General features: G+C 40.6%; 1 protein-coding gene and 2 pseudogenes across 10 annotated transcripts; 1 reads left to right on the top strand and 2 right to left on the bottom strand.

Annotated features, from left to right (window-relative positions):
- Nucleotides 1-40764: 40764 nt before the first annotated feature.
- Nucleotides 40765-95901, bottom strand: Map7d2 (MAP7 domain containing 2). Of its 10 annotated transcripts, XM_052171043.1 has the most exons (15): nucleotides 95824-95901; nucleotides 94386-94549; nucleotides 75520-75631; nucleotides 74635-74733; nucleotides 72679-72789; nucleotides 65139-65269; nucleotides 62749-62873; nucleotides 54271-54563; nucleotides 53561-53687; nucleotides 47497-47719; nucleotides 46194-46298; nucleotides 45116-45172; nucleotides 44538-44616; nucleotides 43866-44052; nucleotides 40765-41014 (listed from the first exon to the last, which is right to left on the bottom strand). In XM_052171043.1, exons 1-15 carry the CDS (start codon nucleotides 95897-95899, stop codon nucleotides 40765-40767), a joined length of 2139 nt encoding a protein of 712 aa, XP_052027003.1. In that variant the 5' UTR covers nucleotides 95900-95901. The 10 variants fall into 10 exon arrangements, with proteins under 10 accessions (XP_052027003.1, XP_052026998.1, XP_052026997.1 ...); XM_052171038.1 differs by lacking the exon at nucleotides 74635-74733 and having other exon boundaries at nucleotides 95824-95899; XM_052171037.1 differs by lacking the exon at nucleotides 74635-74733 and having other exon boundaries at nucleotides 65139-65293; nucleotides 95824-95899.
- On the bottom strand, nucleotides 82092-82245 carry LOC127675981 (uncharacterized; annotated as a pseudogene).
- A 40739-nt stretch (nucleotides 95902-136640) lies between the features above and the next one.
- Nucleotides 136641-136891, top strand: LOC127674342 (28S ribosomal protein S21, mitochondrial-like; annotated as a pseudogene).
- Nucleotides 136892-144179: the final 7288 nt, after the last annotated feature.

Raw genomic sequence — 144179 nt, forward strand, 5'->3', positions numbered from 1 at the left:
CTCTCTCTCTCTCTCTCTCTCTCTCTCTCTCTCTCTCTCTGTTTTTTGAGACAGGGTTTCTCTGTGTAGCCCTGGCTGTCCTGGAACTCACTTTGTAGACCAGGCTGGCCTCGAACTCAGAAATTCACCTGCCTCTGCCTCCCAAGTGCTGGGATTACAGGTGTGTGCCACCACCACCCGGCTGCTGTCAGCTCTCTTATTTCTTTGCATTCTGGTCTACACCAACTCTAAGCCAGGTATTTCTCTACTAATGCAAAATGTGTTTTCTATACTATGCAACCTGTCAAAATCACTTAACAAGATATTCGTTCCTATCATGTCTTGGTAAATAATGATTCTTGCTACTACTATTACTACTAAGCTATGCTCTAATTACTATAAACATTCTCAAACAAATAATTTAACAAACACAAGTTGTCTAACTCAGATATGACCAATCGATACAGCTCTGAATCTTGTCAGAAGTCTGCTAATTATTAATATACTTGAATTTATGAGAGTCAGAGACTCCCAGAGCCTAACAGCTTACCCCCCAAGGTCTCAGAAGATAATGGACACAGCTACAAGTGACTGCCTAGATTGTGGCACAAAATCCACTGAAAAGCACCACTATTACCCTGCCTGGGCTTGGTCTACACTGCGGACAAACTGGAGAGTCAAATGCCTCATATTGCCTAAAGTCAGCGTGGGTCACTTCTCATTTCGCACATATCTGTTCCACAGAGAAAAATGCTCTCCATCTTCTGGGCTTGAAAGCCAGACTGACTCTGTCTAAGTTGCCATGGAGACCACAGGAAACTGGTTAGCTAGTGGACTATAGATGAACTATGTCATTTTTTAATACATGACTCCTAGATTATAATTTATTCCTACCCAGATTTCTGACTACACTGACAGTTAAGGTAACTGTGATTTGACAGCTAGAAAACAGACCTAGCTCCTTACCCTAAGGTGATCCACCACTGTATTTACTCATTAATAAATTCATTGACTAGCTAAACCTGCCAGATTTCTTACAAACTTCACAATAAACAATACATAAGTTTAGATGTACCTAAACTCATTTTCCAGCAACTAAATGCTTCATGATTCTTCTTCTTTCTATACCACCATCCTAACATTAAACATTTCACAGTACGATCTAACTGTAGAATTACAAATTCAAATTTTAAGTTTTCTTTGGTTGTCTTTTAACTAAATTTAAAGTGATATATATATATTCAGTCTCCTAGACAGAAGGAAAAAGTCCTTCTAGTTTCTTCTGCTCCACAAAAAGCTCCTCTTAAGGACTGTTCATGTTGTTAGCGCATGCTGTTATCTTTTTTGTAAACTTATAAGCTACAGAAAACCCACTCAGATCTACCTCTCATGGACCAAATAGACTCCATTCAGATAAGTACATCTGCTAGTCAGTAACCTAAAGTTCCCACTTACTATATATTCCAGAGGATGGGATTCCTATGGGTTTCAAATGTACCCTCTAAGAAAAATGATTTTTTCTTCCAAACATACTTAATCTTAGTCTCTACCTATAATGTGTGTGTGTGTGTGTGTGTGTGTGTGTGTGTGTGTCTCAGCATCTTGTCAAGTCCAGGCGCTTCCTACATCCAGGACAGCTCCAGAGAAGTAACCTCCAGATGCTCCAATCTACTCTCATAGACACAGATGCTTCTACTGGACCTGTTCCTTCTGATCTATCCACAGATGGTTCCACAGACCATGGGCAGCAAGGAAACAACCAATACTCCTAAGACTGGACAAACATTCCCCCATACCCACTTCCCTAGGTTTCCTAGATATACGTTGCCCTAAAGTCAGCTAAAGATCAAGACAACTCTAGTCTTGTTCCACCATTCTTGTTTTTTGTTTTTTTGTTTTGTTTTGATTAAATACGGGTGAATATCGGCATTTTGTCTAAGCTCTGCCCCCACAGTTACCTGGCAACAGGTAACAGAGGCTGTTCTCCCCTTCTGCTCTCGCTTGCTCTTGCTCCTGCCCTGTCCTTCTGCCCCTTCCCACTTCTCTCACCATTCCTCTCCCCACTCTCTCTCCACGTGCTCATGGCCAGCCTCTACTCCTCTTCTCTCTTTGCCTTTATCTGTCTCTACTACCCTCTCAACTCCCCTCCCCATGACCTGAATAAACTCTTTTCTATACTATACCATTGTGTGGCTAGTCCCTCAGGAGGAGAGGATGTCTCAGCATGGGCCTGTGGAGGCACCCCCTTCCCCCACACCTGACTACGCAGCCACCAGATATGTTCCTCCTCTTCTTATCTTTTAATAAAACAAAACACACCAAGGCCATGTTAGACCTGGCATCTCCACGGTTTTTGTTTTTGACAGTGTGAACACTGATCATGAGTGCCACTACTAAGTGCTCAACTTGCTAGATGAAGACTGGAAGGAGAAGCAAAGCCAGTAAGAGTAAACCAACTGCAATTCCTACATTCATCATTAAAGTCCAGGAAGAACAAGGAGGAGGAGGAAGAGGAGGAGAAGGAAGAGGAGGAGGAGGAGGAGGAGGAGGAGGAGGAGGAGGAGGAGGAGGAGGAGGAGGAGGAAGAGGAAGAGGAAGAGGAAGAGGAAGAGGAAGAGGAAGAGGAAGAGGAAGAGGAAGAGGAAGAGGAAGAGGAAGAGGAAGAGGAAGAGGAAGAGGAAGAGGAAGAGGAAGAGGAAGAGGAAGAGGAAGAAGAAGAAGAAGAAGAAGAAGAAGAAGAAGAAGAAGAAGAAGAAGAAGAAGAAGAAGAAATGAACTCTTGCACTGCAGAAACAAAAGCTGCAGACACTTGGTCAATAGAAGTGGATCCCAATCTAGAATTACTAATATCCATAATCTTATGATGTAAGGAGTCCATATCCAAGCCAAAGTTGAATTGTTCCAAAGCCCATTAAATGAACTTTAGACCAGCCATGTTCAGAGGTATTATATTCCAAGGGGTTACACAAACCCAATGGAACAGTGAATGGCATTGCACTAAGATCATGCTCTTAATATTTTGAATTTGATTTCCCACAAATAGGACTGCTTGCTCTAAAGCAGTAAGCCTATCCTGAAGTCCCCTGTCAATATTTTCCTGGATCATGAGTGAAATTAATGCATGTTTGGATAATCTACATAATGTGCTGTGTAAATCACTTTAACTAAGGATGTAGTAGATAAGGCAAAACTAGAAATCATACCTATTAAGGCTGTGATCCCCAATATCAGGGCTGCAATAAATCTTTTAGCCAAAGTAGCTCCATGCAAAGGCGGTATAAGTGAATTTGGCAAAGAAATGCAATCTCCCTGGAGAAAATGTGGCTACATCATGGATGAGACTTAGCTGGGAAAATACCAGGCTCCGGCTGTCACTTTAGATACTATGTATGCATAGTGGGTCTCTCCTGGTCAACTAGCTGCAGATGACTGAGAGTTTCTAGGACCTGCTCTGACCCATCAGGAGAGTCCAGATTTTCATCTGCAGACCTTGATGAATGATCATGACTTTCTTTTTTGTAACAATAGACCTGTGGAATAGCCACTACAGGGTAGAGAGAGTGGGTAAAGCACACGTTAAGCTTTTAACAGTTTGGTTGGCAGCATATTGGTTTTAAGTTGTTCTAGGACTAGAAAAAAGGCAATGATCTTGGTCCTGGAAGGAATCTTTTAAGTGAGAATTCACCCATGTTGCATAAAGGACAGCAAAGGAGAAAAATTGAGATTTAAAAAAAATATTTATTTATTTATTTATTATATGTGAGTACACTGTAGCTGTTTTCAGACACACAGAAGAGAGCATCAGCTCTCTTTATGGATAGTTGTGAGCCACCATGTGGTTGCTGGGATTTAAACTCAGGACCTTCGGAAGAGCAGACAGTGCTCTTAACTGCTGACCTATCTTTCCAGCCCGAAAGTTGACATATTTTATTCACCTGTTGAAGGAAGTCAAACTAGCAGAGGAAGATGCCATGTTAATTATGTATCTGGGATGGGAAGTAACAGCTTGTCTGTGAAAAAGAAACTGGCTTAAATAGATAGTATTAGTTCATTAATTAAGGATTAAATAATGGTTCTTAACTTACTCGATTTGACCTGATGAAGGTAGATTTGATTGGATTCCTTGAAGCCTATAGGAATCTCTTTAAGTTTTTAAAAAAGATAAATCCTTTCCTACAACAATCTAAGCTTTATTCAATCCTCTGTCCTTCATAATTTGCATCACCAGCCTCAGTTACTTTCTTCCATCCTCAGACATTTTCTTTCCAACATGATTTTCTGAAACTCCAAAGGATTTTTAAACAAATTGAAAAAAAATTAAAACATTTTGGGTTAAAAGGCATGAACATTGTTTCAGGTGTTCTTGTTAAGAGGGAAGAACAAACATTTAAACAAATTTTAGAAAAGAAAGCACAAAATGTAAGTTTTGGGTGAGCTTTGTCATTCCAAGCTCACAAGCAAGATTCCACCCACTTTTCTCTGCCTGGTGGGTCCTTGCCTCAAAGATCTCATCTGTGTTTGGCCCAGGGAGAAGGAGGAACCCTGCTTCTCTGCCACAGTCTACTCGAGGCTCTTGCTTCAGCATCTTTAGTATCTGGGCTGGCAGGTCCCCCTTTCCCCGCATATATGTCCCCTTGGCTATGTTTCACCACAGTTTTGTGGGTGGCAGATTGTGCCTCTCTCTGCAAACCCCGGAAAGTAGATCAAGAAAAAAAGGCAGATATGCCAGATGGCACTCTGCTGTTGGGGCCATAGGTGGTCAATGGGCATAAGCATGCCCTGTGGCCTTTTGTGAAGTCCTCTATGAGGAGCAAAGCCCATCTCTAGCATCTGTTGCATGACAGGAGCTATCAGCAGACAAGCTACCATTTGACTGAGCAAGTCTCTTCCCCAGAGTGTGAAGAGTAGAGAGGGTATCACATAAGACTGGAAGGTTCCTCTATTCTCCTGTTCTTCCCAATGCAAAGTGGCCGTGCTTTGAGCAACATCGGAGTCCTGTCCCACACCATAGAATGTGGAGGGAATATATGTGGTGGGCCAATTTGCAGGACAGTCTTTGCCAGTTATGCAAGAGAGATCTGCTCCGGTATGCAAAAGGACTTTGATAACTTTCCCATGTATTGTTATCACCCTAAAAGGCCTGTTTTTCTTTAGTTCTTCCACCCAAAATGCCAGATTACTTGAACCAAAGCTTTCCTCTTCCCTGGCCTGAGTTTGTATTGACTGACCCTTAACACATAATGGCAACAACAACATTTGAGCAAACCACTGTCCTGTGTGCATCTCTACTGGTTTTATGGGCAGCTACAACATGATTTTTAGTTCCCCTGTGTGGTCAGAATCAATAACTCCTGGAATTACATTTATCCCTTGCAAGGAGGTAGAGCTTCTAAGATTAGTCCCACCATGCCAGTGGGCAAAGGACCATGTACAGCTGTGGGCATGGTCACTGGTGGAGAATAAGTTGATATAACTGATGTGGTGGAGTTGCAGTCCAGTCCTGTGATCCCTGGAGATCCCTGAGGATCCCTGGAGAGGCCCAATATAGGGAGTCAGCTGATATCCTTGCTTGACTGTAACAAAAGGATTCATGCTGGCACCCATTATTTAAGGGGCCTGGGTCTGGGCCCCCTGAAAGTTTCACTGCTGAGGAAAATTTCCTTGAATGGGGGAAGGAATGGCATGGCATTTCTGTGGTATTTCCATCTACATCCACTCTGCCAATGGTAACCTTTCTGGAAGCGGGGTCATGGTGAAGCTGGAGGAGCAGCGCCTGCTCAGCCCAGAACACTCTGCACTGGTCCATTTCTGCTTTGCCCAGGAGGGCACTGGCAGCTTATGTGCCTGGGCTGCCCACAGTTGAAACAAAGGCCCATGCTTGAATCTTTATTTTTAGGTCCCCCTTTAGGAAATGGGGAAAGCCTCTGCAAAGCTGCTGCCATTGCCAGTCCCTGTGCCAGTGAGGGTACAAAAGTCAGCACAGCAGCGGACAGACAAAATCTATATTTCCTTGCAGCATTGCAGGCCTAAGCAGGTCTCTGCAGCTTTATTAGCATTTTCATAAGCTAATTGGCTCAACAAGACACCTGTTGCCTCTTCATTAAGAATTATTTTTGTGACCACATCTGTTAGACGGGCCCCAGAGTCAGAATAAGACTCTTCTCTGCCCTTGGCGACGTGTGCCAAGGCCAAAGTTTGCGACCCAGAAGAGGGTAACTTCCTCCAGGCAGTAATAGCAAGATTTGAGATAGCCACCAAAATTTCTTTTGATATTCTTAACTGTGCCTTAGGGTCCAAAAATAACCCTGCTCCAGCCAGTGCCTGATATGTAGCCTCCTTATTTTCTTCTCTTTTGAAGAACAATTCCTTTCTGAGCTCCTCCTCATACTCTGTTTTCCACAACAAAAATTGTCCTGAGAGACAAACCCTTGTGACCTGTTGCCAGCCCTGGGGTGTCAACCAATATGCGGCCATATCATCAAGCAAGGACATGACATAAGGAGACGTAGGGCCCTATTTCGAGGTGGATTCCTTAAGTTCCTTCAGTAATTTATAGGGAACTGCTTCCCAGTCTGCTCACCACCATCCTTGCCAGCAGGGAATGCATGAGACTGGAAAACATCAAAACGGAGGATCGCCCATTTGGGCAGCCTCTCTAGCTGCATCTCCCGACCCCCTATGAGACAGTTTTTCAGTCTTCCCTTTCCCTCTAACCTTGCTTTTCCGAGCAGTGCTTGTCTAGAGAAGGCCATTCCTTTTTATGATATTTAAGGACCTCCTCTTCTGAAGCGAAAGCACTGCAGAGATATGGTGGTTTGTCTTCCGATTCAGTTTCACTTTCAGGAAAAGCCTTCAGCAAGTTGGGGGTGGCGATGATGGTGGTCTAGTTTCCCCCAAACAAATCAAATCAGAGCTAGTTGACTTTATTGAAACCAATTTGACTGAGGCCGAACTAAAGTGAGGCAGATAATCAAGCATTTCTTTTTTTAAGGTTTGCTTAGTTGTGTTCCACAAGAAAGGAGTATGCTCAGGCATTTTTCACGTTCTTGGCTTTGTACCCAACTGCAGGGGTCTTTGTCCACCCCACACCTACCTGGCAATAGCCAGGTATGCCCCGCCCCAGAGATCTGGCCCACTATAAGAAGGGCTACTTGCCCCTCCTCTCCCTCTTTGTTCTCCGCTCTCCCACATTCTCACCTCTCTGCCCCTGGGGCTCTTCCCCACTCCACGTGGTCATGGCCGGCCTCCACTCTCTCACTCTCTCTATTCTCTCTCTCTATTCTCTCTCTCTCTCTCTCTCTCCCCCACTAACTCCCATCCCCTACTCTGAATAAACTCTATTCTATACCATGCCTGTGTGTGTGTGTGGTCCCTCAGGGGCAGAGGTGCCCAGGCAAGGGCCCACCTAGACACCTTCCCCCACGCTGCCTAGCCACACTCACCTAACCCCTATACTCTCCCCCTTTTAAGCCCTTTCATCTTGGTGCCGAAACCCGGGATGAGAAACACCATGGGATATTAAGCCTCTTTAACCGGGAAAAGATTGGGTAAGTCTTACACCCCCACTGGTCAGAGCAATAGTCTGGTGCTACACTTCCCGAGTTTCCCCACAGGACCTCCGCTGTTCTGTCTGTCCTTCCTGGTGGAACTCAGCGGCGACAGCGCAATGCTCTGCCCAGCGAGTGCCACCAGGTGCAGCTATCTAATTTACCCCTGCATCTTATTGCTAGGATACAAAACAAGCTAAACCACAGCCTCACTGAGGTCTCACGCACACGCGCACACGCATATGTCCCTGCTGGACAGCAGCATTTATTCTACTACTTCCCCTTGTTTTCTGTGGGACTCATGATGCGCTGGCCACAGGTTGCTGTTGTGGTCGCTCCCAGGGCCTCACGCGAATGATACCTTCCTGTTCCCCGCTGCCAACTTGTAGCCTGTGCCAGACCCCCTCCTGCGCCAGAACTGCTGCCAAAGCTGCTGCCGGCTGCCGTGGCAGCTCCTCCCCTCCCCGCAGCAGCGCCATTGCTAAGATACGAAACAAGCTACTTCCCAGCTACTGCAGGCTACCTAACTTCCGACTTCTGCTGCTGACAGGAAGTCCCACCTTGTGCCTGCATGATCACTAACTTTCCCAGCTACAGCTGACAGTCTGTACCATCAGAACCGCCGCAGAACCGCTGTTACCCATGGCGCAGTCTCTCCAGGCTCTCAGAATCGGCTGCACGCCATCCCCACCAAGTGATGCCTCCGCTCTCAGAGCCTGCAGCAGCAAGCCTTCACTCCTTTCCCGTTGCTGCGCCCCACCCCCCACCACCATAAGGTCCTGCTCCACTGGCTACAGTGCAGATTTCTAGGGCCATTACCTGCAGAAGCCTAGCCACAGCCCATGCCCGTGCCCAGCTCCACACTCGCTGCTGAGATGCTCCACCAATTCTAGTACCCGATTCTCTCACAGCTCTATTGCTTCTCCCTGCCACCCTGTCCTCCCTCTTCTTCACCGCACCGTCTCCCTACCACCCTGTACTCCATCTCCTACACTGCGGGGTCTCCCTCCCACCACTCTCAATGTCCTCTACTGTTAATACAGCAGGTGATGACTGGTCTTGCAGCCACGCACAGGCAGGAGAAGCAAGGTTGGGGGACCGGGTCCCACAGCCAAGCGGTCCAAAATGTTCAACATGACAGCCAATTACACTGGCTTCCACAAGTATGTGTGCTACCTGTCAGGTTCTTCCCTCTACCAGATTAGAAATTTAAATAAACACTAACCATAATAGTAAATAACCCTTAGCTTTCAAATGAAGTCTGGCCAACCTCTTTTGGAACGAAGGGTTTCCTCTCATGCCTAGCCCACACTCCTGCTTAAGACATCTAGGCCCACCCTAGGGTGTATCCTAATCCAGAAGCGATCCTGAATTTCCCCCTCCTCATTGACTTTTACAGTCTTATACAAAATCCTGGTCCAGGCGGGACACTTCCTCCGGCTTTTAAAGCCTCAGCTCCTAAAGGCCCTCACGACGGCCTGGGCTCTTTGGCTTAGCTGCCTTTTAGTTGTTACTGCACTCTTTAGAACGCTAAGTTTGCAGAACAACTCCCTCCCCTACCCAGTGGGTGCTACTTGTCTTCGACTGTATACTTTTAAAATTAACAGTCTGGTAAACGATAAAGAATCTGAACCTCACCTATTCTGTGTTCCCACACCCTTAACTCATTTGCTCCTATAGCCTGCGTGCTCAAGTTGATGTTAACGAGCCTAAATCTGCCTGGACAAACTCATTTTCTGTCACCACAATTTAATCCATTGCTGCCAGCTTTCTTACTCTGATCCTAGCATCTTTACTAACCAAGGCAATATACTTTCCTCTACCTATGCAACCTGTCAAAGCTACTTAAGATTTCCATTCCTAGTCTCTCTTATCCCTATTGCTCTCCTATCTTGTGCTCAATCTTGTCAGAAGTTTGTTATTAGATTTAAGACAGACAGAATTCCCAAAGGCCTGGCAGCTTCTCCCAGGAGGTCTCAGAAGAAAGATGGACACCGCCACGGGATGCTGCCTGAAAGAGTGCAGTGGACAAAACCGGATACCTTGAGTCAAATGACTTAACTAAACAAAGGTAAGCCATTTCTCATGTCATGGGTATCCATTCCACAGAGAAAAAGCCATGCATCTTCTGTGTTTGAAAGCCAGACTGACAGCCAAAGCCGCCATGGAGACCAGAGACCACAAAGAACTGCTGGCTACTGGAATCTGTCATTCTTCAATAATATAACTGTTAAATTATTGTTTATTCCTCAGACTTCTGACTACATTGACAACTAGACAGTTGTCTCCTTACCTAAACTCTGTTTCCATTAAATGCTTCATATTTCCTCTTCTTACTCTGTCACTGTCCCAACCTTCAATTCTATTCCTTTTGATCCACAAAGGCTCATCTTAAAGACTGTTCATGTGATTAACTCATGTTGTTATCTCTTTAATAAACTTGTTAGCTACAGGAAACCTACCCAAATTTACTGCTCATGGACCAAGTATGCTCCATCCAGATAAGTACATCTGCCCAAGTGCCCACTTTACTACCTTTCCAAAGGGTGGGATTCCTCTGGGTTTCAATTGTACATCTTAAGAAAATTTTCCTTTCTCCCAAATGTACTTAGTTTTATTCCCTACCTATACTAATGTGTTCCAACATCTTGTTAAGTCCAGGCCCTTGCCATATCCAGGACAGCTCTAGAGAAGCAACCTTCAGATGCTCCAATCTCCTCTCAGCTTCTCCAGACACAGACAGCTTCTACTGGACCTGTTCTCCTGACCTATCCTCAAATGGCTCTACAAATCCTGGACAGCAAGGAAGCAGCCAGTCCTCCTGAGACTGGACAATCACCCCCCATACCCCTTTCTCTAGGTTCCCCAGAGACACACCGCCCCAATGTCAGCATGAAGCAGCCAGATCTCAACAACGACCCTATTCCTGCTTTGCCGTATTCACCGTCACTTCTTTTCTTTTTCTTTTTCTTTTATTAATTAATCAAATATTGGGGGATGTTGGGGTTTTGTCTAAGCTCCGACCCACACCTACCTGGCAATAGCCAGGTATGCCCTGCCCCAGAGATCTGGCCCACTATAAGAGGGGTTACTTGCCCCTCCTCTCTCTCTTTGCTCTCCGCTCTCCCACATTCTCACCTCTCTGCCCCTGGGGCTCTTCCCCCCTCCATGTGGCCATGGCCGGCCTCCACTCCACTCTCTCTATTCTCTCTCTCTCTCTCTCTCTCTCTCTCTCTCTCTCTCTCTCTCTCTCTCTCTCCCCCCCACTAACTCCCATCCCCTACTCTGAATAAACTCTATTCTATATCATGCCTGTGTGTGTGTGTGGTCCCTCAGGGGCAGAGGTGCCCAGGCAAGGGCCCGCCTAGACACCTTCCCCCATGCCGCCTAGCCACACTCACCTAACCCCCTATACTCTCCCCCTTTTAAGCCCTTTCAGTCTTTACTAACCTAGCACCAGATATCAGGGCTCCGTGACTCTTCTTCAGGGAACCATGGAATAACTTTTTGTATGAACTCAAAGAAATCTTGCAAAAGACTTGTGTGCATCTTACTTACTAACGTATTGTTTCAAGACCTTAATATACATTTCTCAATTTTTTGAATTAGTGTAACCCATTTTTATCTTCTGAATCTTCATGCCTTTGCCCAGCTCTATCTCACACTGAGGGTCCAAGACACTCTAAGTGAAATCCATCCCAAACTGAATGTGCCCAATATACTTACCTACCTGTCTCAGTCCCAGTTCCAGGTACCACCTGCCAAGAATCAGCCTCAACTTGGAGAGAGGTTTCAGAGTGCAGGAGTTCTTGGGAACAGTGAAAAGAAACCACTGGAAGTCCGATCATGGGTACAAGCTGGCAGTCTTGGTTTTACTGAAATTGTAAGACCCGAAAAAACCGAGGGCGCCCCAGTGCCCATGCCTCGGAAGGCGACACCCATATCACTCACTAGAAATGGTCTTGATGCAATAAGCAAGAGGATTCTTATTCCAGAACTCTGGGTTCCACAGCCGTACACCACACAGGGGTAGAGGACTGTGGACCCTGAATGCAGAATTGGGACAACTTTTATAAGTTTACAACAAAGCCCACGAATTACAAACCAATCATTCCTTAGCATAGAGAGCCCGTGTAGTGTGAGCCAATCGATTTGTACCACTCCATAATTTTTAGGTCAATCAGTTTAAATTATTGGAGCCACTCCTTGGACCAATTAGTTTCCTACTTTCTTAGATGTCTATAGCTGCGTGAACTCCTGGATGGGGGTAATGGCATAAACAGTTTACAGAGGCAAGATAAGCAGATAATTAGCTCATTTCCAGTTACCTTTGGGGCCAGAATCACCTATTTAAGGCCTTTCTGCCTAGCTCTTAACAAAGGGAAGGCTCTGGAATGCGACCTTTTACCTAGTTTCTAACAAAGAGCACAAAGAGCAGGCTCTGGGATATGAAGTGTTTGGGGCTCCTTAGAAGGCTGGAGTTAGACCTTCTTTGGAGCGAGATAGCATTTTTAAACTTCTGACTTCTTGGGGTCATTAGAGAGTTAGGCTGTATTTTCTATCCTTTCAAAATGACTTGCCAGATCTCTCCTCCCTCTCTCTCTCTCTCTCTCTCTCTCTCTCTCTCTCTCTCTCTCTCTCTCTCTCTCTGTGTGTGTGTGTGTGTGTGTGTGTGTGTGTGTGTGTCTTTCTGCTCTAGACAGCTTTCTTCTTGCTATTCTATAAACTCTCTGGTTGAGATAGATGTTTCTGCTAGTAAAATTCTAAAAGCTATATGAATAGCTCATGGGGTTTCTGACCTAAGTCAGACAAACTTCTCTAAAAAATTCTTGGATCTTCTGACCAAGTCAGAAAGTCTGTTAGAAAAAATCTTGAAGAGCTGTTTTTACTCTCCAGACATCTCCAGACAGCTCAGTTCTTCTTAGAGAAAAATTATTTTCTCTTCTTCTTTTTCTTTTTCTGAGATGGGTTTCTCTGTGTAGCCCTCGCTGCCCTGGAACTCACTCTGTAGACCGTGCTAGCCTTGAACTCAGAAGTCCACCTGCCTCAGACTCCCAAGTTTTGGGGCTAAAGGAGTGTGCCGCCACAGCCCAGCAAGAAAAATTCTTAAGAACTGCTAACGCTTTTTGCTAGTTCATCTCATGCAGACCGAAAGGCCAGTTTTTATTTACATATAAATTCAGGTATTTATCCCAGGTTCCCTTTTGATTATCCTATGTATTAGCATCTTCTGACTCCAGCCTCTTAATTCTTAGAAGACAGCAAGCACACATTTTGTTTTAACATTGCTAAAGAACTCAGAGATCTGCCTGCCTCTGTTAAGCACAGACACTAACTACCTGGGTGGGACCCTGTCTGTAATTACCATTTCTACCACACCTGGGCCTGGACTCAGTGTGTCTCAGGCTGACCTTGAACTCAGGAATCTGACAAGCTGGCCTGTAGTGTGGCTGCATGTGTTCCTTTAGATTCATGAAGCCCCTCATATTTCACATTGCATCCTTATATTTTCATAGTTGAGAATATATGTGTGTATCCATGTTTTTAGAGTTCTCTCCAAAGGTCTTAAGGTCCCAGTGTTTACCATTTTGCTGAGACATTAGCCACACCTTTGCCTCCTGGACTTGTGATCTTGTGCTGTCTCAGATTCTCCTGGAGTCATTAACAGTGAGTACAGTCCTCTAAGGAGGAGTGTGAAATGTTCATTCCTATTCAAACAAGCCATAAGCCCATGGCAGCCATTTGTACTTGTGGAGATCCACCACCACTGGCTCTGTCACAGGGGCAGGAACCATGTCATTCTGTCCCCAGTAAGGCCATGCTGAACCTGGCAAAGATCCACCTGCATCTGCCTCTGCCGCTGCCTCTGCCTCCCAATGCTAGCATTTAGCACGATATCCACCTTACTTACACCTTCAAACCAAACAGAAAAGGCAATATTCATTCTTACATTGTACATACTTCTGCACATCTTGAGCAATGAATTCTAGGTGGCCAGAGAGGAAAGATGTTAAGCACCAACCTGATGACATGCAGGAGCATAAATGATGCAAAAGCAACTGCATCACTAAAAGGCTCATTTCAACATGGATGACAGCCGAAGAATTCTAAAGCCCTGGAGCTTTCTGAACAGCTTGCAGACAATTTGACAGGTGACAGCAAACACCATCTTAGGCAGCCCAGCCTTCTCTAGGCAGCCTGACTTGTCACAGTGTACGACCCCGACCCTCAGTCAGTGGTACTTACTTCTAGATGCCCCTGAGTGAGACACTGAGAGGCAGATCAATGCAAAAGCAAGAGGTTTATTTTCTGGCCCATCAGGGGTCAACCTCCAGACAAGTGCAAGAAGGCAACCCTGAATGGCTATTATAAGCTGTTTTTATACTTTTTAGGGCTACAGGTTACATCAGCAAGGTTACAGTCCTAACTTATTGGCTAAGCATATTGAACTTTAAATCTATTGGCTAGCAAGGATGACACACATTTGAACTCTACCTGGGACTTTCCAGAGGGTCAGGTGACTATCAGTCAGTACATTCTGGGAATTTTTTACCCAGGTATGTTCCTGTGAGTGGAGAATGGAACTTGGCCTAGCCTTGACCCCCAGGAAGGTGGGTGTAAGGCTGGCGAAAGCTCCTCGGGCCCTCCAAGCGTCTCCTCCCCAGCAGTTGTTTACTACTTGGAGAACACTGGTGACAAGGCCTGGTATGTCTTGCAGCTTTCAGCTTGCAAATTACAGTTCTTCAGGCTTGTGATTTTTTTTCTTTTTACATTCTGAGTATCATGAGTTTCCTTTGTCCCCTGCAAGGAGTTTTTCTGTTAGTATAAACATGGTATACAACAGAATGTACACACACACACACACACACACACACACACACACATATATAGAGAATAATGACTATTATATGCTTAAATCAGAAAAAAATTTAGCTGGGTTGTGGCGGCACATGCCTGTAATCCCAGCATTCTGGGAGGCAGAGGCAGGTGGATTTCTGAGTTCGAGGCCAGCCTGGTCTACAAAGTGAGTTCCAGGACAGCCAGGGCTATACAGAGAAACCCTGTCTCAAAAAAACCAAATCCAAAAAAATAAAACAAAAACAAAAACCAAAAAAAACCCCAAAAAACAAAAAGAAAGAAAGAAAGAAAGAAAGAAAGAAAGAAGGAAAGAAAGAAAGAAAGAAAGAAAGAAAGAAAGAAAGAAAGAAAGAAAGAAAGAAAGAAAACTTTAAAGGGCAATTAATTCATACTTTGATATAGGCATAGCAAAGTACTCATCATCCATGCCATTTGTTGGAGAGAGACAGATACAGAGGAAAATTAATAGGTAGGCCTGCCATGTATTGTGGCTGCCCTTTTATGTGGCTTTTTTGTAAAGGCTGATAGAAATAAAAAATAAAGTAGGGCAGATAGCTCCTTTGTCCCTTGAATACACTGCTGGCCTAGATTTCCCCAGAGTTTGTGTGTGTGTTCCATTTTAGGTTGTATTGAGTGTAGTTGCAGTATTAACTTCAATGTTTATATTACAGATTGAAAGAACCATGTGTGTTTTGTTTTGTTTGTTTGTTTTGGTTTTGGTTTTTTTGGATTTGGTTTTTTCGAGACAGGATTTCTCTGTGTAGCCCTGGCTGTCCTGGAACTCACTCTGTAGACCAGGCTGGCCTCGAACTCAGAAATCTGCCTACTTCTGCCTCCCAGAATGCTGGGATTATAGGCGTGCGCCACCACCGCCCGGCATCATGTGTGGTTTGTTAATTGTTAATGAGTCGATGGATAATGTTGAGTTGGCCCTGATTCTCCTTTTGTTCTGCCCATGATACATTCTTTGCAAGGTCACTGTTTTTATTGTTGTTGTAGTTGTTGATGATGGTGGGTTTTTGTTTTTGTTTTTTGTTTTTGTTTTTTTTTGAGACAGGGTTTCTCTGTGTAGCCCTGGCTGTCCTGAAACTCACTTTGTAGACCAGGCTAGCCTCAAACTCAAAAATCTGCCTGCCTCTGCCCCTGAGAATGCTGGGATTAAAGGTGTGCACCCCTACCACCCAGCTGTTGTTGATGTTTTATTTTGTTTTATTTATTTGAGACAAGATTTCATGTTAGGTTCACTTTCAACTATTGATCTTCTGATCTCCACTGCTAATGCAGAGATGACAGTTATGCACCACCTGGATAATCTTTTCTTTAGGCGCGCGCATGCGCGCGTGTGTATGTGTGTGTGTGTGTGTGTGTGTGTGTGTGTGTGTGTAGGGTTATGAGGGGTCTTGTGTCTTGCTCAGTCACAGGGCTTGGGAAGCTTAGGAAGGCAGAATGCAGGAAGTTTGACTGTGCTTACCCCACACTGTCCTAAGGTCCCAGTGACAGCCTGAGCTGCCTCAGGGTCCTGGGCCTGCAGGGAAACCAGGGCAGTCTGGTTCTCATGCTCTGGTGTGCAAGCACCACTGGGAGCCTTGGAAGAGCTAAGAATGGAGTGGGGGCCCACAGGCTGGATCTAGCCCAGGCCTGGGCCGAGGAGGAAAAGAGGGGGAGCTCCAGCTGGGTCCCACTGGGAGGAGTCCTTGGCTTGTTGGCTGGCTGGTTTGGCTTGGTAGTGGCTGGAGCACAGAGAAGCTTTGTATGGGAGATTAGCCATGGCTGTATAGGTGAAGGGTTTCTCTATGGCTCCCCACGGCAGATCCTGATGAAAAGAGGCAGTCCATGGTTTTAATACATTTATTGTCATGGCTGAAAGTAGATGAGTAAAACTGTATCCACCTTTTTGGGGCAGGTCTGAGGTTAAATGCTGTTTATAGGAAGGAGTAAATGGGAAGGAAAGCTTAATTGGCTAAGTCTCCAGGCCTTTAGTTATCTCATTAAAATGGAGATCTGTTTTGTGGCTAAGTGACCAGAGGTCATATCATCTAGCTGAGGAGGGGCTTGGAGCATTGCCATTATGTGACTGATGGCCACAAATCTGCAGAGAGCTACTACCTTAGACCAGGAGTCTAGTGTCCAGGACTGTGGCAAATGCCTTCCTTCCCTTCAGGGTCCCTGAGGTTTCTAACCTTTGCTCAACCAGGAACCAGATTTCCTTTCATGGTCTTCTGTGTGTGTGTGTGTGTGTGTGTGTGTGTGTGTGTGTGTGGTGTGTACCCTTGTATGCATGTGTGTATAGGTGCTGGAGGAAAATCTCAGGTGGTATCCATTTGTATAAACATCATCACCTCCTTTGAGATAATGGGTTTTTACTAGCCTGGAGCTCATCAACTGGGCTAGACTGGTTGGCCAGATAGCCCCAGGGATCCTCTAGTTTCTGCCTCCCCGGTGCTGGAATTGCAACTATGTGTCCTCATTCCTTGTCTATTGAGTGAGTGCTGGAGCCCAAACTCAGGTCCTTATGCTTGCAAGCAAGTGCTCTACTGACTGAACCATCTGCCTAGCCCCTCTTTGCTTCTCTTATAGCCAGGGTCAATGGCAGAACAGACAAAAATGATTGTTTGGAAGAGAATGTTTGGGAGTAGGCTTAGGGTTCAGTTTCTTGTTTGTTTGTTTGTTTATGTAACTCCTTGCCTTTATTTCATAGAGATATGGATAACAAGTTTGTGAATAAAATCTAGTTCCATAAATTATTTCTGGGGTTGGAGAGATAACTCAGCGGATAAGAGCACTGACTGCTCTTCCAGAGGTCCTGAGTTCAATTCTTAGCAACAACATGGTGGCTCACAACTATGTGTAATGGGGTCTGTTGCCCTCTTCTGGTGTGTCTGAGGACAGCAAAAGTGTACTTATATACATAAAATAAATAATAATTCTTTTGTTTTGGTTTGGTTTGGTTTTTTGAGACAGGGTTTCTCTGTGTAGCCCTGGCTGTCCTGAAACTCACTCTGTAGACCAGGCTGTCCTCAAACTCAGAAATTTGCCTGCCTCTGCCTCCCAAGTGCTGGGATTACAGGCGTGCGCCACCACTGCCCAGCTAATAATTCTTTAAAAAATTATTTCTGATGAAGTCTTTTGCAGTTTAATATACGTAGTGGTATGTCACTCATTTTGAAAGTTATACATTTGTAGGTTTATTTTTTAAATAAAAATTGATGTTGGACCAGGAAGGATGGCTTAGCAGTAAAGAACACATATTGCTCTTGCAGGAGCCCCAAGTTCAAGTCCCGTCACCCATGTCTGGAAGCTCACACAGCCTTTAACTCCAGCTCTAGGGGATCTGATGCCTCTGGTCTCTAAGGGCACCTGCACTCATATGCACATACCCATCCACATACATATCATTAAAATAATGGGAATAAATTATAAAATTGATACAAAATTAATATAAAGGGAAAAGATGACTATGTGAGTTTCTAATCTTATTTTTATTGTATTTAAAGCTTGCCGTTCCTCTAATTTATTCCATGCCCCTTACAAGTGTCTTATTTTTTATTAGATTCGGTTCATACATCTCTTCCTGACATAAGCTACTGCCAACTGCACCATGGTATGCTGTGTATAAAAGCTCCCCAACCCCAGGTCTCTCTTTGCCCTCAAGTCTTTTTCCTTGTCCCTCCAGTGTTTCTTTCTCTATGTGCTCTCTGCCTTCTCCCATGCCTCAGCCCGCTCTGCCCTCTTCTCTCTTTGTCCCCGCTACCTGTCTCCCTGGCTGTCTGCAACTATCCCTCCTTCATGTCCCCACTCTGAGGCAGCCTTTCACTCTCTCTTCCCACATTAAATCTCTTACACTTGATCTGTTGTGTGGCATAATTTCTCAGGGGCACACCTTGGAAGTCTGCCAAAGACACCCTACCCCTCACTTCCATTTTATGATATCAAAAGGTTTGTGCCACAACACCAGAAACATCAGCTCTTTAAAAAATATTCTATGTAGAAGCGGGGGTGGGGGTGGGGGGGCTGTGATGGGATGGAGGTTTTAGGAATGGAGACCTGGAAAGGGGATAACATTTGAAATGTAAAGAAAATATCCAAAAAAGAAAATATTTTTTTTTTTGAAAAAAAGACTACTGGCTGCTCTTCCAGAGAACCCAGTTTTAACTCTGAACACCTACATGGTGACTCACAACTATAAAGAAAAATATTCTATGTATATGTTTGCTTACATTTGTCTGTGTACTACATCATGACTTTTGCAGGCAAATGGTGGACTGTGAGAATATCATCCTGAGTGAGGTAACCCAGACCCCAAAGGACAGGCATAGTCTTACTTAAGTACAGGACACCCATGCTATACTCCACAGACCCAAAGAAGCTAAACAGGAAGGAAGGCGCAAGCAAGGAAGCTTGAATCTCACTTAGAATGGGGAATAAAATAGTCATAGGAGGCAGATGGAGGGAGGGAACTGGGTGGGAGCGAGGATCAGGAGGGGAATGGGAGTTGAGGATCAGGTGTGGGGAGGGACAGAAGATATGGTCAGATTGTAGGGTTCGAAAATCGCTGAAAGAAGATCCCAGACTCAGATAATATGCAAAAACAAAGAGCAAAGAGCATTTATTCTGTAGAAACAGCCAGCATGCAGGGGTCAACTACTCTCCAAAATGGCAACCCCAGAAAAAGGTGCACAGGACTTCTTATGGGGAACCAGGGGAACTCTCTAGAAGGATTATGTAATCTAAAATTTCATTGGTGGGTACTAGGGGGTCACAGATGGTCAGTGGTCTGTGTTCCTATGTCATGAAGGTTTTACCATAGGATGAGATAGGGCTGCCCAGTACAGATGGCCCATTATGAGATAAGATGTCCCCATCTTTGTGGTTATTACTAGGCTGTTCTTTAGAAGGGGCGTTATGACCTTGTTTCTGGATTTTATGGTCTGTTTGTGGAGCTGGTGTACTATGTCCTAGTTTCTGGGACTTATGGCCTGTGCCTGGAGCTGGTGCCTTAAGGCTTTTTTTTTTTTTTAAATCAGGCCTTGTCCTTAAATGGAGACAAATGAGGTTTATGTCATCCTTTCATTCCCTCATTGAGCAAGGTCCCATTTCAAATCCTTGAGATGTCTCCAGGTGCTTATATTGCTGCTTATGAATCATCAATTGTACTGTAAAGATTAGTTCTCATATGAATTTGTCTAGAGCATTTACCACACAAGGTCCACAAGTGAGAACAGTTGACAAGAGCAGAATTGGTCCCACTCATGCCCATATTAGTGTAGGGGGACTAGGAAAATAATGATTCATACCAATTTTGATTCTGTTGCCTGAGTTTAGCTCTTTTCACTAGTCTCTGGCTGACCATGGCCAGGCTATTTCTGATAATGCCTGAGTTGGTGTAGAAGCAACATAGCTCTCCTATGACATGGCAGAACCCCCACCCCCACTCCTGTTCCAGGAAGAATAAGTCTAATCCCCTTCTATTTTGTAGTACTACTTCATCTAATGAGTCTAGTGACTGTTCTAAGTGATGGATTGACTTTTCTAATTGAGCTAGGACTGAGTCTATAAGATTATTTTGGACTTGAAGAGTCTCATCTGCTTTGACAAGGGCCACAGTAGCAATACTTAATCCCACAGCTATGTCAGACCCTACAAGCACTGTAAGTAGGATTGGTGATGCCTCAAAGTCTTGTTTTTCCCTGTGCTGGTTCCATATAGGTACTTGAGGGGACAGGGGAACCAGGACACATAAGCTGGAATTTCAAAGTATCTGTGGATGGACGCGAGGGATTAAACCTGAGGTGCATGCAAACCAAGTTCCATCAGAGGCACAAGGCAGGAGTTGCTGGCTTCGACAGTAAGGATGTGATGTTTAAGGTGAGGCAAGCTACTTAGCCTTCCCCCTTTATCTATTACAAATCATCACTTTCTGGTTTCTGCTTGAAGGGTGAAGATCAGAGTCCTTCCCCAGGAACACCTTGACAGGATTTCTACGAGTGTCAACAGATTTTCTGTGGTAGCCCAGGCAGTATAGTATGGGGTCCTGGGGTCCAAACAGCCAGCAATCTTCTCTAGTGAGGTTAGTGAAGTAGCTAATAAAATTGAAGGTGGAGTTAAGGAGTTTAAACAGGACAGTTGTGTCAAAGGCCCTAGGGAAGGACCTGGGGTGGGACAAGGTTTATAAGGGAGGAGGGATCTGGAGCTGATGCTGATGCTGTAGTTTTTAAGATGGGTATTAGCTACATGTTGAATCCGTGCTCCAGATGGCTCCATTTGAAAGTGAACACAGATTGACTAGCTTAGGCTGGTGGCAAACTGAAGAAGACATCCTTAAGGTCCAATATGATATAGACATCTTTTTTTTTTCAGTGTGTATTCTTTATTTCTTTTTCTTTTTTTATTATTTTATTTATTTACATTTCAAAAGTTACCCTCTTCCTTGTCCCCCTTCCCCGAGTTTTCCCCCCCCATCCTCTCCCAATTCTGAGAGGGTACACCTCCACCTATACACCCACTTCCTGTGGTCTGAGAGTTGTATTATGGGTATTTTGAACTTTTGGACTAATATATACTTATCAGTAAGTACATACCATCCAAGTCCTTTTGGGTCTGTGTTACCTCACTCAGGATGATATTTTCTAGTTCCATACATTTGCCTGCAAAATTCATGAAGTCCTTTTCTTTTTTTTTTCCTTTTTTTTCCCCTTTGGATTCTTTTTTTTTTTAATTTATTGATATATTTATTTACATTTCAAATGATTTCCCCTTTTCTGGACCCCCACTCCCCGAAAGTCCCATCAGTCCCCTTCCCTCCCCCTGTTTTTCCCACCCAACCCTTCCCACTTCCCTGTTCTGATTTTGCTCTATACTGCTTCACTGAGTCTTTTCAGAACAAGGGGCCACTCCTCCGTTCTTCTTGTACCTCATTTGATGTGTGGATTATGTTTTGGGTATTCCAGTTTTCTAGGTTAATATCCACTTATTAGTGAGTGCATACCATGATTGATCTTTTGAGAGTGGGTTCAGGTAGCTGGCTCAGCAGGGTATAAGGGTTGGGCACCTCTCAAGATATGGGTCCTTATTAATGTCTGGAGGAGGTGTTTATAGTTTTCTTCTAATACTACACATTCAGTACATGCATAGGGCTATTTTTGTTTAAGACCTGTACCCCATCAGGGCCAAAATGGATCTGTGCCCCTATTTTGGTTAGGAGGTCTCTGCCCAGGAGCAGATATGGGATTCATGGGATCACCATAAAACAGTGAGTTACACATCTCATGCTCAGATCTATTTTTCTTTAGGTAGTCCATGAATATTGATCAGTCTCAGTAGCCTGCTCCCTTGACCCATGATTTATTAGATAGGAGTTCCATGGGTTGTTTAAAGAATGAATGTTGTGTCCCAGTATCTACTAGGAAATCTATTGGCTTCCTCTCCACCTTTAGGGTTACCCAGGGCTCATGGAAGGGGCATGAGCCCCAACATCCTCAGTGGTGACCTTAGCATGACTCACATAATTGGGGGTATGGAACCTGAAGAGGGTAACCACAGGAACCCACAAATCTTTATCTTGTCTACAATAAATGCAGGGGTAGGGGATGGAGCAGAGACTGAAGGAAAGGTTTACCAATAACTGGCCTAACTTGAGACCATCCCATGAGCAAGCACCGATCCCCCTTACACTGTTAATGATACTCTGTTCTGCTTACAGACAGGACTCTAGCGTGGCTGGCCTAGGAAAGGCTCCACCCTGTCTGAGCTGACTCAGAAAGATGCACATACCTCCAGCCCAACAGTGGATGGAGCTTGGGGACTCCTATGGAAGAACAGGAGGAAGGATTTCAGCCCTGAAGGGGATGTTAACTCCATTGGAAGAGCAACAAAGTAAACTAACCTAGACCCTTGGGACTCTCAGAGAGCCCCAAGCAGAGAGCATACACAGACTGGACCTAGGCCTCCATGAACATATGTAACAACTGTGCAGCTTGGTCTTCATGTTGGTCCCAAACAACTGGAGCAGGGGGTGGGGCAGGGGTGGGGCAGGAGGCTATCCCAAAAGCTGTTGCCTCTCTGTGGGATAAGCTCTTCTAGCTGGGCTGCCTTGTCTGGCCTCAGGTGGAGAGGATGTGCCTAGCTTCACAGAGACTTCATGTGCCAGGGTGGGGGGGGATACTCAGGGGGACTGCACCCTCTCAGAGGAGAAGGGGAGGGGCAGAGGATTATAGGAAGGGGTGTCTAGGAGGTGGGCAGTGAGCAGAATGTAAAGCGAATAAATACAATAAAAAAAGAAAAAGAAAAAACATGACTATTTTCTCCTCAGTTTGTTAGTTTATTTGTTTGCTTATTTATTTATGTGTATGTTTTGTCTTTGTGTATGTATCTGTTCCACTTGCATGCCTGGTGTTCTCAGAGGTCAAAGGAGCAGTGGCTGGAAAATGTTATGAATAAAGACCATGGAGTTGTGGGTTTTGTCTTGTTTGTTTTGTTTTTGGTGCTGGGAACTGCACCTAGGATGTCCTGTATGCTAGGCAAGCACCCTGCTACAGTGGTGTATATTACCAGACCTGTGTATGTTAAAAGCATGAGTTTTATAGGATGTCAACTCTATCTCAGGGTGTTTAAAACTAATTTATTTATTTGGTAGTTTTTTTCATTAATTTATTCATTTTAAATCCTAATCTCGGCCCCCTCTCCTCCTAGTCCTCCCTCACACAGATCCTTCCCCTACTCCCCCTCCACCTCTCCTCTCCCCTTCAGGCATAAACCTCCAGCACATCAAGTCACTGCAGGACTGGGAGAATCCTCTCCCACTGAGGCCAGACAAGGCAGCCCAGCTAGGGAAATGGGATCCACAGACAGGCAACAGAGTCAGGGCAATCCCCTGCTCCAGATGTTGGGGAACCTGCTTGAAGACCAAGCTGCACAGCTGCTACAAATGTGTAGAGGTCCTTGGTTCAGCCCATGCATACTCTTTGCTTGGTGGTTCAGTCTCTGGGAGCCCCTAAGGGTCCAGGATATTTAACTATGTTAGTCTTCCTGTGGAGTCCCTGTCCTCATTAGGTCCCTCAATCCTTACCCCAACTCTTACACAGGACTTCCTGAGCTCCATCTAATGTTTGGCTGTGGGCCTCTACATCTGTTTTCATATCTTTTGTTTGCTTTTGTTTGACTCTACATAAGATAACCCTGGCTGTTTTCGAGCTCACTATGTAGACCAGACTAGCCATGAACTCAAGAGATTTGCCTGTCTCTTGATTCCTAAATGCTGGGATTAAAAGGGTGTGACACTGTGATCAGCTCAACTTTAAAAAAAAAGGTTTCAAGGAGAAGGAAGAATTCCCTTTTTAATTAATCATACTCAGAATTAGGATCCCCCCGCCCCCATAAGGGTCTTGGCTGGTCACTGCTAAAAGTAGTAGTAGTTTTTTTTTTTTTCTTTTTGTCAACCTCTTCTCAGGGCATGGATCCTGTAGTTAAAGACAGCTCTGTTTAATTCTAGCTGTACATCTTGGGGTGTTTGTGTTACCCTCTTGTATCTACCTCATGGCATGAACAAATCTTAACACAGCATTGAATTAACTTAGTCCTGCTGCCAGTCACTATGGTGTATTCAGACAGAAGCCTGCAGCTCAGTGACCAGAGGCCCACTTCTCCCTTGCTCCACTTCCTGACTGCAACACATCCTGGGGCAATGGAGAACAAGATCCTCAGGAGAGGTTCCCAAGCTTTGTTATCTTAATTTTGTTCCACTTAACATTAAAGCACAACTGGGACCCACATCTTAGATGATGCTTTTTCATCTCTTCACTGTAACTTCTAGGTTCTTCTCCCACTTGATTTCAGAACCTAACTCAGCTGACACCTAGGAAGCACTAAGTCCTGTTATTTCTTAACAAGTACAAAATGGCCAGCCTTTAGATTCATGCAATATTAAGTGCTAGTTTATCTTCACTCTTGCTGGTTTCCACTGCTATTCTAAATTTCTCTATCAGCACATACTGTTTTTATTTTTAAGATTTATTTTTATTTATATGAGTACACTGTCACTGTCTTCAGACACACCAGAAGAGAGCATCAGATCCCATTACAGATGGTTGTGAGCCACCATGTGGTTGTTGGGAATCAAACTCGGGACCTCTGGAAGAGCAGTCAGTGCTCTTAACCACTGAGCCATCTCTCTAGCCCCAGTGTATACTGTTTTATGTAATAAAAATAGTATGCACTTTATTATTTGCTAGAAGAAATTTAACTTTCTAAAAACTTAAGTTTCTTAGTTTTGTTTTCTTACATAAACTATAGAATTCTGACTTGGTCTAAAAGAAACCCCATTAGTTAGCCAAAATCTGAGTGCCTCCTCCCAGTTAATCACCTTCACGTGCACAGATCTTCCCATCCTAAGACCCCTTGGGCAAACCTCAGAAAGGTATTTCTTGGACATGAGGGCCATCTGACTGTAATGTCTGCTATCCCATTGATCCTCAGGGTTGACTTAGCTGATCTAGATGGCTAGGCAGGCGACAGTCCTCTCTCACTGGGCCATGTTTGTCCCTCATGAAGCTTTATGCTTGGATGACTGAAGATGACGAGGTCAAGTCTTTATTCAAGGATATAGGGCAGTTGTGCTCCCCTGTTAGAAGTCTCCAAATAAGTTCTCAAAGATAGCTATTTCTATGAATTTTATTTCTAGAGATTTATGGGGATCTTTTAAAATTGAAACACACAAAAACCAAAGTATCGATTTTTTCCCCTTAAGAGTTGCCCTCCTGTGGAATTACTGTCTTCAGTCATTTCTTCCGGGGTTCTTGGGTGGAAGAGCATAACAGGCTTCTTGTTTCTAGTATTTTCAATAATTGCCATTTTCTTTCATGATCAGGATTTCGGAAAAATACTGAGAAGTGAAAATTGGAGTTACCCCCAAAGTGTATATACTTAACAATCAATTAGTTCTTCGTATCATCTTTTTAAGATTTATTTATTTATTTTATGTACATGAGTACACTGTAGCTGTACTGATGATTATGAGCCATCATGTGGTTGCTTGGAATTTGAATTTAGGACCTCTGCTTGCTCCGGGCTGGCCCCGCTTGCTTGGTCAGTCCTGTAGCTATCTTCAGACACACCAGAAGAGGGTGTCAGATTTCATTATGGATGGTTTTGAGCCACCATGTGGTTGCTGTGATTTGAAATCAGGACCTTCGGAAGAGCAGTCAGTGGTCTTAACCACTGAGTCATCTCTCTAGCCCTCATTTCTTTCTTTTTTAAAAGATGTATTTTTTTACTTTATACATGTGAGTACACTACCAAGGAACCAGATGGAGAACCAATGGGCAAGTTGGGCACGAATACACTAGAAATTTAAGATTATTAGCCTGAGAGTTAGAGTTTTATCTTATTTCCTTTTTTTTTTATTTTAAAGTGAGCAGCTGGGTAGCACTGAGGTGAGTCATGTGGAAATTGAAACATAGAAAGCTGGCTCTGAGGTCCCCTGCTGTGGGGAATGATAGGTGCACTAGGCAGAGAGCTTAACAAGTAAAAACTATGTGCTTCCTATAGGCAGATGTTAGTGAAAATTTGAATTAATTGCTTTAAAGATGGTATAAATATATCACTCTATTATATCTTACAGCATACTCAAATTCTGTCTAACGTGACTTTATGGGAATTCTGGGTATAAATCCTGCTTTGACTAGCTTCCTGCTTATAAGTAGGTATAAATAGAAGTGTGAATCAATTGTGTTAAGCTGGTATAAAGCTTTATTTCTCTAATATGCCTCGCAGGATACTTCTATTCTGTCTAAGGTGGGCTCCACGGGAATATTGGGTTTTATATCCTCTTGACAACATAGGAAAGGCCTAAGTATAGGCATATACAGTATTTTAATTTACTTCATTTGTTTTGTTTTGTTTTTAATTTGAACTAGGATAGGGAATATTAGTCACTGACTCCAGAGTAGAGAGTGCAGTGATAATCATTGCCTGCTTTGAATAGGTATTAATTATCTATATCTGTGGCTCCAGGTAGAGAGTTCACCAGACAGATATTATACAGGTATTAATAAAATATGTCTGTGACTTTGGGCAGAAAGCCTAACAGAAAGATTGTATAGATTGTTTAACCAGCTACAGGAAGCTCATATTCTGCTAACATGGGCTCCTCGGGGATCTTGAGTGTCTTTTCCTGCTTGGCAAAATAGAAAAGGCCTAGTATAAGCATATATAGTATCCTAGTTTACTTCATTTGTTTTAGATTGTTTTAATTTTCAAAATGGGTGTGATGTTTTGAATTTTGTGGTTATATTATTTCTCTGGGAGAAAGGCTTTTCTGGTTACTGGCTCAAGGATATGCTGATTTGGAAAAAAAGGTTTTGTCTTTGTGAATTTTGGAAAAGGTGATTAAAGTATTTATACCTTCCAGAGTTATATGGATCATATTTAAGATTATATGAAGAGAGGCGGTGGTGGCAGCGGCGGCAGCAGCTGCTTGTCCAGCTGAAGGGCCATCAGCAGTGGAACCAAGGCAACAGAGTACAGGAAGGCCCTGCGCCCACTACCACTGACCATCGCTGGCCAGCCGGGCTGCAAGCTGCAGCAGATTTACAGCGCCTTTCACCGCACAGAAGCCACATCAGAACTCTGCCTCCCGCTAGTCAGTTATGAGAGACTCTCCACCATCTTGGCTCTCGGACTCCAGAGAGAACCAACAGTCCCGAGGTACACAGACTTAGCCCGAGGCCAACATCGCAGGGGGGGGGGGTCTAATCCCACCAGGCCCAGGCCCTGGGCTATTGGGGGGGCATCAGTGTGCCAACTGGCCAGGAGGTTATTTGCCCGGTCCTGGCGCACATGCGCTGCCATTTTGGCTATGGGACACCAGAGAGTTCTAGCAGGCAAAGCCGGCTAACAGTCATAGCCCGAGGCTAATATAGCAGGGGTCTAAGCCTGCCAGGTGTGGGATTGCACCCAGGCCCAGGGTTGTCCAGTGGGCCATTGTACAGAGCCATACTGGGGCAGTCATGCACATGGTTTGAGTTTGACATTGGTCAAGGACAATCCCTGGCTTCAGGCAGGAATCTGCCATTAGGACATAATAGGGAAGTAGGTTAAAGCAGGAATTTTTATCCTTGGGTGGAGTGCTAAGAGTGTACTTGACTATGGTCAAGGTTAACTTCTCCCAGATAGCCAGGATCCTGCTCAACCTAGGGTGGAGTGCTCGAAGTAAAGGTTAAGTTCATTGTTCCTCCAGGTCTAGGAATTCCTGAATTAAGCAGGTGACCCACCCAGCTGCAGGAGCAGTCAAGACGAGGACCTCCAAGAGAAGCTAGACAACTTCCACCAGAACTCAGCCTGGAGTCTGGGGGGAAGGGTTTGCCCAAACTGTTAAAAGGTCTGGCGCCATTAAAGTTTCCGGCTTTGATCAGTGAATATTGTCTTGGCCCTTCTTTTCGCCCCTTCCCTATCCATCCCTCAGCTTCTGTTCCAGCAACCCACTTTGTAATAGCTGCAGGCAGCTAAGGAATACAACAGGCCATCTGTATGCCAACCCAGCCAGGAGGTTGTTAGCTGGGCAGACTCTCCTGGCACTTTCAAGGAGTGCACACACACACACCGCCATCTTGGGTACCAGACAGAATCAGTTAACAGTGATAGCCTGAGGTGAACATTGCTCAGGCCTAAGCCAGCCAGGCTTTTGCCTAGACTCAGGGCCTGAGCAGCTAGGCTAGCCTTGTGTGCACCAACCCAATTGGGTGAGCGGTTGCCCGGCAGTGATCAGCACTCTGCTCATTCCCACAGAAAAGGTCCCCGCAGCATACACCATCAGCACTACCTGAAGGAGGAAACGGGCACCACCTGGTTTACAGACACAATCTGGGGCAAGGCACACTAGGGCTCCAAGGGTACCCAAGAGGAGGACAACACATCAGTAATCTGTGACAGGGGAAACCCAGCCATCCAGTGTTGTGGAAATATCCCTACAGACTCACAGGAGGCTCAAACACCAGCCAGAGACAAGACCAACTAACTTCAGAGGTAACAAGATGGCAAAGGGCAAATGCAGGAACGCTACTAACAGAAATCTAGGCAATATGGCAGCATCTGAATCAAACTCTCCAACATCGGCAAGTCCTGGATATGCCAACACTCCAGAAAAACAAGATTTGGATTTAAAATCACTGTTCATGATGCTGCTAGAAGAACACAAAAAGGACATAAATGAATCTCTTAAAGAAATACAGGGGAACATGAATAAGCTAGAAACCTATGGAAACACAAAAATCACTTAAAGAAATTCAGGAGAATAAGGCTCAAGAGATAGAAGCCAATAAAGAAGAAACACAAAAAAGACTTAAAGAAATGCAGGAGAAAGTCAAATGGCAGAAGTCATGAGAGGAAACACAAAAATCTCTTAAAGAATTAAAGGAAAACACAAACAAACGAAGAAACTGAGCAAAACCATCCTGGATCTAAAAACAGAAGTAGAACCAACTAAGAAATCACAAAGGGAGACAACTTTGGAGATAGAAAACCTTGGGAAGAAACCAGGGGCCATAGACACAAATATCAACAACAGAATACAAGAGATAGAAGAAAGAATCTCAGATGCTGAAGATACCACAGAAACCATTGACTTAACAGTCAAAGAAAATGCAAAATGCAAAAAGCTTGTATCCCAGAACATTGAGGAAATCCAGTACACAATGAGAAGATCAAACCTATGGATTATAGGTATAGATGAGAATGAAGATTTACAACTGAAAGGGCCAGCAAATATCTTCAACAAAATTATGGAAAAAAACTTTCCTAACTTAAAGAGAGAGATACCCATGAATATACAAGAAGCCTACAGAACTCCAAACAGACTGGACCTGAGCAGAAATACCTCCTGTCACATAATAATCAAAACCCCAAATGTACTAAACAAAGAAAGAATATTAAAGGCAGTAAGAGAAAAAGGCCAAGTAGCATATAAAGGAAGACCTATCAGAATCACACCAGACTTCTCACCAGAGACCATGAAAGCTAGAAGATCCTGGGCAGATCTCATGCAGACTCTAAGAGAACACAAATGTCAGCCAAGACTACTATATCCAGCAAAACTTTCACTCACCATAGATGGAGAAAGCAAGATATTCCATGACAAAACCAAATTTACACAATATCTTTCCACAAACCCAGCTCTACAAAGAATAATAGGAGAAAACTCCAATACAAGGAGGGAAACTACACCCTGGAAAAAGCAAGATAGTTACCTTCCTTCATCAAACCCAAAAGAAGATAACCACCCAAATATAAAAATAACATCAAAAATGACAGGAAGTAATAATCACTATTCCTTAATATCTCTTAATATCAATGGAATCAATTCCCCAATAAAAAGACATAGACTAACAGACTGGATAAGGAAACAGGACCCTATATTTTGCTGCATACAGGAAACACACCTCAGTGTCAAAGACAAAAACTACCTTAGAGTCAAAGGCTGGAAGACAATTTTACAAGCAAATGGTCTCAGGAAACAAGCTGGAGTAGCCATTCTAATATCAGATAAAATTGACTTTCAACCTAAAGTCATCAAGAGACACTGAGGGACACTTCTTGCTGGTCAAAGGAAAAATCCACTCTTTTAGTCAGGGTTTCTATTCCTGCACAAACATCATGACCAAGAAACAAGTTGGGGAGGAAAGGATTTATTGAGCTTTCACTTCCACATTGCAGTTCATCACTAAAGGAAGTCGGGACTGGAACTCAAGCAGGTCAGGAAGCAGGAGCTGATGCAGAGGCCATGGAGGGATGTTTCTTACTGGCTTGCGTCCCCTGGATTGGTCAGCCTGCTCTCTTATAGAACCCAAGAATACAGCCCAGAGATGGTACCACCCACAAGGGGCCCTCCCCACCTGATCACTAATTGAGAAAATGCCCCACAGCTGGATCTCATGGAGGCACTTCCCCAACTGAAGCTCCTTTCTCTGTGATAACTCCAACCTGTGTCAAGTTGACACACAAAGCCAGCCAGTACGATCTACCAAGAAGAACTTTTAATTCTGAACATCTATGCTCCAAATGCAAGGGCACCCTCATTCGTAAAAGAAACTTTACTAAAGCTCAAAGCACCTAACACAATAATTGTGGGTGACTTCAACACTCCACTATCCTCAATGGAAAACAGAAACTAAGCAGGGACACAGTAAAACTAATTGAAGCTTTGGACCAATTAGATTTAACAGATATATATAGAACATTCTATCCTAAAACAAAAGAATATACCTTTTTCTCAGCACCTCATGGTACCTTCTCCAAAATCGATCATATAATTGGTCACAAGACAGACCTCAACAAATATAAGAAGATTGAACTAATCCCATGCCTCCTATCAGATCACTATGGAATAAGAGTGGTCTTCAATAGCAACAAAAACAACAGAAAGCCCACATACACATGGAGGCTGAACAATACTCTACTCAATGACACCTTGGCCAAAGAAGAAATAAAGAAATGAGAGACTTTTTAGAATTTAATGAAAATGAAGGCATAACATACCCAAATCATTGGGACACAATGAAAGCAGTGCTAAGAGGAAAACTCATAGCCCTGAATACCTCCAAAAAGAAACGGGAGACCGCATACACTAGCAGCTTAATGGCACATGTGAAAGCTCTGGAACAAAAAGAAGCTACTTCACCCAGGAGAAGACAGGAAATCATCAAACTCAGGGCTGAAATCAATCAAGTGGAAACAAAGAGAACCATACAAAGAATCAATGAATCCAGGAGCTGGTTCTTTGAGAAAATCAACAAGATAGATAAACCCTTAGCCAGACTGACCAAAGGGCACAGAGAAAGTATCCAAATTAACAAAATTAGAACTGAAAAGGGAGATATAACAACAGAAACTGAGGAAAGAATCATCAATCCTAATACAAAAGCCTATACTCAACACAACTGGAGAATCTGGAGGAAATGGACATTTTCTTAGACAGATACCAAATACCAAAATTAAATCAGGGCCAAATAGATCATCTAAACAGTCCCATAACCCCTAAAGAAATAGAAGGGGTCATAGAAAGTTTTCTAACCAAAAAAAGCACAGGACCAGATGGCTTCAGTGCAGAATTCTATCAGACCTTCAAAGTAGACCTAACACCAATACTCTTCAAACTATTCCACAAAATAGAAACAGAAGGAACACTACCCAACTCGTTCTACGAAGCCACAATCACACTGATACCAAAACCACACAAAGATCCAACAAAGAAAGAAAACTTCAGACCAATCTCCCTTATGAACATCAATGCAAAAATACTCAATAAAATTCTTGCCAACCGAATCCAAGAACACATCAAAATGATCATCCACCATGATCAAGTAGGCTTTATCCTAGGGATGCAGGGTTGGTTTAATATAAGGAAATTCATCAATGCAATCCACTACATAAACAAACTCAAAGAACAAAACCACATGGTCATTTCATTGGATGCTGAAAAAGCATTGACAAAATTCAGCATCCTTTCATGCTTAAAAGTCTTGGAAAGAACAGGAATTCAAGGCCCATACCTAAACATAGTAAAAGCAATATACAGCAAACCGGTAGCCAGCATCAAACTAAATGGAGAGAAACTTGAAGCAATCCCACTAAAATCAGGGACTAGACAGGGCTGCCCCCTTTCTCCTTATCTTTTCAATAATATACTTGAGGTACTAGCTCAGGCAATTAGACAACATAAGGAGGTCAAAGGGATACAAATTGGAAAGGAAGAAGTCAAACTATCATTATTTGAAGATGATATGATAGTCTACCTAACTGACCCAAAAAACTCCACTAGAGAACTCCTACAGCTGATAAACAGCTTCAGAAAAGTGGCAGGTTATAAAATCAACTCAAGCAAATCAGTAGCCTTCCTATACTCAAAGGATAAGCAGGCCGAGAAAGAAATAAGGGAAATGACACCCTTCACAATAGCCACAAACAGTATAAAGTATCTTGGGGTTACTCTTATCAAACATGTGAAAGATCTGTATGACAAGAACATCAAGACTCTGAAGAAGGAAATGGAAGAAGACCTCAAAAAAATGGAAAAATCTCCCATGCTCATGGATCAGCAGAATTAATATAGTTTAAATGGCCATTTTGCCAAAAGCAATATACAGATTCAACGCAATACCCATCAAAATCCCAACTCAGTTCCTCATAGAGTTAGAAAGAGCAATTCTCAAATTCATCTGGAATAACAAAAAACCCAGGATAGCTAAAACTATTCTCAACAATAAAAGAAATTCTGGGGGAATCAGTATCCCTGACCTCAAACAATACTACAGAGCAATAGTCTTAAAAACTGCATGGTATTGGTACAGTGACAGGCAGGCAGATCAATGGAACAGGATTGAAGATCCAGAAATGAACCCACACACCTATGGCCACTTGATCCTTGACAAAGGAGCTGAAAACATCCAATGGGGAAAAAAAAGCCTTTTCAACAAATGGTGCTGGTTCAACTGGAGGTCAGCATGCAGAAGAATGTGAATTGATCCATCCTTATCTCCTTGTACTAAGCTCAACTCCAAATGGATCAAGGACCTCCACATAAAGCCAGACACTCTGAAGCTAATAGAAAAGAAAATGGGGGAAGACCCTTGAGGACATCGGTACAGCGGGAACGTTTCTGAACAGAATATAATAGCTTATGCTCTAAGATCAAGAATTGACAAATGGGACCTCATTAAATTACAGTTTCCATAAGGCAAAGGACACCATCAAAAGGACAAATAGACAGCCAACAAATTGGGAAAAGATCTTCACCAACCGTACATCAGATAGAGGGCTAATATCCAATATATACAAAGAACTCAAGAAGTTAGATCCCAGAAAACCAAATAACCCTATTAAAAATGGGGTACAGAGGTAAACAAAGAAGTTTCACCTGAAGAACTTCGGATGGTTGAGAAGCATCTTAAAAAATGCTCAACTTCATTAGTCATTAAGGAAATGCAAATCAAAACCACCCTGAGATTTCACCTTACACCAGTCAGAATGGCTAAGATTAAAAACTCAGGAGACAGCACGTGTTGGTGAGGATGTGGAGAAAGAGGAACACTCCTCCACTGATGGTGGGGTTGAAAACTGGTGCAACCACTCTGGAAATCAGTCTGGTGGTTCCTCAGAAAACTGGGCATGTCACTTCCGGAGGATCCTGCTATACCACTCCTGAGCATATACCCAGAGGATTCCCCAGCATGTAATAAGGATACGTGGTCTACTATGTTCATAGCAGCCCTATTTATAATAGCCAGAAGCTGGAAAGAACCCAAGTATCCCTCAACAGAAGAATGGATGCAAAAAATGTCATATATATACACAATGCAGTACTATTCAGCCATTAAAAACAATGAATTCATGAAATTCTTACAAATGGATGGAGTTGCAGAACATCATACTAAGTGAGGTAACCTAGTCTCAAAAGATCAATCATGGTATGCACTCACTAATAAGTGGATATTAGCCTAGAAATTTGGAATATCCAAAACCTAATCCACACATCAAATGAGGTACAAGAAGAAAGGAGGAGTGGCCCCTGGTTCTGGAAAGACTCAGTGTAGCAGTATAGGGCAAAACCAGAACTGGGAAGTGGGAAGGGGTGGATGGGACAACAGGGGGAGGGAAGGGGTTTATGTGACTTTCAGGGAGTGGGGGGCCTGAAAAGGGGAAATAATTTGAAATGTAAATAAAAAATATATCAAATTTAAAAAAGAGAGAAAAAAGATTATATGAAGAACTAGATTCCAAAGAATCAAACAATTATCTTGATACTAAAAATTTTTTGAAATTTTTATATTACAGAATATACAGCCTTGGTGAGTCTCCCCTTGAACTCTGTATGTCTTGGACTTTCAGCCTGATCCAGTCAAGACAGAGACATTAGAGACAAATCAATTGTAGGTGTGACCTTCTTAAGGCCAACCAACTCTATTCTCCCTACCCTCCCCCCCTTAAAAATATCTCAGTTCCCATATTTAGCTTGAAAAAATTATGAAGAGTTGTTGATCCCATTCCCTGGGCTTTGGAGATGAAGAGGGTCATTAATAGGTGGTCTTTGTAAGGAATCTAGAAATGGTAATATTAGAACAGGGAGGAATAGCTAGAATTGATTGCATAGCCATAATCTCATTTGGTAGAAATCTTTGTTACTAGGATGAGGTCATAATTTCTTAATTAGTACATAATTTATTTAGATGCAAAATCAAGGGTTTCATTGGTATAAATTTCTTCTATTGATACAAAATTTTGTAAGTACAAAGATTATACCCAATCCTTCTATATCTGCTATTTTATTCTGCTCCAAGATGTTTAAGCCTGTGAGTTTAGGCCCAAATAGCAAATTCATGGCTCTGGGTTTATTGTTAGGGTGTTTTCAGGATTTTAATTAGAAACAGCTGAGAGTAGTTAACAGACAACAGTCCAAATTACTTTATATAGATGTTTTTCAAAAACATCAGAAATCCACAAAATGTGATATTTAATGTTATTTATTCACTTGTTGAGACTAGTCTGCTGACAGCTTTCCCTGTCTTGGATTCAAAGAAGAAATTGAGCATCTATGTGTTACTCCAGTTGTGACGAGACAGCCACTAGGCAAAAATTGCCTCTTTTCATCTACCGACATAATACTGTCCAAAGAAAGGACACAATTACAGTTTTAGGAGAGCTTGGTTCTGCCAAGACAGAATAGATAATATTCCTGTATCTCTAAGGTCTGTTAGATGATCCTGGCCAGAAGACTGAGACTGATGTTCCAACATTTTGAAGGGACTGTCCGGATGATCAGCGGTCTCTATAAATTGGCTAAGTTTTGGAAGCTGTGTTAGGCTTCTGATATATTTTCAGTTAATATCAGTTTTTCTAGGATTTCTGACGGGGTTGAAGACTGGTAGTCTCATTGCCAACCCAAGGTGTTTAGCATTGAGAAAGATGACACAGATTTGAGAGGATGGTTTTACAATATAAAGCTAGGACGTGAGTCAGGTGTAAAATGATAAGCTTTTTAATTTAAGATAGATGACAATGTTCTATCTTATTGACAGAATCGATGGACTGGGTGTTAGGTTTATCAATACAAAGTACAAAATGATAATAGTTGTGCTCTATATTGAAAGGTTTTGTTTTATATTAGAACAGAAAGGGGTAAGTGTTGTAGATGGACCTGGTGCTGTTCTTGTGAACCAATCCCCTAAAGAATAAAGAAGCCAATCACCAGATCAGTAGGCAGGACTTCCAGGATTGATAGAGGAAGAGAGGAAACAGGAGAGAGTGAGCTCCTTTTGGAACCAGGACAGCTGAGGGGTAAGATATAGTTGCTAGAGTTTCCTGGTATCATGGAGGATCTACAAGGATTTACCACCAGAGGAATCAGATTTTAATAAGGCTTAACAAGATTAGGTTTTAGTCTTTGCATCCAGAGACTGTGTTACTATTATTTCTGAACGACGTTTGTGTTTTCCTTCATGCTGAGGCTCGTCTAGGTTCAAGCGAGAAAGTGGTGTAGGTTTGCCATGACCACAAAGGCCATGAGGGATTTGAAGCACTGGGTTGGTGTGGTAGTGACCTGCCACTGGGAACCTAGCGAGCTGTGTGGAGATGTTTCAGGAGCTCTGGTCCACTGAATCTCCGGGAATCTCTAGTGCATGGCTGGTCAGGCCACTGGGGCAGAGAGTTAGAGGCACAAGCTTGGGAATGTGTTGGTTCTACTTTATTAATATTTCACTCAACAGTTTTCAGACACACCAGAAGAGGGCATTGGATCTCGTTATGGATGGTTGTGAGCCACCATGTGGTTGCTGGGAATTGAACTCAGGACCTCCGGAAGTCAGTGCTCTAAACCACTGAGCTATCTCTCTAGCTCCTTTGTATCATTTCTAATTTGATTTCTAAAAGCACTTAGAAAACCATGCAAACAATTAGGATATTCAAAAATCCTATGGTAGAGGTTATGGTGACACAAATGACTTTTTTTAAAAAAGATATTTTATGATAGATTTATTTATTTATTTACTTGTTTAATGTATATGAGTGTGTTGTTTTCATTCCCACCAGAAGAAGGCATGGGATCCCATTACAGATAGTTGTGAGCCATCATGTGGTTGCTGGGAATTAAACTCGGGACCTCTGGAAGAGCAGTCAGTACTCTTAACCAAGCCATCTCTCCAGCGCTAACACAAATGACTTCTAATCCTGTCAGAGGCTCTGTAGGCAGAACCTGGAAAGGCTGTGCTGATTGGGCCTTTAGCTTCAGATTGCTCTGGAGGAAGTCACCATGAAGGTTCAAAACTCTATTCCCTTGGTTGGCACTATTACCCAGGGTGTGCAGACAAGCCTGAGTCATGTATTATGTGCTGCTATTTTCTCTGAATAAAAATATCCTTCCCTGGAGGGTAGGAGACTCATAAACCTGTTGATGTAAACAAAGATAACAGAGTCCTGACAGTTACAAGATTCACAAAGTCCTTCAAAGTTACACAAACAGTAAACTGTAGCTGGTGTAAGCAGTCTCCTGCTGCCTAAGCTGCCAGCACGTGACTTGTAATAACACTCTAGAACTCACTTAGTTCTTGAGAGTCATCACCAAGACTACTGGGGTAGTTTTTTTATGTAACATAGCTGCCTTTGATTCATCTGAGCACCTATAAATAATCTCTCATCCATACACCTGAAGGAACCCCAATAAACTCACTGGTTCACCAAACTAGACTTGGGTTTCTGTCACTGTTCATGTCTCCCCAAAAAAATCACGCCAGAGATACAAAAAGTCAAGTCTGGGTTTCCCCATCCTTGAAACAGCCAATATTCTCACTCCAATTATCTGAATGCCAAACCACTACATGAAAGTCTCATCAATTACACCATAATAATGTATTTCTTCCAACTGCTTGCTCAGTGCAACCTATCCACTCTCCGAAGTTCAGCATGTTCTACGAACAAGCCATCAATAAAGCTACAGCTGGCTCCACTTGGCACTGACAACTGAGGAATTTATAATGAATCTGACAGAGAAAGAACACCTATGCAGAAATCAATTGGCTTTTTTTTCTCTACCTAGTTTCAGGTTTTAAAATCTGAGTTGGTTTCAATGAGTTTCTTTACTGAGATTACAAAAACAAAACACCAACAAGCCATCAGACTCTTCAATGAAAATGTATTAACATTAAACAGAATGTACACAGCATGCAAATGAGGTATCACACGATCACAATTGTGTTGAGAGGTGCAGTGGAGCTCAATGAAACAGACACTTAGCAAAATAAAGCTTTAAGAAACATGGTCAGGTATTTTTTTGGATGTCAGACTATTTATGTGCTTGTCATAGAAGATTTATCTCCTTGGCTATTCATCAAGGTCATTGGCACAGCATTCTTAGACATATGTATTTTATTTAGATTATATCACATAAACATACATAGTTTCTGAGACTAATACATTCTTAAACTGTACCAGCTTTAAGACTTCTTTATATCTTCTGTTTGTAAATCTCAGAATTAAGGATCTTTTCAAAAGCTTTAAGGTACACGTTAAAACAAAAAATTCCAAAGAAAAGGCCATTTTAATAGTAAAGCTACATCTCACCACAAGAAATGAAAAATTTAAATATGGCATATACGGAGTTTTATACATTCTAGTGTCATTTTTCCTTGTTTAGACTTTTTAATGTTTAAAGTCTATTAAAGCGACATACTGGAACCAACTTGGGCCCCCTTTCAAAGCACTGACTCTTTTTTACTACAGTTAGTCAAACATAGAAGCAAACAAAAGAAAATTCCAAGATCTAGAAAAACAAAAGCAAAGCCATGAAAATAACCATTTGTATGTTACTTGAATCATTCAGCTGAAAAGCCATTCAATGGTTTAGAATGACAATCTGAAGATTTTAAAGGTGTGACATGAAAGACCTTTGCTAGATTCAGTTCCCATAAGGGAAAAGAAATAATTGCCACTATTTAATTATTAACTCAACCAAACATTTCTTCAACCCCTAAACAGTAATGTAGGGTAATGCTCTGCAGATGATGAAGCTTAATAATAAACTAAAAAAACCTGAGACAGAGAGAACGTAGCTAGATTTCCCCCACCGCATACACACACACACACACAAAAGACAGGGAGATAAGCAGCCCAGGTTGAGTAGTACACATTTAACTAGAGTGTGGATAAATAAAAGAGTTTTATAGAAAGAGACATCTAGATGTCTCTGTGCTCCAACTCTGGGAATTCGAGTGTCCTAAAGTAGGGTTCCCAGACAGCATCACACAGGTTATGATAGTAGAGAAGGTCAAGGAGGTGCTTTAGCAGCAGCTGAAGCTCATAAGTAGAACTATAAAATGAAACTTTGCTAAAGCCCCACAAAGCAAAAGTCTCAAGGTTTCTACCAAGAGAGGCCATGTTTGCCAAACTACCTAGGAATACAGTTACATTTTGAATCTAGTAATTTGGAATCCAGCAGTTAAGGGCAAAAGAAGCTTCTTTAGGTGGCCAGCAGCTCAGGTTCAACACTGACAGCTTCAAGGGTGATCCAAATACCACCTGTGTCAATTAAAAAGCAAAAGCATGTAAGATTAAAGCAGACACCAAGTATTTTGCATTGTTACTTGGCTAATACAGTATTTCTCAACATAACCGGTGTATAGTTTCTACAGAATCATTATTTTAATGGTCCAAGTGTTCCTCATATGGGACTTCTTTAAAACTGACATATGTTTTGTTTGGGTTTTTCTGCCCTTGAGTGACGATCAGTTCTCCCTTGAGGAAGCAGGGTTAGTGCCCAGATTCATGAAGGATGAGGAAGGGAGGAATGGAATACTTTCTAGTCTGCATAGTGACTTCAGGCCGGCTTGGTCTATATGAGACCCTCTCTCAAAAAATTAAAAGTGGCCTCTCATGAATTCCCTGTTTTGTGTCAAAGGACTATAGGGACTTTCCAGAGAACTGACTGAAGGAGGCTCTAGAGCCCAATGTCTATACTAAAGACTATAGACAAGGACTGAGGTCAGGTAGAAATATGTACACAAAATACAGCTTTGTGGCTTTCCTACCCTATTACCGTATTTGATTTTTTTTTTTTGAAAAATTAGACTTCAGTTTAGGTATCAAATTTCTTTCAGAAGAATACAGCACCATAAAACAAGTGATAGAATTCTGAGAATCTAAAAACCTTTCTAAGAAAGGAGGGCTGGGGGAAAGGTTCAGTAGGTAAAAGTGCTTGCTGTGCACGCATCAGTATGAGTACAGATCTCCAGCACCCACATAGAAGATGGTCATAGCCACATGCACTTGTAATCATATTGTTGGGTAAGGGACGGGGCAAGAGGATTGCTGGAGCTCACTGTTAAGGTAGGCTAGTCCCCATAAAGGTGAGATCCAGGTTCAGTAAGAGACCCTGTCTCAAAGAAGTCAGGTGGAGAGTAATAGAGGAGGACACCTTCACACACATAAGCAGACACTATATACAAAAGTGACAACAACAAAAAATACAAAGTAGCAGAAGCCATAGGAATTAGTAACTTATCCATAGATTTGATGATATACCCAATTATATTTGCATTGTTCAAAAATAAGTTTCAGGGGCTGGAGAGATGGTTCAGTGGTCAGGAGTACTTACTGCTCTTGAATAGGACCTGAATTTGATTCCTAGCACTCATGTCAGGAGAGTTAACTCCACACACACATTTAAAAGCATTTTTATTTGCTTTTTTCAAGTCTTAACGTAAATCAAATGTAAAATATAGGTGCATACAACTGTGGAATGAATATAACACAGATAGACTCTTACATGAGAGGGACTGGTATTGTTCAGTAGTAAAGTGTAAGCTTAGCATGTAAAACACAGCTGGGAGCTGGAGAAAGGGAGAGGAAGAGAAACTCTAGAGGCCAAAATGTTCCTGAGAAATCATGCAAGAGTGACCATGAGAGTGCCAATGAGAACAAAAGCTCTTTGGCAACAAAAAGGTCAGTGTTAGGAGAGAACCTTCAGGACACAAAAATAAATTTCTTTCTTCTCTCACCTCAACTATAATCCAGGAGCAGATGATAGCTGCCTTGGAAACTCAGTGGTGAGTTACTAGAACTTCCTGCAGCCATTTAAGCATTCTCTCCTTGTCTCACTGTCAAACCTTCTCAACTTTCCTACCCACAGGGACATGAGTAGGACATTACATTAGGGGCCCACATATAAAGTAATTACTTAGAATCCTTCTCAATTTCTGTATGTGCTGCAAAATATATTTGTGTTTATAATTTTCAATTAAAATAAACTGTCCAAGAGGCTTGGCAGTATTTATTCTTACTACATCTTAATTGGGGAGATTTAGAGTATCATTAAAAGATTGTACCTTTCATTAAAGAAATGCTGTCTTTGTCAACAGAAGGTGTTCAGAGTAGTTTCTTGCCCAGGACTGTTAAATCCTTCGATGAGGTTTTTGTTACAGTCATCAAGGCTGAGGTTTTCACTGGATTTCTTGGGGAATGCGGGAGGGCCAGTGAAATCTAAGATATCTTGAAGTGCCCGGGCATTACCAGTTCCATTTTGGTCCAGAGACATCCCAGGAATCATTTCACTCACTGGTGAAAATTCTGGGATGGAGATAAGCTCTTCTTTGGAAACAGGACTAGAAGAGATAAGAGAAACAGAATGAGAGAGACAGAGGAGAGAGGACATGAGAACCAAACACGTGGTAATTTACTTCCCCCTTTTGGTATGGTGTTGCTATACTGCTCTTAAGGAAAAGTTCAAGTTAGGAAAACAAGTGAGTTCACATCTGGGAAGACAGTGGACACAAGATCACAGGGGTTGAGAATATGTGAAGCAAATGGGACAGAGAAATGAAAAAGAGTGAATGCAGTGTCTGAGAGCTGAAAGCAAACTACCGACAGGCACTATCACATACTAGAGAGAAGCAATGCCCTCCCAGAGCTTTCAGGTTGGGACATTCCAAAAGTAAGCAAGGGCTAAAAGTTCCAAGTGAGCTGAAAGGAGTCGCTAATTCACAGTGGGCCTCCTGGTTCTGCCATTTCAGCAGTGCTGTCTATGGTGAGGTGCTTTTCCTATCTATCCCTGGACTCAGTTTCCTTCCTCTGTATAATGGGGAGAGGAGATATTTCTTCCTTCCACTACTCCTTCGAGATGTGAGATGACCATGCTGAGAAGTGTTAATGCAGGCATGTGCTACATGAGGCATGTGCTCAATTAAAGCTGGGGATTGGGGACAAGAACCTGCTGTCACCCCAGGCAACTACAAACCCAATCTCACCCACTACATCCTTTCTAAAACCAAGCTTCCATTTCACCCTGACTTATGTAGATGAACCCAGCTGAGACTTGCTTTTTCTTTATTTCCTTTCATTCGAGATCAGATGAGTTTCAGTACTGTTGTCTGCTATAGTTCTAGCAAAGGAGCAAATCCAGGTCCAGAAGAGTAGTGGGCTAAAAAGACTTCCTGTAAGACTCTAGAATAAGACATATAGACTAAAGATGGTGCCAGGCTCTTCCTCCTTCATGAATTCTTAGAGCTGAATCTAGAAAAATCACTAGATTTGCAGAAACTCAAAGGATCTATTTTCCTCATACCTGAGCCAAGCTAGGTCATAGCAACTGACCTAGCATACCTTCAGGTATCTGGGCAAGCTGCCTTATCAGGGCACCTGGTCCACCTTCACCTTTTCCCCATTTCATTCTCCTCACTTAAGCTCCTTAAGAACTCAGAGGAAATCTGAGCATGGTAGCACATACCTGTAATATCATCACTTAGGAGAATTAAAAGTTCAAGGTCAGCACCAGCTACATAATGATATCAAGGCCAGTATGAGCTACACAAGACTCTGTCTCAAAAACACAGCACAGCTGGGCGGTGGTGGTGTGTGCCTTTAATCCCAGCACTTGGGAGGCAAAGGCAGGCAGATTTCTGAGTTCAAGGCCAGCTTGGTCTACAGAGTGAGTTCCAGGACAGTCAGAGATATACAGAGAAACCCTGTCTCAGAAAACCAAAAAACAAAACAAACAAACAAAAAACCAAAGCACAACCACCATCAATGAGAAAAGTGAAGAGCATGGGTAAAAGAATGCCACCACAAACTTACATATGGGTCCAGTAGGCACCTCTAAAGAACAACTCAGTGTATACAATCCATTCACTTTTATGACTCCTGTCCACTGGTGTCATGTCTTGCCCTGTCTCGAAATCCCAAAACACAAAATAAATCATACTTGGCTCAATATGGGGAGTGGAGATATGTTGTCTTAACCCTTATGATAGCCTCTGTTTTTCTCTGCTGGGAGAAGAGTGGCACCAATCAGAGGGAGGCTGTGAGGTGGTGTTGGGGGTATGCAGATATCCAGTTGAGGGCTAGTGGGTAGCCCTACTATCAGTCTATACAGGATTTTCTCTGTTAGTGATAGGGCTGTTGGAGCTTGGGTTTTCATGTATTTGATTAAAGCCCAGTGTATATGAATGGAATATTAATGATCAGTGTGTGTCACAGGCTGCTCACACCTGCTCAGAAAAAGCAGTGTTCATGACTAATGAAAAAGGGTAAGGTCTTAATAGGTAAGAGCTTTGGTAGAACTTCTATAAAATACTGTCACACTTTCCTGACTCAGAGAGCCACCCTACTCTAACTCCTACCTCAATTCCAAGCCAATTAGCTCTTTTTTTTTTTTTTACATCTCAGATTGATATGCCACATGATGTCATCTGCAAATATACCAGTTCAAGGACACCTTAGGTTTTAGTGTGAACCTTAGGTTTCAACTGACAACAATCATTATTCTGTGACAAATTATTCTATGCAGCCAAGGCTGCCATTAAACTCTTGGTTGTCTTGTCTTAGCCTCCAGAGTGCTTGGATTATAAATACCTGACACCATTCTCAGCTTTAAATGCAAAGTTTACTTACATGTGAGACTTTGTGGACACAGGAGACTATGGTGGTGGCTTGGCTAAGATCTCCTTTACTTGAAGGTGCACCTACTTCTGAGCCTCCAGAGGGCTGGCTAGTCAAAAGATTCACAGTGCTACCCTTTTTTCTGACTGCTTTAACTGAGAGGAGCCACTATGATCACAGTTACTCCTGCATCACCCAACACGGAATGACTAATACATATAGTAATAAAAATGATGCACTGATGGAAAACCAACCTCCAGATATCCTGTTGAGATTGAAAACACATCTTTGCTTAGTGCTTTCCCTCCCTCCACAGTCCTTCTTCAGCACACCATATGCCATGAAACCCTGTCACTGGTTTTGCTTCTAGAATGCCAAACTTGAGATGCGTATATTAAATTTGTGACAACTTTCCTGTATCAACAAAACCTGCTTTCAAGGTGATTAACTACAGATGAGGAAGACAATTGAAGGAATACAATAAGAAAGGTATATTGTAAATAAATAACTAAAAGAAATGGAAAAAGTAAAAAGAACTGGCAAAGAGACTGAGCTTCAATGCAACATAAATGAACGTACCTCACATCCATAGACTGAACTTCTTCAGTTGAATCATCCAGACTGTTTGATTTCCCATCAAAGACATCCAGATGAACAGGTCCCCCAACTGGTTTAAGAGCATTAGAGAAAATGTCTTGGGGAAAGGTTTCTGGAGCAGGACGCTCAGAGCCATTTCCTTTCTGGCAGGTGTTCAACACATTGATTTCTGATCAAGAACACAAAGTCTTCAGATGAATCATAATGTCCAAATTTAATAAGGCAACAGAAAACAAGGCAATTATCCTCATCTTTTCTTTCACCAGTAATACAATAGTTTATTATTATTATTTTTGGGGGGAAAAAAGAGCCACCAGTAACTCCATGCAATTAGCTTCACTAAGGAGAGAAGAGTATGATCTTACTATCAGATTTTCAGGGCCTCAGTTTAAGAGACAAGCCAGGTCTTAGTAATATCTGATGTGCAGTCAAGGTCCCTGGAAAGCATCCTGGGCCAACCATCAGTTATTAGATCAGCTAAAGAAGGCAATCGGGTTTCCAAATGGAGCCAATAGCCCTTATGCTGAAAAAATGTCTCAGGAAGCAAAACTGCCAGCAGCCACTGTCCTGGGCAGCTGCACTACCCTGACCCCAGCAGGAAGGTTCACTAGTCCTCATTACCTAAAGGAACCAAACACCAGAAGTCACACTTACCTATTTTGTCGGGGACAACTGGTTTTGTCTTATTTTCGACATCTGGAAGAGGCTGAATCTCTACTTTGGGTTCTTCCTTCTGGAAACAAACAAAAGGAAGATGACTTGGAAAGAAGGGGGAAGGGAGAAAAAAGGAAAAGTAATAAAGAAATAACTATAAAAAGAAATAAAAAATGAAGTTACTGGCAATGACTGAGGAAGAAATCAAAAGGTGATGAAAGGATGAAAGACATAAAGAAAAAAAAACGTTTTTTTTTTTAAAGCACCAGGGAGTATTTAGAACCTTTGTGGGTCATAGCAGGAAGTGGTTCTTTGAAGCTCCGTGTATCTCTTTAATTATTATGTCACTTTTCTCTTCAACTACTCTATCTTTCCTTGCACTACCACCCCACTGCTCTGAGGGAAGCTTTTACCTCTGAAACTCCTCTTTCCTTTAAGGTCTCAGTTCTTTCCTGAGCCCCACCTTGACCAGAACAGGAAAAGTCTATGTTTTCTGTGCATTCGTCTCCAATCTTCAACCTCACTAAATGTATTCTGCTGTTCTTCGCTCATGATATAATGGCCATCTGAATTCCTACCTTCACTTCTAGAGACGCATCACTCTTCCTTGTTCTCTTCATGATTTCATCTATTCTCTGGGGGGAAAAGTAAGAGGCCTCTAAGAATAAAATTATATAAAAAAGAAATTGGCTCCATATGCACTTTCATATCTCTCAGAAAAGTTGTAAAAGATAAATGTCAGCAGACAAAAAGTAGCAGAGAAATGTTTCCCATTGGTGCTGCAGAGGACTTCCACTGCTACAAAAAAGGTCAAAGGAGTGCACTAATACAGATATATAATTAAAATCCAATTTGTACACTGCCTTTTTCTTTCTTCTCCTTAAATTAACAAATTACCATCTGCCACTCAAGGGGACTATGCAATAGAAAGCTAAGTTGACCAGTAGCTAAGAAAGGATCACAGCTCTCTTAGCTCCTAGACCTATAGCAATATAAAACCCACACTGGGCCACAACAAAAATGGGTCTGCATGATAAGTCTCCTTAAACTCAACTTGCTACATATGTACATTAAGTTTAAAAGGAATAATATTTTCAATAGAAAGACAGACACTGTTAAATTAGATTCAGATAGGAAGTCCTGACTAAACTATATGTTGTTTACAAAGGACACTAATAAACCAATCCTGTCTCGAAACACAAAAAAGAACTAAGAAAGGAATCCCATGACAAAACTGTCAATTCAAAAAAAGTAACTATATTTATTAATAATAGGGCTTCAACATCTCTCTTTCTCTCTCTCTCTCTCTCTCTCTCTCTCTCTCTCTCTCTGTGTGTGTGTGTGTGTGTGTATGTGTGTTTGTGTGTGTATGTGTAACAAAACTGACAGAAATGAAAGGCAAAATGGAAAAATTCATAATCACAAAATGACCTCTATTGTTTTGAGAGCTGAGGGTTAATCAAATGACCATATATATATGATCAACAAGCACTCAACACTGGGCTACATCCCCAGCCCACTAATGGAGCTTTCTAACCACTCCTTTTCAATAACCAATAGAATATGATGACAGGAAAAAACCATAATAAAGATATAGATTGATTTACTTCCTGTTTCTGTCCTCGCTTTAAGTCCTCCCGATCCCTCCACTCTTACCTTCTTCCTCTCCAGGCGTTCCTGCTCAATCTGCAGCATGATCTGTTCTCTTTCTAAACGCATCTGTTTAGCAGCATCCTGTGCCTTTGCTTCTACTGCTTCTTTCTGAAACAAACCAAGGCACAGGCTCTACTAAGGTAAGAAACAGTGGAGAAGTTCCCTGAGTTCTGCACAGGTGCCTTCATCCTATCATCTCCCTCAAACTTGATGCTTCAATATTTAATGCAGACTCGGAAACGTACTTCTGACACAGTAGGTAAGGTTGAACATGGTGCATATACTCTCACCCCACCATAAAAACCACCTATAGATAGTTTTCACAGATGGTGAAGGTCTCTGTGTTTATGGGAAGGCTCTGTCTAAAAACTGTGCATATAGGCAGACACTTTCAGGAAGTGTATTCCTCAAAAAGCAGTATTCTAAAATGTGGTGGTTTGAATAGGTTTTGCCCACACAGACTCATGTATTTGAATGTCTGGTCCACAGGAGTGGTGCTCTTAGGAGGTGTGGCCTTGTTGAAGGAAGTATATCATTTGGAGAAAGGGCTTGGGGTCTTCTAGAGCTCCATCTCCACCTAGCATGGAATCAGAGCCTCCTCTTGGCTGCCTGTGGAAGTCAAGTCTCCTTTTGGCTGCCTTTGATTAAGATGTAGAACTCCCAGATCCTTCTCCAACGCTATGTCTGTCTGCAGGCTGCCATGCTTCCTCTATACTTTCCTTAAAAGTATTTTAAAACTAGTAGAAAAAAAAACCTTGTATAGTGGACTGAACCTCTGAATCTGTAAGCCAGCCCCAATTTAATAATAAAACACCATAATGTATTCTTTTATAAGAGTTACATTGGTTATAGTGCCTCTTCACAGACACCATAAAACTCCAACTAAGGCATACAGTAAGGAATAGTGTTAGTAAATTGCCCAATTTCCTTACTCCTCATGGAGAAAATTCTAAGTCATTATCATTAGTCTCAGGAGTTCCAATGGCACTGAGTTCCAGTTACCAACAATAACTTATTCATTGACATACTGACTTGCTTTATTCCACCAGATTCATGAAATTTTCTCCTAAATAAACCACTGGAATCCATATTCTTATTACAGTGTCTGCCTCTAGTAGAGAAATCCAAACTGACATGAAACACATTAATTACTTCACTTTATTTCACATGAGTTACACTTACTAACCAGTACAAGAGTTTAAGAAAAACCTGTATTATTATAAGTCATTCAAATTGAACAGATTTTGCCTAATATTAAGTAATGCCATTGAATAACAAAAAAAAAGTCTGAGACCTAAGGCTGTACCTGCTTTTCAATGATAGCTTTTTCCTTCTTTTCTTCTTCTTGTTTTTCCTTTTCTTGCTTCTCTTTTGACAACAGCTCCTCCTCAGCCTTCTCTTTTGCCTTCTCTTCTGCCTTTCTTTTCTCTTCTTCCTCCCGCTGCTTCTTTTCCTCTTCTTGTTTATAGGCCATTTCTATGTACAGCCTCCCTTCTTCTGCCTTTCTTTTCAGTTCCTCTTTTTCCAGCCTTTTGAGAACAAAAGCATTGTTAGAGTATGATACACTCCAAAGACAAACTTCTAATGGACCATGTGCTGACCATGTCAGATAAAGCTCAACACGTTCTCTCTCTCACACATACACACACCACACACCCTCACTCTCTCTCAAAGATTAAAAGAGGAAGAGGGTGAGTGAACAAGTGACTGTGAAAGCAAGAGAGTTGAAAGCAAAAGCTAGGGAGAGAGAGAGAGAGAGAAAGAGAGAGAGTCCATACGAGAGAGACTGAGACTGCTATAGTAGCATCCCTATGGTCCGAAATCTCCTCAAACCTCATTATCACTGAAAACATAAATTATTTCCTATATACCTACCAGCCTCTGCTTATCTTTTCCTTGATGCATTCAGGGAAATTCAATCCTCAGCCTCTTACTGAAAAGATTTCCTTTTACCTCCCTTAAAAGTATTTTAAAGCTAGCATTAAAAAGCCTGGTTTTCCATGGGAAACTAGGTAATTCATTATTTTCTCCAAGTATGAAACTTCTCACTTTAAGAACCACTTCATCTTTTCCTATCAGCTCTCTACCACAGGCCACCACTAGTCCACTGTATTTGTCATTGTCACTAACCTACCTCCATCATCTATCTTCTAGAGTTCGACAAACCTTTAACAGTTGTCATTTTCTCGATCTTTGTTATCATACCCATCCTAGCTCAGTTTTCCTTCTCTACCAAGTATTAAGTGTCATCTTTCAGCAGTTAACTGATATCCCTTGCCTTTGTCATTGGCTACTAGGGAGAGTGTTCATACAGTGGACTCTATCTCTCAGTCTCTACATTTCAAATCTTAAGTCCCTCATTGTCATAGTTGGCCCACACTATTGATGTGCTGGATGGGCCTTGAATTGTTTAGTTTTGTAGATGAGTATGTGAGCTTTGCTGTTCATTATTCCTGTGTTTTCAGTTTTCATTTTAAAAGCCTCACCTTCACCACCAGGTTTGATTTGATCTTAGCCCATTGTTCTGCCTCTTTTGGACCTTCCCTCTTTTGGTAAGCACTGTACAACTTGTATCCTCTTCATTCCATCAGGATCTCCCCAGGCTTCTAGTTCCTGTGACCACACAGAGGCTGCTCTGTTCCCCAATTCCTACCCTGTGTGGTCCTTAGGACCCCTCATGCTCTTCCTTGGTTTCCTAGACTGGCTAGAGAAAGGTACAAACAAAGCTGATTGGTCTTGTGCTCTTTAGTCTCAGTTGACATGTTTTTAGTCATGACTCTTGGACTCTACGTGGACAACCACCTTTGTCAAACTTTATCCTCATTCTACTTGACAGCATTACCACTACTTTTCAGAAAAAACTGGGGCCACTTCATCTTGCTTCTATACTTCATACATTCACTCTATTAATACTGAAACTGTTTCCTGTCTGTTCTGCCTAATATGAAAACGATTGTAAATGATACCACTTGTGCAATTAATCCCATACTATCCCATTACTCTTACTTCTTTTGCTAGTTTTCATTCCTTCCAATGCCAGTTTCGCCGTTCTATATACAACTTTCCATTAGCTGCAAAAACACTCAGGTTTTAGGCATTCCAATCCACCTTCCTAAATTCTCTCCCACCTGCCTTCTGCTCTATGACCACACTCTTACCTCTTTCAGGCTGCTTCATGTCTTTGAACCTGTCTTAACTCCAAAAAAAAAAATCTGTTCATTGCCTAATATCAAGACCATTCTCAGCTTTAGTATGTCTTGCAATAGCCTGATAACACTGACTTTCCTTCCTGTGAGGCCCTCTAAACAGGCCCTGGAACTCTGTGAACCTCTGCCTGCAGTTTCAGGTCTGTGGTCTCAGTTGGACAATGACTCCAGGTTGGCTATGTGGCCTGATCATGAGAAGCTTTGTTTCAATATTCTTTGATATGGGCTCCTAGCAGCTATTTCAGCTTCTACTTATAATCTATTTTATAATCCCAGGAAGCTCTTATCTTCACCAGACTGGATTTAGGGTATAAGGATGCTTGTCCTAACTCCAAGAGTCCCACTGTATATCTTGGGCCATCCCCAAGCCCAGAGGCTTGGACTGCTTGGTGGACTTCTAAGAGAGCACTGCTGTCACAGCCATCTGTAACTGCATCATCTTTTTTGCTCTCTTAGGGCCTTGTTGCCAGAACATCTAGTAAGCCTTTTCTTTAAAGGGAGTCTCCCAGATCTATGACATGGACAGTATTTGCCTCAACAGCTAGTGACAATAACTGGGCTTTCCAGAGTTTTGTACAAGTATCTTTATTTTTATTTTTTGCTACATTTTCTCAACTGGTAATCACATTTTTATGACTTTAACTATTGACACTAAACAAAACAGATGTGAGGATGATCCTATTCCAAGAGATGTCCGCTGTGTTCCAGCCTCAGGCTGTCTGGTACTTTCCTTTCTCACCTTGCGGGTGGCACTATCAACTCTTCACATTCTGGCAAGAGAGAGGAAAACTGATTTGGAGTTAAGTGTATTCATCTCAATTTCATCTTGGCCTCAGGCTTCTATTTGATTTCCAACTACCTGCATGTTCTGAAGGCACCCATGTTTATCTAAAATCAGATGGTTAATTTTTAGCTTTTCAGACCTTTTTTCTATTAACCTTTCTGTGGTCTATTATTTGGGTATACCATCCTCCTAAATACTTCAAATCAAACCTTAGCATCTCCTCATTTCTTTTTACTTGTCTAAGTATGTACACATCATTTTCTTCTGCCTTCACCACAAAATTTTAGTCTGTGACTCTACTTAACCCACTGCTGTTACTGGTAGCTTTTTAGTTTAACTTCTTCCTCTTCACTGAGCACCAAGCAACAGTGATCAAAGACTGTACTCTGGCCTTTGAAAATGTTAGCCAGAAAAGGGAGACAACCTGTAGAGAAATGAGACTACATTAGTTATGTGGAAGCTTAGCTCAAAGGGTAAAGAGTTCTCTCTCCAATACAGAAGTGTCACAGAAGTTATTTGACCTGCTTCTTGAGAAAGAGAGACTTATCAGATGGCAAGAAACATGAGTTCATGTGAAGGCACAGTCAATGAAAGGTTTTTGTGGTTGTGGAGCTGCATACTGGAACATATGAGGAGGTTTGCACACTGGCCTAGATAGAGAGGCAGAGGGGCAAGGACTGACTGACTGGTCCATGGTAGACTTGGTAGGATTTGATAAACCCTGTAGTCAATAGAACCACTAACAAGGACAATCACATTTATTTAAGAAATTCACTCTGGAAACAGCATGGACAGCAGCTCTGGGAGATCTGAACACTCAGCTAAGATTCTACAGACATAGACTAGATGACCTATCTGGTGCTAGAGGAGCATGGGGATAATGCTAACATGAGAGCCAGTGAAGACTTAACTGATAACTGATGTGATGTGAAGGATGACAGAAACATTGAAAGCTCTGAGATGTTGGAAATGGGGTATATGAGCATATGGATTGCATGAAATGAACAAGAAGTCTGAGTGACATATACTAATTCATGCCTTGAAATGCTGAATTTGAGGTAAATATGAGACAGTAAAATATATTTGAAAATATAGGATTTGCCTTATAAACCGAATGCTAGCTACCAATTTTCTGAGATAAGGAATGACTTATAAAATGATGTTATGTAGCAATAAACAATGACATGTGGCTAATAAGGCTAAGGAATTGAATTTTCCTCAATTCACTTATATCTAGATGTTATGGTATAATACAATGCAGCTTTAGAGTAAATTCAGGGCATAGGCACAGATTCAGGAGTCTTCAGTGTATTGCAGAAAAGTATATGAGGTTTATAAAACAAAGCTACAGTTAGCTTCAGAAATAGGTGATAAACACGAGGTAAAGGGGAAATGGACTCAGGAAGGGAAATGAGAACAAGTCTGTGGCTAAGCATGAAACTTCTGCATCAACTGTCAGTCATAAATATTTTGAAGCCAGAGGAAACTGGAAGGATATCAGGGACAATAGCCAGCAACACTGTGTGCAAGGGAGACCTGTCAGGCAAAAGGATAATTAAGGGCTAAGGACATGGAGTCCAAGCAACATTTAGGAGAGATTCAGGAAAGACAAAAAATAAGAATAAAAAAACAAGAACAAATTCCATGGTGCCAAAGGAAACCAAGAATCAAATTAAGAATTGTATAGGAGCCGGGAGGTGGTGGCGCACACCTGTAATCCCAGCACTCTCTGGGGCAGAGGCAGGCGGATTTCTGAGTTTGAGACCAGCCTAGTCTACAGAGTGAGTTCCATTACAGCCAGAGCTATACAGAGAAACCCTGTCTCAAAAAAAAACCAACCAAATCCAAAAAACAAAACAAAACAAAACAAAACAAAACAAAACAAAACAAAAGAATTGTATAGGGCTGGAGAAATGGCTCAGTGGTTAGGAGCTGTTCTTCCAGAGGTCCTGAGTTCAATTCCCAAGAAGGGGATCTGATGCCCTCTTCTGGCCTGCAGGTGTATATGCAGCAGAGCATTCATACATTAAATAAATAAATAAATTTAAAAATAAAAAAATAGAATTGGATAATGAAAGATTGAAGGGTGTGCATAAGTGTGAAGGGTTTGAGTTGGGAAAATAAAGACAGGAGCTAATGAATTCTTTCTGCAGCTGGGCTGTGAAGGAGAAGAGAACTGTGAGAGAGTAGAAAGTAGCTAGAAGGTAACCAATCAGTTCTTAAGTACACAGCAACAGGGATGTTATGTCTGTGGCTGCCTTTACCAATCTGCCATTTGAAATCTCACGATTTATTACCCGTTATTTCCCTGTCTTAATCTCCAGCCCCCCAAACCAGCTTGAATATACCATACAACAATAACAAAACCTGTTGATATTGATCAAAAGGCTGGAGTAAGAAAAATATAAGAGATGTTCAGAAGAAGGGACCTATCATCCAACTGTTAACACAATAGATCAACAAACCACAAAGATTTTTTATAAGGTTCTAAAGGATCAGGAATACTTTATTATTTGTTATCTTAAATTCAGTGCTGGCCTTGTACTACAACACTGCTTGCTTCCTGTCATGTTCTCATTCTCTAAATGGTACAGGATTATACTCTGTGATTATCCCAAGAGCATTCTTTTTCTTTGAAGTGATTAAACTGAACTTGTCCTTTAAGAATGTGTTTCTTTTCTGAACACAAAGATCAGAAAAAGCAGGACTACCAGTATCACAGAAAAGTGTTGTAGCACTATTACCACAGTGGCTTCAAACACTGATGAACTGCCAAGGTAGGATGACGCTAGAGCAAGCACATTTCTACTATGTTCCCCAGACACTTCTGATAAGATTCTCTCCAACATTTAGAGAACCACTGCAATTGCATCCTTTGTCTTGCTCCAGGTGAGGATTTCCACCTAACTCACTCTCATGGGCTAGGGGCTTGGCTCTTCTCTCTAGCTCCTTATCTCTGGGATTCTGATTGACTCTTTCCTCCCCAACTTTGAGCACAAGTTAGGATTATTTGGGAAGCAGAGTCAATATCTCTATATCTAGAATTTTCTGTCTTTCCAGAAAGACTCAATCTATCATAACAATTCAAACTCTCCTTATAGTTCTACTAGAGTTGCCTCATTTCTGTATCTAAGAAGGGAAAAGAAGGTACCTGTAACATTTAGTTCCCAGAAATGTGAGTTTCTAGGTCCGCAGAAAAGAGCAACTGTTAATAACATAGAAGAAGATGCAGTCTCCTAAGCACCTTCCATGTAGTCCATACAATTTAGATTCCAATACTTCTGTCCAGGTTTTGGTAACACAAAAATTGTAAGAAGAAAGGCAAGCTATTTTTCCAACCCCACCTTTACAACACATCACACAGATAAGTGCCTGTATACCTCTCTTGTTCTTTCTTCTCCAGTCGTTCTTGCTCCTCTTGTTCCTTCTGTAGCCGAGCCTGACGTCTCTTTTCAGCGAGGATCTTTGCAGCCTCCCCTGCATCAGTGGTGCCTGCTGTGGGTTTTCCTGAGGCAGTCAGACAAATGGTAGCAAAAAATACATAAATAGAAAGATCAGGGGAAATAAACACAAGTCCTCTCACACAGAAATGGACGCAACACTATTTAACTCAGTATGGTGATGGCAAACACTGTAAAACAGTGCTAAATTAGTCACTAAGCAGAAGCTGCTGCAATGGGCTAGCTTGACCCTGAGTATGTTCACTCCTCAGTAGGGGCAGGAAATAGTTGAGTACAGGGCTACAAGCAAGTTCTACAATACTACCTCATTAATGAACTCATTGCATGACAGAGACTTTAAGGACTAAAGCTAGTGCTCTGTCATGCGGAAGTGCACATATAAGCTATATATGGTTCATCAGCACTACTATGAAATCTTACAGCCATAAGCAGAATCGAGGTATAGGTCTACTCAGAAAGAAAGAAGGATTCAAAAATTATGAGCAAACCTGATAAAGCAGTACAAGGGGATGAAGTTGTCCTAGGGGAAAACCCAAAACCATAAGAGTGTGGTATATAGATCAGGACAAAGAGAGAACAATGAGGGGAAAGCTAAGTCTTAACTGACAGCATCAACAGGGAAGGTTTACCTGCACTGTGCTCAGCCTTCCCTCCGGTGGTAGAATGTTTCTCAGTTGCATGCTTATCAGTCACATACTTCTCAGTGGCATACTTGTCAACCATGTGCTTCTCTAGGGTTTCTTCTCTAGGTAGGACAGTGGTCTGGTGACCACCTTCCTTTTCCTTATTACTCTTTTCCTTCTCTGCCTTCTTCTTGAATGTTTCTTCACTTGGAATGGGTGGGAAGTAATATTTCACAGGAGACCCTAGGTATGTGGGCTTCACTGTCTTTGGAGACTGTGGATATGTTTTTGAAGTTATCCTGGAAAACAAGAATAAGGCATAACAGATACTGAGCATGATCACAAAACTTTTCATAAGAAATTTTGTTCCAGGAACTAATTAACTTCATCCTTATATAGAATCAATTGGAGGGTTTAGAATATTCTCCCCAAAGTCATCCTGAAAGAAATACATGGTACCTGAAAGATATTCTTGGAAGAAAGAGAAATATTTTAAGAAATCTAGCTGGTAATACCCTGCCCTAAATTCATCTGTGTTTTGTGACAATGTTTAGGACAGCATAGTAGCATGGTTTGGATATGATTATTCAACAAAAGACATGTATGTGTGTTCCTGTGTGTCCATGTGGTGCACATGTGAAGTCAGAGGACAATTTTGTGGGGTCATGTCTCTTTCACCTTTGGTAACCAAACACAGGTTTCCAGATTTGGGTGGCAAATGCCTTTATACAATGAATGACTCACCCTACTGGCCCCAAGCTACACTTTCTGGGATTGGATTATTTACTATAAGGATGTGTTAAGAGTGTGGACCAGCTTTCCCTACTTCACATATACATGACATACTTTTTTTTTCTTTTCCCCACACAGCATGAGTACCTCACCAGAAGCCAAGGGAATGCAGGTACTATATGCTCTTCATCTACTATGCGTCCCAAAACTATGATCCAAAACAAACCTCTTTTCTTTATGAAACATCAAGCTTCAAATATTTTGTTATTATAATGTAAAACAAGTTAAGACAGATTATTGAACATTTCCTATATCTGTTTAGATGAACACTAGAGTTGGATTTGGTTTCAGCATATGGCAATAGACAAACTTGTTTTATTTATTTCAAGCTTTATTATCAGAAAAATAAAACACAGACTAGTGTTTGAATGCTTGGCTCACAGGGAGGGGCACTATTAGAAGGTGTGACCTTGTTGGAAAAGGTAAGGCCTTTAAGTCGCATATATAGTCCCCTCTGCTGCCTTCAGATCAAGATGTAGAACTTGGCTCTTCTAGTACCAAGTCTACTTGCACAGTGCCATACTTCCCACCAAGACAAGAATAGACTAATATGAACCAAGACCAGGATGATAAAACTTGTTCTGGCTAGTTTTATGTCAACTTGATACAGGCTCGAATCACTTGGGAAGAGGGAATCTCAACTGAAAAATTGCCCCTAGCAGATTGGCCTGAGGCAAGCCTGTGAGGCATTTTCTTGTTTAATAATTGATGTGGGAGGACCAAGCAAGTTCACTGTGGGTGGCACCATCCATGTGTTTGTGGTCCTGTGTTCTATAAGAAAGTAGGCTGAATAAACCATGCAGAGCAAACCAATAAACAGCATTCTTCCTTCCATGGAAGGATGAATTCGTCCTCTTCATTAGCCCCTTCTCCCAGGTTCCTACCCTGACTTCTCTTGGTGATGCATTGTGAAGCAAGCAAAATAAACCCTTCCCTACCAAAGTTGTTTTGGTCATTGTGTTTATTCATGGCCTAACTAAGACAAGTTATAATGGGAAACCATGCTGTACTGTTCTCTCATGTGGCCAGTAATTCCACTGTGCAATGTTTTCCTAAAAGATGCAAAACTTACGTTATACTTTAAAGAATGTTATACAAACATAACAGAAAGTCTTTTATTTGGCTTCACTTTTTTCTGTGCTGTCACCAAGGATCATAAGAACATTGTTAGACAGGCAGATCTTCAGTTGTCCCTACCTTGGAAAACCTCTATTTGCCTTCTCATGGTGACAATGGCCTTCTGAGGTACACATTGCTCAGAGCTATAAAGCACTGCATGCTTGTTATAACCTGTGAGGGTAACTAAGAGTGATTTGGTCTAATGTTCTGCCACAATCAACACATATTACTTACTCCCTAGGATATTATACAGGGGCCAAGGATACCTTCCATCCAACAAAGGTAAAGGCAAGGGTAGATAAGAGATTTGACTGGAGAAGTCACAGTAAAGAATGCTATATTGTGGTGGATGGAGAGAAACATTCCTGCATCCCATAGACATTTTTACCTTTTCTTTTGCTACAGGAAGTTCTCTTAACATCCAGGGAGCCTTTACTCTGAGTTTCTCTAAGTAGTATGAAAAGAGATGGGCCGTGCCTCAGGGGTCTGCAGTACACTTGTATCTCCACCCATGAATGAGTACATAGATGATGTTTCTGTGAACACTACTCTCACTAAGAGGATCTCTACAACTGGACTGTGTAGTTGGTAATGATTAATAATCACTGTCAATTTGATTAGAAAGAAATATACCTTTGGATGTGACTATGAAGGTATTTCAGAAAGTTTTAACTAAAAGGAAAAGCCTACTCTTTTTGTAGGATCTATCTATCTATCTATCTATCTATCTATCTATCTATCTACCTACGACCCTGACTTGACTTGCAGTTTTCTTTCTCTTCCCATCTCTGTCTAGAGCTCTTACACCCTGACCTGCAGTTTCCTTCCAACTATCCATGTATGTATGTATGTATGATATATGTATGTATGTGTGTATGTGTGTATGTGTATATGTATTTTTACAGCCTGACAGTTTCACCTCCCTCCTCTCCTCCCAACCCTTTCCTTCCCAACTCCCCTCTTCCCCCAATCCCATCTACTCATCATTCTCTTCAGAAAAGAACAGGCTTTCCATGGATATCAGCCAGCCATATTATATCAAGTTGCAGTACATCTAGGCACCTCCTCTCCTATTAAAGCTAGACAAGACAACCCATTAGGAGGAAAGGGTCCCAAAGGCATATAACAGATCAGAGACAGCTCCTGCTCCCACCTTTAGGTGTCTCACAGGAAGACCAAGCTACACAACTGTTGAATATGTATAGGGGGCCTAGGTCAGTTCCATGCAGGCTCCCTGGTTGGCAGTTCTGTCTCCATGAGCCCCTATGGGCCTATGTCAGTTGATTCTGGAAAAACCAAATCTTAATTTGGGTAGCATCATTGATGAGGTAAGGTGCTGAACCAAAAAGAGAAAGTAAGGAGCAGAGCACGAACACTTGTTTCTCTCTCAATTATGCTTTTCCCATCACTATAGAATTCACCTTCAAACTGTAAATGGAAATCAACCTTCCTCACATTTTGTCAGGTATTTTGTCACAGTTGTAAGAAAAGAAACTAATATAAAGCCTGACTGGGCCACAAGCTTAGCAGTCATAAACTTATCACCAGAATGCCAATGTGATATTTTCTGCTTTAAAAAGGCTCACTAATGCAAAGATGAGCTCACATTCTCTATCTTTATATGGAAGAAGCCTGAAGTTCTGTCAGTTCCATAACAGTCATATGGAAGTTCATGCCACACCACAGCCAACCATTGGACTGAGCAAGGGAGTTCTAGGAGATAATGGTATGTGTCTACTGATAGAGGGGATGAGAATGATAAAACAAATGTGGATGAAATGGTACTTATAATTCTTTAAAATTGGAATGATCTAAAGAGAAAGGCATGCTGGGCAGTGGTGGCGCACCCCTTTAATCCCAGCACTCTGGGAGGCAGAGGCAGGTGGATTTCTGAGTTTGAGGCCAGCCTGGTCTACAGAGTGAGTTCCAGGACAGCCAGGGCTACACAGAGAAACCCTGTCTCGAAAAAAGAAAAGAAAAAAAGAGAACCTATTAACAAATGGTGGTGACAAAACAGCAGCTGAATGCCAACACATGGAGCCCTAGTTCCTAAAGGTCACTTATCTGTGGCAGGGAATAACCATACAATGTGTCTGCCTGAGAAGTCTATGGGAATGGCACCTAGACAGAAGCAATTAAATGTTGGGTTTCTATGAACATATGATTTAAAGCAATGATATGCTTATTTTGATCTATGCTAAATCCCCTTTTGTGCTAGTTACTTTTCTTCTCGTGATAAAATATCTGACAAAAGTAATTTAAGGAAAGACTTGTGCTTTTTGTTTGTTTTGCTGGTTGATTAATAGTATGACATGATGGTGAAAAGCATTAGGCAGCTGTATGTATGCACACTGTATGTACAGCCAGGAAACAGCAATGAACATTGATGTTCAGTTGCCAGCCCATGGAATGGTGCCATTTACATTTAGGGTATCTTTTTTAAAAATTTTCTATATTCTTTGCTTACATTCCAAATGATTTCCCCTTTCCCAGTTCCCCCTTCCCCATATGTCCCATAAGCCTTTTTCTCTCCACCCATTCTCCAATCACCTTCCTCCTTTTTCTCCTGGTACTCCCTTAGGGTATCTCTTTCTATGTCAAATAACATAGTCTAGAAATTCTCCTACAAACATACCCAGAGATGGAGAGATGGCTCAGTGGTTAAGAGCTCTAGCTGTTCTTCCAGAGGACCTGGGTTCAATTCCTAGTACCTACATGGTGGAATGTAACCTTCTTTAACTTCAGTTCCACAGGAATCTGGCCTCTATGAATACCAGACAGACACATTCTGGAGAACAGACATACATGTGGGCAAAATACCCATGCATATAATTTTTTTTTAAATTATAAAATGTCAATAAAATAAATGGAGTTTGTGTGATACCATTTTTAATATAAAGTTTCTTTTCTTGTCTTTCTTTAATGCTGAATATATAAAATAAAGATTATAAAATATATTAAGGTGTAAAGATATATTAAGGTGTAACATATATTAAAATAAAAGTTATAAAATATATTAAGGTAAAACAATAAGTGCACACACATCCACCATTTAATCCAGAAGAAAGGCACTATCATATGTTGAAAATTCCCGTGTGGCCCCTTCTTTGTGTAATCCCCATCTTTCCTCATTCAAAAAGTCCAGTATCAAAGGATTGATCTAGCGGTTGAGGGGAATATAAGGACAGAGAAAAAGGAGGGAGGTGATTGGAGAATGGGTGGAGAGAAGAAGCCTTATGAGACATATAGGGAGGGGGGATCTGGGAAAGGGGAAATCATTTGGAATGTAAACAAAGAATATAGAAAATAAAAATATTAAAAAAACCAAAAAACCCCAAAAAGTCCAGTATCATCCTGAATTTTGTCTACCATGTTATTTTCATAAAAACCCATTTTACCATATTTAATTCTGAAGAACATTGTTTAGGTAGTAATCTGGGAACTAAAAATGTATGAAATCTATTATTGACATTCTTTTATCACTTGTTTTTTTTTCCCATTCACTGTGACATTCATGAGATCTATCCACGTGGTTACAGACATTTGTGACTAATGTATTCTTCACTGTATAGTTTGGCTAAATTTTAATTAATTTATGCTGGCTGCATATAAGCTCTCATGATTCTCTAGACTGGTCCACACCCATGTGATTCATCCACTAATTTCACCTAGTAGGAACCTACATTTCTGGGTATTTTATTTTTATTTACTTGGGAAAAAAGAGGTTTCAATATGTAGCCTCTGCTGGCTCAGGCTGACCTAGAAATTTATATGATCTTTCTGCCTCAGCCTCCCAAATGCTATGATTATTGTCTGGCTTTCCTGAATATTTTAAAACCAGAAACACTTGCTTCTCTTTAGACCTCTCATCTCTTCAACCAAAGTTAAGCATTCTGTTTTTCCTTTTCCCCCTGTTTCATTTTCTTTGCTTACTTTTAGGTTAATCATTCTTAATAGGAAGTTTTGAAATCTGAAAAGTTCCATACTCCAAATCTTTTTAAGCATCACACTACTGCTCAGAAATGTTCAAATTTCAAATTGTCAGATCAAGGATGCCTAACCAATAAAGTCTGTGAATGCAACCCCAAGCCTGAAGAAACTCTAAAATGTGAAGCATTCCTAGTTCCAAGTAGTTCTAATCAACTAAGACAGACACATACTGAGCATCTGTCATACAATAAATAAAGACAATCCCTCAAGGATTCTGAAGAGGCCACCTCCTATAGTCAGTAAGAACTACCAGTGGAGGGATGGAGACACCAACCCACCCACCAAACGTTCAACCCAAAATTTATCCTGTCTACAAGAGATTCAGGGATGGGGGATGGAACAGAGACTGAGGGAAGGTCCAAATTGAGACCCATCCCATGGATAAGCACTAATCCCTGACACTATTAATGATACTCTCTCTGGTTATGCTTTGAAGACAGAAGCCTAGCATAACTGTCCTGAGAGGTTCCACCTAGCAGCTTACTCAGATAGATGAAGATATTCACAGTCAAACATTGGATGGAGGTTGGGGATTCATGGAGGAGTTGGGGGAAGAATTAAAGGCCCTAAAGGGGATAGGAACTCCATAGGAAGACCAACAGAGTAAACTACCCTGGGACCTTGGGGCTCTCAGAGACTGAGCCACCAACCAAAGAACATACACAGGCTGGACCTAGGACTCCCTGCTCATATGTAGCAGATATGTAATTCAGTCTCCATGCAGGTCCCCCAACAACTAGAGTGAGGGCTCCCTAAAAGTGAGGGTCCCTAAAGCTGTTGCCTGTTTGGAGAATCCATTCCCCAACAAGGCTGCTGCACTGTCTGGTCTCAGAGGGAGATGATGTATGCCTAACCTGCAGAGACTTGATGGGCCAGGGTGGGAGGATACCTGGGGGGGGCATCCTCTCAGAGAAGGGGAGGGGGGAAGAGGGACAGACTCTCTCAGGTGGACCAGAAGTGTGGGTAGCAATTGAGATGTTAAAAAAAGAGACACAAAAGGATGTGTGCAAAATAATGACAGGTGGAACTGGAGACTCTAAGGTAGTGAGAAACAGCCTCATGAGAGTAGCCAAAAATGTCACCCTAAGGCCATGGTGAGGTCCTAGCCTGTTCTGCCACCAAGGACCATATCATGTCCATGGCCCTGCAGCAGTAGGTTTGATACCACCAAAGGCCAGGCAGGTATCCCTAGTCTGGACTACCACCTGGGGCCATGCTGATGTCTGTGGTGATTTGAATAGATAGGTATGGCTTCCAAAGACTCATGTGTTTGAAAGATTCACACATAGGGATTGCACTATTAAGAGTTGTGGCCTAGTTGGAATGGGTGTGGTCTTGTTGGAAGAAATGTGTCAGACAGACTTTAAGGTCTCCTATGGTCATGCTATGCCCTCAGATCAAGATGTAGAATTCTCCAGCACCATATCCACCTATACTCTACCATGGTTCCTCCCATGATGATAATGGACTAAAACTCTGAAATTGTAAGCCAGCCCCAATTAAATGTATTTTTTATAAGAAAAAAGACAATCTCCAGCATCAAAGTAGTTTTGAAGAAGGCCACTGACTGAACATAAAATGCTGATACAATGCAAACAAGCTTTAGATGAACAAGGCTCCAACTGAGGCCTGATCCTCACTTCATATAGGTAGGTCTTCACTCAGATGTTACACTGAGGTATATATACTCAGAATACATTATATACTTGCATGAAGATGATCTTATGTAACCCTGCATAAAAAAACTTCTGAGTAACATTATACCTTTCTACTCTACTTCTGGATTAAGTTGTTTGTTGGTTTGTGTATGTATGTATGTATGTATGTATGTATGTATGTATGTATGTATGTATGTTTTTCAAGACAGGGTTTCTCTGTATAGCCCTGGCTGTCCTGGAACTCACTCTGTAGACCAGGCTGGCCTCGAATTCAGAAATCTGCCTGCCTCTGCCTCCCAAGTGCTGGGATTAAAGGCATGTGCCACCACCGCCCAGCTTTTTATTTATTTTTATTTATTATTGATATGTGTGTGTTTATGAAGAGGGGATGTGTGCAATATGACATGTGTAGTGGCCAGAGGACAACACCTTCCACTTTTAGGTGAGTTCAAAGGATCAAACTCAGGTAGCCAGGCTTTTATGGTAAGTACCTTTAGCACGTAAACCATCTTACTGACCCACTGACCTTTCAACTAAATCATTCTTGTTAATTACTGTTGGTAAAATTATTTAGTAACTTGGGACAATGATCATAAATTTGTTTTTTAGTTATACTGTCCTTGTTGAATTTATCTATCCCTAAAAAAATTATGTGTTTTATTTGAAAATATTGTGTTTAAAGAGAAAATGATGAACATATAATATTGGCAAGTATGAGTTATCATGAAGATATATAAACATGTAGCACACACCTCAAAGGTAGGCATTTGTCTTGCTCACCCTTTTTTGTTGGTTGTGTTTTTGGCAGAGCAGGAGGTACAATGTTGGATAGAACCAAACTAAGTTTGACTGTTAACCTAAGTTAGCCTGTTTAAACTAAGTTAAAACTAAGTTTGACTGTTCTGGCAAGGGAAATATTGCTTACTTGGATTTTACAGGAGAAGACAATCTCTTAGAAATATCTTCAGGAGGCTCGCATCTTTTCAGTGGGGACCCAAGACCTCCAGATGAAACAGAAGTTGCCACTCGTCCCTTCTTCATTTTCTCCATCTGTAAGGAACAAAGAATATGATAGTTACAGCTCATGACTGTGCTATCTGTCTGAAAAACTGAAAAACAATCTGAAAAACTACCCCAGATCAGAGTGACACAGTTCTCTTACAGAGGTATCAATACAAAGGCCCAATGCTTCATGTAACATGAATCTTTGTAGAGATTTATGATACCATGAAATCATTATATTTAGGTTGGAACATTATATATAAGTTGGAACAATAAGTTGTGCTTCAACATGGAGATCCTCTGCCCGAATTTTGTTATCTTACCAAGAGGTAACAAACAGCATAACAGTGACCCTAAACATTTAGGAACTGGAAAGAGTACAAAAACATACGCTTGTAGCTCAGAAGTCTCTGGGTCCTGTGTCTGAAGTGCATGGTATTTTCAGCAATAGGGACTAACCTTCCACTTCTGAGGGCAACTAAGGCAAAGAGCAATAGCCTATGTTTTGGGTGTCTCGTGGACAACCCTGACTAACAACTCAAAAGAGGGCTTCCCATATGTGGTTATATACTTAGGAATTACTATATATTCATACGTAATCATGTATGAATATATGATGTATATTCATATGTACACACATAAATATATACACATATATACGTAACAATGATTAATGTAAAAATTATAAATTTTAAAGAGAGCAAGAAGTATATAGGGGGCTTGGAGGGAAGAAAGAGAAGGTGGAAATGATGTAATTGCAATTTCAAAAATAAAAAAAACATTAAATTCATACAAACAAAACCATAAATTTACTACAAAAGCTTTACCAGAAGAAGGTGACTTTAATATCCAAGATGCTGAGTTGTAAACTCTGAAGGATGCATGGTATAATGCAGAGTGCAAAACACACATTTCTATTTCCCCCCTTATCTCTCTTGGCAGAAAGGAATGTGCAGAAACAGTCTCACCACCTTTCCTTACTACACTTTTCTGTAACAAGTCCTCATTTGGTCTCCAGATATGGCAACCTTCTTCCACAAAGAGCCCACCTTACAGAAAATCTAGAAGTCAGAAATACTAGCTCCTATTTTAACTATCCCAGGGCAAACATGAATTTAAAAAAAATAAATGTTTTTACAAACTGTTCAACAGTGGCAGACTGCTCTTGTAACATGTAAGTTCCTGGATTTGCTCTCTAAGACTATAAATAATAATAAAAAATAATGAATAAAGCTAAAAGGCTCAATAGTATTCTAGCAATTTTAACATAAATTTTATGTATTTTGATTAATAAAACAATTGATTCATAATCAACACAATTGATTCCTTCAGCAGGTGGTGCTCAACTCCCTTTGTATTGAATAACAGATCTGAGTGACTTGCTTTTAATGACCTGCATAAGGCTTACCTCACAAGTTAGGGATTAAAGACATTACAGCTTCCCACTTATAACCTGTCTCTTGGATTGTTTGCTCTGAGAGAAGTCAGCCATTTTGTATTCACAAGTAGATTTGTAGAGGCTTGTGGAATGAGGAACTGAGGCTATCCCTCCTTCGGTAGCCCTGTAATGAAATTCTCACAAGAGGCCCAGTCAGGCCTTCAGATGACAGCCCTGGCCAGCATTTTGACAAAATCCTCATAAAATCCTGTACCAAACTCACAAAGCTCTTTATTGAGCTACCTTCAATTTCAAACCCAAGGAACTTAGGAGTGAAGACATATTTTTTTTTTTTTTTACTTAATCTGACAAGGTTTAGGGTACTTTACTATGCAGCAAATGATAACACAAATGATATGGCATATATAATTTGTGATATAAAATTATCACATAATACATAAAATTGAGGTACCTGCTTAATTGTTATTTTACTAACAGTGTCCATATGACATAAAAAGCACTCAAAGGCTATTGTGAATTAAGTTTGACCTAGAATCTCAGTTTTGGCTGTATACAGAGGCAAGAATCCTAGAACCAGATAGTCTGAGGAAGAAGAATGGGTCCCTGCAACACTCCTTCTGACACATGTCCCCTGGAAGAAAGGCTGTATTATCACAATAATATCATTAGGAATCTGCTACAAGGCATTAAGGTTTAGGGGAATGCAAAAACATTTGATAATTTTCCAAAGTTTGGTAAAAACTTGAACTAAATTTATCTTTTGAAAAATTAATAATAAACTAATAATAAATTAATAATGAACTAAATTGAACAGCCCCTAGAGACAGACGGACAAAAGAGAGACCCAAGGTCAATGGTAGAAACAATCACACTGCCAGACAAACTATAGAGTAAGGAAGAACATTTAAACTTACCTGTGAAGATTCTCCTCCAGCCATGGATCCCTTCCCAACATCTCCCATGCCAGATACAGGTATATTCTTCTTTTTCTCAGTGGTCCGGGTTGGAGAGGACTTGTATGAAGATTTGAGAGGACTCCCAAGAACTACACAAGGACAGGCATGGAATACTAGAGAGTTACAGTACAATAACCAGAAAATAAGGAAGCACAGATGGAAAAAGCAAGAGAATCAGAGTTGAAAAAAGCTTCTTTAAAAATGTAATGTGTAGTCCACATTTAAAAAATATTATGGTTTCTATACTGTATATAGATTAGATCTCATCTTAAATAAGACTCAACAGTCATGTTCACTTGAGTGGTTAATGTACTCTGGAGCTAAGCAGACTTTGCCTTGCCATCTGATAGCTGGATTTCCTTGGGCAGGCTACTTAATGTCTCTAAGCCTCAACTGCCTTATACAGGCAGAACAGAGAAGTCTTGACTGCTGTTTTTGCAGGTCTGCTTACAAGGTTGAGTGAGCTTAAGTGTGTGAAATGTAGATTTTATTTATTTTTATTTATTTATTTTGGTTTTTCGAGACAGGGTTTCTCTGTATATCCCTGGCTGTCCTAGAACTCATTCTATACACTGGGCTGGCCTCGAACTCAGAAATCCACCTGCCTCTGCCTCCCAAGTGCTGGGGTTAAAGGCGTGTGGCACCACCGCCCGGCCCAATATTTGCTTGGTAGAGAGTGTCTATATGACTAGTCCTTATTAAAAACCAAGGACACTAAATCTTTAAGGTGCTTCCTCAGAACAACACTATGTGTGTTGTTAATGAAGCATATCCTGAATGACTCTTCAAGGAGATCCTTGGAAACATAGGCTTGCTTTCCTCTGTACTTTGCATGCATTCTTCCTTTTGCTAACTTGGTTGGGTATCTTGCTACTATAATGAATCATATCTAGGAGCTATGAGTCCTCTGAGTTCTACTGATGAATCACTAAATCCTGGTGTTCTTGGGGGCCCTAGAAACAATTGACATCAGAGGTGGGAATTGCTACAATGACTCCAATTCATATAAATAAAGTAAAACCAATGTTTAGGGAAAGAGGGGAAGAGTGAACCTGTGGTGCTGTGTGGCTATAGTGTTGTTGGCTATGGTATGAAACAGCCAACATATTTTCTGTTGTGAGAGGTGAAAAGTTGCCTACAGAATTTGAAGGTAGCTATTGCAACTCCTAGAGTGTTGCCTCAGGGGATTCCTTAGCTACTTTTGGCTATTGTACCTAAACTGAAGTAAAGTCAGTCAGGGAGTGGTTTTAGTTTTCTCCTTCAGTGGAAATGAGGGGAGAAACCAAACTTTTCTTGTTTTTGTCATCAGTGGGTGGGTTGGAACTAAGTACTGAAACCAGAACAAGTTTCAAACTAATGTTTTGGGTTTTTTTACACTATAATTTTTGTCTAAAAATAGAGACTGAAAAGGCCTGAAAAGAAGAAATTTCCAGAAAGGATACACCTTGGAATTTTAAAATTGAAATAGAGACTGCTGCAAATACATCCCTCCTTTGGTCTCTAAATTGTGAAACATCCTGAAAACTGCTGAAACACCTGGGTTACATATAATGTCAACAGGACAGGGTCCCCTGCTAGTGCCATCCAAAAACTCCAAGCCGCTCTTCAGTGCTATAATTCGGATGCAAAGCATATGTACATTCTTTGCAAAAGATTGTCAAAGTGCACTATTACTGTTTTGTTTGATTTTTAAAAGTAGTTGTGGTTCATAACAATGGACTATATAGCCTGATTCTACTTACTTTACTTTTTCCTAGTACATATATCTAAGATATCCTCTTTGAAAATTTAGGACTTGACTCTGAATCATCTCTAAACATTATATGTCTTTCTGATTAAGATGACTTAATATTTTCTATATTTCCTTCTCTTCCTCTCCCACCCATAAAGATGTTATGTCATTTTTAAAAAGAGGCTTGTGCAAGTGTAGTGAATAATTGAGAAATCAAGTTTTGGATGCTGAATAGAATACAAAGAAAAACAAAAGTCTGCTTATAGTGGCATGGGGACATTGTCACAAAGATATTTGTAATCTTTGCTTTCCAGAATTGCTCTAAGAAGTTTTCTTCTAGAAGAAATTTCCCCAAATGCCTTTGCAAGCTACTGTGCACATAGATTTCTGCGTCTAGACTGTACATAACAGTGATGGTAATGTGATGGGCCATTTTTGGGTATACTGCCATTACAGCACATTGATATACTACCGACACTCACCAGTAGATAGGCCAGTGTCACCAACAGAAGGGGACTTTGGGACTGATAGCCTTAGGCAGTTGAATCACAGACTGAAATGAATTACTCCCACTGCACTAAGCACCCTGGGGCAACTGGTGTTGGAAAACTACAGTAGTTCAGATGGGGGAGTGAGTCTCTTGATCAACAAAATCTGCTGAGTGCCTTTAAGTCCTCACCTTCTCATTTTCTATAGGAACCCATGAACCTCAAGAACGATACTTGTTGTACATGCCTTTAACATCCTAACATTGCCTCAGACCTGAATTGAAGGTCGTCAGGAAAGCTTCAATTTACTGGCCAGAGCTGGGCTGGGGCCAGGTGAAAAAGATTCAGAAGGAACAAGGAAGCAGCATGGCTGCCTAAGGTAGACCTTTAAGGTTAGTGAGATTCAACTCTACTTTTAAGCCCAGGTTACCTAAAGATCAATGCCACAGGCTGGCCTTATCCGAGTGTGTGTGTGTGTGTGTGGGGGGGGGTCCTACTGGTTAAAGACATGGCAATGGGGATAAGAGTATAGACTATCCAGAAGAGAGTGTTCAGATTTGACTGTTGACCTTGGAAAAGCCAGCTTCTAAGGTGGGTCTCTGAATAATGCCTGGGAATGTAAGACTTTATCAAGGATCCCATCATTAGCTAGTGAGTGGATACTTCATTGTGCCTTAACTGTATGTAAAAACAATCTGAATATCCACTTTCATCCCAAGAATACAAAATCTTGATACATATTGAGCAAGAAGTTCGCATAGTCACATCTCTGTAAAAAATCAGCATCAAATATCTAACAAACTTCCCTGGTTGGCAATTCATTCTTGTCTTAACTCATTTCAGTAAACACATCCTGAGTGATTACTAGAGAGACTCTGGAAGCTTATGCCTTGTCTTTCCTAGACTTTGTCTTTCATTTTTCGCCCTTGGTGGATTTTGTTGTATATCCTTTCATCATAATAAATAAAAGATGTAAGTATGCCTGTATACTGAACTTTCTGAGTAAATCTGAGGAATCCCTGAAACATTTCTCTTTCTAAGAATGTGGATACTTCATACTGGCTAAGAATTTAGGGTTATTGTTGAGGTAGAATCAGTACATCATATAATTTTCCCCTTTAAATGTCCAGTTCATTGATTTTAGTATATTCACAATCATAACCAAATTACAAATCATTTTAAGGCTCTCAAATGAAACCTTTTACCCATCAAGCAGTCACTAGCCTTCTTCCCTTTCCTCCATGTTAAACATTAATCTACTTTCTGTCTCCAGGATTTACCTATTTCAGACATTTTATATATGCAAAATCATGTAATTCATGATATTTGGGACTTCCTTTTACTTGGAAGAGTTTCAAACTTCATCTATTAAGTATCATCTCTCAGCATGACTTTCTTATTTAAAGCTGAACAATATTCTACTTTATAGATATGCTTCATTTTGTTTATTCATTCAAGTTGTTTCCACTTGTTGCTACTATGAATAATGCTGCTAAGAACATTTACTTTTGAAGTGTTTTTGATTTTTTCTGGCTCTGTATCTAGGAGTAGAAGTGCCAAATCACATTGTAACCACTTAAGAGGTTTTATAGCTAGACAGTGACACCTACTGGCAATCTCAATAATTGGGAGATAGAGTATCTATTTAATCCTCATGATAATTTAATATTAAAATTTTGAGACACAGCAGTGCTATATTGTCCAGACTGGCCTCAAACTCATGATCTTCCAACTTTGTCCTACTAAGTAGCTAACATTATATGCATTTACCACAATATGTGGCTTTCATAACAATAAATAAAAAGTTCTACTTTATATGAGCAAAAATGAGTGGTAGCTGTGGTACTCCAAGGGGAAAGATGTATATGCTATTTCAAAAAAAAAAAATCTAAGAAAATTCTAACCTCTATAGCCTATCAAGTTGATTTTCCACCTGATTCACATGTCCCCAGTCATAAAATAATTTACTCACCTATATATTATTCAAGTTTAAAAAAAAAACAGCAACAGCAAAATACTGTAAGGCAGAAAATTCTATTAGCCACTGAAAGCATTTCATAAAGGCAGCAAAGGAGAAGCAAAATGCAAAAATTCAGGAATGAATTCAAGGCTGATCAACAGTGTTTCAGGATTTTTTTTTTTTTTATTTTGCAGCTTGGACTCTTTTACCTGAGTCATTGGCCTGCTCAGAGAGCATGTATGTATTTCTGCTGCTGGCTAAAGAAGGCTGTGTGGGTGTCAGCAGTCTTGGAAACCAGAAAGATTTCTATGTCACTAAGGTGCAACCAATGAGCTGAGGGATGGAATTAAATTGAATTTTTAAAAAGAAGAATTAAAAGAAAATAATATTTAAATAAGATAGTGAATGATGGCATTTAACATTTTGGTGACAGAACAACTGTGAAAATAAAAATAACTCTAACAAAGGATGGTTTTGGAGTTTGTCCCAGTAAAATCAAACAAATAAAACATCACTCAACATTTTAGGAGAGTTCACTCATTCTCTTGTGGCATCAAAATTAACTCAACACACTATTGCCTGGGCTACACAGGTGAGCTATAGGTGTGCAATGGTACACCTGAGCTACACAGTAAGAACCTGTCTCAAAAACAAAATAGAGCAGAACAAACAAAAACCAAGCACAGTGACCAGGATTAGATGAAAAGAATTAACCCCACTTCCAAAAATTTATGTGGACTCACTTACTAAATACATATAACACTGGAAAAACAAAGATCATGCCCAATTTTACTAATTTTAAACTAATTTTACACTTTCTTCAAAGCCCACTCTTTTCCAAACATGAAATGGAAAGGGAGTGTATCTAGGGGAGAGGAGAGGTAGAGAGGGGAAACTGTGGTTGGAATGTACTGTGTAAGAGAAGAATGTATTTTCAATAAAAATTTTAAACATATACAAAATAAATATTTTAAAATGCTGATTTTTAAATGAAAAATGCCTTCATTTAACAGTAGAAAAAAATGCTTTCCTATGCTTTTAAGTTTTTAAGTAAGGGCAAAATCACACCAATGGCACAAAAACAATAGCGAACCAATTATTAGCATCAATGGAAGACAGTAGGTAGGATTCATGATCCAAAATTCATTGACCCCTGTATGTTATGATTTACACCTAGCACTTGGGAGTGGACATAGTAATATTAGGAGTTCAAGGCCAGCGTGGAGAGAGACTCTCAGGACTCAAAGGGAGGGACCTTAGATGAAATGATGACAGTAGAGAGAAAGAACTTATAGAGCCCACCTCCAGCAGGAAGACAGGGCATCAAATGTGGGAGGGGGTTGCCATCCCACAGTCACAACTCTGACCCATAATTGTTCCTGTCTGAAAGAATTACAGGGATGAAAACGAAGAGGAGCCTGAAGAAAGAAGGTCCAGCGACAGGCTCAAAGTGGGATCCAGCTCAAGGGGAGGTCCCAAGGCCTGACACTATTACTGAGGCTATGGAGTGCTCACAAGAAGGGATCTAGCATGACTGCACTCCAGAAGACCCAACAAGCAGCTGAAAGAGTCAGATGCAGATATTTGCACCCAACCAATGGGCAGAAGCAGCTGACTCCTGTTGTTGGATTAGAGGAAAGGCTGAAAGAATCTGAGGAGAAGGGCAATCCTGAAGGAGAACCAGCAGTCTCATTTAATCAAGACCCCCGAGATCTCTCAAACACTGGACCACCAAACAGGCAACATACAGCTGGTGCTGATATGAGGCCCCCAACACACATCTAGTAGAGGGCTGCCGGGTCTGTGTTCATTCAGAGATGATGCACCTAACCCTCAAGAGACTGGAGGCCCCAGGAAGTTCAGAGGTCAGGTGGGGTGGGGGGGGGGGTGGGGACATCCACGTGGAGACAGAGGGATGGGGAAGAAGTATGGGATGTTGAACAGTCAGAGAGTGGATGGGGGGTAGTGAGGGGGAATAAAATATGGTGTATAAAAATAAATCAATTAATAAAAACAAAAACAAAACAAAAAAGAGGTAACATACTAAAAAAAGAAAAGCAAAATCAACAACAAAAATCTCAAAAAAAAATGAAAAGAAAAAATAAAATCCAACTAAAATGTTTCGGAAAAAAATGTTTTGGTTTAGAAATATATGACTATAGATATTGTCTAGATGCCTATTTAGTAAATGGTATGGAGATCAAAAAATTTCAATTTAGAATATACATACAAGCAGATAATTTAGTTGTCAATCATGAAATGGCATGTTTATGTTTGCATGTTCATCAATGCAAAAAAATGAATTTAAAATCAACCTATAACTATGTGATCTAATGAATATGTGGAATTTGTTCCCTAAAGGAACAGCCATAGAGTTAAAAGTGTTAAGTATTTTCTCTTCAAACTCTTCCTTTCTTCCATGTTTTGAGGAGGTACTCATAAATGGACATCAGAAATCAATAGCACTACGACACTACTGGGAACTCTACTACATACATCATGCCTTTGGGATGTAGGGATCAAAATCAATGCCAGTGAGTACAACCAGGAAGGCCTACCAGCCTCTTCCAAGTCACAAACCTCTTCTTCCTCACCCCTTGGTGATGAACTGACAATCTCAACAGTCTTCTAATACCTGACTTTCCTTCATTTATGCTTTAGGATATTCATGTTATACAAGAAGAGACTCCTCTTTCTTAACATATGTACAGTAAAAGGCAAAAATTCAGGCCTCCAGTGACTCTTCCAAGCCTTCATTAGAATGCAGATGCTATTAAGTCGACTTAGATTCTGAAAGTAGTAAATGTCCCTCTATATATACTGTCTCTCAAAACAAAATATTGCCTTAAAAGGTCGTTCATGTTTTATCTTTAAAAAAAACAAAGCATCCACTTGTGTTTTTTTGTTTTCATTTATAAAATGGGTAGGCCTTCAAATTATAAATGACTTCACAGTCCTAGTTTTTTTCTGTTATCAAGTCCTCTAGATAACTCTGACTAATCAATTCTCCTCTAGCTAATCAATTATGTCACTGACCTAGCAGGTTAAAAAAAACAAAACAAAACAAAACAAAACTCCTCTATGCTCTGTGGAATGGGTTTTTTGTGAATTAGAAGACTTTCAATTTCTATCATTTAATAGTGACCTTTCTTTATGGAACAATACCACGTTCTGAAGTCCTGTAAGCCAAACCCTAGAGGTTAGGACAGTGGTAAGATTTACAGAAGGCTTGAAAGGAGACTTTCACAAAGGGCAATGTTAAGATGCTCACACTAGAAAGAAGCAAACTGGAGAGACAAGGTCTACCCATTCACTTGCCTCGGTCTGGGGAATAAGATATTGCCACGGTGGATGAAGACAGGTGTTTACTCATAGGAGGCTCCGTCTGCTTTGGCAAATTCATGGTTGATGTTGAAAGTTTGTCACATGCTGCAGAGAAATGCATTAAAGACATTGGTTTTCTATCACTGTCGCCTGTGAAATCATATCTCAAAGTGTCCTTCCTGTCCTCATCCACACACATTCAGTGGTACTCCACTTCAAAAGTGCATACTAATTCCATTATCTTAATCTGGAAATGTCCAGACTATAGCAGCCACTGGTTTGTAATTTCTTTACTGTGCTCTTCTCTTTAATTTAAATGTTCAAATTCATTCAAATACTCAGCTAGAAACATGCTAATCCCATCTAGTATTTTCTTGTGTCCAGAGACTTTTAATATATCCACACCAAACAAAAAAACTATCCTAGATCCAGGGACAGCAGTTCTTAGAACTATCTAACACATTGACTAAAACTATATGTTCTGAAATAGAACATTTCCTTAAGGTTATTTGAGGCTCAGGTTGGAAAAAGAATGTAATCTGTAATGCAGTTTGCATTTAAAGTAGCACTAACTATAGCAGTGGCAGATTTTCTTCCTATTTTTAAGAGAAAACATCAAAATGGCTCCTCTGCAAATGTTTTAACAGTATAGTAATAATTTAAACATCTGACCCTAGATTTGGTGTTCTTATGTTCCTGTCATTGTTTTAGATTGGTTTCTAAATTAAATCATTACAACCAAAAGAAAAGTACTGGCAGTGCCCTGTGAAGCTGTGTTAGAACCTGAGGCAAAAATAAAACTACACATGCATTCCTATCAAGGAAGCTAATATCCAATATTTTCAAAATTTAACTCATGCTTTCAAATAAGAGAATTCCTCATATCTGACAATTTCTGCTGATCAAGTGGTAATACTAAATATTTTTAATTAAGCTAAAATAAAAATAAAACATTTTAATTGTTTAACATGGATTGTTCTGTGGTTTAATTTTTACAAATTCAGCATTAAAATATTATCTCATCTTGCTATTTTTGGCATCCATATAGATTGTATGTCTGAGTCATTCACTTCACCTTGTTACTATGACTAGCTTGACTATGGGGAAGACCAAGTCTCAACTTATAAAGCAAAATCTGTGCCATTTAGTACTACCAATAAGGATATTCTGTGTCAAAGGAATACGAGAAATCAAAGATATTTATTCCTACTATTAAAATGCCTCTCTATATTGCTCATAAGTGTCACATCCCTTCTTATTTTCAGTTTTCTAGTCAAATATACAGCATTTCTAAGACCATTGTTAAGTGAAAACAAAGTTTTGCTAGTTCTATTCTTAATCTAGACCATAGAAATTTTTCATGTTTTTATTTTTCATGTATTATATCTTTAAACAAAGAGATAGAGTCTGGCACAGAGTTCAATTGTCTGATTGTGTAGACTCTTCAGGTTAGTACTGATAAATTCCCTACTACTGCCTCTCAAACATTTCTCCAGAAATTCATTACATTAACCAAGCCCAAGTATTCTATTCAGAATCTGTGGTTTCTATGTGATTTGGTTTTTTTTTTTTTTCACCAGAAGTAAAAAAAAAAAAAAAAGTACTTTAGTACTTAAAAAGTAAAACAAGATGACTAATGAGACTTAAATGCACAAAAGTCAAATATTGATGAGATTTTTTTTAAAGGTAGAAATTAGTGAGCTGAGGATGAAATGTCTCCAGGACACTAAGATATAAGGCATGCAGCTCTGTAATGACAAAGGAACAAAAACATATGGGCATGTCGTTCACAGCTCTAGGGGGAAAAGTCATGACAAGTCAGACCAAGAAATCAATTGTGAAGTGATTTTACTTTTGAGTGACTTCACAATTGAGACAGATACAGCGATGGAAGAGGGTGATCAGAACAGTTGTCACAGAACACTATGGCATGGTGATGCTTGTGTATACCGTTGGTGGACTCGGCAGCAGCTGTAGTGGTCCCTGTGTCCGAAGGGGGGGTGCTGGTTGCTAAAGTTAGAGGAAGGGGTGGGGTATTTTCTGATTCACCTACACAGAAAAAAAAAATCAGAGCAAAGAGTGGTAAAAGAAAAAGTTCCAATTTGTCGCTGCATTTTAGTTTCTAATAAAGAAATTAGAAAAGTAACAAGTGAATTATTGCCTTTTCAAAAGAAAAAAAGTGTATTCACTGCCAAATGTTTAAAATCAGAAGATGTCAAAGTCAAGAGACAGCAATTTACACATCTGCTCTCAGAAAGAGGTAGTACACAACTCCTGCATAATAGAATACTGAGATCATTGAAACAAATTATGACATTGAAAAGAGGAGAAAGTCATCCCGATGGTAGTAGTAATCCATAAATTAGGTCTTTGAAAATTTAAAGATGATTATGAATTAGATAATGAAATAAGTTGCTTTAAAATAAAATCAGAGCAACAAACAGGGGGAAAAAAAGAGGAAACCGCTCAGCCCTTCTTAGAGAGTAAGTGCTGCTTTTCCAAGGCACATCTAGACTGTGCCTTCTGTCATTTCCCTCTCCTAAAATGAGACTGTTTTTGGACCAGTGTGCTCAGTCCAGCTACTGGGCTCTATATTTTCTTTGCTTTTCTTTCACTTTTCCCTAAAGCCCAGTATTCATGTTTCAAGAATCTGATAGCAAAAAGAACACAGCTCTCCTTTATGAGAAATGCATACACATACAGGAAGCATGGCAGTTTAAGCATCTTTAAAGGTGCCTGTAAAGCTGTGCACAGGATCTTCCAATCCTGCAGACATCCAGTCACTCCTGTAATTCCCCACAGGGACCTGCAATGCAGAGATAGCATTAGACTCACCATCACGTCCTCCAGGCCCTGAAGCTGGTGATCCTGCCCATGAACACTTCTTCTTCAGCTCTAGCTGCTGTGTACGCTCCAGGGACCTGCGCATCATTGCTTCCAAGCGCTCCTGCCCAATTTACAAAAGATAGAACTTTAACAGAAACAGTATGAACCATTTAGCTGCACTGCACTGCCACTGCCTTAGTGCTCCAGAAGAGTCACCAAATGGGGCTTTCTGTGCTCAGCATCCCAAACCCAGGCACATGTGCTCTCTTTACCACACCAATACCTTTTGCTGGGGTGGAGAGTAAACAATACAGCTAGGCTAGTGCAGGCTTTCCAATCACAGACTGAGAACACTGTGTCCTGTCCTGTCTGTCCCCTCCCCTCTCCTCCCTGGGGAGAAACTGTTGCTATGCCAGCTCCAGTTGCTTATGAATAATGCTCAATAAGCATTAACTCTTGAAAACCTGTCTTAAGTCTAGTTAAGAACTGAAATTTGATCCTGGTACCAAATATAGCCTTTCTAATTGAAAGTATTCCTGATTTGAGGAATTTAAATTACAGAATAATTTGAAAATTTTCAGCCTTTTACGGACAGCATTTGATTTTGAAACCTATTTTGTAAAGCCCCATTTTCATCTTTGGACTCTGTTTCAACATTGCAATAATTTTCTGCTCATATTACTCTTAAGAAAATACTACATAGTCCAAGATTTGACAAAGGTACAGAAACTTCTGGCCACAAAATAAAACACCTATGCCTTGCTATAGTTAGGTGTATGTGTGTAGGTGGGGATAGCTGGGTGGCAGAGACTAAGTAATTTTTAATTAGAAAATAAAAATAGTCACCGGGCTTCTCTCCTAAAGGAGGATCTATCAAATTATCTATATTAACCAAAGTGTTACTTTCATAAAGTTGTCCTTGACAGTGAATTGAAGGTGTTGTAATTGGGCACCTTCACTACCTCAATGACAATGCAAAATATTAGTTTCACTCTTTGCCTGTACTAGAGAAGCCTAAGGTAAGGGTGGTTATTACATTGCAGTGCTCTGGGAGTAGACTAACCCTATTAGACTCCAAAATATGTAGCTAGAATTTTTGATGGCTTGTAAAAATAGGCAAAAAATTAACTTATGACAGCAAGAACTGAGTAATCATGACTTAAGCATTAGTGTTCTAGTCTGGAGTCAAGCACTCTCCAATTATGAGTGTACATTTCTTGGATGTCCTATCCTGATAGCCTTGAACCATAAAGTTCTGATGCCTAGCACTGGTGGTCTTCCAGATAAAAGTTGGAACTAGGAGGTACTAGAACTTTACAACACTGGATGAGTGAAATATGATCTCATGAGACTTGGACTAAGTAGTACTTTATTACATGAAATTAAACAAAAAGTATTTAACTAGCAACCTATTTTTTTTAACACTTTACCCTAGACTAAATTCAATTCAGGATGAGTTTTGGTAGATTTTTCTACATGTCAAAAGAACCAGAAGGACCTCTTAAAATAGTTACTAATATATTAAAGGACACAGAACAAAGACCACTGAAACCAGCCTTATTATTACTGAGCAGCTATAATTCTGAGGAGGCAGAATTATAAAGAATTGCTTGTTCTCCCATACCCCTGGGAAACTTAGGAAGAAAAAAAATAACTTCAGAAAAATCTACTCATGCTAACTACCCTCAATTTCCCAAGTGGCTCCAGATTACAACACAGGAGGCTGGTTCCTTTGGACTGAGTAGACTTGTGATCCACTTGTTAGCCCTCTGACTATTTGACATTTCAGTCATTCAATTTCCTCACCTACAAAATGAAGATACTATTATTTATGTCACCATGTCATATAAGGTTAATTACTAGATCTAGTACATGAGGTAGTTAACTTTTTTTTTTGGTAGTTAACTCTTTACCAGTGCTAAATGAATCTCAATTTGAATGCAGATTTAAAAAAAACAGCTTAGAAGAGTGGCTTTCAAACTTTAGTGTGGATGCATCAGAACCACCCCCCACCCCCCACACACACACACAAGGATTTAGGATTTCTTAGTAAACTGGGGTAATGCATTCTTATATTTATTTCTGGCAGTACTGGGGATTAGAACTCAAGGTCTTGTACATGTTAAGCAAGAACTGAACTATACCTAACCCAAGAACTTATATTTTTAACTAGTTTTCAGATGCTGCTGCTAATAGGACCACAGAACCACTGTTGACTTACAGAGAAAAAGTTGAGCATGAGAAAGCAAGGGAAAGAAAGCTTAGTTACACTAGAAACACAGTATTCATAAATACTAGAACTGCACAGTGTAAGTTGTGGTTATCCCGACTATCATTGGTGATCAACAGTTTTTGGGAAATGGCAAGGCATATTCTTATCCCTTAAGTACCTGTGTGTTTCCTTAAGAAGGAAAACAGGGAGGAAGTTAATCCTAACCCCTTTATCCCTTTAGTTCTGACTAATGCTACATCTATCTAGATAACCAGACATATCGTAGAGCATTTGAGAAAACTGCATAGTCACATGTAGAAGAACGAAATTAGATCCTAGCTCTCACTCTGCACAAAAAAATTAAAAATTAATCAAAGATCACAATTTAAGACCACAAATTGAAACTTACAGAGGAAAGCCTAATGAAACTACTTCAAGATTTAGGAGTAGGCAAAATTTTTCCAGAAAGAACTTCAGTGGCTCACTAAATAATCTCAAGAAATGATAAATTATATCTTATTAAACTGAAAACTTCCTTCAAGCAATGGAAAAAATTATCAGAGTGAAGAGACAGCCTACAGAATGGGAGAGAATTTTCACCAACTATACATCTGACAGGGGATTAAAATCAAGAATATGTACAGAACTACCAAAATTAAACCTTCCATCACCCCAATTTATCCAATTAATTAAAATGCAAATGCATTAAACAGACAATTCTCAAAAAATAGAAATGGTCAACAAGTAATTATAATGTTGAATATCCTTAGCCACTAGGGAAATGGTAATTAAATGTTCATTATAATTCTACCTCACCATAGGAGGATTGGCTATTATTAAGAAAATTAATGACAAGGAATGCTGGCAAGGATGTTGGGGAAAGGACCCCACCCCCACCCGTTTCATAGTTATTGGAAATGAAAATGAGTGCAGCAACTATGGAAGTTAGAATGGAGATTCCTCAAAAAATAAAACTACATCAACCATATGAATGACCCAGTTGTATCACTAGTGCACACATACCTAAAGGACTACTCTATGTTACCATAACATAGGGATGCTTGTATATCCATATTTACAGTTGCTGTACTTACAATGGCCAAGATTTGGAACTACCCTAGATTCCTATTAATAGATGAATAGAAAAAAAATGTGACAATTGGGAGAAGGAAAGGACCTAGAGCAAGAAAGTGTCATAATCTATATGGAGAGATGGCTCAGTGTATTAGAAGATTCACTGCTCTTGCAGAAGATCTAGGTTTAGTTCCCAGTACCCATGTCAGGTGGCACACAACTGCCTATAACTCCAGCTCCAGGAGATCTGAAGCCCTCTTTTAGCCTCCACAGGTCAGATGTATGTACTACTCCTCACAATCAAATGGATAAAAATCAAAATAAAATCTTTTTGTAAAAGTGCCACAATGGAGCCCAATAATTTATATACCAACTTAAAAATTAAATAAATCAATTAAGAGGCAAATGATTAAAAATAAATTGTGGCATTTATATACAATGGAGTTTTAAAAGATTTATTTTTATTTTATGTGTATGAGTGTTTTTCCTGAAGGAATATAAGTGTACTATGTGTGTGCCTGGTGCCTATGGGGGCCGAAAGATCGAGTCGGATTCCATAAAACTAGTTACAGGTTGTTGTGAAGCACCATACAGATGCTGGGAATCTAATGAGTCCTCTGCAAGAGCCATAAGTGCCTTTAAACACAAAGCAATCTCTCCAGCACCAACAATGGAGTTTTATTTAGCCATAATGAAGAATGAAACCATGTCACTCGCTAGAACTAAAGATCATGATAAGCAAAATAAGTCAGACTCAGACATATAACATGAGATACATGGAAACTAGATTTAGATATAAATTCATATTATTTCATTAACATGTGACAAAAATGTAAAAGAGGGACTGATACAAAATATCACACTTTTGTTTCAGATGTGGAATTTGTATTAAACTATGCATACATACATACATACATACATATATGTAACATGAAAATAGAAAAGGGACTATTTGGGGGAGGGGGAGTAGTAAAAGGTAGTGGGATAGTAAATATTGCCAAGACACCATAATATATGCAAATGTGAAAATGAAACCCATTATGTTCTATGTTAACTAAAACTAGAATTAGTAGAAACAAAGAAAGAAAGAAAAGAAAAGAAAAGAAAAGAAAAGAAAAGAAGTAAGAAAAGTCTTCTAGTACAGAATGATCCAGACATTGTTGTCTGGTGGTCAGAGGAAGAAGGCAGAGAGGGAAGAGGAAGGAGAAGGAGAGGAAAAGGGGAAATAGAGGAAGAGAAGGGAAGAGGGAGGAAGGAAGGAAAGAGGAGTTGAAGAGAGGGAGGGAGGGAGGGGGCAGGCAGACAGAAGCTATACCTTTTCTATTGCTTCTATTCTACGTGTTGAAGGAAGAAACTCAAGCTCACAGTGGTTCACAACAGGGCTCTTGGGAAGACAAGAGGTCTCCTCTCTACAAACAGATTTCTATATATAGCCAGGTAGTTAACCAAGACCCTCTAAGAATAGCCAGCCTTTAGCTGAGTCAAGTTTTTGTTTGGGTAAATTCAGAAATTTATTGTTTTGCACCCAGTTTGAGTTTTATTAGTTACTAAGCAATGACACTTTGAGAAGTTTAGATGGGTCAACCCAACTTAAAGAGGTAAAGCCACTCTTTGAAAGAAGCTTTTCTTAGTTCTTTGTTAGCACAAGAATCAAGAGTTGACCTTTTTCTAAATCCTACTTTCCAGGGCAATTAGTCAAGAAGCTACAGCCGGGCAGTGGTGGTACACACCTGTAATCCCAGCACTTGGGAGGCAGAGGCAGAGGCAGGCAGATTTCTGAGTTTAAGGCCAGCCTGGTCTACAGAGTGAGTTCCAGGATAGCCAGGGCTATACAGAGAAACCCTGTCTCGGGGGGGGGGGGGGAAGCTACAATGAATAATGATTAGACTAGAATAATGAATTGTCCACCAAAACTTGAGGTAGCAAGAACTTGTTCTAGCACTTAAATTCTGAAGGTACGTGGCATACTGGATGCTATGGGAAGTCACCTGAAGGTGATGTCTATAAAGAATATCGGTTTGTTCAAGGACAGAGTCTCAAGTGGATACTGGGCATGGGCTCCCTCCATAAGAAAACTGCTGCCATTGCTATAGTCCTGCCAGTTCTTAAGACCTTTAAGAGTCAAGGTATTGGTTTTGCCTGACAGAAAGAATGTTCCAGATGATACGATCTGGCCTTGATGTATCTAAATTATTAGTGGTTTTGTTTCAGGATATTTTTTTTATTTGGCTCTGGCCATTTGTAAACTCCTAACATACTAAGTGATATTGAGACTACTCACTTCTGTGATGGGACACATAAGGTTAGGATGAACATTATGGACATCATTGGAATATGAAGGAGGGAAGGGATAGAAAGGAAAAGATGAGCTTACAGACCTCTCATGATCTTCAAAATATCAGACCTAGAAAGGTAAGAATCCTGCAACCCTTTCCAATATCCTAGAGAAGCAAAGTGGCATATATCAGATGAATAATTTTTTCACTGGACTGTTTTCTTGGTTGACAAGAGACAGAATATGACTGAAAGGTCCTAAATTTGGTACTGAGGGAAAAAACATAAAAATAATTCTATATCCAGGTATTGTTGAGCATTCAACAGCCCTCATCAAGCTCTTCAAAAACCACAGAGTTGAACACAGACGGCTTCCTTTGGAGAACTTCCACAGTGTATAGCAATCCCACTTCCATTAGGATTACTCATGAAAATGTTGAAGTCTTTGCATCAGCAGTAAACTAACCTGATGGGGCTAATAGGTTACCCTATGGGTGGAAAGTCCCTAAGCTACACTTGGCTCTTCTGGGACCAGGTGGGCGCAGGTGACAAGGCAAGCTTTTCCTTCCTTGGAATGCTACATAACTTTAGAAAACCTAGCTCTCAGCATAGACCTGACCTTCCAAACTGTCCCATGTCGTTTCTAGGAAAAATAGAAAAGCATTTTCAGGTTGTTCTCATGCTGACCAGTGGTCAGAGCATATCCTTTATTATATTAAGGATAAAAGAAAGCACAGAAAATATCCAGATTTTAAACTACTACAGATTAGGCTGTATAACCATCTAGCATAATATCCCTTCATCAACAAGGAGTAAGATCAATCATGGTATACACTTACTAATAAGTGGATATTAGCCTAGAAAATTGGAATACCCAAAACATAATCCACACATCAAATGAGTTACAAGAAGAATGGAGGAGTGGCCCCTGGTTCTGGAAAGATTCAGTGTAGCAGTATAGGGCAAAACCAGATCAGGGAAGTGGGAAGGGGTGAATGGGAGAACAGGGAGGGAAGGGGGCTTATGTGACTTTCAGGGAGGGGGGCCTGAAAGGGGGAAATCATTTGAAATGTAAATAAAAAATATATCGAATTAAAAAAAAAAGATTGACTACATTAAGTGCCTCTGACGCTAATGTTCTACACATGATCTTAGCCAAAAGGCCAAGAAGCAATACACTAATGTTCTATAAAGAAAAATTATGCACAGAAATTGCCTCCAAAGTGGACATTGCAGGATGTGCTGAAGCATGAGAAGCATCTAATGTGACACTGCAAACTGTTCTTTCCTGGAAGAGGTAGTTACAGGTTTTTTCCTGAATCAGCAGGATGTCAAAAATTAAAATGTGAATGCAAGGGAGAAAGGAGAAAGGGGACAAACTCTGGATGAGAAGAAAACAGGCAAGTCCAGTGACTCAGGAAAAACATACAACAAGCTAAGAATGGATAAATCTATCTTAAATTACCTGAACACCTTCTCACGCATTGGCTTCCCCTTTCAAAACTGAGGACTGAACCTAGGGACACATGTGTTAGGGAACTGCTCTATCATTAATATATACTCTCAGCCTTCTTTTTATACTATTTACTTTAGTGAGATAGAGTCTCACTAAATTGCTCAGGCTATCCTTGAACTTGTTCTATAGCCAAGGCATCTCCTGAACCTTTAATCTTCCTGTCTTAAACTCTTAAGTAGCTAGGATGGCAGACCTGTCCCACCAGACCTATGTGAATTTTGTTTTGTTTTCATTTTTGGATTTTTATCTGAATTTTTTTATTGATACATGGTCTAATATAGCCTAGGCTAGTCTCAAACTGCCTATGAAACCAAGGATAAACTTCAACATCTGAACCTTCAGCTTCTATTTTGATGTGACTTTTTTTTTTTAATGGTGCATAGACTGTTCCATGTCTTCTGGCATTCTATCTTGACTTTGCCTCCATCAAAGTCAACTAAAGTAACTAGAGAGAGTCTCACATTTCTTTTTCTTTTCTCTTCTCTTCTCTTCTCTTCTCTTTTCTTTCTTTCTTTCTTTCTTTCTTTCTTTCTTTCTTTCTTTCTTTCTTTCTTTCTTTCTTTCTTTCTTTTTTGAGATAGGGTTTCTCCTTGAACTCAAAGAAATCCACCTGTCTCTGCCTCCCAAGTTCTGGGGTTAAAGGTGAATTTCTGAGTTTGAGGCCAGCCTGGTCTACAGAGTGAGTTCCAGGACAGCCAGGGCTATACAGAGAAACTCTGTCTCGAAAAACCAAAAACCAAAAGAAAAAAAAAAGTTAATAAACTGAGAGCAGAAGAAGCCACAGCAATCAGACTGAAGCTTGAACAGTGAAACCACAGATAAAAGTTTTGCTTAGACCTCTATCTGCTAACAAAAACAAATTAATCACCAAAGGTGCCACTTTACAGGTAAAGGTGGGTCTCAGAATGTGTGGTTCAATCCATGGTCAATGTGCATTATGTCCTCTTTAAAATTAAGAAAGAGAAAGTAGACTCTGGCCAGGGAAGCAGTTAGGATGACTGGAATCTTTATAGCTCTTTATAGCTAAATCCAATCCTCCAGTTTTATCCTCAGCAGAACACCTGCTTCCTTTCTCCCTGCCCCCATCCCCAATGGACCACACAGAATTTTCCCTCCTAACCTCCCTCCCACTACTTGTTTTTATCTCAGCCACCAACTCCAGCAGGCACTCTCTGGGAAGCCACAAGCCAATCACAGCAGATAAACAGGTAGGCTAACTGCATATCTTTACCTCTTCCTCCATTCTTCCAAGTTCAATCTTCCATTGTCATCACCAGCTTTGTAGCAGACCTTCTGCTGTGGACTCTCCTCTCTCTACCCTAATTCTGAACTAAGCAGATCCTGAGGGAACACACTGCTTTTCTCCCTCCTACAAAACCCTTCAGGTCCCCCCCAAGCCTGTGTCCACTCCTATGTATCACTTCCCAATACCCAGAAAAACCTTCTACCTGGAACTCCCAGTGGCCACACTTAACAGGATCCCAGAGGAATTTCCTACCAGGCACCACACAGCCACCACTCTCTCCTAAATTTCAGAGAGGGCAACAGAAACCAAGGTACAAAATAACTACCCAACCAAGACAAGACCAGATATCAGCACCTTCCCAATCCTAAATGTCAAGATACCAACATGAAAACATAGCCAGGATAGTAATCTCCACTAAAGCCCAGCAACCTTACCAGAGCATGCCCTGAGTACTTCAACATTGCTGAAGCACAAATAATAGACCTTAAAACAGCCTTTATGAATAGGATAGCGATCCTTACATATGAAATGAATAAATCCCTTACAGAAATTTATGAAAACACAAACAGTGTAAGGAAATAAATAAAATTGTTCAAGAGACCTGAAAGTCAAAATAGAATCAAACTGTGGGGAAATCTGGAAAGAAACAAAAAATTAAGAACCTCAAAAAAAAGCAAACACACACACACACCCCCCAAACCCCCCAGGAACCTCAAAAGCAAGCCTCACCAACAGAATAGAAGAAATCAAAGCAAGAATCTCAGGCACTGAAGACACAATAGAAGAAATAGATACCTCTGACAAAGAAAATGTTTTTTAAATAATAAAACCCCCAAACTCCTGGCATAAAACATACAAAAAAGTGGGACAATATGAAGAGACCAGATATAATAATATTAAGAATGGAAGAAGGATCTTCCCCAGTTTCTTTTCTATTAGCTTCAGAGTGTCTGGCTTTATGTGGAGGTCCTTGATCCATTTGGATCTGAGCTTAGTACAAGGAGACAAGGATGGATCAATTCGCATTCTTCTGCATGCTGACCTCCAGTTGAACCAGCACCATTTGTTGAAAAGGCTATCTTTTTTCCATTGGATGTTTTCAGCCTCTTTGTCGAGGATCAAGTGGCCATAGGTGTGTGGGTTCATTTCTGGATCTTCAATCCTGTTCCATTGATCCTCCTGCCTGTCACTGTACCAATACCATGCAGTTTTTAACACTATTGCTCTGTAGTATTGCTTGAGGTCAGGGATACTGATTCCCCCAGATTTTCTTTTGTTGCTGAGAATAGTTTTAGCTATCCTGGGTTTTTTGTTGTTCCAGATGAATTTGATAATTGCTCTTTCTAACTCTGTGAAGAATTGAGTTGGGATTTTGATGGGTATTGCATTGAATCTGTATAGTGCTTTAGGCAAAATGGCCATTTTAACTATATTGATTCTACTGATCCATGAGCATGGGAGGTTTTCCCATTTTTTGAGGTCTTCTTCCATTTCCTTCTTCAGAGTCTTGAAGTTCTTGTCATACAGATCTTTCGCATGTTTGGTAAGAGTCACCCCAAGATACTTTATACTGTTTGTGGCTATTGTGAAGGGGGTCATTTCCCTAATTTCTTTCTCAGCCTGCTTATCCTTTGAGTATAGGAAGGCCACTGATTTGCTTGAGTTGATTTTGTAACCTGCCACTTTGCTGAAGTTGTTTATCAGCTGTAGGAGCTCTCTAGTGGAGTTCTTTGGGTCACTTAGGTAGACGATCATGTCGTCTGCAAATAATGATAGTTTGACTTCCTCCTTTCCAATTTGTATCCCTTTGACCTCCTTATGTTGTCGAACTGCCCGAGCTAGTACCTCAAGTACAATATTGAAAAGATAAGGAGAAAGGGGGCAGCCTTGTCTGGTCCCTGATTTCAGTGGGATTGCTTCAAGTTTCTCTCCGTTTAGTTTGATGCTGGCTACCGGTTTGCTGTATATTGCTTTTACTATGTTTAGGTATGGGCCTTGAATTCCTGTTCTCTCCAAGACTTTAAGCATGAAAGGATGCTGAAATTTGTCAAATGCTTTTTCAGCATCCAATGAAATGACAATGTGGTTTTGTTCTTTGAGTTTGTTTATGTAGTACTATTTGTTTATGGAGTACTATTCAGCCATTAGAAACAATGAATTCATGAAATTCTTAGGCAAATGGATGGAGCTAGAGAACATCATACTAAGTGAGGTAACCCAGACTCAAAAGGTGAATCATGGTATGCACTCACTAATAAGTGGTTATTAACCTAGAAAACTGGAATACCCAAAACATAATCCACACATCAAATGAGATACAAGAAGAAAGCAGGAGTGGTCCCTGGTTCTGGAAAGACTCAGTGAAACAGTATTTGGCAAAACCAGAACGGGGAACTGGGAAGGGGTGGGAGGGAGGACAGGGGAAGAGAAGGGGGCTTACGGGACTTTCGGGGAGTGGGGGGGGCTAGAAAAGGGGAAATCATTTGAAATGTAAATAAATTATATCGATATAAAAAAAAAAGAAAAAAAATGGAAGAAGGAGAAAAAAGCCAGGTAAAAGGCATAGAAAATATTTTCAACAAACTCATAGGAGAAAATTTTCCTAACCTAAAGAAGGAGGTACCTATAAGCATATAGACCACCAAATAGATTGGACCAGAAAACAAAGTACCCTTGCCATGCCATATAATAATAAAAACATTAAATATACAGAAAAAAATATTGAAAGCTATAAGAGAAAAAGAATAAATAACACATAAAGGCAGACCTATTAGAATTGCAGCTAACTTCCCAATGAAGACTCTAAAAGCCAGAAATGCATAGCCAAATGTGCTACAGAGTATAAGAGATCACAGTAGCCATCACAGACTACTATATCCCCAAAACTTTCAGTCATCATAGAGCAAATAAAAACATTTCAGGATAAAATCAAATTTAAGCAACATATTATCTACAAATTCAGTCTTAAAGAACACACTAGAAGAAATCACCAACCTAAAGAGGTTAACTATAGCCAAGAAAATACAGGAAATAATCCTAAACCAGCAAATCAAAAGGGAAAGCACAGACATACCCATACCCACCCATCTACCGTAATACACATCTTTAATAATACCATAACCAACCAACAAATTAACCACCATCATCACCACCACCACCAAAACAATAGGAATCATCAAACACTGCTCATTGATATCCCTCAACATCAGTGATCTTTATTTCCCAATAAAAAGACACAAACTAACAGAATGAATGTGTAATCAGGATCCATCCTTCTGCTGCTTCCAAGAAACACCTTAACAGCAAAGATAGAAATTACCTCATGGTAAAAGGAAGAAAAAAGACATTTCTGGTTTAGCCATTTTAATATCTGGTAAAATAGACTTCAAAGCAAAACTAATTAGAAGAGATAGGGAAGGATACTATGGTGGTTTGCCTAGGTATGGCCCCCATAGACTTAGGTGTTTGAATGTTTGGCCCATAGGGATGGCGCTATTAGGATGTTTGGCCTTGCTTTGAGTTCTATACTCAATCTATATCTAGAGTGGCATAAAGTCTCCTTTTGCCTGTGGATCAAGGTGTATAATTTTCAGTGCTGGGTCTGCCTGCAAGCTACCATGCTCCCTGCCAATCATGACAATAATGGAATAAATCTCTAAAGCTGTAAGCCAGCCCCAATTAAGTGTTTTCTTTTATTAAGTTGTAGTTCTTATGGTGTCTCTTCGTAGCAATACAACCCAAACAAAGACAGACATTACTCATCAAAGGAAAAAAATCATCAAAAGGACCCTATAATACTTAACATCTATGAACACCCAAGTTCATTAAGAAAAACACTTGTACAGTTTAAATCATATATTTACTCTCCCACACTGACAATGGGTAAATTTAATACCCTACTCTTACCAATAGACCATCCAAACAAAAACTAAACAGAGAGATGCTGGAGGGAGCTAATTGATGTTATAAACCAAATAGTCCTAACATACATTTACAGAACATTTCACCCAATTGTGAAAGAATAAACCACCTTCTCTGCACCTCAAGGATCTTTCTAAAAAACTGAGCATATGCTCAGACACAAAGCAAATCTCAACAGATATAAGAAATCTGAAATAACTCCCTGCATCCTATCAGACCATAACAATTAAAGCTAGTTATTGATGACAACAGAAACAATAGGCTTACACACTCATGGAAACTGAACAACTGACTATTGAATGGAAAATGGGTCAAGACAGAAATAAAGAGCTTAAAGACTTTTTAAGAATTCAATAAAAATGAAAACACAGCATATGCAAAATTAAGGGGCAGAATGAAGGTGGTTCTAAGTGGAAACTTAAAACAATAATTGCCTACATTTAAAAAATTGGAGAGATCTCATATTAGTAACTTAACAGCACACATAAAAACTCCAGAACAAAAAGAAAAAAAATCACACTCAAAAGGAGTGAGTAGAGAGCAAGAAATAATCAAAATCAGGGGGCTTACTTTAAAAACCTGAATTCCACCAAACTGGAAAATCTTAACAAAAAAAGGTAATTATCTCAATACATACCAGTTATCAACATTAAATTAAGAGCAGATAAGCAATTTAAATAGACTACAATCCATAGTTAAATAGAAGCACTCATCAAAAGTCTCCCAACCCACAAGTGCCCAGGGCCAGATGGTTTTAGCATAGAAACTACCAGATTTTCAAAAAATAATTAATGTCAATACTCTTCAAATTATTCCACAAAATAAAAAACAGAAAGAATACTGCCTAATTTGTTTTATGAGGCTACAGTTACTCTGATACCCAAATCACACAAAGACCCAACAAAGAAAGAGAATTACAGACTGATTTCCTTTATAAACATAGATGAAAATTTTCTCAATCAAATACTTGCAACATGAATCTAAGAACACATCAAAAAGGTAAGCTACCATGATCAAGTAGTCTTCATCCCAGAGATTCAGGGATGGTTCAATATACATAAATCTATAAATGTAATCTACCATATAACAAAGTAAAAGACAAAAACCACATAATTATCTCATTAGATGCAGAAAAGGCCTTAGGCAATGTTTAACTCCCCTTCAAGGTAAATGTTCAGTAGAGATTATGGCTACAAGGGACATACCTCAGCATAATAAAGACAGTTTACAACAAGTCCATAGCCAACATCAATTTAAATGAAGAGAAACTCAAAAGAAATTTCCCTAAAATCAGGAATAAGACAAGGTTGTCTTATTACATATTAATAAAATCTTAGCTAGAGCAATAAGACAACTGGAGATTACGGGAGTAAGAATTAGAAAGGAAGAAGTCAAAGTATCTTTATTTGCAAATGATACAACAGTATACATCAATAAACCTAAAAATACTTCCAGGTAATTCTTATAGCTTATATGCACTTTCAGCAAAGTAGCTGGATAAAAAAAAAATTAACTCAAAAAAGTAGCCCTCCTACATACAAATGAGAAACAGAAATAAATCAGGGAAACAAAACCTTTCACGATAGCCACAAATCATTAAAATATCTTGGGATAACTCCTAAATAATAAAAGAACTACGGAAGGAATCACCATCTCTGATTTAAAGTTGTACAACAGAGCTATAGTAATAAAAAACATAGTATTGACACAAAAACAGACAGATTGATCAATGGAATTAAATTAAAAATCCAGACATAAATCCACACACCCACAGACACCTGATTTTTTTTTATAAAGAATCCAGAAACCCACATGGGTACTGGTCAAAATGGATGTCTACATGCAGAAGTATGTAAATAATCCATACCTATCACCCTATACAAAATTCAAGTCTAAGTGGATTCAAGATCTCAACAACAACAAAACCAGATACACTGAACCTGATAAAAGAGAAAGTGGGTAATAACCGTGAATGCATTGGCATGGGAGACAACTTTCTGAAAACAAAACAAAACAAAACACTGATAGCTCAGGCACTAAGATCAACAATTAATAAATAGTACTCCATGAAACTGAAAAGTTTCAAGATCTCAACAACAACAAAACCAGATACACTGAACCTGATAAAAGAGAAAGTGGGTAATAACCGTGAATGCATTGGCATGGGAGACAACTTTCTGAAAACAAAACAAAACAAAACAAAACACTGATAGCTCAGGCACTAAGATCAACAATTAATAAATAGTACTCCATGAAACTGAAAAGTTTCTTCACAGCAAAGGACACTGTCATTCAGACAAAATGGCAGCCTATATAATGCAAAAATATTTTTACCAATTACAGATCCAATAGAGAGCTCATATCCAAAATATAGAAAGAACTCAAAAAAACTAGGTATTAAGAAATAACTTACTCAATTAAAAATAGGATGCAAATCTAAACAGAGAATTCTCAACAGAAGAATCTCACATCCTTAATGAGCAGGGAACTGCAAATCAATACTACTTTGAGATTCTGTCTTTTGCCTATCAGAATGGCTAAGATCAGTAACGCAAATGATAGCTCATGCTGGTGAGGATGTGGAGCAAGGAGAACAATCATCCATTGCTGGTGGATTATACAGACATTATGAAAATCAATATGGCAGTTCTTCAGAAAGTTGGGAATTGATCTTCCTAAAGATCTGGCTATTCCACTCCTGGGCATATACCTAAAGAACACTTTATCCTACCACAAGAACACTTGCTCAGCCATGTTCATTGGTGATCTTTTCATAATAGCCAGAAACTAAAACAACATCTGTCTCAGAGTTTCAACTGCTGTAAAGAACACCATGACGAAGGCAACTCTTATAAAGAACAACATTTGATTGCAGCTGGCTTACAGGTTTAGAGGTTCAATCCATTATCATCAAGGCAGGAGCATGGCAGCTTCTAGGCAGGCAAGACATAGGAGGAGCTGAGAGTTCTACATCTTGTTCCGAAGACAAACAGGAGAAGACTGGCTCCCATGTGGTTAAGAGGAAGGTCTCACTGCCCACTCCCACAGTGACACAAGGTCACACCTACTCCAACAAGGCCACACCTCCTAATAGTGCCACTCCCTGGGCCAAACATATTCACACCACCACAATGTCCCTCAAGAAGGATGGATAAAAAAATGTGGTACATTTACACAATGGAGTAGTATTATTTAGCGATTAAAAATTATGAAATTCAGAGGTAAGTGGATAGAACTAGAAAGAAATCAAACATGGGGCTGGGGAGATGGCCTAACAGTTAAGAGCACTGACTATTCTTCCAAAACTCCTGAATTCAATTCCCAGCAACCACATGGTGGCTCACAACCATCTGTAATGGGATCTGATGCCTTCTTCTGTTGTGTCTGAGGACAGCTATAATGTACTTACATACATTGATGTACTTATATACATATAAATAATTTTTAAAACAATAACAAAATCAAACTGAGTGAGGCATCCCAAATCTAGAAAGACTATGTTCACGTATATGTGGATAATAGCTGTTAAGTCAATGATAACCAAGCTACAGTCTGTAGAAACACAGAGGTTAGGTACAGAGTATGTGACTAGGGGATGAAGATAGATCTCATTAGTAATGTGGAATAGAACAGATAGTTATAGATGATGGGTGGGCTTGAATAGGAAGATCAAGTGAATACCCAAGACACAATTCACATATCAAATGATTCACAAGAAGAAGGAAGGAGAAGGCCCTGGTCCTGGAAAGGCTTGATGCAGCCATGTAGGGGATTATCAGAACAGAGAAGTGGGAGGGAGTTGATTGAGGAATGTGCGGAGGGAAGAGGACTTATGGAACTTATGGGGAGGGGGGAACCGGGAGAAGGGAAATCATTTGGAATGTAAACAAAGAATATAGAAAATTTTTTTAAAAAAGGAGGATCAAGTGGGGGCAGAGGAAGATGAGGAAGGGAATATAGGAAGAGAGCTTAAATTAATAAAGTAGATATATATGAATGAAGGCCTTTTAAATAAAATAACTAATGGATACGACAGAGTTCTGACTGGCCACCTCTCTTATCACCAAATAAAGTTTCCAGTACTGAGATTATATTACATTTTATCTAGTTGTTGGCCAAAGAGGTCTCATGAAAGAAATCCTGAAACAACTCAAGTTGTTACCAAGACTAGGTTGCTCTCCACAAATTGACAGCAAGTCCCCACTGCTGAAAACAACACCTATACTGTTATTATAAACAACAAAACACTTAACATGAAGAAGTCAAGATAGTACTCTAAGAGTCCTTCCCTCCCCAATTCTTGGTACGGTATGGTACTCTGTATGCTACTGTCTTAGTCAGGGTTTCTATTCCTGCACAAACATCATGACCAAGAAGCAAGTTGGGGAGGAAAGGGTTTATTCAGCTTACACTTCTGCATTGCTGTTCATCACAAAAGGAAGTCAGGACTGGAACTCAAGCAGGTCAGGAAGCAGGAGCTGATGCAGAGGCCATGGAGGGATGTTTCTTACTGGCTTGCTTCCCCTGGATTGCTCAGCCTGCACTCTTATAGAACCCAAGACTACCAGCCCAAAGGTGGAACCACCCACAAGGGGCCCTCCCCACTTGACCACTAATAGAGAAAATGCCCCACATCTGGATCTCATGGAGGCACTTCCCCAACTGAAGCTCCTTTCTCTGTGATAACTCCAGCCTGTGTCAAGTTGACACACAAAACCAGCCAGTACAGCTACCAAAAGAGAAACATAAACACCAAGACAGACACAACCCTTTTGTTCTAAAATGGTATTCTGTCTGCAAAATGTTAGGGCAATCGTGGTGGCACAAAGTTTGTGGGAGTAACCAACCAATATCTGATTTGACTTAGGGCCTACTCCACAAGGTGGAACCTATATATGACACTCCTTGGATTAAGACTAGATAGTCTAGGGATTTAGGAGAAAACCAAATAACATTGTTCAAAAGAACAAAACAAAAAATGTAGCAAAAAATAGCAAAAAACATTAGTCTTGGTGACACTCTGCTCTATTCATAGATCAGTTTCCCACTCCTCAGAGATGCTTCCTCCTGTAGTAGACAGGAAGAAACAGAAACCCACAGCCAGACATTATTCAGAGAGTGAGATACCTTGAAACACTCAGCCCTAAATGAGATGCCTCTATCAAATCCCCTCCCCTTCTGAGCTTATGGGAACACAATGGAAGAGGAAGCAGAAAGTGTGAGAGGCAGAGAGGATAGAGGAATGCACCAAGAAAACAAGGCCCTCTAAATCAACATGATTAAAACTCATATGAACTCAGAGACTGAAACAGCATGCACAAGCCCTGCAAAGGTCTACACCAGGTCCTCTGCCTAAATCATGTGGCTTCCAGTTCACTGTTTTTTATGGAATTCTTTTTTGTTGTTGCTGTTTTTTATTTTTTTTCAAGACAGGGTTTCTCTGTGTAGCCCTGGCTGTCCTGGAACTCACTCTGTAGACCAGGCTGGCCTCGAACTCAGAAATCTGCTTGCCTCTGCACCCCAAGTGCTAGGATTAAAGGTGTGTGCCACCACTGCATGGCTTTTTATGGAATTCTTAAGTGTGTGAATGAGTGGATCTCTGATTTAAAAAAAAAACTTCTCCTGGGATCTCTTCCTTCTGTTTGCTTGTCTTGTACAAATATTATTGTTAATTTTTATTTTATCTTATGTTATTATAAAAACAGAAGTAAATATATAGTAATAAGCAGTCAGAGACTTTAAAAACACTAAATTTATATGAAAGTCTCTGTATTCTATAGTGTTGGAAATTGACAAACTGCTACATTGTTCCTACTAAAAGATGAGTCATTATACTTTATGAATAAAAGATCATCACCTCATACAAGAGTATGATTACAACCTTAAAATATACTTGTTTAGAACCGGGGAAGGGAAAATCATTTGGAATGTAAACAAAGAATATAGAAAATAAAAATTATAATAAAAAGAAAATCTATAATTCAAATATGTTTCCAAAATATACTTCCAGAGCTTAGTAATAACCGACTCCATGCAGATAATTGCATTCCATTTCTTTTTTAAAAGGTAACTGGAAAGGATGATTAAAGCAAGGAGCTACATTAAAATTTAAATACACTAGCATCTTTGTATTCAAACACAGAATTTTCCAGCAGTAAATAGCAGGATCATCTTATTATATGCTTTGGCCTTGGTCTGTTCCAGAAGCATGGACTAATACTTAATGGCATAATACTTAGTTTTCTATCACCCAAAACCCAAGCCACAAGCCCCGTGTTTCTTAATTTTATCAGAAAAGGTTATACTTGAAAGAAGCCTTCGAAACACAAAATCCAACTTCTCACAGCAGAGACAAGCAAACCAGAGCCAAGAGAAGGCAAGCATTTTGTCCTGGGTTGTACAACAAATGTGAATCAAATGGCAAAATCTCATTACTCCTCTGCAAGTGCTACTTCCACTAACTCATTGTATTATAGTGCTGAAAGAAGGCACACTATGTCACCAGGACAAGATTTGGAGGCAGGTCTTTCTCATAGCTGACACTTAGGTAATACACCAGATGCCCTCAACATTTTTGCCCTACGTGAGTTACTGAACTAGCTGGGGTGGAAGGCTCCCAAGACCTTACTTACCTCTTCTTCCCGGAGCTTCTGCTTCCTCTTCTCTTCCACCGCTGCCCTCTTCTGATCCTCTCGTTGGCGTTGTTCCTCAAGTTTTCTCCATCGCTCCTCAATTTGTTTCTCATACTGAAGCTTGGCTCTTTTCTGTTTCTCTAAGATCTGTTGTTCCCGAGCAGCTGAGAAATGGAAGTAGAGTGTCATTCCAACTGCTCCTCATGGAGGTTGGATTAAGACCAATAACACAGAAACAATAATCTGATGAAATCCCAGGATGCAGTGGTTTAGACTGGGTGTTCTATTATCTCTGCCACTTGTTAAGTGCTGTGGGGCCTGTTATTGCTCTTTCTTGTCTTCCTTCTCAGTTATACAGTGGTAGTAATAATATTGTAAAGAAAATTATGCAATTCATGTAAAACACAAAAAGTACTTCCACACATAATTATGCCTATTATTGCTATAATTAAGCCAAACTTATATACAATAGCTAAACCATATAGTGGCTAGAATGATGATAGTTTGAGGGTATATTCAATTAAAATCGTGTTAAATGAGCATGCACGCATGCACGGTGGTCTGAGAAAAGCATTAAGATATACAAAGTCTTGTCTTTGCATCAAGCCATTTACTAAGAAGCCTTTACCAGAAACCTTAGCCAGGCTAAGGAAAGGCTCTCTGGGGGTGGTAGTGCCTAAACTGTTCAGAAGTCCAAACAAGAATCCAACAGCTTCTTATTCATTTCAGTTCAATGGGGAAATTATTAACTACCTAATTCACAGAACTGCATGGTGGTATCTATAGCTAAAATAAAAGCCTTTCTCAACTGGGCATATGGCATACTGTTATAATGCAGAAAATGAGTGCCCATTTTCTCATTTCTCTCAAGGATGGCCCTTCTAGATCCCAAAGAGAAGGTGAGTGCACATAGTGGATACCTAAGGGCATCGTCTTCCTCAAATCAGAGGAAACAACTGTTTTGTTTTATTTATTTGTATGGGTGTTTTGTCTGCATGTGTATATGTGTACCATGTGCATGAAATGCCTAAGGACACTAAGGGCACTGGATCCCCTAGAATTAGAGTTACAGACAGTTGTGAGCGGGTATGTGTGCTCTAGGAATCGAATCTGTGTTCTCTAAAGGCAGGCAGTCAGTCAGTCTTCTTAATGAAACCATCTCTCCAGCCCTAGTGGCAGCAACTGTTGTCCATAGCTCTGAGCATACTGCCTAGGATACAGTGGAGAGTCAATATTTTGTGACTAAATGAACTATTTATTAATTCCAGTTTTTGTGGTCACGCAAGTTACTGTGTGAGTTCACACTCAAGACACTAGACTCATCTACCAGTCTTAGTTCTCTTTCTAGTCATTCACAGTTTTCTAAGGACCTTTCAAAATTACCTCACTTCTACTTTTCTACTTTTGTGTACTTCAATAGCCAAAGTATACAACTTACCCAGACACTTTTCTCTTTCTTCTCGTCTCTCTTTGGCTAATCTTTGTCTCTCATCTGATTTTAAAAATCCATCCATTCCTACAAGATAGAAAACATAATTTTCAGCTTTTTATTCTTTTTTATTTACTGAGTGCTAGAGATGGTTGAGTCCATGTCCATGGGTCTGGACATATATATATTATCCATTGTCAGCTATTCATTTCAAGGAACTCACTTCCAGTCATACATCCTCAACCAGCCCCAACAATTCAAGGACAGCAGTCATGGCTTCCACTTATGTTGACAACAGCCTTTTAGCTAATCTTTGTCCCAAGGCCTGACCTCGAGGGGTCAGAAATGCAATTAAGTGACACAGAAGCCTAGCTGTATGCAGAGACACCCATCAGTCCTATTCTAATCTGTCTTGTAGGTCCAGGAAAGAATAATTTAGAGGAGAGGAAAAGCCACAAGATGAATATGATTTTGGATATCAATTATTATACAGTTGAAAAAGATTTAATGTTCTGAAATAAGTCAATTGTGGCAAATACATATAAGCACATTAGACCACTGTAAAATGTATACCTTGAGTTTAATTTTAGTTCTGCCAAGTTTGCTTTGATGTCAATCTTAGTATCTCAGACTTTCAAAGAAAAATATACTTCTATGTACTTAACATGCAAATGTCTGTAACAAATAAGATGAAATAAATAATATCTATCCCCCAAAATGTCTAGGGAATATCCCTGCATCTCCATATCCCTACCCCATTCCTTTCAAGGCTGTAAAGAACTTTCTAACCTCAAGATTAAATAAATAAGGGCTATTTAAGTTTAGAATAATTTATTGCATTGTTTCTATTGACTGTTCATGAAAATTAGTAGATACAGCTTACAGATACCATTGAAGAAACAAGCTTTATTATTAATGCAATAACATTCCCAGTGCCTGGGCCCTTCCTCTCATACCAACATCATACCAACTTCATAGTATGTTTTGCTGCTATAGCAACCTCCACTTTTTCCAGGGACTATTCTACTTGCTGTCCAGGAAAGGGTCAGAGAAGTAAGGCCTGCAGTGTAGGCTGAGGATACAGATGAATGGCATGACAAACCAAATTGTCATGATTTTCAACATGTGTTTGGTTCTACAGTGTAAACTATGTATCAGGAATACTAAAGCTCAAGAGACAATTACAAGAATAATCCAGTCCTTGACTATAAACTGACATAATTCACATTTAGTTTTAGTCAGTTCTTAATTATGATACTGCCAGTGTAGGGAAATACCAGGACAGGAAAGCAGAAGGGGGTTGATTGGGGAACAGGGGGAAGGGAGATGGCTTATGGGATTTTCGGGGAGGGGGAACCAGGAAAGGGAAATCATTTGATATGTAAATAAAGAATATATCTAATTAAAAAAAGAAAAAATAAATCATGTTTGACCCATAAAAAATGATGATACTGCCAAGAAAATGAATGTCATCATGCATTTAAAGACCCAACCCCAACTCAATCCAAGCCCTCAACAATGTGACTTAAACTCCTTATCTAATTTTACCTCACCACTTCTCCCCTTCCCTCACATCTTCTAGTTTACATTGCCTGTCCCTCATTCCACCACCACCAACACTGCCATCTTTTTAACATCACCCACCTTCAAGGCTCCAAGATACGTGATGCTCCATGCTCCCATACAAATTGTGAAACCCTTATTTCACCCTTCTTTCCTGTACATAAAAGTAACGTCCCCTCTCTGGCAGCCTCTAGAGTGATATATAACTGGGACTGCCCTATGTTTGCCTAGTTCCAACTACTACCTCTTACCTAGGATATACAAAACACAATTAATGATAGTGGAATAAGAAGAAAACATCAATTTAGGTGTTAGTCTCTATCTTAAGTTCCACTCTGATGAATTTTTTTTGTCTGAAAAGCTTTAAAAAAAAAGCCTACTCAAATGCAGCTCACACCAATGTACCTACTCTCAACATGAGCCTTGATCAGTACGCCACACCACAATCTTGATGATAAGAAGTCTGCTTTACATATGAGGCAAGTCAGGGGAATGATCAAAATGTTCTGTAACCAGAGAAAGAAGAACTGGAAGAAAAAATGTTTAAAAAGCTGCCCCAGAAGGCTGTTCCACAGACATGCAAGGTCTCAGACTGCCCTCTTGTGGGCACAGGTAAGACACAAATTTCCCTTCCAGAAAATCTTTATGATCAGGGTCATGGTCAGCAGCATCAGCAGCTTCATCATAACAGAGGTGACAAACAAGCAGTTACTATGGACCAACTGCAGCCACACATGGTGGTAGCACATGCCTCTAATCCAAGTCCTTGAGAAGTGAAGGCAGGAAGATCATTTTCAACTGTAGGGCTAGTTTAAGGCAAGTCTGAGATCCATGCTACCTTACACACACACACACACACACACACACACACACACACACACACACACACACACAGAGACAGAGAGAGAGAGAGAGAGAGAGACAGAGACAGAGACAGAGACAGAGAGACAGACACAGACACATACGTGCACACGCGCGCGCGCGCGCGCACACACACACACACACACCACTATGGACAAAGTATACTACATGAATTTATTGAGCTCAGCCACCCTATGATGACATCTAAAAGGTGTAGAAGCAGGAGTACAAAAAGGTTAATGTGTTCCAGGCCACATGGCTAAAAGTAGACAAACTGGATTCTATTTAACCTGGGAACATGACTCTAACACTCACACTTTCAATTACCAGTTTTTCAAAGGAAATCTAGCACCTTCTTTGGTGCTATGATTCAGCAAACTAGCAAATCATATCCTGATCCCATGAGCCTGAAAATCTGGAAAAGAAGTGCAAGTCTGATAGAGAAGTATAAAATAGCTAGTACTGAGATCCAAATATGGGTGCAGCTGTGCATAGATGCAGCAAGTACCCCTTCGGTTCATTATTTGTCTCTCAGATTGATGATTTGGAAATATTTACTCAGTGCTATCTTAGAGACTGATGCTGAGTGGAGAGTGGGTGAAAGCTATAAGACTCTGGGAACAACTTAGGTTCCTCCTGGCTTAAGCAAGCAATTCAGCTTTGCTGCACTAATAAAAATCAAATCAAATCAAATCAAATCAAATCAAATCAAATCAAATCAAAACAAAACAGCCTAACATGGGTAACCTGGAATCTCTGTGCTATCGAATTGGCAGCCATGTACTACACAAAAACAATTAGGAGTTCAGTTCCTAGGTCACATAGCATGCATTAGACACTCCATAGGCACATTAGATTGCTACTCTATTGCATAGCAATGATGGAGAGGCCTGAAAGTTCATTCCTGACTCTTTCCCCTTAAGTTTAGTTAATCTGGGTCAGATGAAAAAAAGCAGTAGGTGAGTTAAATCAGGATTGAAGATTTACTGGGTATGGAGGTTTGAGCGACAAGTGAGGGGTCCCCATAGGCTCATATATTTGAATGTTTCGTTCAGGTTAGTGAAATTGTTAGAAGATGTGGCCTTGTTGGAGGCGGTTTGCAACTGGAGGTGGGCTTTGAAGGTTTTTTTCTATATTCTTTGTTTACATTTCAAATGATTTTCTCTTTCCCGGTTCCCCCCTCCCCATAAGTCCCATAAGCCCTCTTCCCTCTGCCCATTCCCCAATCACCCCCTCCCACTTCTCTGTCCTGGTAATCCCCTACAATGCTGGATCAAGCCTTTCCATGTACCAGGACCCTCTCCTTCCTTCTTCTTGGGAATGATTTGATATGTGAATTGTGTCTTGGGTATTCAGAGCTTCTGGGCTAATATCCACTTATCAGTGACTGCATTCCATGTGTGTTCTTTTGTGATTGGAGGATGATATTTTCCAGTTACAACCACTTGCCTAAGAATTTCATGAATTCATTGTTTCTAATTGCTGAGTAGTATTCCATTAAGTAAATATACCACGTTTTCTGTATCCATTCCTCCATTGAGGGACATCTGGGTTCTTTCCAGCTTCTGGCTATTATAAATAAGGCTGCTGTGAACATAGTGGAGCATGTGTCCTTATTGCATGCCGGGGAATCCTTTGGGTATATGTGCAGGAGTGGTATAGCAGGGTCTTCTGGAAGTCTCATGCCCAGTTTTCTGAGGAACCACCAGACTGATTTCCAGAGTGGGGGCTTTGAAGTTTTAAAAGCCCCCCTCTTCCTTTCCACCCCCTTTGCCATCTATGAAGACAGGATGTAAAGCTCTTTGCTACTGCTCCAGTACCATCATTGATGATGACCTCTGAAACTGTAAGCAATTTTCCCAACTAAATGGTTTGTTTTATGAGTTGTCTTGGTCATGATGTCTCCTCATATTAAGAGAACATTAATTATAACACTAGATAAGAAACCTAAGGTCCCAACCCCTCCCTCTTCCTCCTCACAGCATATATGTCTCTCCTATTCAATGGTTCAAATGTTTCAAGAACTTCTCATTTAAAGAAAAGCTAAACAACTCATCTCTAGCTTCTACCTTTTGACTATTGACAAACTCCCAGAGACTAACATGAGACCTTTGGGCTCATCTCAATGTAAAATGAATTGGAAAATAAATGAAATGTCCACAGACTTGATCAGTACTACTCACAACAAAACAGCTAAATTTAAGACAGAGGAATCATGTGAGATCATCATGACCACCAATGCAGGAAATGCTGTCTAAAAAGATAATATACTCAAGGTTTAAACTCCAAAAGATAGTCCTTCCATGTCACCTAAAATTCTAAAATTTGTTTTCCTATATAACCATCCTTTATTCTATTGTGCTTTACATGTGGACATTTATTTTCTCTTTTTCAAAAACCAGACACACAATCTTATCCTGTAAGCCCCAATAAGAACAGGTTGCTGATAGAACTGTGCTTATCAGTGATTGTGGGGGCAGAGGTAATAGGAAGTAGAAAAGTATAATGGGCATCAGGAAAGGGATCCTTGCAGTGATAGAAAGAGCCTCTATTTTAACTACATCAATATAAACATATTTGTTATGGCATTGCATTATAATTTGGAGCTTTCTGTATTATTTCCAATAACTGCATGTAAACCAACAACAACCTCAAAACGGAGACATTTAACTAAGAAGAAACAAAATCTGGCTCAAGTATGAAGCCCTGAGATAGATCCAAACAGAAAAGGATGTTTTAAAGATACTCCTGTTCCCATTCGAGATGTAGCAACACTTGCCAAGGCAACTATATTCAGATAAATGTACACCTCTGAAATACAGTTTATCAATACAAAAATTAAAAAACAGTGATACTGAGCAAGCAGACAACAGCATAATCCCACACTTCACTGATTTACTGTTGGTGGGAATAGTTTCCCATTATCATTGAGCTGCAGCAATACATTCTTAAAACCTCATTTTGAAATGAATTTTATTAGCCTGAAGCACTCTACTAGAATATTAATGAGTTAGTATTAGTCAATTATTCATAGACACTGATAAGAATTATTACTGAAATTCAAATTTTTAAGGGAAGCCATCTGTTTTAAAACTTAACTGAACAAGTGAATTTTATTTTATCATTTACTTTGGCTTTTTGAGAAAGGATCATTCTACAGTGTAGCCCAGACTGGCCTCAGTCAAAATCATGGCATTCCTATTTCAGCCTCCTAGGTTACAGGGATTGCAGGCATGTATATTCATAACCATATCTGGCTCTGAACAAGTGTATTTTAAAACAACCTCATTTACACTAAGTGTAAGTGTGATGAAACTTCAGTGTCTGGGGGACAGGAATGAAGAGCTTATAAAAGAAGTTCAATGAAAGCCCCCACTTTCTGTGGGGAGTCTCCCATATCCCTTCATGAATAGTCAAATAAACTCTGGCTCAGTAGCTACATGGGCACTGATGGTTCTGCTTTGTATTCCGACTCTCTTTTAAACACACTGAAAACAGATCACTGTTCCCCAGATTTAGCTACACAGTAGAATCACCTGATTAACTGTGCTGGATAGTTTTATGTCAACTTGACACAAGCTAGATAAGAAAATCCTTCCATAAGACTGAGCTGCAGGTAAGCTTATAGGACATTTTAATTGTAATTGATGGAGGAGGACCCAACCCATTGTGGATGATGCTCTATTAAGTTCTGTGACATCTTGGGCTCCTACCAGCAAGATTATTACTATGTGAGACTTCTTGATTATTTACCTCCACAAACATGAGCCAAAAATTATTTTATTTAGAAAGTAGTCTGTACCTGGTGTTTCATTATAATGGCAAAATGGAATATAACAACAACAACAACAACAACAACAACAATAATAATAATAATAATAGAAGACCCAAGCATGGTAACACACACCTTTAATCCCAGTACTTGGGAGGCAAAGGCAGGTAGATTTCTGTTAATTAGAGGGTAGTCTGGTTTAAATAATGAGATCCTGTCTCAAAAAATTAGTATTAACTATAATGAAGCACGCGATTAAGGTTCCAAAGGATGTAGTTTGACTAGCTAGAGCCATAAAAGAAAGGAATTAAGGAATGGGAAATCTTTTGAAGAACAACTAAGAAGTTTAAGGTTTCTTTTTCTTCCTTTCTTACTTATGAAACAAAGTCTCATGTAGTATAAAATGGCTTCAGACTCTGTACCTAAGGATAACCTTAACTTATGATGATCACTTTGCCTCTACCTCAAGAGTGCTGGAATTATAGTATGAGCTCATATAAAAAAAATGTAATGGTTTGCATTTCTAATCCTAGCATTCCTATGGCAAGTGGGAGGCAGAAAAGGGAGAGTTGCCCAGAAGTTTATGGGGCCAACTAACCTGGAGTATGCAGGCCAGAAGCAAAAACAAGAGAGATCCTACATCAACAAGGTGGAAGATAAGAACTGACATCTCAAAGTTATCCTCTTAAGTTTTACACATTTACTGTGCAATATGTGTGAGCAAGCGTACACACACACACACACACACACACACACACACACACGAAATACATATTAAAAACAATTAGTTCAGTTTCTGTTTGTCAGTGTGGTGGTACATGCCTATAATCCCAGCACATAGGATTATGAGTTCAAGTCCTGCCTGAATCTTATCTCAAGAGGGATTAAGTGATTGCCATCAATAATAAATTTGCTGGGATGATTACTTGAAATGATACATGTGAATAACTTTCTAACTAGTGTCTATTATTTTAAAAGGAGTTATTGTTCCAGATTAAAGAAATGGAGACTCCAAAAGTCAAGTTACCCAGACAGTGTCATATATGAAGTGGGAGGAATCTAATCTTTTCCTTCTAACACTTACTCCAGTATGATTTCTTCTAGGCCCTGATGTTCTCTTGGGAGCAGGGAGTGAGATGAGATGTATCAGCAGAAGGTGGACATTTCAGCCTGCGTAATGGCATATGTGAAAATGTGCTAGAAAAAAAATCCTGAAATCTTACTAAGCTTCAATATTTAGTGAACTGAAAATATTTTGACAGAACCTAGACATTTTTTTTTAATACTGAGGTGGGTCTATTGACTTGGGTGAGGGTGTGGTGCTGGGAATTGAATTTAAGATTTCACATATGCTAGCTATGCACCAGTGAGCTATAATCCTAATCCAGATATACTACTTTCATTCAGAAAATAACACATAGTCCTAGCTCATAGTTTTAATTTAAATGCTTCAAAGCAAAAGCTATTATATAAGGTCACAAAACTTTTCATTACAATTTGAGTGCAGAACTAAATCTAAACTCTCTCTGTACTTTGGAATACCTGCTTCAGTGCAATGGATTGTAACACAAGTCAACAGCAAGAAATAAAGGTCAAGTATCCCATAAAGGCAGACCTATCAGAATTACACCAGACTTCTCACCAGTGACTATGAAAGCTAGAAGATCCTGGGCAGATGTCATACATCTTCAGATGTCTCCAGAGAACACAAATGCCAGCCCAGACTACTATACCTAGCAAAACTCTCAATAACCATAGATGGAAAAACCAAGATATTCCATGACAAAACCAAATTTACACGGTATCTTTCCAAAAATCCAGCCCTACAAAGGATAATAGATAGAAAATGCCAACACAGGGAGGGAAGCTACACCTAGAAGAAGCAAGATAGTAATCTTCTTTCAACAAACCCAAAAGAAGATAACCACACAAACATAAAAATAACATCAAAACAACAGGAAGCAGCAAGCACTATTCCTTAATATCTTTTAACATCAATGGACTCAATTCCCCAATAAAAAGACATAGACTAACAGACTGGATATGTAAATAGGACCCAGAATTTTGCTGCACAGGAAAAGCACCTCAGTGTCAAAGGCAGACACTATCTCAGAGTAAAGGGCTAGAAGACAATTGTCCAAGCAAATGGTCCCAAGAAACAAGCTGGAGTACTTATATTGGATAAAATTGACTTTCAACCAAAAGTCACCAAAAAAGATAAGGAAGGTCATTTCATACTCATCAGAGGAAAAATCTACCAAGAAAAATTCTCAATTCTAAACATCTATGCTCCAAATACAAGGGCACCCACATTCATAAAAGAAACTTTACTAAAGCTCAAAGCGCACATTACACCTCACACAATAATAGTGGGAGACTTGAAAACACCACTCTCAGCAATGGACAGATCATAGAAACGCAAACTAAACAGAGACACAATAAAACTAACAGAATTAGTGGACCAAATGGACTTAACAGATATCTATATAACATATTTCATCCTAAAACAAAATAATATAATTTCTTCTCAGCACCTAATGGTCACAAATCAGACCTCAACAGATATAAGAAGATTGAAATAATCCCATGCCTCCTAACAGATCACTATGGATTAAGGCTGTTCTTCAATAGCAACAAAAACAACAGAGAGCCCACATACACGTGGAAGCTGAACAATGCCCTACCCAATGATAACTTGATCAAGGACGAAAAAAAATAAAGAAATCAAAGACTAGAATTTAATGAAAATGAAGGTTGGGCGGTTGTGGCACACTCCTGTAATCCTAGCACTCTGGGAGGCAGAGGCAGGCGGATTTCTGAGTTCAAGGCCAGCCTGGTCTACAGAGTGAGTTCCAGGACAGCTAGGGCTATACAGAGAAACCCTGTCTCGAAAAAACCAAATCTAAAAATAAAAGAAAGAAAGAAAGAAAGAAAGAAAGAAAGAAAGAAAGAAAGAAAGAAAGAAAGAAAGAAAGAAAGAAAGAAAGAAAGAAAGAAAGAGAGAGAGAAAGAGAGAGAGAGAAAGAAAGGCACAACATACCCAAACTTATGGGACACAAAAAATTGCTAAGTGAAAAACTCAGATCCAAGTGCCTACAAAAAAGAAACTGGAGAGAACAAAAAGGAGCAAATACACCCACGAGGAGTAGACAGCAGGAAATAATCAAACTCAGAGCTGAAATCAATCAATTAGAAACAAAAAGAACTATACAAAGAACCAACAAAACCAGGAACTGGTTCTTTGAGAAAAATCAACAAGATAGATAAACCCTTAGCCAGACTAACCAGAAAGCACAGAGACAGTATCCAAATTAACAAAATCAGGGGTTGGGGATTTAGCTCAGTGGTAGAGCGCTTGCCTAGCAAGCGCAAGGCCCTGGGTTCGGTCCTCAGCCCTGTTAAAAAAAAAAGACAAAATAACAAAAAGACCAAAAAAAAAAGGTTAAAAAAAAAAAACAAAATCAGAAATAAAAAGGGAGATATAACAGCAGAATCTGAGGAAATTCAAACAATCATCAGATCTAACTACAAAAGCCTATATTCAACACAACTAGAAAATTTGGATGAAATGAACAATTTTCTAGACAGATAACAAATACCAAATTAAATCAGGATCAGATAAACCATCTAGTCCCATAACCCCTGATGAAATAGAAGTAGACATTAAAAGTCTCTCAATAAACAAATAAATCCCATGACCAAAATGCTTTTAGTGCAGAGTTATATCACACTTTCAAAGAAGACCCAATATCAATACTTTTCAAACTATTCCACAAAATAGAAACAGAAGGGACACTACCCAATTCGTTCAATGAAACCACAGTTACACTGATACCAAAACCTCACAAAGACCCGACAAAGAAAGAGAACTTTAGACCAACATATAACAAGGACACAGGCTCCACTGTGTTCATAGCAGCATTATTTATAATAGCCAGTAGCTGGAAAGAACCCAGATATCCTTCAACAAAGGAATGGATACAGAAAATGTGATATATTTACACAATGGAGTACTACTCAGGTATTAAGAAACAATGAATTCATGAAATTCTTAGGCAAATGGAAGGAACTAGAAAATATCATCCTGAGTGAGGTAGCCCAATGACAAAAGAACACACATGGTATGCACTCACTGATCAGTGGATATTAGCCCAGAAGCTTGGAATGCCAAAGATACAATTCACAGACCACATGAAGCTCAAGAAGAAGGAAGACCAAAGTGTGGGCTTTGGGGAAGACCCTTGAGGACATCGGTACAGGGAGAAAGTTTCTGAACAGAACACCAATAGCGTATGCTCTAAGAGCAAGAATTGACAAATGGGACCTCATAAAATTACAAAGTTTCTGTAAGGCAAAGGACACCATCAAGAGGACAAATCGGCAACCAACACATTGGGAAAAGATCTTCACCAATCCTACATCAGATAGAGGGCTAATATCCAATATATATATAAAGAACTCAAGAAGTTAGACTCCAGAAAACCAAACAACCCTATTAAAAAATGGGGTACAGAGTTAAACAAAGAATTCTCACCTGAAGAACTTCGGATGGCGGAGAAGCATCTTAAAAAATGCTCAACTTCATTAGTCATTAGGGAAATGCAAATCAAAACAACCCTAAGATTTCATCTTACACCAGTCAGAATGGCTAAGATTAAAAATTCAGGAGACAGCAGGTGTTGGAGAGGGTGTGGAGAAAGAGGAACACTCCTCCACTGCTGGTGGGGTTGCAAATTGGTACAACCACTCTGGAAATCAGTCTGGCGGTTCCTCCGAAAACTGGGCACCTCACTTCCAGAAGATCCTGCTATACCACTCCTGGGCATATACCCAGAAGACTCCCCACCATGTAATAAGGATACATGTTCTACTATGTTCATAGCAGCCCTATTTGTAATTGCCAGATGCTGGAAAGAACCCAGGTATCCCTCAACAGAAGAGTGGATGCAAAAAATGTGGTATATCTACACAATGGAGTACTATTCAGCCATTAGAAACAATGAATTCATGAAATTCTTAGGCAAATGGATGGAGCTAGAGAATATCATACTAAGTGAGGTAACCCAGACTCAAAAGGTGAATCATGGTATGCACTCACTAATAAGTGGATATTAACCTAGAAAACTGGAATACCCCAAACATAATCCGTACATCAAATGAGGTACAAGAAGAAAGGAGGAGTGGCCCCTTGTTCTAGAAAGACTCAGTGAAGAAGTATAGGGCAAAACCAGAACGGGGAAGTGGGAAGGGGTGGGTGGGAGGACAGGGGAAGAGAAGGGGGCTTGCGGGACTTTCGGGGAGTGGGGGGGCTAGAAAAGGGGAAATCATTTGAAATGTAAATAAATTATATCGAATAATAAAAAAAGAAATGTAAATAAAAACTATATTGAATAAAAAAGTGAGGGCTTAAAAAAAAAAGAAGGCAAAAAAACATTCAGGAGACAGCAGGTGTTGGAGAGGGTGTGGAGAAAGAGGAACACTCCTCCACTGCTGGTGGGGTTGCAAATTGGTACAACCACTCTGGAAAGCAATCTGGCGGTTCCTCCGAAAACTGGGCACCTCACTTCCAGAAGACCCTGCTATACCACTCCTGGGCATATACCCAGAAGATTCCCCACCATGTAATAAGGATACATGCTCTACTATGTTCATAGCAGCACTATTTATAATTGCCAGATGCTGGAAAGAACCCAGGTATCCCTCAACAGAAGAGTGGATGCAAAAAATGTGGTATATCTACACAATGGAGTACTATTCAGCCATTAGAAACAATGAATTCATGAAATTCTTAGGCAAATGGATGGAGCTAGAGAACATCATACTAAGTGAGGTAACCCAGACTCAAAAGGTGAATCATGGTATGCACTCACTAATAAGTGGATATTAACCTAGAAAACTGGAATACCCAAAACATAATCCACGCATCAAATGAGATACAAGAAAGGAGGAGTGGCCCCTGGTTCTGGAAAGACTCAGTGAAGCAGTATTCGACAAAACCAGAACGGGGAAGTGGGAAGGGGTGGGTGGGAGGACAGGGGAAGAGAAGGGGGCTTACGGGACTTTCGGGGAGTGGGGGGCTAGAAAAGGGGAAATCTTAAAAAAAAAAGAAAAAAAAAAGAAAGGAGAACAAAATTCTCATTGGAGCGAATATGGAGACAAAGTGCAGAGCAGAGACTGAAGGAAAGGCCACCCAAAGATTGTCCCACCTGGGGATTCATCCCCAAGACAGTCACCAAACTCTGACACTATTGTGGATGCTAAGGAAGGCTTGCTGAAAGGAGTCTAATATAGGTGTCTACTGAGAGGCCCTGCTAGAGTCTTACAAATAGGGAGTTGGGATGTTTGCAGCCAACTATTGTACTGAGTGTGAGGTCCCCAATGGAGGAGTTAGAGAAAGGGCTGAAGGAGCGGAAGGGGTTTGCAACCCCATAGGAAGAACAATAATATCAACCAACCAGATCCCCCAGAGTTCCTAGGAACTAAGCCACCAACCAAGGAGTACACATGGCTCCAGCTGCATATGTAGCAGAGGACAGCTTTGTCAGGCATCTATAGAAGAAGAGGTTCTTGGTCCTATGAAGGTTTAGTAGATGCCCCAGTACAGGGGAATCGAGGGCGGGTAGGTGGTAGTGGATGGTTGGGTGGAGGAACACCCTCATAGAAGCAAGGGGGGATAGGAGAGGGAAGATAGAAGAGGGGGTTTGTAAGAGAGGGGCAAACTGGGTAAGGGGATGTAAGTAAATTAAAATAATAATAAAAAACAGCTTTTTCCCCTAGCAACCACATTTTTTTCAAAATGAAATCAAGTCCATCAAAGTCCCTATGAGTGAACATAGACAACACAGCAAATATAGAGATTTCTATCACAGACAAGATAAAGTGTCTTAATTCCATTTTACTTATGGGAAACAAGCCCTGAATTATTTTTATCATAGATTAACACTGAGCACATGTTAAAAGGCTGTAGACTCAGGAGGTACCTAATGCCTGATTTCTGCTCCTGGCCAACAACTGTCTAAAAGCTGTATCATATTCAGGCCCTCTGTGATGCACTTTAGCCAGCTCTGTGAATCTGGAGGGCTTCCCTAGCTAAACATGTGAGCTTCTATCACCAGGAGTCTGACAATTTTCTGTCTTAAGAAATAAAACAAAGTATTGTGTAGATGGCTCATTCAGTAAATTGCTTGCTGGAGAAGCATGAGGATCTGAAGTCTGATCCCCTGTACCCACAGAGAGGGAGCCAGGGGCTGCCTGTAATTCAACCACCATAGGATCATGGGGGCTTGTGGAGTCAGTGAGCTCTAAGTTCAGTGGGGGTCCCTGGCTCAAATATAAAGCAGATAATGAAAAATTTATGCATCCCTCCCCAACAAGTATAGAAAGAACCATAACCCCACACATACACACACACATACACACTCATACACACATCTCAAAGTTGCTCTCAGAATAACAGTTCACTATTTCCCCCAATCAAAGCTTATTCATCAATACAAAAAATGGCAGGACAGAACTTATTTTAAGAGTACATTTGTTTTTTTCCCTATCATGTGTCTCTGAAAATTCCACTGCAAAGACCCGCTCATACTTTCTGTATTCCCATCAATAAGGAGATATAATAGAAGATGTGTGTGCACATACACACATGTATGTATAAGTATCATGATCAGGAACACACACTGCTCTTTAAAAAAAAACAAAAAAAAAAAAAAACACCAAACAATTAGCAGACTCATTACTAAGACCCTGGCAATCCTCTTTTGTCAAGATCATTTGTTTTGAGCAAACTGGTTTGTCTTAATTAATAGCTAACAGTGATCAATAAGAAATGACAAAATATTCTGATTTATCCATAAGAAATTGCCTTGTCTAAAATTCTCAACAAGAACCCAAGCATAACCAAATCTTACCTATGTTGACCAAGCTGACCTCTAAATCAGTGTTCTGTCTGCCTCGTTAGTAGTGGGATTAGAGGTGTCCCTATGCTGGGGGACTGGTGATACTGAATTCTTGTATTTGCTTCTCTCACAATTTCAATTTTGGAATTCCTCAAGGATTTAGCTAACCAGCTAATGTCATGTGAGAAAAGTGAAGGAAGAAGGGAAATGGGGGAAGAGGGAATGTAAAAATATATCAAGACAGGAAAGACTAGTGGTAGACTGTATATGGTTGAGGATAGAGGGAAAATAAGGAATTACTGCTGATGAGTGCAGAGTTTCTTTTGGGGATCATGAAATGTTGTAGAATTTATTATGGCTGTGTTTATAGAACTTTGAATATGCTAAAATATTGTATACTTTAAATGGATGGTTTTGCAATGTCAAGAAAGAGAGAAGGGGAAGAGAGGAGTCTGGGTACTATATAGCTCAATGGTAGAATGCTTTGCCTAAATTGTACAAGGTCTTGGGTTCTAACTCCAGCGAAAAAAAAAAACAAAAACAAAAAACAACAACAACAACCAAAAAAAAAAAAAACACAAGAAATAATCTAAGTATGGGGGCTCACATATGTAATTCTAGTGTACTCAAGAGGCAGATAAAGGAAGATTGCTACAAGTCTGAAGCTGGCCTAGTCTACACAGTGAGTCCTAAACTACCCTTCACAGCATTTTAGCACCATCCCACCATGGATAAAAAGTAATAAAAAAGGACAAACTATCAAAAAATAAAATAAAATAGTACTCAAGACACAAAACAGTTAAAGCCACAACTGTAAGATGAGAACATGGGGAAGGCAGAATACCCTTTCTATATGAATGGAACACATGAACAAAAGCAAAATCAAGGCTTATTCTTTGCTACAACACAGAACACTAAATCAGAAAATCAAGTATTTAAGATATTTATTTATTTGAAATTAACTGTTTCATGTTTGAAAATATAATTAGCTGCAGAATTTGGGATCTGTACCAGAGAATGGGATGGGGGTGGAATGTGGCCTAGTGGTAGAGGGAAAAGCACAAGTCTCTGGGTTCAATTCTTTGAAACACACAAATCTATGGGGGCGCGCGCATGCGCGCGCGCACACACACGCACACACACACACACACACACATGAAACAAATATAGAAAAGAAGTAGTCTGGAGGCAAGGAAGGTCATAGGGAAAAACAAACACCACAATAAAGGAGAGTCTACTCTAGGAGCCAGGCATCCAGAGCACTGCTGAAGAATCTGACCCATTTGTGGTATTCCTTGCAACTTCCTGTTCCATAAAAGAAAGCCTCAAGAGTGGCTGAAAATATGTCAGGTAGCAAGGGAGCCACTCTAAACTTCAGGTCTAAAAGCCTCATGATGGGCAGTGTATTCTTGATAATGATTTCAAAATCTTTGACATAAATAACTTTTTGTACTAATCCTGAATACCTCCTGATACCCAGGCTACCATCAAGATTCTGTCTCTCTCCTGGACGTCCTAAGAAGCTACAAATCAGTGAACACAACAATTTTCAGCTCTATATATTGCCAAACTATAGAGAATTACCATATGACCCAGGAATTCCATTTTTTGGTACATACCCAAAACTGAAAGCAGGAACTCATATATTTTAATTCCTATGTTCATAACAGCATTGTTCATGATAGCAGAAAAGGGAAACAACTCAAGCGTCCATTGATAAATGGATAAATAAGATATATACTATCCAGAGAATGAATTATTCAGCCTTAAAAAGAAGTGAAAGTCCAACACATTCTGTAACATCGCTGAATTATGAAGACATTATGCTAAGTGACCAAAGGGTAAGTTTTATATAACTCCACTGATATGAGTTATCTATAATAGGCAAATGCACAGAGACAGAAGATAAGGGAAATGGGGTATTACTGTTGAATGTAATCATTACAGAACTTCCACTGACAATGTTAAAAATATTCTGGAAATAGTACTGATGGTGAGACAACATGGTAAATATACTTAATACCACTGAAGTATACCATTAGATTGATAAGATGACAGTTTGTATTACATATATTATTACAGTAAAAAAGAATTTCAAATTGAAATTCTTACATATAAGAACTCACACTTGATATTATAAGAGCCAAGAGTATGTCAACCCAAAAGACAGTTCTTTGATATGTATGGATGTATTTATTTAATTATTATGTATATGAGTATTTTGCTGGATATAAGTATTGCAGTATGAGTGTATGGTGTCCTACAGACCAGTAGAGAGCCTGGGATCCCCTGGAATTTAGAGTTACACACTTTCAAAGTCACCATATGAATGTCAAGCAAACCTGGATTCTCTGAAAGAGAAATGAGTATCTTAACTGTTGTGCCATCTCTCCAGTCCTTTTGTTTTTGTTTTTTTTGTTGTTGTTGTTGTTGCTGTTTTTTAGGCAAGCTTTAATTCTGTATTCCAAGCTGGCTTCTAACTGATGAGGTACCTGCTTCTACCCCTTCCTCTGACGCAGCCCTGCCCTGTTCGTTCTGCTGGGTAGACCCCTGCCAGTTCTGCCACAGGGAAGACCCCATCTCATGATACTTTCTAGAGAACCAGCAGCACATAGGGCAGTCAAATACCACTCCCTCCCCACGACCTCTGGAGGCCCAGAGCTGCCGCAAGGGGTCCAGCAGGACTCACTACCCAGCAACCACCAAAGTCCCACTCTTCTGACTAGCACTCCCCTTCCAATCCTTCTCCCCACTCCGCTGCCTCCAGCATTTCTGCTGTGGCAGAACCTTGCCAGGTCTGCCATAGCGAAGAATCTGTCTCCTGATACTTCCTAGAGAACCAGCCACTCTGGGCAGTTGGTAAGAACCCCCCACCCCCTCCTACCTCTGGAGGCCCAGAGCTGCTGCCAGGGGTCCAGCAGGACTCACTATCTAGCAACCACCAAAAGCCCTGCCCTTCTGAATAGCAGTCCTCTTCCGATCCTTATTCCCCCTCCATCACTGCCAGCCCTTTCTGCCAGACCTTGCCAGGTTTGCCACAGTGAAGGCACCATCTCCTGATACTTCCTAGAGAACTAGCCACTCAGGGCATTTGAGAACCAGTTGCACTCAGATCATTTGGAGTGCAGAGAGGCCTGGGAGCACAGGAGAGCCTACATACTTGTGAGCACAGAGAGAATGGGAATCCCAGAAGTAAAATACACAGGCTTGCAGGACAGATAAACCAAAATCAGAGACAGTAAGACCAGCTAACACCAGAGAAAACTAGATGGCAAAAGGTAAACACAAGACCTTTACCAACAGAAACCAAGGCAACATGGCACTATCAGAACCCAGTTCTATCACAACAGCAAATCCTGGATACCCCAACACATCTGAAAAGCAAGAGCTGGATTTAAAATCAAATCTCATGCTGCTGATAGAGAACTTCAAGAAGGACATAAATAACTCCCTTCAAGAAATAAAAGAGAACATGGGTCAACAGGGAGAAGCCCTTAATGAGGAAACACAAAAATCCTTTAAAGAATTTCAGGAAAACATAAACAAATGAAGGAACTGGAATAAAACTACCCAGGATCTAAAAATCGAAGTAGAAACAATAAAGAAATCGCAAAGTGAGACATCTCTCAAGATAGAAAACCTTGGAAAGAATTCAGGAGTCATAGATGCAAGCATCAACAACAGAATACAAGAGATAGAAGAAAGAACCTCAGGAGCTGAAAATACCATAGAAAACATTGACTCAACAGTCAAAGAAAATGCAAAATGCAAAAAACTTGTAACCCAAAACATCCAGGAAACATTGAGAAGACCAAACCTAAGGATTATAGGTGTAGATGAGAGTGAAGATTTACAGCTGAAAGGGCCAGCAAATATCTTCAACAAAATTATGGAAGAAAACTTTCCCAACTTAAAGAGAGAGATGCCCATGAATATACAAGAAGCCTACAGAACTCCAAACAGACTGGACCAGAACAGAAAGTCCTCCATCACATAATAATCAAAACACCAAATGCACTAAACAAAGAAAGAATATTAAAATCAGTAAGGGAAAAGGGTCAAGTAACATATAAAGGCAGGCCTATCATAATTACACCAGACTTCTCACCGGAAACTATGAAGGCTAGAAGATCCTGGGCAGATATCATACAGACCCTAAGAGAACATAAATGTCAGCCCAGGAAAACTCTCAATTATCATAGACGGAGAAAATAAGACATTCCATGACAAAACCAAATTTAAACAATATCTTTCCACAAACCCAGCGCTTCGTAGGATAACTGGTGGAAAATATCAACACAAGGTGGGAAAGCACACCCTAGAAAAAGTAATAATCTTCTTTCAACAAACCCAAAAGAAGATATCTACACAAACAGAATTCCACCTTTAACAATGAAAACATGAAGCAATAATCACCTTTCTTTAATATCTCTTAACATCAATGGTCTCAATTCCCCAATAAAAAATACATAGACTAACAGACTGAACACACAAACAGGACTCAACATTTTGCTGCATACAAGAAACACAGTGACAAAGACACTCACTACCTCAGAGTCAAAGGTTGGAAAACAATTGTCCAAGCAAATGGACCTAAGAAATAAACTGGAGTGGCCATACTTATATCAGATAAAATCGACTTTCAACCAAAAGTTGTCAAAAAAGAAAAGGAGGAACACTTCATACTTCTCAAAGGAAAAATCTACCAAGATGAATTCTCAATTCTGAACATCTATGCTCCAAATACAAGGGCACCCACATTCATAAAAGAAATTTTACTAAAGCTCAAAGCACACATTGCACCCCACACAATTATAGTGGAAGACTTCAAAACCCTACTCTCAACAATGGACAAATCATGGAAAAAGAAACTAAGCAGAGACACAGTGAAACCAACTGATGTTATGGACCAAATGGATCTAACAGATATTTATAGAACATTCCATCCTAAAGCAAAAGAATATACCTTCTTCTCAGCACCTCATGGCACCTTCTTGAAAATTGACCATATAATTGGTCACAAAACAGACCTCAACTGATACAGAAATATTGAAATTATTCCATGCACCTTATCAGATAACCACAGCCTAAGGCTGGTCTTAAGCTCAAACAAAAGCAATGGAAAATACACATACACGTGGACTTTGAACAGTGCTCTTCTCAATGATAGCTTGGTCAAGGAAGAAATAAAGAAAGAAATTAAAGACTTTTTAGAATTTAATGAAAATGAAGACACATCATACCAAAACTTATGGGACACAACGAAAACGGTGTTAAAAGGAAAACTAATAGCTCTAAGTGCCTCCAAAAAGAAACTGGAGAGAACTTCCACTAGTAGCTTGACAGCACACCTGAAAACTCTAGAACAAAAAGAAGCAAATACACCCAAGAGGAGTAGACGGCAGGAAATAATCAAACTCAGGGCCAAAATCAACCAAATAGAAACAAAAAGAACTATACAAAGAATCAACAAAACCAGGAGCTAGATTTTTTTTTGAGAAAATCAACAAGACAGATAAACCCTTAGCCAGACTAATCAGAGGGCACAGAGGCACTACCCAAATTAATAAAATCAGAAATGAAAAGGGAGACATAACAGAAAATGTGGAAATTCAAAAAATCATCAGATTCTACTACAAGAGCTTATACTCAACAAAATTTGAAAATCTGGACAAAATGGACAATTTTCTAAATAAATACCAGGTGGCAACGTTAAAACAGTATCAGATAAACCATATAAATCATCCCATAAATCCTGAGGAAATAGAAGCAGTTGCTAATAGTCTCCCATCCCCCCCCCCCCAAAAAAAGCCCAGGACCAGATGGGTTTAGTGGGGGAATTCTATCAGATCTTTAAAGAAGAGCTAATACCGATACTCTTCAAACTATTGCATGAAATAGAAACTCAAGGAACACTACACAACTCATTCTATGAAGCCACAATAACACTTATACCTAAACCAAACAAAAATCAAACAAGGAAGGAGACCTTCAGAACAATCTCCCTTATGAACGTTGACGCAAAAATACTCAACAAAATTCTGGCTAACCGAATCCAAGAATGCATCAAAACAATAATTCACCAAGATCAAGTAGGCTTCATCCTAGGGATGCAGGGATGGTTCAATATACGGAAATCCATCAATGTAATCCACTACATAAACTCAGGGGGAAAAAAACCACATGATCATTACATTAGATGCTGAAAAGGCCTTTGCCAAAATCCAGCATCCCTTCATGATAAAAGTCTTGGAGAGATTGGGAATCCAAGGTCCATACCTAAACATAGTGAAAGCAATATATTGCAAACTGGCAGCAAATATCAAACTAAATGGAGAGAAACTTGAAGCAATTCCACTAAAATCGGGGACCAGACAAGGCTGCCCACTCTCTCCATATCTTTTCAATATAGTACTTGAAGTCCTAGCCAGAGCAATCAGACAACAAAAAGAGGTCAAAGGTATACAAATTGGAAAGGAAGAAGTCAAAAGAAGTCATCTATTTGCGACCCCAAAACTTCCACCAGAGAACTCCTAAAGCTGATAAACAACTTCAGCAAAACAGCTGGATATAAAATTAACTCAAATAAATCAGTAGCCTTCTTCTACTCAAAGGATAAACTAGCTGAGAAAGAAATTAGTGAAATGACACCCTTCACAATAGTCACAAATAAAATTACATACCTTGTTTTATTTTTTTCTTTTTCTTTCTTTCCTTTTTTGCCTTTGGTTTTTTGAGACGGGTTCTCTGCGTAGCCCTGGCTTTCCTGGAACTCACTCTAGAACAGGCTGGTCTCAAACTCAGAAATCTGCCTCTGCCTCTGCCTCTTGAGTGCTAGGAGTAAAGGCATGCGACACCACTACCTAGCTTAATATTGCATACCTTGGTGTGACTCTATGACAAGAAGTTCAAGCCTCTGAAGAAAGAGATCGAAGATCTCAGAAGATGGAAAAAATTTCCCATGCTCATGGATTGACAGGATTAATATAGTAAAAATGGCTATCTTGCCAAAAGCAATCTACAGATTCAATGCAATCCCCATCAAAATTCCAAATCAAGTCTTCATAGATCTAGAAAGATCAATTCTCAAATTCATCTGGAATAACAAAAACAACAAAAAACCCAGGATAGCAAAAACTATTCTCCACAACAAAAGATCTCCTGGGGGAATCACCATCCCTGACCTCAAGCACTACTACAGAGCAGTAATGATAAAAACTGTTTGGTATTGGTATGGAGACAGGCAGGAAGATCAATGGAATAAAATTGAAGACCCAGAAAAGAACCTACACACCTACGGTCACTTGATATTTGACAAAGGAGTTAAAAACATCCAGTGGAAAAAAGACAGCATTTTTAACAAATGGTGCTGGATCAACTAGAGGTCAGTATGCAGAAAAATGCAAATCAACCCATTCTTATCTCCTTGTACACAGCTCAAGTCCAAGTGGATCAAGGACCTCCACATAAAACCAGACACACTGAAGCTTATAGAGAAAAAGGTGGGGATGAACCTTGAACACATGGGCACATGGGAGAATTTCCTGAATAGTATACCAATGGCTTATGCTCTAAGAACAAGAATCAACAAATGGGACCTCATAAAATTGCAAATCTTCTGTAAGTCAAAGGACACTGTCAATATGACATAACGTCAACCAACAAATGGGGAAAAGATCTTTACCAATCCTACATCTGATAGAGGGCTAATATCCCATGTATACAAAGAACTCAAGAAGTTAGACTCCAGAAAGTCAAATATCTCTATTAAAAAATGGGGTACAGAGCTAATAGGGAATTCTCAACTGAGGAAACTCGAATGGCTCTGAAGCACCTAAAAAATGTTCAGCATCCTTAGTTATCAGGGAAATGCTATTCAAAACAACACTGAGAGTCCTTCTTAGGCAAATGGATGGAATTAGAAAGTGTCATCCTGAGTGAAGTAACCCAATCACAAAAGAACACACATGGTATGCACTCACTGATAAGTATATGTTAGCCCAAAAGCTCAAAATAAACAAGTTACACAGGAAGCTCAAGAAGAAGGACTGAAGTGGGGGTGCTTTGGTTCCTCTGAGAAAGGGAACAAAACACTCACAAGAGCAATAATGGAGACAAAGTGTGGATCAGAAACTGAAGGAAAGGCCACCCAGAGAGAGCCCTACCTGGGGATTCATCCTATAAACAGTCACCAAACCAAGGCACTAGTATGGATGACAGGAAGTGCATATGCAAAGGAGCCTGTCTCCGAGGGGCCCTGCCAGAGCCTTACAGATACAGAGGCAGATGCTAGCAGCCAACCATTGGACTGAGCTTAGGGTTCCCAATGAAGGAGTTGGAGGGTGGACTGGAGGAGCTGAAGGGGTTTACAGCCCCATGGGAAGAACAACAATGTCAGCCACCCAACACCCCAAGACTCTCAGGGACTAAACCATCAACCAAGGGGTACACATGGTTCCAGCCAAAAGTGTGGCAGAGGAATGCCTTGATGGACATCAGTGGGAGGAGAGGTCCTTCGTCCTATTAAGGCTCAATAGATAACCCAACAAAGAGAAATCAAGGGGGGATCAGGGAGTGGGTCAGGTGGAGGGGCATATACTTGGAGGCAGGGGGTGGGAGGAGGAGCTGAGGGTTTTCGGGGAGGGGGGAAACTGGGTAAGGTTTTAGCATTTGAAGTGTAAATGAAGATTATATTTTAAAAAACTGACAAAGTACTCCTCTAGGGTGACCTTGGAATCCTAGCAATACTCCTGCCCCAACCTCCTGAGTGCTATGATTGGAGGTATGTACCAACATGTTCATGTTCTTTAGCTTAAAGTGATTACTTATAGGAACCACAGACAGAGATAGCTGAAAATATGTCCTCCTGTAAAAGAAATTCCCTTTTATCTCCATTGTAGGCACAGGCTTTATTTTCTAAATTTCCCCTTATCTGCCTGAGGTAGTTTGAGAATGGTCTCTTTAGGCTCTTATGTTTGAATACTTAATCTCCAGTTGGTGGAACTGGTTGGGAAGGATTTGGTGAGATGGTCTTGTTGGAAGGGGGTGTATCACTGGGGTGAATTTTAAAGTTTTCAAAAGCCCATGCCATCCCTACTGATCTCTCAACTTCCTCCTTGCAGTTCAGTTTGAGATATGAGCTCCTGGTTGTTCCTGCCACAATGTATTCCATTTTCCACCCAAGCCCTCTAACCACTCTAACCCCCTGGAATTGTAAGCCCAATTAAAGGATTTCTTTTAAAAACTGTCTTGGTCATGGTGTTTTATCACACCAAAAGAAAATTACTGCCTACATCTAGGGGAAACCTAAGAACAATTACTAATGAGAGATTTTATATACTTTTTTTCTATATACTTTTTATAAGACAACATTTGCGCACATTGTATCTTTTCTTCAAGCTCCCATAGCTTAATTCTACATCTTCCCAGAAACTCCAAGCTTCTATTCCTATAAGTTTCAACCATTAAGACCTTATATTTTCTTTTTATGTGGCTCTTGTATCTATAAACAAAACTAATTTTCTATTTATCATTTCATTGGCTAAATTTATCAAAATTTCAGAGAGAAAATACAACCTTTAAACATTCTTTTAGTGAGATAAACTGTCCTTATACTAGAAAATATGCATATCCTACAATATCTATTTCAGAATAATACAGCATCACCAAAAAGGTTGCAGAAAAGGATGTCTTCTAGTCGTATAAGTAGATAAAAATATTTTGTGATTTATTATCTATACATTCAACTTAGTGTTTGGAAGAATGACCAAGTCCACTGTAGTATGATGCACATGTGCTTTCCTCTCTGATAAGTAGCCTATAGCTTGTAGGATAACAGCCTAGACCAGCATTGGCTACATAGGCTACTGAGCACTTGAAAAACAACTGAACTAACCAAGAAATTACTTCAGAACAACATATATGCTAGGCAAGAACTCTACTAAACTGATATACATCCCCAGCTAAGAAAACAGAATTTTAATGTGGAACTGGTTACTGTACTGGCCAGTACAGAGTCTAAATTCCTTAACTTATAAAACCTATAGCATGCCATATCATTCTTTATCAGATAAATGTCACACACAATTTCTAAATTTTCAGAAACTCAGATGTTTACTCTTAAGCACTGAATGTATGTGGGGTGAAGCTTCAAACAGGGTATGGGAACAAAAAATAATTTTTTTTCCATTCCTCTGTATCTGTGGGAAAATAGTGCCCAAAATCAGAAGAGAAAGCTAGTTAGAACAATGAGAACTAGGACCTAGACCCCAATATACTTAAAGGAAGAAGAGAAATAATACTACCAGACATTCAACTTCCTGAACAGGGTAAGTACAACTATACATGCTTAGGGGATTTAGAGATATATACAAAACCTTGACTTTGTTCCTCCAGCCATAACAAACTGTGCTTCTCTCTGACTTTATGATCCATTAAAAATGGTCATTGAGCCAGGCAAGCCTTTAATCCCAGCATTTGGGAGGCAGAGGCAGGCAGATCCTTGAGTTCAAGACCAGCCTGGTCTAAAGGCCAAGTTCCAGGACAGTCAGGGCTACACAGAGAAACCCTGCATCAAAAAAAAAAAAAAAAAAAAACTCCAAAACAACAAAAAACAAAGAAAACGTAAAAAAATCCATTCATGATATTTTTCAGTGTTTTATTAAATTAGAAACAGTCTAATCTCACTAAGTCACTAGTTTCTTGAGAGGCCAAGGCTGCATATTATCAAGTAAGTATAATGAAATAAACACGTACTATACAAAAACTATTTTATGTACATATACAAGCAAGTCTGAGACCTTACACTTGATGCAGAGATAATGATGATAAGCACATCTTCTTTGTGGAGTACTCCCTAAGTATAACATATAACATGCTATCCCAAACACTTTTCATATAATCCTCAGATCTACTTCACATGAGTTTCAGCTATTGTCCTGGAACCAAATAGGCCAAGGCAGCAAGGCATGATGCCATACAATCTGTAGTCCCAGCACTCAGGAGGCTAAAGCAGGAAGATCACAGGTTCACAGCTAGCCTGGATTACAGAATGAGTTCAATGCTAACCTAGGATATCACAGTTCCCGCAAAGCCAAATAAAACACAAGCCAAGAAGGGCTATGAATGTAGCTCAGTGCTATTGACCTAAAATGTGAGAGGCCCTGGAAGTTCAATTCCCACTATTGCCTCCCATATGGAGAGGATAACTGCCAGACATGGTGAATTACTTCTGTAATTTCAGTATTCAGTAGGCTGAGGCAGGAGACTCAACATAAATTCAAGGTAAGTTTAGCTCAGAGAAAATCTCGGTCTACAAAGTGAGTCCTTGTCTCAAAAAACTAAAGCAAACACATCTATAAAATTTTAAAAATAAATTAAAAATAAAAATGGTAAACAATACAAAACAAAAAGGGTCAAGAAACTGACATCAGTAATCAAACCTGTGCCTGACTGGATTAAGGAATTAAGTCATAGATGCTTAATGAAGAAAGAGGACGAAAGCTACATTGTGAACAATTTGTGCAAATAGTAAAGAGTTAGAGCAGGGAGGCTAAGTTAAAGGAATTGAAGGGATCTGGGACTTTTCAGAATCCATAATTGAGGCAGCAAGCAGACTTAGAGCCCGGGCATGCCAGACAAGCTTGAAGCAAGGTTGTGGTTGAGTCATTCCACAAACAGACTGGCCATAAAAGATAAGGGGCATGCCTGGGGAAACTCCTATGGGCCATACACCATCTGGACTGGAGTCTCCCGTCTCCTGTCCCTTGGATGCAGTATACTAATGTCAAAGTGACCTTCCTGCTAACAAAAATAAACCGCCCTCCTACATTGCTGACGGCCCGATCTGCACGTTTGCCAAAAAAACCCACCCTGCGCGTCAGAATCCCCCACCAATGTTTGAATCAGCAAATCATGTGTAACTGCGCCAACCCCCCCCCCCTGACAACCTCCCTGACTTTTCCTATATAAACCCCTAACTTTTGAGCCTCAGGGTCGACTCCTCTGTCTCCTATGTGAGATATGAGTCAGCCCAAAACTCTGATAATAAACTACCTCATGCTTTTGCATCAAGTCAGTCTCTCACGTTTCCTATCCCGAGAATGGAGTGGGGGGTCTCCCCAAAAGGAGGTCATACAGAATGAATAATAAACTATGCTGGCTAGTTTTATGTCAATTTGACACAAGCTAGAGTTATCTGAAAGGAGGGAACCTCAATTGAGGAAATGCCTCCATAAGATCAGACTGCAGGGCATTTTTTACATTAGTGATTGTTGGGAAGGGTTGAAGGAATGGCCAGGTTCTCCTGAGGAGCTTGGTAAAACACCAAAAGTTTGCTTTTATTTTATTGTTTTTTTTTTCTCCGAGACAGGGTTTCTCTGTATAGCCCTGGCTGTCCTGGAACTCACTTTATAGACCAGGCTGGCCTCAAACTCAGAAATCCACCTGCCTCTGCCTCCCAGGGTGCTGGGATTAAAGGCATGTGCCACCACCACCCAGCTACACAGAAAGTTTTACTGTTAGCCTTGCCCTACTCCTTCCTCAGAGGAATTTATAGTCTTTTACAAGGATAACTGTACACTTGAGGAAAGGTAACAGAATTTCTGGGGTCTACTGGATAATGGTTCTGAATTAACGCTGATTTTGGAAGACCCCAAGAAACATTATGGCACCCTCCAGTTAAAGTAGAGGCTTATGGAGGTCAGGGCTAAAGTCCAACTCACAGTAGATCCAGTGGGCCCCTGAACTCATCCTGTGGTTATTTTGTCAGTCCCAGGATGTGTAATTAAGATAGATATACTTAGAAGTTGGCAGAATTCTGACACTGGTTCCCTGACTTGTCCTGTGAAAACCATATGGTTGAAAAGGTTAAATAAAACCCTTTAGAGTTGCTTCTGCCAAGGAAAATACTGAAAAAATTGTTTCAAGCCAGGTGGTGGTGGCGCATGCCTTTAATCCCAGCACTCTGGGAGGCAGAGGCAGGCGGACTTCTGAATTCGAAGCCAGCCTCGTCTACAGAGTGAGCTCCAGGACAGCCAGGGCTACACAGAGAAACCCGGTCTCGAAAAAACCAAATCCAAAAAATAAATAAATAAATAAATAAATAAATAAATAAATAAATAAATAAAATAAAAAAGTAAAAATCCAAAAAAAAGTTTCACATTCCTGGAAGAATTGCAGATGGTACCAAGGACACAGGCATGGTAGTTCCTACCACTTCTCCCTTTAAGTCCCTTTCTGGCCAGTGCAGAAGACAGATGGATAGTGGAGAATTGACATTTAACTCTTGAAAACTCAATCAAAGACAGTTGCCATTAGCTGAAGTTGGCTAAGAATCATTCAAAGCCTAATCCGTTCAGCTGAAGATGTGCCCCAAACATAAGAGATGCAGAGGCAGGCAGATCTCTATAAGTTCGAGGTCAGCCTGGTCTACAAAGCAAGTTCCAGGACAGCAAGGGTTCTGTTATACAGAGAAACCCTGTCTCAGAAAAAAAAAATTAGAAAGTGACTTGAAACCACACATTCCAAAGTATTTGCAGCATTTCACAGTAATTTCATATCCACAGATATCTTTGTATTTAATATTTAAGAGATATCTTTGTTTTTACTATTTAAAGTATGGAACTTATATTTTCCATGTCCTCTTTTCCTAGCACCTCTTCTTTACTGTGTTCTACTAAGAAACCAGCTTAAATATACTATAAATTAGAAATAAACCAAAAATTGCGCTCTTTACTGAAGTCAGTTTGAAATACATCTAGTATCAGAAAATTTTTCTGGGATCCTTGTACAGTGATGACTCAGAGGCAAAACACGGGCCTTAATGCTCAGGCACACAGAATTCAGCTTTCTACGGCTAAAAAGTCAATTAAGGTTGTCTTCAAAAATCCTCAACAACAGCAGCAGAACTCAGAGGAAAGGGATAAGGAATAACTCCTAGCAGACCAAGAAATTCTATTAAATTGAAATTTCTCCCCCTAAGCATTTTAATAATATCATTTTTGCTATAATTCTAAAATAATAAGATTCCCATCATCATCGAGTAAAAACATCTCTGTACTAATGAAAAAGCTCAAAATATCTTTATAAGAAGCCAGCAATGACAGTGCATATTCGTAATCCCAGCACTTAGATGGTGGAGTTTCAGGAGTTCATGGTCATCTTCAGAACTTGAAAGAAAGCAAGTTCTTTCAAGGCCTGTCTGGGCTACATATAAGACACTATGTCTGTTTTTTTCTTTTCTTTTCTTTTAAAAGGAAGAGGGGCTGGAGAGATGGCTCAGTGGTTAAGAGCACTAACTGCTCTTCCAAAGGTCCTGAGTTCAATTTCGAGCAACCACATGTGGCTCACAACCTTTTCTATAAAGAGATCTGATGTCCCTTTCTGGTGTGTCTGGAGACAACTACAGTGTACTCATATAAATAAAATAAATCTTTAAAAAAAAAAAAAAAAAAAAGGAAGAAAGCCGGGCGGTGGTGGCGCACGCCTGTAATCTCAGCACTCTGGGAGGCAGAGGCAGGTGGATTTCTGAGTTCGAGGCCAGCCTGGTCTACCTAGTGAGTTCCAGGACAGCCAGGGCTATACAGAGAAACCCTGTCGGGGGGGGGGGGGGAAACAAATCCAAAAAACAAACAAACAAACAAACAAAACAACAAAAAAAGAGAGAAAAGAGTCCTTGTAAGGTGTGACTATCTATATTTTAAGATGTGAGCTAGATTTTAAGATCTCTATAGCTGGGCAGTGGAGGCACACGCCTGTAATCCCAGCACTTGGGAGGCAGAGGCAGGCAGATTTCTGAGTTTGAGGCCAGCCTGGTCTACAGAGTGAGCTCCAGGATAGCCAGGGCTACACAGAGAAACCCTGTCTTGAAAAACCAAAAACAAACAAACAACAACAAAAAAATCCCACCCTATTTGACTCCTGAGGGAATTTACTGAACTTCCTCTTTGTAGCCTCCTGTCCCACCCAGTTTTCTATTCCAGGGAGGGGGAAAAGACATGCAGGTGAGAAGACATCAAGAAACTCTGTCTTGCCTATAAGCAATGTTATCGCTATTAAAAGGGGAAGGGGTTTAAAGTTCCGAGATATCCTAAATGTAATTATAAAAGGAACTATGAATATGAAGGAAGAAACAGAGTTGTCCAAAAAAATCTTATATGATAACACAAACCATAATCCCAGCACTTGAGAAGTAGAAGCAGGAGAAGCAGAGTTAGAGGCCAGCTTCAGCTAAATAGTAAGTTCAAGACTCTGTCTGAAAAAAAGTTTACATTATTAAATGCATGTTAAAACATTAATTAAATAATATACTATAATAGGCTACAGCAGTCTTGCTTACAGTCTCAGACAATAAAGAGGCAATTATTTTCTTGGCAACAATCAATGTAGACTCAATTTAAATAACTTGAACCTGTCCTAAATTTTCTTTACAAAGTACTTCTTGGGAGTATACCCAAAAGATGCCCTACCATGCCACAGGGGCACATGCTCCACTATCTTCATAGAAGCTTTATTTGTGATAGCCAGAAGCTGGAAACAACCTAGATGTCTCACAACAGAAGAATGGATACAAAAAATGTGGTTCATTTACACAATGGAATACTACTCAGCTATTAAGAATGAGGACATCCTGAGTTTTGCAGGCAAATGGATGGAATTAGAAAAAGATCATCCTGAGTGAGGTAACTCTGACCCAAAAGGGCATGCATGGTATGTATTCACTAATAAGTGGATATTAGCCACAGAACTCACAAAGGTGAACAAGCTGAAGTGCCCAAGTGAGGATGCCCCTGTCCCACTTGGGAGGGAGAAGAAAGCAATCACCAGTAGGGAGGGAGGGAGGGAGGGAGGGAACTGGGAGGGAAAGTGGAAGAGGTAGGGGAGTTGGGGGGAGTGGGGAACCTGATCTGACATTGGGTGAGGGAAAAGTACTGAAGTCCTGAGGGCCAGCAGAAAGAAGGGAAACAGGCAACCTCAGGAGATATGAGATTGGGGGCCTCCAGAATGTACCAGAGACATGGGAGGTGAGACTCTCAGGACTCAAAGGGACCTTAGATGAAATGATGACAGTAGAAAGAAGGAACTTATAGAGCCCACCTCCAGCAGGAAGACAGGGCATCAAATGTGGGAGAGGGAGAGGGCCATCCCACAGTCACAACTCTGACCCATAATTGTTCCTGTCCAAAAGAATTACAGGGATGGAAATGGAGAGGAGCCTGAGGAAAAGAAGGTCCAGCGACAGGCTCAAAGTAGGATCCAGCTCAAGGGAGGTCCCAAGGCTTGACACTATTACTGAGGCGATGGAGTGCTCACAAAAAGGGATCTAGCATGACTGTATTCCGGAACCCTACAAGCAGCTGAAAGAGTCAGATGCAGATATTTGCACCCAACCAATGGGCAGAAGCAGCTGACTCCTGTTGTTGGATTAGAGGAAAGGCTGAAAGAAGCTGAGGAGAAGGGCAATCCTGTTGGAGAACCAGCAGTCTCATTTAATCAAGACCCCCGAGATCTCTCAAACACTGGACCACCAAACAGGCAACATACAGCTGGTGCTGATATGAGCCCCCCAACACACATCTAGTAGAGGGCTGCCGGGTCTGTGTTCATTCAGAGATGATGCTCCTAACCCTCAAGAGACTGGAGGCCCCAGGGAGTTCAGAGGTCATGTGGGGTGGGGGTGGGGACATCCACGTGGAGACAGGAGGTGGGAAGGAGGTATGAGATGTGGAACAGCCGGAGGGTGGACAGGGGTGGGGTGGGAAATAAGGAGTGCAAAAATTTAAATTAATTGAAAAAAATAAAGTTCACTAATTAATGAAAGAACCTAAAGGAAGTGAGTACCTAAAGGGAAAAGGGAGAAGGTGGCACTTTAGGCTGAAAGTAATACAAGCCCTATGGGACACCAATGTAGCCTAACATGAAAGTGAATAGCAGATGGTGATGTGCTCATTAATGGTATTTAAGCAGACTGAGACAACAGGCATGTCGTCCTCACCTGCTACACTAAGTATACATCACAAGCACTAAGAAGAATAGCATACTAGGTAATTTCATTCTCAGAAGTGAAATGTCTAAAAGAAGGCATCACTGGTGGGTAAGTAAAACAAGCACAGAATTTCAATAGTTGAAAAACTTGTTGCCGGGCGGTGGTGGCGCACACCTGTAATCCCAAAACTTGGGAGGCAGAGGCAGGTGGATTTCTGAGTTTGAGGCCAGGCTGGTCTACAGAGTGAGTTCCAGGACAGCCAGGGCTACACAGAGAAACCCTGTCTTGAAAGAAAAAAGAAAAAAGAAAAACTTGTTGCTGGGGGAACACCCAAGGATATTATATTCCTTGCCATGTCCTACAACACCTCAGGAAAACCACTTAACCACTCACATCCCCCAAATATGCTAATATGACATTATATTTTCTAAATTCAAATATCTCAGACCTTTCTGCCTTTGTAGTCCCCACAAAACTCCATGCATCCTCAGGAACAGTAAGTAGTTGGTCTCTAATAATACAAATGAAGTCTTATTAGGAATGGGTCCCACATAAGAAGGCCTCAAGTACCCAAGAATGAGAAGCAGCTAGGATGAATTATCATCATTATTTGTGGTGCTGAGTAATGAAGTTAAAACTTTGTGCATACTAGGCAACCACTCTACTAAAGTGAACAATATCCCCAGACCCAAGAGAATGTGTTAAAATATAACTCAAGAGTTAAGATTTGCTGGGAGGTGGTGGCTCACGCCTGTAATCCCAGCACTCTGGGAGGCAGAGGCAGGCGGATTTCTGAGTTCGAGATCAGCCTGGTCTACAGAGTGAGTTCCAGGACAGCCAGGGCTACACAGAGAAACCATGTCTCAAAAAAACCAAATCCAAAAAACCAAAAAAAAAAAAAAGAGTTAAAATTTATCAGGTGTGGAGAATGTAAGTTAGTATAGAACATAGACATACATGCATAAAGTCTTGGATTTGATCCTTACTACCAAAAATAAAATGAAATAAGACTCCTCTGACAGGCTGAGATGTGGCTCGGTTGGTAGTAGAAGGCCTGCCTAGCATAAATGAATCCCTGGATTTGATCTCCAGAACACATGACCTAGGTGTGGTGGCATACTACAACAATCTCATAACTTGGCATGTGAATACCCTTCCACATATACAAAGTGTGAGGCCAACCAGTGCTATATGAGACACTACCTCAAAAAAGAAAAATAGGGGGCTGGAGAGATGGCTCAGCCATTAAGCTCTTCTGAAGGTCCTGAGTTAAAATCCTAGCAACCACATGGTGGCTCACAACCATCTGTAACAAGATCTGACTCCCTCTTCTGGAGTGTCTGAAGATAGCTACAGTGTACTTACATATAATAAATAAATAAACCTTTAAAAAAAAAAAGAAAAAGAAAGACTGGTGTGAGGATTAAATACATTGACTCATCATTAGTCCCAAAAGTACAAAGGCTGGTATCACCTGCAATCTACACTGCATCTTCTAATTTTACAACACCAACCTTGTATATTTAAGTCACATGTATATTATTTTTAACTATAATACGTACAAATAGCTTTTGGTAACTTATATTAAATACTAATTTTTCTAATTAGCATACAAAGTAATAGATTTCAATACGGCATTTTCATTGTTTGGGTGTGATGGTAGGTTAAAATATTTTATTTTCATTTGTATTCCTGTGTATATGTTGGAATTTGTGCTCGTGTAGTACCCAAAGAGGCCAAAAGAGGGTGTCAGATCTCCTGGAGATGTAGTTAAAGGCAATTGTGCAGCACTCAAGCTGAACTCCAGTCCCCTGCAAGAGCAGTGTGCCCTAATCTCTGAACCATCTCTCCAACTCCTACACTGTTTGGTTGACCCCCCCCCCCCAATCATTAGCACCCGTTTTGCTTCCATGTCACATATATTGTATTACTTTCTTTGTCGCGCCTTCTCCTCCTATGTTTTTTCCCTTTTATGACCTCTACCTATACTCACATATACACATATGCAAAAATTTAAATCTAAGCCCAGAATCCTAAAGAAATGTGGTACCTGTCTGAGTTTAGGTTACTTCACCTAATATAATGCATCCTGGCTCCACACATTTTCTGAAAATGTAGTTTCATTTTTTTCTTTATAGCTGAATAAAATGACACTGTGTGTGTTCTCTTTATTCACCCAAAGTTTATGTTCTTGTTTTGTTCATTTTTAAAGGAAGGCTCTCTTATAGTCCAGGTTTTCTTGCTATATAGCCCAGAGTGGCTTTGAACTACTGACCTCTTGCCTCTACCTCCTAAGATTACAGGTATGTTCTATGCCTAGCTCCATTAATCTGTTAATGAATATCTAAGCTGGTTCCATATCCTAGCTATCGTGAATAGAGCAACAATGAAAACATTCTATTTTTCCTGTAGGTTATCTTAAGCATACTAGGTGGCACTCTACCCACTGAGCTATATCCTCATCCTTAAAACTAATTTTATGGGCTGGAGAGATGGCTCGGCGGTTAAGAGTACTGACTGCTCTTCTGAAGGTCCTGAGTTCAAATCCCAGCAACCACATGGTGGCTCACAACCATCCGTAATGAGATCAGACGCCCTCTTCTGGTGTGTCTAAAGATGACTACAGTGTTCTTAAATACAACAATAAATACATCTTTAAAAAATAAAAAAGATGAAAGAAAACTAATTTTATTATCAGAGTCATTCATTAAATGGTTCTACAATAAGTATAATTAAGAACCACCCCCCCCCCCTTTGGGCTGGAGAGATGGCTTAGAGGTTAAGAGCACTTCCAGAGGTCCTGAGTTCAATTCCCAGCCACATGGTGGCTCACAACCATCTGCAATGGGATCTGATGTCCTTTTCTGGGGTGTCTGAAGACAGCTACAGTGTACTCACATACATAAAATAAATAAGTAGATCTTTAAAAGAAAAAAAAAAAGAACCTCCCCTTCAGAAAGCTGTATGTAGTGCATATGCCTGTACTCCCAACACTGAGCCGACTAAGGCAGTAGTTATCTTCCCCCAATTCAAGGCCAGCCTAGGTTACTAGTAAGTAACATAAAACAAAGGGAAGGGGAGGCAGAGCGGGCAAAGGATAAAAAGAATGTGAAGAAGCCCTCCTTAGGGGGAAGAAGGTATCAAGTTTCCCCTCATATGTAGAAGCTAGATTCAAAACTACCCGTGTAAAGGACATGAAAACAGAGTGGGGATATTTGGGAAGGTGACCAGTGAGGTGGGAGGTAGACAAGGGAGGGTAATGGAGAATCAGAGCAAACTACAGTGATACGCATGCATGGAAATGTCAGAATGGAACCTGCTATTTTGTACACTAACTAAAAACTACAAGTCAAAAATTAAAAATGGGACCAAGTGGTAGGGGGTACATGCCTTAATCCCTGCATATGGAAGGCAGAGGCAGGGAGATCTGAGTTCGAGGCTAGCCTGGTCTACAGAGTTAAGTTCCAGGACAGTCAGGGCTGTTACATGGAAAAACCCTGTCTTGAAACTCCAAAAAAAAAAAGTTCCTGGGCTGAAGAGGCTCAGCAGTTATGAGCACTGACTGCTCTTCCAGAGTTCAATTCCCAGCAACCACATGGTACCATCTATAGTGGGATCTGATGCCCTCTTGTAGTGTTCAAGAAGACAGATAAAATATATTAACAAATAAATCTTTAGAGCATTAAAATGGGACTGGGAGGAAAGTTTAGTGAGTAAAGTATTTGCCATGCAAGTACTAAGCTTAATCCCAGAACCCATGAAAAAGGTTCAATATGGTAGAGTAGGCTTCTAAGTCTAGCACTGGGGAGACTGAGAAAGGCGGGTCCTTGGGGCTCCCTGACAAGGCAGCCTGACCAAAACCATGAGTTCTAGGCCAGTCAGAGACTTAGTTTAAAAAAACAAAAACAAAAACAAACAAACAAACAAAAAACAAAAAGAAAAACAAAAGGGAAAGTACCTAAGGAATTAGACCTAAATTGAACCTGTGGCACAAGCACACCCTCACACATCCACAGGAAACCTCAATTCACAAGAACACACACAAAAGAAAAAACAAACTTTAGTCAGAAATGTTGGTGATGAGGAACATGAATTCATGCCCAATATGAGTTATATAGCATCATAGAAACCTGTCTCCATGCCATCCCTGTTGAAATAAAGTTTAAAACATTCTACCTGTTCTTTCACATAACTATTAAGAATGACTTCGAAATGGTTATAACAGGCTATATATTTAAAACCTAGAATTATTTTAGGAATTCCAAAATAAAACTAGTGTCCACACTGCAACTGAGCAATAGGAAAAAGAATTTCCCCCCTTAAATTCCTTCAAGTAAATTAAAATCCCAGATAAACTGAACATCTAAACATACAGCCCTTTCTATAACCACAAGAAACGTCTAAATATTCTATTAATTCAAATCCCAACCAAAGAAAACTGTTAACTCAAACAACATCACCTTTCTAATGTTTTACTGCAAGGGATCCCCTTTACCAGAGGGAGCTGACTCTGATGTGTGGGTTCTGGGTTCATATCAGATATGGCCTGAGTTTCTCAAGTAAAAGGAATGAAAACATAAGTATAGATTTAAATGGTAGGTATTATCACTATCCTGTAATGTTTTACTAAGTTGTGCATTTAATACCACACGATAACACAGACTAGAAATCAATTTAGCCTTTCTTTCCCTTCTATGAATGATGCAACAGACAGATCAGTAAGATAGTCCCCTCTATCCCAACAAAAAGAATGGTTCAAGTGACTAAGGGAACATCTGCAAGCTGGTCATGGTGACGTGAAGGCTAACTGGAATCCACATCAACATAAACAGCAAGATCCTGTCTCAAAAGGAAGAAACAAATAAACAACCCAGAACGCCTCTTCATTTGATGTCCTTCCTCTTTCCCCCTCCACCTTATATGAAATACTCCACGATGTGATAATTCCCAAATTCTACAAATTGTGTAAGGACTGTTTTCGTTTGAATGTTAAACTGCAATAACAGAAAAAAAAATAAAATTAGTTATCATTAACATTTTTAAAATGTCGCCAGGAAAATCCGGATAAAATCCTTTTCCTCACTGCGTATACCTCCGCGCACCACCTGCAAGTACACAGAAGGTTAGCACCAGAACCAGAAGACGCAGCCGCTGCTTATCACGATCTTCCCAGCTTCCTTAAGATGTTCCCCTTGGGCAGAAGCGACAGGGACCCGCACCCCCACAGCCCTGGCCCCAGCTCTCAGCTGCAGTCCCGTGGGCTAGGACACTCAATCGCCACTCTGTCAACGTAACAGAAGGGCAGCGGCGAGGCCAGACGCCCCCGTAGCGAAACCACTACCTCAGCAACAAGCAGGGGGAGGGGTCGTCGTCGCAGTGGCCGCAGCCCTGCTCCTTCTCGAACCTGAACCTTCGCGAACCTTCGCGAACCTTCGCGAACCTTCGCTGCCCCCCAAGGCGATGCGACAGTTATTTCCCAAACCCTAGAGCATAAGAAACCTTGGTGGCTGGCTGCTGATTCCCAGTCTGCGCGTGTTAGTCAGGATGGAGGGAGGGAGCCAGCGAGCCAGCCGCAATCCCGGTAGATGGAACACCTCAGCCGGCCCCCCGCGCCCCCAGGGTCTGTGTTCCGGAAGCCCCCTCGGGGTGTCGAGCCATTCCTTGGGGGACAGCCGTGGGAAAGGGTACCTGCTCCTCTCTCTCCAGCCGCCCCCCCAAACTCACCCACACACCCTCGCCAAACCCGAGGGGACCCCGCCACCTGCCTGACACCCCCGCGGCAGGCTGACCTAGGCCCTGGCAAAGGGCGTCCAGGCGAGAGCCATTGGCCTCGCCGCCCCGCCCCCCAGGGGGTCCCCAGCGCGGCCTGCCCAGGCGCTCCCAGGGCCTCACCTGCGGGCCGGGTCGTGGACTGTGAGGATCGCCCCGAGGCCACTTCCAAGGGCTTGGCTGGCAGCAGCAATGAGCCCTTGGCAGCCCCTTCCGAGGGGGCTCCGGCTCCGCCGCCGCCGCCGCCGCCGCCGCCGCTGCTGTTCCCACCGCTGCGCTCCATCGGGATGCGCGGGCTGCACAGGCGCACTGTCCGGCCCCACCGTGTCGCACCGGCTCCGCGCGTGTCCGCATGCGCACGCGGCCTCCCACCTTGCGCACTGTCCTCACACTGCCTGGGCTGGCTGCACTGGACCCTCCCGCACTCGCCCCTGCGTCACTCTTCAGCCAGCGCGCGTGCGCGCTCACGGGCCCGAGAAGGGACCACACGTGCTCTGTGCGCACCGCTCTCCCACCCACCCCCGCCCCCCAAGCGAGCGAGACTCTCGGGCTGGTGGGCAATGCGCACGAAGCGCGCAGGATGTGCGCGCGCACTGTTCGCTCCACAAGTCCCTACTGCTTAGCACTCCCAGGGTCCGCGCACCAAAACTGGCATGATGCTTCTTAGAGTTTACAGGCTTCTTGCGCACTCAGTTGAAGCAAGCTTCCACACACCCGTGCACACATACACTTAAAGTTTCTCAGACCTTGCACACGTACCACGCGCACACACATGGTCACACTGTTGCTCTGAAAAAAAAAAAAACAACAAAAACAAAAAAACAAAACAAAACAAAACAAAAAACCAGCCCTGCAGCTCCGGGTTTTCTGGTGGTCACCACATGGACCAGTGCCACATGCCTGTGCATATGCCATAAGGCCATAGGATCCATTCTATCACAGTGCGGTTTCAGTTCATTTATTTCTTTCTTCATACACTTGCCAAATAGTTATCCTATAAGATAATGCATTTCATTATCCATTTTCATATATCTGTCTTGTACTTTAGTGGTGATAATTTTTCTGGTTTTTTGTTTTTTAAGGCAGGGTTTCTCTGTGTAGCCCTGACTGTTCTGGAACTCTGTAGATCAGGCTGGCCTCACACTCAGAGATCCTCCTGCCTGTGGCTCCCAAGTGCTAGGATCAAAGGTGTGCGCCACCACTGCCCACTACCCACTACCCACGGCAGAGCTAGTAGGGAGTGATTCTGAAACAGGGCCTTATAGTATATCCCAGGCCTGGTCTGGCCTCTCACTTGTGGCAAACATCTTGTCTCAGTCTCTCAAGTTCTGGGATTACGGGTGTGAGTTCCCACAGCCAACCTCACTTTATAGCTCTGAAGTTCTAGAAGCAATCAAGTCTGATGCCTCAGCCTCCAGAGTCATAGAATTAGAAAAATAAAGAGCCATGCTGGACTTAGATTTTTCTTTTTGTTTATTTGTATGTTTGTTTTAGGAATGAAGAGGTAAAGATTTCACTTAGCCTAGGCTGACCTTGAACTCACTATGTAAGAGACCTTCTGCTCCAGCCTCCTGAATTGTGAGATCCAAGGCCTTTACTACTATGTCTGGCTACATTTCTTTTTTCTTTCCGAGTCTGACTTACTTTGTTCAACACAATTATCTCCATTTTCATACATTTTCCACATTTACCAGCAAATACCATATTTTTCTTCTTTATTGATGAATTAGACTCAATTGTGTATTTATACCATCTTTTTGTTTGTTTGTTTTTTGTTTTTCGAGACAGGGTTTCTCTGTATAGTCCTGGCTGTCCTGGAACTCACTCTGTAGACCAGGCTGGCCTCAAACTCAGAAATCTGCCTGCCTCTGCCACCCAAGTGCTGGGATTACAGGCGTGTACCATCACACCCGGCTTATACCATCTTTCTTTTTTTTATATATCCTTTCATTGATGTATACCCAGTCCAGTTCTACAGAATTATTATGAATAGTGTGCCACAGTAAACATAGGTGTTCAATAACTTTAGTGCATGCCCATTTTGATCCTTTGGTATGGCATAACTGGGTCATATGGTAGTGCTATTTTTAGCTTTGGAAGACCCTCATTGCTAAGGTTTGGAGTGTAGTCTCTTAATTTATACTCTTCCTGTAGTGTACAAGGGATATTGGCCCCCATATTCTCACCATTTCATGTTTCTTTGCTTGATATTCGCTCTGACTGGAGTGAAATGTAATAGCTAAATAGTTTTGTTTACATATATCCCCACTCCTGTCTCCCTAGGGTCTCATCAAGCACAAATTGCACTGGCCACACACTTTACCAAGATCTTCCTGAGCCTGTGAAATTCGACATACTTTTCCTTTCACACTTTCTGCCAGATGATTATCTGGCGAAGATTTTTCTCTCTTCATGTGGGCTTTCTCTGAGAATTGTTTCCTTTCCTATAGAGAGATTTGTGATTTCCTTCAATCCCATTTATCAATTCTTTTGTTAGTTTATTTTTGTTTTCTTTTTGACACGGGGTCTTTGTAGGGATGTCCTAGATTGCACCGTATTTCCCAGGCTGACTTTGGAATCTTTTTGACTGGCTTTGAAATTCTGGATTTAGGAGATATTATTTCTCCAGAACATCCTTTTCTCTAGCCATGCACATTCATTATGGTTTCAAAAACATACTGAAGAGGCCAGAGGTATAACTCAGTGGTAGACTGCTTACCTGCATGTGTGATGTGTATAAGCTCCAGGTTTGATTCCTAAGAGAGAAAACAACAAAAGCAACAATGGTGGACAGGCATAGTGGCTTATGGTTTAATTCCATCAATAAAGAGGCAGAGGAAGGTGAATTTCTGTGAGAAGACCAGCCTGCTCTACATAGTGAATTCCAGGCCAGCCAGGGATACCTAGTGAGAACCCCACCCCTGTTTTAAAAAATTAAGAAAAATAACCATTTTGAAAAACATTAATTTTTAACGTTGCCTCATAGCTATAATCCCAACACTTGGGAGCCTGAGGCTAGAGATTAAGTTTTAGGCTAGAGTGGTTAATAGAAAATGCGAGGCCAGTCTGGTCTGGGCTAAATAGTAAAGAAAGAAGGGAAAGAGGAGGGTGTGAGGGAGAGGAGAGAAAGAAAGAGAGAGACAGAGACAGAAGAGAGAAAGGGTGAGACAAAACAATCTGCCTTTTCATGGTTTTCCAGGGTTTAGGAAGGCATAGCCTACAAAGTGATCACCCTTCCACAAATAGCTTACGCTACATATTTTTCTTTTGGAAGATGAACAGCCTTGAGATTTTTATTCCCAAGCTGGTAGAGAAAGAAACACTTGATTAAGAAAGAAACTGAGGGACCTGGAAAAGGCTCAGTGGAGAACACACAGACAGGAGGACCAGAGATTTTTATCCCTAGCATACATGCAAATGCCTGGTAGGTGTGATGGCCCATCTGTAACCTCTGAGCTTTGGAGGCAGAGACAGGAAATCCACAGGGCAAGATGACTAGCTAAACTAGCTCAACCCCATCTCAGTAAATAAAGAACCATCCAGGAAGACACCTGATGTAAACTTCTGGCCTCCACATATTCCTCACAGATACACACCGTGTATGTGAACATGATTACATAAACATACACCATACTCGTGTAAAAATTTAAAAGAGAATGTAGCTTGTGCTGTCTAGTTTTATGTTAAGTTGACACAAGCCCCAGTTGTCCAAGATGAATGGAAAGGGAGGGGAAGAGGAGGGGAGGAGAGGGGAAGTGTAGAGAGAAGAGGGCAGGGCAGGGAAGGGAAGGAAGGGGAACGGAAGGGAAGACTGAAGAAAGACCACCACAAGTTTTCTTTCTGGGTGATGAAAATGTTCTAGAACTCAGGCTGAGGATGTAACTCGGTAGAATGATTGCCTAGCATCAAGAAAGCCTTAGATGGAAGTCCAAATTCAGAGGCCCCAGGCCCTGAAGAAGGAAGATTTAAATACAAAGCCATGGCTAAACATTTGAAGTTTATTGCCAGGACTGTGATGGTTCAGGAGGAGAATGTGGAAGGTGCCTACAAGATCCTAAACTGAATCCTCACCACTGATGGGCTTACTGAAGTCATAAAGCGACGATGGTACTATGAGAAGCCTTGCCTCCACCGCCAGCAGGGATGCTACGAAATGTGCCAGAGGATCTACAACATGGAATGGCTCAAAAGATTAACTTCATGATGCAAAAGAACTGTGCAGACCCATGACTGGGCTGCTGAGGCTTGGGGAACATTAGTTCTATGTCCAACTCTTTTCTTTATCCAACCAATTTCTGTTACTTTTCTCTACAATAAACTCAATGACAGGTGAACAAGAAAGCTTGGACATACAGAAGTGAAAGCAAGCAAGCAAGCAAACCTTAGATTTGATTCCCCAACACTGCAAAAACTAGATGTGATAGCACACAACTGTAATTCCAACATCTGGGAAGCGGAGGCTAGGGGATTATAAATTCAAAGTCATCTTATTCTAAACAGTGAGTTTAAGGCCAGCAAGGGATACGTGGGATCCTGCCTCAAACAAACAAACAAACAAACAAAGGAAATAAGAAAATTGCATAACTGTATATACACTAAATCTATTGAGATAAAATACTTTAAACACGTGAAATTTTGCTTTTGGTTTGAGGTTTTATGTTTGGTTGGTTTGGTTTTTCAAGACAGGGTTTCTATGTAGACTTGGCTGTCCTAAAGCACACTTTGTAGACTGACTGGCCTCAAACTGACAGATATCTGACTGCTACTGCCTCCTGATTAAAGGTGTGGGCCACCATGCCCTGCTCTGATATTTGCTTTTAATGAATGCATTCCATGGTTTTCTTTTTTTAAATTTTATTTATTTAATGTCTGAGTGTTCTGTTGCTAATACATCCTCAGACCAAAAGAGGGCACCAGATCCTGTTATAGGTGGTTGTGAGCCACCTGTGGTGGCTTGGAAGAGCAGCCAATGCTCTTGACCACTCAGCCATCTCACCAGCCCCGCCATGGTTTTCTTGAAGCAGAATCTCAGGTGGCTTAGGTTTGCTTTGAATTCATTACCGTGTAGACAAAGATTACTTTGAACTTTTGGATTTCCTGTCCCCACCTCCCAAGTTCTAAGTTTATAAGCATGATGCTTATTGCCATGTCTGATGATGTGTTGAATTACCATTTGTTATTGTTGTTTTGAAGATCCCACTATGTATCCTAAGCTAGTCAAGATCTCACTACAAATCCATACTGGCCAGCACTCCTGCTTTAACCACCAGTGTGCCAAAGCATGCATCCAGTTTAAAGAAATGAATTTTATAATATACAAGTCGTATATCGATTTTTAAAGTAATGATTGTCAGCTGTACTGGTATATGTTTGTAACTCCTGCAAATGAGGCTCTGAGACAGGAAGACCAGAAGTTCAAGGCCAGCCTGAGCTACACTAGACCCTGTCTCAAAACATAAATGAAAACAGTCTGGGAGTGGTGGCACACAGCTTTAATCCCAGGAGTCAGAGGCAGCTGTAGCCCCTGAATTCAAGGACAGCCTGGTCTACAGAATGACGTTCAGGTCAGCCAGAGCTATGCAGAGAAACCCTGTCTTGAAGGGCCAATAAAATAAAATAAATATTTTTAAAAATAAAGGAAAAAAAGATAATAAACAGAAAGAACTTGAAATCAGGACCTGGCATTTAGTTACTGGGAGAAAGGTATAAGAAAAAAACAGAAGTAAAAATAAAATTTGGAAACAGTTCCTTTGCATCATAAATGCTTTAGTGATCCGTGTGTTCTTGACAGCCCAAGGTATGGCTGGAGGAGGCTGAGAGTGTATGAAAAAGCCAGAGGGGAGTTAAGATTGTTACAATGAACAGGAAAGTGGATAAGTCAAGTCCAGTACCTAGAGCTGTAATGAAAACCATCTAGTCATCCCTATTTCAACAAATCAACTCTTAATGGTGCTTGCATGATCCAATTCCTTGATAATTATGAAATGGTTCAGTCCATATGATTTTCATATGATGTTTTGTGCTTTACGAGTCCCTTCTAAAAATATACCCTCCCAGTGTTCCTTATTTAGAGACCCTCTCACTATTGGGATTTTTTTCCTCACTTTTCCTTAATAAGTCTGGTCTGCTTAAAAATAAAAATACCTGAGATATATACATAATGGCTCATACCTTTAATCTCAGAACTCCAAAAGCAGAGAAAGGTGGATCTTTATGAATTCAAGACCAGTGTTGTTTACACAGTAAATGCCAGGCCTTCCGGGGCTACATAATAAGATCCCCACCTCAAAAATTAAGTGAACATAAATATAATGTATAATACTATTTTGTGATCCTAGGATCATTCAATGCTTAAGAGAGCTTTCTACTCTACAGAGTACCTGAGATAGATCCCCAGCACCCACCTCAGGTAACTCAAAAACTGCATGTAACAACAACAACAACAACAACAACAACAACAAAACTGCATGTAACTCTAGCACCTCTGACCCCTAAGGAAACAATTACTCACTTGCACATGCCCACACCCAGACATACACCCGGACCACATTATTTAAAATAAAATAAATCTTTAAAATATCATTTGCTAAGGACGGAGGATGTGTCTCAGCAGTTGGAGCACTTGTCTAGTATGTGCAATCCCCATCACAGAAAATAAATGAATGTTTAATAAGAAAAATATTTAAGGGATGGAAAGATGACTCAGTGGTTAAGAGCACTGACTGCTCTTCCAGAGGTCCTGAGTTCAATTCCCAGCAACCACATGGTGGCTCACAACCATCTGTAATGTGATCTTAGTGCCCTTTTCTGGCATACGGGCATATATGTAGGCAGAACACTGTACATAATAAATCTTTAAAAAATATTTAAAATGTAGTTAGGGATTAAACTGGTTTGGCAAAGTGGTGGTTGTAGGGTCTCCTCCAAGGATCATGAGTTCACTAGCCCTGGGTAGTGGCTAAGTTTCCAGTACCAGGCATGATTCTCTTAAGTGCAATTCGAGAGCTGTTGGTTACCTCTAATGTATTTACACCAATACTGCTTAGTGTTGTCCTGTCCTGCTGGTCATTGTTGGGTTCAGAGGTTGCATATCTGGGTAGGACTGTCTGTTGCTTTCGTCCTTTAGAAGGCTTCACAGTAATTTTTGGTACCGTGAAAGCTAGTTCTCAGGGAGGAGGGTTTCAGATCTGTTCTAGTTCAGGGGCTTTTGGGTCCTATGTCTGAAGTGCACAGTGTCTTCATACCTTACACCTCTGGTGGGCAACCAAGGGCAACAGTGACAGGGTGTATGTTCCAGGAGTCTCTTGGACAGCCTTCACCAACAACTCCTGTTGAGGTTTTGGTCAATGATCTGTGGCTCTTGGGAAAAGCATTGTTAGCCCAGATGAGTGAATTTCATTTACACTATGTGTATTTATATACAAATTTTTACGTGTCTTATAAGGTTTTTAATATAAATAGTTAATAGTGTGATTCCTTGGGACGTTCCCAGACATTCTTACTGTTATTTTACCCTCCTCATGCCTTCCATATTTCTTTCTCTCCCAATGTAGTCCCTAATTACATACTAACTAGTTAGCTTGTACCTACATATAAGAGTAGTCCTCATCCCTCATCAAGACTTCTCTTTGAAATGTATGGGAGAGCATTACAGAAAGGATCAAATGATCAAAATACAAAGTTGTGGAGGCCAGTTCCAAATGATTAATCTACTACAGAACTCCAGCACCTAAAGCTCAGTGAACATTGCAAAAGAGTGATCAGAAGGATTCTACGAGCCAGCGGTACAGAGTTTGCTATGGCTCTGTGTCTTCTAGAAAGATCAGAAGGTACACTCTTTAAGTCTCATCAACATTGCTGCCTAAACATAAGCTTAACAACAACAACAACATATATATATATGTTTATATATATATATATGTTTATATATATGTGTTTATATATATGTATATATATATGTTTATATATATGTTTATATATATATATATATAATGTTAACAACAAAATCCCAATCATTTGAGTTTACCAAATGAAGGCTAGGAGCTAGATGCTGGCATTCATCCCAGCAACAGACATTCCAGTAATAGGGGTGGTGGTGGTGGTGGTAATAGTTTTCTTAATCTTTTAATCTTTTCTGGGGTGGGGTGGTTTGAGACAGGGTTTCTCTGTATGACCCTGGCTGTCCTGGAACTCACTCTGTAGACCAGGCTGGCCTCAAATTCAGAAATCCGCCTGCCTCTGCCTCCCAGAGTGCTGGGATTATAGGCATGCACCACCACTGCCCGGTGAAATTTTCTTAATATGTAATAGAGTCCTGGGGATAAATAACTTAGCAAATTACTACTTGTTGGGCATGGTACTGTAAGCCTTAGATGTTACCACTATAGAGGCAGAGGCAGGTGGATCTCTGGGAGTTTGAGAGCAGTATGTCTGTATAGTGAATCCCATAGCACCCAGGGCTGCGTAGTGAGACTCTGTCTCAGAAAGAATTTCAAGCCCACGTGGTGGTGGCGCATGCCTTTAATCCCAGCACTTGGGAGGCAGAGGCAGGCAGATTTCTGAGTTCGAGGTCAGCTTGGTCTACAGAGTGAGTTCCAGGACAGCCAGGTCTACACAGAGAAACCCTGTCTCAAAAAAACAAAACAACAACAACAACAAAAAAAAAAAGAAAGAAAGAAAGAAAGAAAGAAAAGAAAAAAAGAAACTTTCATAGATTTTATTAGAATCCATTGGTATGGGCTTGGGATAGAGCTCAGTGGCAGAGCCCTAGTTAGCATTCACAAAGACAGACCTTTGGTTCTATCATCATTGTCTCAAAAACAAGTGTACTATTCTGTTTTCAACTTTGGATGTGTTTCTAACATCCTGAATATAGTAAATTTGGAAAACATTGGTGGAAAAAGCTATAAAAATCCTCCCATTTAAAAATTTTATTTATGTGTATGTGTGTATCTCTATGGGTGCAGGCCGTGTGTGTGTGTGTGTGTGTGTGTGTGTGTGTGTGTGTGTGTAGGCCAGGAGACAGTGTCAGATCCCTTGGAGTCAGTGTTGAGACATCTTTCCAGCTCTTCATCTGACAATTTTAAATATTGCATTTATTAATCATTAATATCATGGAACTATTCAGCAACTTCTTTATTAAAACTAATTTTTCTTGAAAAGTCCTGTTTCCTAGGCAGCAAATATGATTTGATAGTTTAATTTTATCTATTTTTGTAAAACTGCTAAATGGAAATCCAAGGATTTTTTACTAGGAATTAAATATTGTATTATTCAGAATAAATTAAATCATTTTAAGATATTTTCTTATTTTGTATGTGTATGGCTGTTCTGCCTGCATGTATGTGTATGCACCACACACATGCTGTGTTCTCAGAAGCCACTGGATCCCCTGAAACAGGAGTTACAGATGGGTGGTTAGCCATTGTGTGGGTGCTGGACATGAAATCAGGTCATCTGGAAGAGCAATCCCTGCTCTTAACTGCTGAACCACTTCTCCAGCCCCAGGAGTGAATTTTTTAGAATATTATTACAATTATTATTGTTGTTGTTTTAACAGGGTCTCATATTGTGCCAAGGCTGGCCCAGTATTCAGTGTGTAGCCAAGGCTGGTTTCCATTTGAGATAATCTTCCTGCCTCCTTTGTGCTAGGATTACAAGTAAGATAGTGTTGTACAACCCTTTCGTCACTATTGAAGCAGTCCCTCCTGGAGTGAAGACAGAGGCTCATAGATTCAGAAAGCTAAGAAAATTTACAAGGCTCAGGAAGTTCATTTAGTTACAAGACTGGGGCCCGGGAACCCAGCTCAGGCAGTAAAGTGCTTGGGGTGCACATTTGAGGACCTGAGTTAGAGTCCCAGCATTCATATAAAAAATCTTCGTGTGGCAGAGTACACTCACAGAGGCTCCCTGGGGTTTGCTGCTTAGACAGTGTGGCCCAGGTTCCAGTGAGAAGCCTGATGAATGGTATTCAAGGTTGGTATCTGGCCTCTGCCCACGTGTGCATCTGCACACACACTCATACAAACCACATAGATGAGAATGGAAACACAGGAAATAAGTAGAAAGTTACAAGATTCCGATGGTCCCTCGGTAAGGTTCTGTAAGCACTAAACACTTGGCTGGGAGAGAAGAGTTGCCTCAAGCTGGGAACATCTCCAGGGATGCAGCTTTGAGGAATCAGCACACATGCTGGGGGTGGGGATGGGGTTTCTGTAATGCAATTGCTTTTAGGCCACTCATGCTCTTGTAAGTGTCCCCAATAAACTAGACAGATTTGGGTGGTATCATTTCTTTGGTCTGTCATCAGTGCAAACAGATGTTTGTCCATGTTCCCCCAGGCAAAAGAGGCAGCATATTTCAAAGCAGTCTTAAGGAGCCACCATGCCTGTATGATAACATTCTGAACGCTTCCTGTTCTTGTTCAGTGGTGGTACAGTAGATGTAATTTTCTGAGGCAGGATCTTGATCTGTAGCTGGGATGGCTGTTCTTCATTGTCAGTTTGACTCAATTTGTAATCACCTAAGAAATACAGTTTTGAGGATGTCTGGAGCCCAGTTTTCAGAAACATTTGGCCTATAAGCTGAATGTGGGTGACGGCATCCCATGAACTTCAGTCTTGGACTGAACTCAAGGAAGGGAGAGATGGGGCAGTGTGAACACTCATTGCTGAGTCCCGTCTCCAGTTCCACTGTGGTCATTCACCTCCTAATTCCAGCGTCATGTCTCCCCATAGCCCTTTCTGTCAGGGTGGATTCCCTTCAAACCATAAACTAAACAAAATAAACCAAACAAAGTAAACCACATTGGTGAGAAAAATTCAGTAGCTCTAGCTGGCTTGGAACTGTTAGCCCAGGTTGGCCTCCTCTGCACTTCTGTTTCAGCCTCCCAATTGTACTATGGCTGTTATGGCTGTCCCTATTTTTTTTCTTTTCTTTTTTTTTCCTTTTGCCTCCCCCTCTCTCCCCCCTCCCCCCTTCTCTCTGTCTCTCTCTCTCTGTCTCTCTCTGTCTCTGTCTCTCTCTGTCTCTCTGTCTCTCTCTCTCTCCCTCTCCTTCCTGGGTTCCCATAGCCCAGATTGGCTATGAATTCACTATGTAGCAAAGGGCAGTCTAGAACTCCTGATTCTTTAGCTGGGACTAGAGGTAAGTGGAACTATGGTGTTTTTGCACTGCTACGGATTGAACCTGGGCCTTCATGTTTGCTAGGCAAGTATTCTACCAACTGAGCTCCATGCCCTCTCTGCCTTCTCTTTTCAGTGTTACTATGTAGTCCTTGCTGACCTCGAATTCTCTTCCTTCTGCTTCAGCCTCCTAAGTGCTTAGATATACATAGGGGTTCATCACTCTGCTCAGCCAGGGTCATTCCCTTTTCCCCCATTTGTGTGTGTGCATGTGTGTATTCATAGGAAGTATATTAAATAGAGGCCTGAAATCAATGTTGGCAATCATTCTGAATTCCTCTTCCACTCTTTTTCACTGAGGCAGGGTCTCTCAATCAAATCTAGAGCTCTTGATA

Source organism: Apodemus sylvaticus, chromosome X, assembly GCF_947179515.1.
Source record: "Apodemus sylvaticus chromosome X, mApoSyl1.1, whole genome shotgun sequence".
In the NCBI taxonomy this organism is placed as follows: domain Eukaryota; kingdom Metazoa; phylum Chordata; class Mammalia; order Rodentia; family Muridae; genus Apodemus; species Apodemus sylvaticus.

What these genes read in the sequence shown, in the direction of transcription:
- Map7d2 (XM_052171043.1), bottom strand. Translation starts at nt 95,899, where the DNA reads ATGGATGGATTTTTAAAATCAGATGAGAGACAAAGATTAGCCAAAGAG. An exon ending in AGGGCCTGGAGGACGTGATG is followed by an intron (nt 74,734 to 75,519) that starts GTGAGTCTAATG and finishes TTTTCTGTGTAG; the next exon opens with GTGAATCAGAAAATACCCCA. An exon ending in AACGCCTGGAGAGGAAGAAG is followed by an intron (nt 45,173 to 46,193) that starts GTAAGAGTGGAG and finishes TTTTCCCCCCAG; the next exon opens with AGAATAGATGAAATCATGAA.